Source organism: Trichomycterus rosablanca, chromosome 23, assembly GCF_030014385.1.
Source record: "Trichomycterus rosablanca isolate fTriRos1 chromosome 23, fTriRos1.hap1, whole genome shotgun sequence".
Taxonomy (NCBI): Eukaryota; Metazoa; Chordata; class Actinopteri; order Siluriformes; family Trichomycteridae; genus Trichomycterus; species Trichomycterus rosablanca.
The window spans coordinates 12,836,029-12,980,207 of NC_086010.1; the positions used below are offsets into that span (position 1 = coordinate 12,836,029).

General features: G+C 38.2%; 3 protein-coding genes and 1 long non-coding RNA gene across 6 annotated transcripts in view; 2 read left to right on the forward strand and 2 right to left on the reverse strand.

The window, feature by feature from the left end:
* The first annotated feature begins 30,558 nt into the window (after window positions 1-30,558).
* Window positions 30,559-48,071, forward strand: pigm (phosphatidylinositol glycan anchor biosynthesis, class M). Its single transcript, XM_062985947.1, has 5 exons — window positions 30,559-30,919; window positions 31,779-32,293; window positions 43,897-44,155; window positions 44,498-44,599; window positions 46,149-48,071. The coding sequence occupies exons 1-5, from the start codon at window positions 30,737-30,739 to the stop codon at window positions 46,314-46,316; spliced, it is 1,227 nt and encodes a 408-aa protein (XP_062842017.1). The 5' UTR covers window positions 30,559-30,736; the 3' UTR covers window positions 46,317-48,071.
* Window positions 48,072-52,847: 4,776 nt separating this feature from the next.
* LOC134301103 (ankyrin repeat and SAM domain-containing protein 6-like) lies at window positions 52,848-102,877 on the reverse strand. 2 transcript variants are annotated; one of them, XM_062985653.1, is made up of 16 exons: window positions 102,400-102,877; window positions 91,145-91,671; window positions 90,529-90,573; window positions 88,882-89,086; window positions 84,533-84,639; window positions 66,146-66,285; window positions 63,462-63,687; window positions 63,227-63,276; window positions 62,946-63,155; window positions 62,429-62,597; window positions 60,349-60,542; window positions 60,004-60,157; window positions 58,537-58,604; window positions 56,463-56,579; window positions 53,192-53,288; window positions 52,848-53,097 (listed from the first exon to the last, which is right to left on the reverse strand). In XM_062985653.1, exons 1-16 carry the CDS (start codon window positions 102,732-102,734, stop codon window positions 53,048-53,050), a joined length of 2,694 nt encoding a protein of 897 aa, XP_062841723.1. In that variant the 5' UTR covers window positions 102,735-102,877; the 3' UTR covers window positions 52,848-53,047. The 2 variants fall into 2 exon arrangements, with proteins under 2 accessions (XP_062841723.1, XP_062841722.1); XM_062985652.1 differs by having other exon boundaries at window positions 59,971-60,157.
* A 13,396-nt stretch (window positions 102,878-116,273) lies between these two features.
* On the reverse strand, window positions 116,274-118,570 carry LOC134301314 (uncharacterized). Its single transcript, XR_010007435.1, has 3 exons — window positions 118,546-118,570; window positions 116,607-116,707; window positions 116,274-116,493 (listed from the first exon to the last, which is right to left on the reverse strand). It is a non-coding gene; the product is annotated as an uncharacterized LOC134301314 (long non-coding RNA).
* Window positions 118,571-120,704: 2,134 nt separating this feature from the next.
* Window positions 120,705-144,179, forward strand: part of hus1 (HUS1 checkpoint clamp component) — a 24,028-nt gene continuing 553 nt past the window's right edge. Inside the window, exons 1-8 of one of the 2 annotated variants that reach the window (XM_062985705.1) lie at window positions 120,705-120,827; window positions 124,093-124,220; window positions 124,397-124,573; window positions 127,404-127,511; window positions 130,336-130,410; window positions 131,106-131,205; window positions 137,115-137,243; window positions 138,570-139,081. In XM_062985705.1, coding sequence (XP_062841775.1) covers window positions 120,776-120,827; window positions 124,093-124,220; window positions 124,397-124,573; window positions 127,404-127,511; window positions 130,336-130,410; window positions 131,106-131,205; window positions 137,115-137,243; window positions 138,570-138,610 — 810 coding nt within the window. In that variant the 5' untranslated portion in view covers window positions 120,705-120,775 and the 3' untranslated portion in view covers window positions 138,611-139,081. Of the gene's footprint in view, window positions 120,828-124,092; window positions 124,221-124,396; window positions 124,574-127,403; window positions 127,512-130,335; window positions 130,411-131,105; window positions 131,206-137,114; window positions 137,244-138,569; window positions 139,082-144,179 lie in introns of those variants that run through there. The other variant, XM_062985704.1, reaches the window with a different exon arrangement.

Sequence of the window (144,179 nt, forward strand, 5' to 3'; positions counted from 1 at the left end):
AACAGAAACAGACATAGACTTGCTGTCTCTTTTAAACTACCACATGATTATTTAACCCTTTCAATTATGCTTTAAACCTTAGTGTATGTTATCTGGAAACAGGTGGTCTTCATATAAAAATATGCTTTACATTTGCTTGATGGTAATAACACTCTTAGTTAAGTCTTAATGAACAATTAAGACATCAATTCAAATTGTGTTTTTAGTTCAAATATTAACAGTATCTCAGCTTCCTAAAATCCAAAATCTACATGTACAAATCCTACATTCAGTCAACAAAGTTCACACAATACATTATTTTATGACTGAAAACTTGACATTTTAAGCCTTTCCGTCGAGCAGGCTTGTACTGTGTACAACCTGGTCTTCTTCAGAGCGTAATGTTGATATGAAGTCTGATATATTTTCCTTACAACAAGCGCAGTAGGTCTCTGTGGCACAACATAGCTTAAAAACTGTCTGACAAGCTGCAGGTCCAGCAGTCTTTCCATCGCTCACAGAGGCAGTCAGAAATAAGCTAAGTAAAAACTGTGGCACAATCGGTTCGTGTGTTAGGCTGTTAACTGAAAGGTTGGTGGTTCGAGCCCACCCAGGGACGAGTGTCTTTTAATGCACAACCATGCCTGTTGATCAAAGGGATATGAGACAAAACAACAACGTGTAGTCCCACAGAATGGTGGGAATAAGTAACTGAAAAGCATTCAGTTAACAATAGTCCTACAAGTACAATGCTCATCCGATAAGTCACTAAAGAACTGCATAATAAGGGCTGTCCAAACTGGAAGAATGTCTTTTTAGTTTCCGTAGATGTTAAAAGAGAACATGCGTCCAACATGGGGCAGTACAGCTGTAAACAGAATATATAGTTAGATATTATTTTATGATTTTATGGCAGTCTTTCCATCGCTCACAGAAATAAGACCTGTGTTTACTGTCCACTGAATCAGCTGCGCTCGCATCTCTGTGGCGCAATCAGTTAGCGCGTTCGGTTGTTAACCGAAAGGTTGATGGTTCGAGCCCACACAGGGACGAGTGTCTTTTAATGCACAACCATGCCTGTTGATCAAACGGATATGAGACAAAACAACGTGTAGTCTCACAGAATGGTGGGAATAAGTAACTCAAAATCATTCAGTAAACATTTACATTTTAGGCATTTAGCAGACGCTCTTATCCAGAGCGACTTACAGAAGTGCTTCCATAATAAACATTTCATTACTCTAGTTTAAAAGGATTTATTTGTCTGGATAAGTGCAGAGAAAATGTTTTCTACGTTTCTCAGTTAGTTTTATGACGGTCCCTAACTCGTTAGATGAAGTCTCTCCATCAGCAGATATGCTTCCCTCAGCTATGCAGCATTTAAGGTAATGAACTTTTCTCGTTATAACGACATCCTTTTCTTGTTATAACAACATCCTTTCTCGTTAAAACAACATCCTTTCTCATTATAACGACATATTTTCTCGTTATAACGACATACTTTCTCATTATAACAACATCCTGTTCTCGTTATAACGACATACTGATGGCTTTTTTTTCTGTGTGGCAGCAATATGCTTCCGTACTTCCATACATTCCAGCTTATTATGTAAAATAAATGAATTAATTATCAATCCAATTCAGTTTTTTTTATGCTCTTATCCAGAGCGACTTACAGAAGTGCTTCCATAGTAAACATTTAATTTCTCTAGTTTAAGTAAACAACAGTCGAAGAACACAAATCTGTTAAAACCTGTTAGAACCAAAGTTTTTTTTTTTTTTTTTTTGGAAATGGAAAAAAATTGTTAGTAAATAAGTACATGTCAGCTGAAGTGCTTAGTAAAAAGGTGGGTTTTTAATCGTTTTTTAAAGACAGCAAGAGACTCAGATGTTCAGACAGACAGAGGAAGTTCATTCCATCCACTTGGGTGCTAGAACAAAACAGAACCTTGATGCTTGTCTTCCTTTAGTCCTGGGTGGAGGATTAAGTCGAGCGAGACTGGTGGCTCGGAGGTTGCGCGGTACAGAGCAGGGTTTGATTAGACCTCGAAGGTAGCTTGGGGCTGGTCAATTTTTGGCTTTGTTGGCGAGCATCAGTGTTTTAAACTGAATGCCTGCAGCTACAGGAAGCCAGTGAAGAGAACGCAGCAGTGGGGTGATGTGGCAATGTTTGGGCTGGTTAAAAACCAGACGGGCAGCTGCATTTTGAATGAGCTGCAAGGGTTTAATAGTGGACATAGGAGCACCTGCCAGGAGGGAGTTGCAGTAGTCCAACCGTGAGATTACAAGTGACTGGACCAGAATCTGGGTAGCTTCCATGGAGAGAAATGGTCGAATCTTCCTGATGTTGTACAGGAGGAATCGGCACGATCTTGTCATGTTGGCTACATGAGGAGAGAAGGTCAGCTGGTTATCCAGGACAACACCAAGGCTTCTTACCTTATCAGATGGTCTGATCTGGGAGTCATCAAGAGAGATGAGTAGGTCCTGGGTTGGAGATTGATCTCCATTAATGAGTAACAGCTCTGTCTTGCTGGGATTGAGTTTTAGATGATGAGCCGACATCCATAGTGAGATATCTCGCAGACATGCTGAGATGCGAGCTGAGACTTGTGTGTCTGAAGGAGGAAATGACAGAATGAGCTGAGTATCATCTGCATAGGAGTGGTAAGAGAAGCCATGGGAGGCTATGACCTTACCTAGAGAGTGGGTGTAGATAGAGAAAAGAAGTGGGCCAAGTACAGAGCCCTGAAGAACACCGGTTGAGAGAGTGCAAGGAGGGGATATAGATCCCCTCCATGACACTTGGTAAGAGCGCCCTTCCAGGTAGAAGGCCATCCATTGCCAAGCCGAACCGGTGCTGTGTCACTGTGTCGATTCACTGCAGAGAGGTCAAGAAGAATAAGGACCGATGACAGTTTGGCTGCTTTGGCTGCATGAAGCTTCTCAGATGAAGGGGATTAGGTCCTGTGAGATGTCTTTGAGGATGGTGGATGGTATAGGGTCAAGTGTGCATGTAGTGGGATTGCTGGCTGAGAGAAGTAGTGCAACTATAGTAAACAATAGTCCTACAAGTACAATGCCCGCCTGATTAGTCACTGAAGAACTGCATGACAAGGGCTGTCCAAACTGGAAGAACGTCTTTTTAGTTTCCATAGATGTTAAATGAAGTACTATCCCAGCGTGGGGCTCGAACCCACGACCCTGAGATTAAGAGTCTCATGCTCTACCGACTGAGTTAAGGACAACACGCATGTGTAGGTATGAGTTGCAGAAATGCCTTTCAGAGACATCAGTTCGAGCCCCGCTTTAGGCGATTTTTCACTTCTTCAATTTTAGAAAGAACAATCCAACATGCATAGTAACTGACAGTAAAGATCTCATGATGAGTAAATTGCTAAATAACAGTTGTAAATTTGTTTACCATTGCCGTTTTATCACTTTTATAAAGTGTCTCCACACTTAATAAATGCCTTATGAACATCACACCTGACTACGGAAGCGTATTTACGGAAGCGTATTGCTGCCACACAAAAAAAGCCGTCAGTATGTCGTTATAACGAGAAAAGAATGTCGTTATAATGAGAAAGGATATCGTTATAACGAGAAAAGTATGTCGTTATAACGAGAAAGGATATCGTTATAACGAGAAAAGGATGTCATTATAACGAGAAAAGTTAATTACCTTAAATGCTACATAGCTGACGGAAGCGTATCTGCTGATGGAGAGACAGCTTGCACACATGCATGATGCTGTAGCTTGTGTAACCTTGCAGCTTGTCATGCGGATCAAGATTCTCCTTTAGGAGCAGTGCAACAATGTCTAAACTTTAATATTCAACATTTGTCTGACATTCGGCATTCCGATCTAAATAAGTGGTTGAAAAAACACCTAAGACCTTATTTTATGATTTCTTACACGAATGAAAATAGTCAACATACTACAAAAACAATTTTTTGATTATTTTAAGATTACGTCTATTTATGTAAAGAAAGGTTATAATGAAACCATTTATCAAGCTCCCACTTCATCTAATGAGTTAGGGACCGTCATAAAACTAACTGAGAAACGTAGGTGACATTTACTCTGCACTTATCCAGACAAATAAATCCATTTAAATCTTGTATGATTTGATGAATTAATGTCAAACAATTTTTACACAAACACATCAATGTTTCTCACCTACTATACAAACCAAATTTTTTGAAATAACATAGTATTTATTTCACATTACATTTCAATAAAAATCAATAAATCTGTAATAAATTTATTTGAAATATGCAAATTATATTTCCAAAAATACAAATCATACAAGATTTAAAAGGATTTATTTGTCTGGATAAGTGCAGAGAAAATGTTTTCTACGTTTCTCAGTTAGTTTTATGACGGTCCCTAACTCGTTAGATGAAGTCTCTCCATCAGCAGATATGCTTCCCTCAGCTATGCAGCATTTAAGGTAATGAACTTTTCTCGTTATAACGACATCCTTTTCTTGTTATAACAACATCCTTTCTCGTTAAAACAACATCCTTTCTCATTATAACGACATATTTTCTCGTTATAACGACATACTTTCTCGTTATAACAACATCCTTTTCTCGTTATAACGACATACTGATGGCTTTTTTTTCTGTGTGGCAGCAATATGCTTCCGTATTTCCATACATTCCAGCTTATTATGTAAAATAAATGAATTAATTATCAATCCAATTCAGTTTTTTTTATGCTCTTATCCAGAGCGACTTACAGAAGTGCTTCCATAGTAAACATTTAATTTCTCTAGTTTAAGTAAACAACAGTCGAAGAACACAAATCTGTTAAAACCTGTTAGAACCAAAGTTTTTTTTTTTTTTTTTTTGGAAATGGAAAAAAATTGTTAGTAAATAAGTACATGTCAGCTGAAGTGCTTAGTAAAAAGGTGGGTTTTTAATCGTTTTTTAAAGACAGCAAGAGACTCAGATGTTCAGACAGACAGAGGAAGTTCATTCCATCCACTTGGGTGCTAGAACAAAACAGAACCTTGATGCTTGTCTTCCTTTAGTCCTGGGTGGAGGATTAAGTCGAGCGAGACTGGTGGCTCGGAGGTTGCGCGGTACAGAGCAGGGTTTGATTAGACCTCGAAGGTAGCTTGGGGCTGGTCAATTTTTGGCTTTGTTGGCGAGCATCAGTGTTTTAAACTGAATGCCTGCAGCTACAGGAAGCCAGTGAAGAGAACGCAGCAGTGGGGTGATGTGGCAGTGTTTGGGCTGGTTAAAAACCAGACGGGCAGCTGCATTTTGAATGAGCTGCAAGGGTTTAATAGTGGACATAGGAGCACCTGCCAGGAGGGAGTTGCAGTAGTCCAACCGTGAGATTACAAGTGACTGGACCAGAATCTGGGTAGCTTCCATGGAGAGAAATGGTCGAATCTTCCTGATGTTGTACAGGAGGAATCGGCACGATCTTGTCATGTTGGCTACATGAGGAGAGAAGGTCAGCTGATTATCCAGGACAACACCAAGGCTTCTTACCTTATCAGATGGTCTGATCTGGGAGTCATCAAGAGAGATGAGTAGGTCCTGGGTTGGAGATTGATCTCCGGGAATAGGAGCACCTGCCAGGAGGGAGTTGCAGTAGTCCAACCGTGAGATTACAAGTGACTGGACCAGAATCTGGGTAGCTTCCATGGAGAGAAATGGTCGAATCTTCCTGATGTTGTACAGGAGGAACCGGCACGATCTTGTCATGTTGGCTACATGAGGAGAGAAGGTCAGCTGGTTATCCAGGACAACACCAAGGCTTCTTACCTTATCAGATGGTCTGATCTGGGAGTCATCAAGAGAGATGAGTAGGTCCTGGGTTGGAGATTGATCTCCAGGAATAAGCAACATCTCTGTCTTGCTGGGATTGAGTTTTAGATGATAAGCCGACATCCATAGTGAGATATCTCGCAGACATGCTGAGATGCGAGCTGAGACTTGTGTGTCTGAAGGAGGAAATGACAGAATGAGCTGAGTGTCATCTGCATAGGAGTAGTAGGAGAAGCCATGGGAGGCTATGAGAGGTTAAATTAATAGAATTTCTTTTGTAATAATGATAATAATAAATAATATTAAAAATAATAAAAATAAAACGTTCACATGTTTATGTAACCTTTATGATTTGACCTGCTGTAAAGGACAAAAGTGAATAAATAAATGCCTTATGAGCATCACACCTGAATGAATGGTCCATTGTTTTTTTCAATTTTATATATTTACATTAAGATAAGATAAGATAAAATAGCCTTTTATTTACCCATGTGGGGAAATGTTACAGCAGCTTTCAAGAATATAAAAATACAATGTGTTTACAAATACTGTATATACACATATATTAAAAAGTGGAAAAGTAAGGATATGTAAAAAATGACCAAATATTAAAAAAGTTAAGCAAATATTGCACAGTTTTACAATGTGTTGCACAAAGTACAGCAGGTATTGTACATTTTTTGAAGTATATTTTAATATATTTGCACAAAACATTTTTGCAATAAGAAAAAATTTTTTTTTTACATGTCTATGTAACTTTTTCTATGATTTCACTTGAACATATGTATTATTTAACAGTCCATTCCAGCATATTATGCTCGCCTGTGAATTGCTGGCTCATACCCACCTATAGATATTAGCATACATATGGATGGCTACCTTAAGCTCTTCACTGTCTTGGGGGTAAACATTTTTGTGGGGCATTTGATTTCCACAAAGCTTTATCATATTGTAGTCTGACTTTTGAAGTAAAACAACCATCTCTTAGGCAAACCAGATATCTCTGCCAAGTCTCGAACTTGGAGCTTTCACTCAGAGAGGGATTTGGTTTTGGTTTGCCATTGAGCAATTGCTTCATTTTGGAAAAACTTTAATAAATAACGTAATGTAAAAGTACATATTAAAGTTAGTTATTTAAAACATTATTTTAAAGCAGTTATTGCAAATGCATAAAATTTGGAGACAAACCTTAGAATTTGGAAAAATGCCAATTTCAAAAACACTATAATTCCAATTTAAAAAGCAATTATTTATATGATATTTTATAATATAAATGATTCATATATAAAATAAGTAGTTCAAATAGAAATAAACATAAACAAATATTTCAATTTGTTGAAAATGACTGTGTATATGGACTCTTGTAAGGGTTTTTTAATGCAATGTAGCCTCTACATAGAACATCACCCTGAGCAGTTCTGTGCTGAAACTGCCTATTTTCATTTTGTCATATCATTGCTCACCAGGAAGGCTAAGGAGTGAGCTACTGCATTATGGACACATGAAAGTGATGTACTGAAATCAGAAACCCTGTTTTATTCATTGTTTAAAGAAGTATTTGACCATCCGCAAGCAGAGCGTGATGTTGGCACCAGGCTTTGTGAGCTCAAACAGGGAAGAAGGAAGGCTGCTGAATATGCTCTGAAATTCCGCACTATCGCGGCTGGTAGTGATTGGAATGAGCCAGTCTTATTGACCCTGTTTAAAAGAGGCCTAAGACCTGAATTACAGGTCGAAATGGCCATTTGAGGAGCTTCCATGAACTTGGATAGTTACATTCGCCATACCATTACTCTGGATAATTTGTTGTGTGAAATGTAGTAATGTCTCTGAAAAGTAGTGTGCAGTGGATGATAATGATTGTCCATGATGGACAGCACTTTGCTCTGTGAGTAGGAGAAAAGGACAGAGTCCTTTTCTCTGTGACGTTACTAGTGGTTCCAGCTCTATTCCAACCACCCTTCTGGCTCTCCTGACCAGCTTGTCCAACCGTGTTGCACCCCTCTTTTTAATGCTGCCTCCCCAGCACACCACAGCATAGAAGAGGGTGCTTGCAACCACGGATTGATAAAACATCTGCAGGAGTGTCCTACATATGTTGAAGGACCCCAGCCGCCTCAGAAAATAAAGCTGTCTCTGTGTCTTTCTGTAAATATTGTCCGTGCTTTTAGACCAGTCCAGTTTATCGTCCAGCTGCAGACCAAGGTACTTGTAGGTCCTTACCAACTCCACATTAGACTCCTCAATAGAGACTGCAAGGGAAGCCCACATCCATGAAAAGCCACCACCATCTTTTTAGTTTTTGCTGTATTTAATTGTAGATGGTTCATCTGGCACCAAGCAACAAAGTCATCAACCAGGTCCCTATACTCCCATCCCGTACGCACCCAATAATTAGTGTCATCAGAAAACTTTTGCATGTGGCAAGTCTCTGAGTTGTAATTAAAGTCTGATGTATATAGTGTGAACAGGAAGGGGGCATGATGTCTTCCACAGTGTGGGGACCTTCCCCAGTCTCAGGCTCATGTTGAAAATGTGCTGTAAGGGTTCACCCAGTTCAGCGGCGCAGGGTATGGGTGTGGAGTCTTGGCAGTCAGGAGCAGTTAGTGCTGGAACAGCGCAGTCAAAACGGTTAAAAATGTTGTTGAATTAATTCGCCCTCTCCACATCACAATCTACTGTGCTGTTCCTCCTCTGCTTGATGGTCCTCCCATATGCCCCTTTCGCCTCTCGTAAGCAGACTTCTAAAACTCGCATTTAAAATTTTTAACTACAGTTTCTGTTGTTTTACCCCGAGGTCCTTCTGATGGAAACCTGTTTACCTGCACGAGGTTAAGGAATGAAGTCGAGACTGCCGTGCCAACAATGCTGTTCCTGCCGGATGTGACGGGTCCTGGCGTGTTTGCACCAAGAATGTCAAGAACTCACTACAGACTTTATTACAGACTGGACTGAATAATAACTCTTATTTATTTATTTAGTTAATCACATCTGTGAATAGATTTCATAACTGATTTACCGAATCCGCTAGGTAATACAGTTATTTTAGTTGTAATAGATTGTTTCTCTAAAGCCTGCAGACTGGTTCAGATAAAGAAACTACCTTCTGCAATTGAAACAGGGGAAGCATTGTTTAACATATATTCAGGTTTTATGGTCTTCCAGAGGACAATGTGTCAGATAGGGGACCCCAGTTTACATCACATGCATGGAAGGAGTTTTGTAAACTGCTGAATATTAATGTAAGTCTTACATCTGGGTACCACCCTCAATCTAACGGACAAACTGAATGTTTAAATCAGGAAGTTGGCAGGTTTTTAAGATCTTACTGTGATCGATCTCAGCAAGATTGGGCTCATTTCTTGCCATGGGTAGAGTATGCACAAAATTCCCTAAGAAGTTCATCTACAGGTTTAACTCCATTCCAGTGTGTTCTAGGTTATCAACCGCAACTCTTCCCATGGTCAGGAGAACCAGCAGTGGATGAATGGATGCGGAGGAGTGAACAGACTTGGGAAGACTCACATGTAAGATTGCAGAGGGCAATTAGCAGACAAAGAGTACAGGCAGACCATCATAGACGAAAGGTACCATCTTTCAGACCGGGACAAATGGTATCGCTATCTATGAAAGACTTAAAGCTCAAATCACTCTGTTTACCGCTGGGACCGCAACTCCGCGTCGGGTAAGAACAAAGGCGGCAATGTGTGTGTGTACGTGAACAACAGTTGGTGCTCGGATGTACAGATTGTGGAAAAACACTGTTCAGCTGATTTAGAACTGCTAATGCTGAAGTGTAGACCTTTTTATCTGCCGAGGGAGTTTAACGCAGTGTATATACTCGCTGTTTACATTCCACCGCGAGCTAACTCCGCTACAGCACTGAGGCCACTGCACGATACAATTAGTAAACAAGAGACTGCACACCTGGACGCTGTGTTCATCGCAGCCAGCGATTTTAACCATTGCAACCTCAAAACTGTTCTGCCCAAATATCACCAACATGTAAGCTTTCAGACGAAGGAGAGGAACGTGCTTGACCAAGTGTACAGCAATGTAAAGGGAGCTTACAGGGAGTCTGACCACATTTCCGTGTTCCTCTACCCTTCATACAGACAACTCCTCAAGCGAGCACCACAAGTAAGTAAAACTGTTAAAGTGTGGAATGAAGAAACTAATTTGGAACTTCAGGACTCTTTTAACAGCACAAACTGGGACGTGTTTAGAACTGCTGCTCTGAGAGAGGACTGTACTGTTGACTTAGAGGAGTATGCTTCTGGAGTAACTGGCTACATCAAGTCAAGTCAAGTCAACTTTATTTATATAGCGCTTTTTACAATAGACATTGTCTCAAAGCAACTTTACAAAATCCAGGACCAACAGATACAAAAACCCCTGTTGAGCAAGCCGAGGGCGACTGTGGCAAGGAAAAACTCCCTGAAAATTACAGGAAGAAACCTTGAGAGAAACCAGACTCAGCAGGGCCCATCCTTCATGGGTGGCCTGGAGGATACTTTAAATAAATACACGATTTACACAAATCATACAAACACAGAATTAAATGATCAAAAAGTCATAACTGGTAATAAATAGATAAATAAACAATTAAATAATAATAGAGTTGTTATCCGCTCTAGTCTTCAATAAAGTCTGTAGTGATTTCTTGTCGTTGCAATTACTCCAGACCCGTCACATCTGACAGGAGAAGCATCGTTGTCCCGGCAGTCTCGACTTCAATCCTTAACCTCGGCGGGTAAACAGGTTTCCATCAGAATGCCCTCGGGGTAAAACAACAGAGAATGTAGTCAATAATGTACAATGCTGGTTGACAAACAGTTTTACAGAGAGTTTTAGACTCCGGCAGCCCTAATTATTACAGCATAACTAAAAGGGAGACCGAGCAGGTAACTAGGTCATGAAGGCTTTCACAGGACATCAGCGCCCATCTCCCCACCGTCACCAAACCTGAGTGATCGGACAAGAGAGGCAGAACGACAGCAACCCAACATCCCTGATCACCACAAGTTTCTATGACCAAGAACCCCCAAGCTCTGCGCCTTTGTCTATACTAATCAAAAGCCTGAGAAAATAAATATGTTTTCAGTCTAGACTTAAACATTGAGACTGTGTCCGAATCCCGAATAGAGGCAGGAAGATTATTCCAGAGTTGTGGAGCTTTGTAGGAAAACGCTCTTCCACCAGCCGTGACCTTTTTAATTTTAGGAACTATAAGTAACCCTGCATCTTGTGAACGAAGTGGACGCGCTGGGCTGTAGTGATTAATAAGTTCACTCAGATACTGTGGAGCCAGACCATGTAGCGCTTTATAAGTTAGTAAAAGTATTTTGTAATCAATGCGAAATTTAACTGGCAGCCAGTGTAGAGATGATAGAACAGGAGTAATATGGTCAAATTTTTTAGTTCTAGTTAGCACTCGAGCTGCTGCATTTTGAACTAACTGGAGTTTGTTTAAGGATCTACCAGAGCATCCAGTTAGAAGAGCATTACAATAATCTAACCGAGAACTTATAAACGCATGGATCAGTTTTTCGGCGTCATTAACAGATAGTATATTTCTTATTTTAGAAATGTTACGCAAATGATAGAAAGCAACTCTAGTAATATTATTAACGTGTGTATCAAATGAGAGATCTGAATCTATTGTGACACCTAAGTTTTTTACATCTGGGCTGGGAGTAACAGAGAACGTGTTTAAGTTTAGCACCAGGTTAGACAACTTGTCTCTTGCAGCTTTAGAGCCAACAAGTAAAACCTCTGTTTTATCTGAATTAAGTAAAAGAAAATTACACGACATCCAGTTTTTTATGTCGTTTACACAATCTTCTATCTTACTGATTGTGTCAGTATCATTTGGTTTGGCTGATATATACAGCTGTGTGTCATCTGCATAGCAGTGAAAGTTTATGCCATGTTTATGAATAATTTCACCTAGTGGAAGCATATAGAGTGTAAATAATAGCGGTCCCAGTACCGACCCCTGTGGAACACCATACTTTACTTTTGTAGTTTCCGAGCATTTATTATTTACATAAACGAATTGAGAGCGGTCAGTCAGATATGATTTAAACCAAGAGAGTGCGAGTCCTTTAACACCTACTGTATTTTCTAGCCTCTCCAGTAAAATGTTATGATCGACCGTATCAAACGCTGCGCTAAGATCTAATAGAACAAGAAAAGAGACACATCCATTATCAGAAGACATTAACAACTCGTTAACTACTCTAATTAATGCGGTTTCGGTACTATGATTGGGTCTAAATCCTGATTAAAATTTTTCATGAATACAATTTTCATTCAAATAAGAACATAACTGTTTGGAAACTACTTTTTCTAATATCTTAGAGACAAAAGGAAGGTTTGAAATTGGCCTATAATTAGCTAGTACATGTGGATCAAGATTAGGTTTTTTAATCAGTGGTTTAATAACAGCACTTTTAAACAATTTAGGTACATATCCAAGGCTAAGGGATGCATTGATTAATGTAAGCAGGGGCTCTACAATAGCTGGGAGTAAATCTTTAAGTAAACGAGTTGGAACAGGATCGAGTATACACGATGATGACTTCGATGATTTAATCAACACAGTTAGTTCATTTTGGGAGATTGGATTAAAGGAATTTAGTTGGATTAACTCGTTACTATTATCACCACTGTTATCACCAATGCTGCTCGGAGTGAGTCCATACTTAACATTGGCAGGTGACACACTCTGACTCTGAAGTCGTATTTTTTCTATCTTGTCATTAAAGAATTTTAAAAAATCATCGCTGGTACAGTCAGGCGATATATTAGATTCAGTTTCATTAACGTTTTTAGTTAATTTGGACACTGTCTCAAAAAGGAATCTGGGATTGTTTTTATTTTTCTCTATTAGGGATGAATAATATAAAGATTTAGCTTTTATAAGTGCATGTTTATACTCAGTTAGAGCATCTTTCCAAGCAATCTTATACACTTCTAGTGTAGTGTGACGCCACTTGCGTTCTAATTTTCGTGCTGCTTGTTTAAGTGCGCATGTGTGGTCATTGTACCAAGGAGCAAGTTTTTTCTCCCTAATCAGTTTAGTTTTGAGTGGGGCTACGTTATCTAAGGTTGTGCGCAATACAGTCTCTAGGTTTTGAGTTGCCTGATCTAGTTCTTTAGGTTCTGATGCTGGTATATTTGGTAATTCTGGTAGGCAGTTTATGAACGCTGCTGCAGTTGCAGATGTAATAGTGCGCTTACATTTAAAACGATGCGGTTGCTGTATATTATTGGACAGGGACACTTCGTAAATTAGTAGAGAGTGATCAGAGATTAAGTCATTCTGTGGTACAATTTCCAGGTTGTCTATGTTTATACCATAAGTAAGTATTAAATCTAAGGTATGTTTACAGCGGTGAGTGGGTCCTGTTACATTTTGGGTGATGCCTAAAGATTCTAAAATAGAATCAAACGCAGTTTTGAGTGGATTACATTTATCCTCATAATGAATATTAAAGTCACCAACAATTAAAGCTTTCTTAGTTGATAAAACTAATTTAGAAAGAAAATCGGCAAATTCGTTAAGAAATTCTGAGTAAGGACCAGGGGGTCGATAAACAGTAACCAGCTTAAACATACTAGTTTTATCAGATGAACATTTATTGGTTATGTCAGAGATAAGAACTTCAAACGAGTTTGTTATGGGAGTTGATTTTACAGTGAGACCTATGTCCTTGTCATAAATTGCGGCTATTCCTCCACCACGACCGCTAAGACGTGGCTTATGTTCATAACTGTAACCCGGAGGAGATGCTTCATTTAAACCTAGATACTCATCAGGTCTAGCCCAGGTCTCAGTTAAACAAAGTGCACTAAGACAATTATCTGTAATTATTTCATTTACAATTACTGTTTTGCATGCAAGTGACCTGATGTTTAGAAGTCCTAACTTTAGTTTAGCTTTACTATGGTTTTCATGATGCTCATTTAGATTAATTTTAATTAAGTTATTATGACATACTTTTTGATTTTGTTTTGGCTTACACCTGCCACGGTAAACAGACACAGTCTCAATGGTTTGTGACCTAAGGATTCCGGGTGACGTCCGATGGCGACTCGCAGACAGTCGGTTAGGCCTGTTAGTCTGCTGCCTGGTCTTGGCTCTGGATAGTCATTTAACACTATCTGCCGCTACACTAACGCGGTGGTAAAGCCTGTCACCTATGCTGCAAGAAATGCGAGCAGCACCCTCCCACGTGGGGTGGACACCATCCCGCTTCAAAAGACCAGGCCTTCCCTCAAAGGTGGACCAGTTATCTACAAAATCAATGCAGTTTTCTGAGCACCATTTAGACATCCAGCGGTTCAGCGACAACAACCTGCTGTAGGTTTCGCCACTGGGTCGAATCGGTAAGGGGCCAGAGCACACTACTGCCTCAGACATCGACCTAGCTAACTCACACACCTCTTACATTACTCTTAGTAACCTCAGACTGCCGTAAACGAACATCATTAGTGCCAACGTGGATAACAATCTTCGAAAATCTACGATTAGCATTAGCCAGCACTTTCAGGTTTGCTCTGATGTCGGGCGCCCTGGCCCCCGGAATACAGGTGACTATGGTTGCTGGTGTCTCTATGGGGGTTGCAATACGCACGTGTCGGAGCTGAGAATCTCCTATAACCAGAGCACTTACATTAACAGGCTGCTCAGCGGGTGGCTCACTGAGTGGGGAAAACCTGTTGGACACGTGCAACTGAGATGGTCGGTGCTTTGCCCTACGACTATGTCGCCGAGACGTCACCCAGTCGCCCCGCTGTGAGGGCTCTAATGCCGGAGTCTGGGGTTCTATACCTGAACTGCTGGCATTCGGGGCTGCTACAGCTGAATCTAAGTCCTCACTAGTAGTAGTCTGTTCTAAAGCCCGAATGCGCCCTTCTAACACTGAGATCTTCTCCGTCAGGCTAACAACTAATCTACACTTATCACATGTAAAGTTATCACTAAACACGGAGAAGGAATAACTGAACATATTACACTCGGAACATGGATATAATGCTCCTGCTGGGGCCATAATAACAAAGAAATGTACTTAGCTTTACAAGATGAGTTGGAGATGATGTTTATGTTGGATTCACCGGCGCTTCTGCTGGTTGTCACAGAAGAACGGCTCTAGTTCCGGATGAAACAGGCGATGATAAGCTGGAATACAAAAACCACCAACCAAACCAACACAAACGCGCTTCGTTCGGACAAAAGCGGCTGTAATTCTAAAGGAGAACGGTGTTATGCGCTGGTGTACTAAACAAATAAACGCGCTTCCTACGAACAGAAACGGTTATAACTCCCCACAAAACAGAGGTGTTTTAAGAGCTGAAATACAGAACACAACCAAACACAAACGCGCTTCGTGCGGACCGAAAACGGTTTTAATTCTGGATAATTAAGATGTTTATGCGCTGAAGTACAAAAACAAACAAAACCGGCTTCGTTCGGATGCCGGTAGCAGAAGTTTCCTAGTTTCCAACACAGCACGAATTTACGTTAGTAAACACAAGCGCTTTTTTACGATAAACAAAATAAAACTAAATCAACAACACACGGAAGATAAACGTATAAATTATATGTTTAAAACATACGTATATAAAAAGTTATTTAGCTAAAGGCTACAAACAAACAACTAGGCTAGCGTCTCAGCGTGCGTACCACCGGAAGTGACGTATAGACGATAGCTACAATAGCTACTGCACTAAAGCTATTGTTCCCACTAAACACTGCAGGAACTACCCCAATCAAAAACCCTGGATGAGTTCTATGTGCGCTTTGAGGCCCTCACCATCGAACCACTGAAAGAGGTTTTAACCACAGAGAGCACACAGGACGCATCACTCATTGTGTCTGTGATGGAGGTGCGCAGGGCGCTTCTGAGAATAAACCCAAAGAAGGCAACTGGTCCAGACAGCATTCCCGGGCGTGCACTACAGGTTTGCTCATCAGAGTTGGAGGATGTGTTTGCAGACATATTCAACCTGTCTCTTATGCAAGCCTCTGTTCCTTCCTGATTCAAGACCACCTATTGTAATAAAGTGCTTTGAAAGGATAGTCATGACTCGTATCCAAAAAGCTATTCCGGACACATTGGACCCCCTACAGTTTGCATATCGTCAAAACAGATCCACTGATGATGCAATCTGCACAGCCATGCACACAGCCCTTTCACACCTGGAAGGCAGGGACACATATGTAAGACTACGACTACAGCTCGGCGTTCAACACAGTCATCCCACACAGGCTCACCGAAAAGCTCCACACCCTCGGACTGACACCTACCCTCTGTAACTGGATACAAAATTTTCTATCTGACAGATCTCAGTTGGTCAGGATTGGCACTCGAACATCCAGCACAAAGACCATAAACACTGGGACACCTCAAGGCTGCGTGCTGAGCCCTCTTCTGTATTCACTCTTCACATATGACTGTGTGGCCTCTTATAACACCACCAGTATTATTGAATTTGCTGATGACACCACAGTCATTGGTCTTATTACTGGGGGGATGAGACGGCGTACAGGAGGGAGGTAGCAGATCTTGTGGACTGGTGTCAGTACAACAACCTTTCATTAAACATAAACAAAACCAAGGAGCTGATTGTGGACCCCAGGAGGAGAGGAGAACAGCATACACCACTGTATATAGGTGGTACAGTAGTGGAGAAGGTGAAAACCTTCAAATTCCTGAGTGTGCACATCAGTGAGGATCTCACCTGGTCCTGCAACACACGCCACATCATCAAAAAGTCCCAACAGAGACTGTACTTCCTAAGAAGACTAAGGAAATTTGGCATGTAAACCAAAATTCTCAGCAACTTCTACAGATGTACGGTTGAAAGTGTCCTTACCAGCTCCATCACAGTCTGGTACGGAAACTGCACTGCAGAGGACAGGAAGGCACTCCAGCGTGTGATAAAAACTGCACAGAGAATTCTGGAACGACCTTCCCTGCACTACAGGACATTTTTCAGACCAGGATTGTCAGGAGAGTCCACAACATAATTAAGGACAGCACACACCCAAAAAATTACCTCTTCACTCTTCTGCCATCAGGCAAATGTTTCAGAAGCCTAAAGGCCAGAACAACAAGACTGACCAACAGTTTTTACCCACAGACAGTCAGGCTTGTGAACAAACATGTATGACTGTCACATACACAACTTACCTCATGAACATTGAACCTTCTCTGCAATGCACTATTTGCACATTGAAATTACTGCTGCTACTTGCAGATAATGTTGCACAATTTTTGCACCTTAAAATAGCTGCTGCTATATTCTAATTCTCAACACTGCATAATTTTTCTGCACCTTATTACTGCTGCTATGTGACTTTTTACTGTCTTAGTTTATTTCTATTTCTATTCATTTGTATATAAAAAGTTTTTTATAGTTTAAATTTATATTTTCTAAAAGTTTTTATACTAAGTTTTTATTCTGTTAGTTTAATTTTGTTTTATGTATAATACTTACTGACATTTGGAGGACGAACAAAGTAAGAATTTAATTGTACAGTGTAACTGCTGGTTCTTCTGTGCACATGACAATAAAACGCTTGAATCTCTTGAATCTTGAATGCTTGTGGAGACTGGTGAACCCTGGAGAGTTGGAGGAAGGAGTTTCTGAGGAGGGGCAGACACTTTTTGGTCTTTGCCATCCCAGCAGTGTCTGGAGGGAGAACAAAGACATGAGGGTTACTCATTGACTCTGAGGTCATGAGACTCTCCTTCTGGAGCGTGGAGCGCTAAGTCACAGGACCAGACACTGGTGCTTCTAAAGGCGTTATGCCCTGCTGAGAGCGGCTATGCCGACAGTACCTACAAAGACACACAAACACATCAGTTAGAATCTCAATGAACTAGTTCCAACAAGTCATTACATTTGATAATCGCTTGACTCACCACTCTGACAATGTGGCCGTATTAACTTTAGGCAGCTGGATGGTGGTCTCCTGCATCACATGCGCATTACTAAGAATGCACTCTCTAATGTGCTTGTAAGCACGAGTGACGGGGGTCCATCTTCCAAGTCTTCCAAAATCCATGCAAAGCTTTACATAAATGGCTTCCACAACCCTGTTGCAGTCTGGCCACTGTGCCATACACTAATATATATATATATATATATATATATATATATATATATATATACTGTATATATATATATATATATATATATACTGGTGCTGGTCATAAAATTAGAATATCATGAAAAAATGATTTATTTCTTTTAATGTTGATGATTATAACTGACAACTAATGAAAACCCCAAATTCAGTATCTCAGAAAATTAGAATATTGTGACAAGGTACAATATTGAAGACACCTGGTGCCACACTGTAATCAGCTAATTAACTCAAAACACCTGCAAAGGCCTTTAAATGGTCTCTCAGTCTAGTTCTGTAGGCTACACAATCATGGGGAAGACTGCTGACTTGACAGTTGTCCAAAAGACGACCATTGACACCTTGCACAAGGAGGGCAAGACACAAAAGGTCATTGCTAAAGAGGCTGGCTGTTCACAGAGCTCTGTGTCCAAGCACATTAATAGAGAGGCGAAGGGAAGGAAAAGATGTGTTAGAAAAAAGTGTACAGGCAATAGGGATAACCGCACCCTGAAGAGGATTGTGAAACAGTGCTTCAAGAACCACCACGCACAGACGTATGCAAGACATGGGTTTCAGCTGTCTCATTCCTTGTGTCAAGCCACTCTTGAACAAGAGACAGCGTCAGAAGCGTCTCGCCTGGGCTAAAGACAAAAAGGACTGCTGAGTGGTCCAAAGTTATGTTCTCTGATGAAAGTACATTTTGCATTACCTTTGGAAATCAAGGTCCCAGAGTCTGGAGGAAGAGAGGAGAGGCACAGAATCCACGTTGCTTGAGGTCCAGTGTAAAGTTTCCACAGTCAGTGATGGTTTGGAGTGCCATGTCATCTGCTGGTGTTGGTCCACTGTGTTTTCTGAGGTCCAAGGTCAACGCATCCGTCTACCAGGAAGTTTTAGAGCACTTCATGCTTCCTGCTGCTGACCAACTTTATGGAGATGCAGATTTCATTTTCCAACAGGACTTGGCACCTGCACACAGTGCCAAAGCTACCAGTACCTGGTTTAAGGACCATGGTATCCCTGTTCTTAATTGGCCAGCAAACTCGCCTGACCATAGAAAATCTATGGGGTATTGTGAAGAGGAAGATGCGATACGCCAGACCCAACAATTCAGAAGAGCTGAAGGCCACTATCAGAGCAACCTGGGCTCTCATAACACCTGAGCAGTGCCACAGACTGATGGACTCCATGCCACGCCGCATTGCTGCAGTAATCCAGGCAAAAGGAGCCCCAACTAAGTATTGAGTGCTGTACATGCTCATACTTTTCATGTTCATACTTTTCAGTTGGCCAACATTTCTAAAAATCCTTTTTTTGTATTGGTCTTAAGTAATATTCTAATTTTCTGAGATACTGAATTTGGGGTTTTCATTAGTTGTCAGTTATAATCATCAACATTAAAAGAAATAAACATTTGAAATATATCAGTCTGTGTGTAATGAATGAATATAATATACAAGTTTCACTTTTTGAATGGAATTACTGAAATAAATAAACTTTTTCATGATATTCTATATATATATACATATCATACATACATATACATATATCAGTGGCGATTTCTCTAAGACTGCAAGGGAAGCTCAGCTTTCCCTAAAATGTCAAAAATTAAATGGTCAAATATGTACAGTTGTGTTAACATTTCATTGACTACAAATGCGTTAGAACACGTTCATTTCGAAGACGAGTTCGTTCAGAATCAGCTACTTATCACAAATCGACTGACTCGAACTTCTCATACATTCCCTTAGCGTCAATGCATTTGCCCGCAGAAGCTGAGCGTCTATTCACTTTAATGGGACTGCATGGAACGGTTTTTTTCATTAGATTTTTCATTGGATAAATGCCACGATTTTGTCCCGAACTTTAAAATATGAATAAATATAAACTTACCTAAGAAGATCAAATCCTTGCAAGGAAAAGTGTGTGGAAAAGCGTTTTATTCTCGTAACATCGCACAAGAAAAACGTTAGATATCGCACCAAGAGATACGAATCTAGTACTTGAGCTGCAATAATGTGCATCGCTATTTACCATGGATACCGTGACGTCGGCGAAATCTGTGATTGGCGCAGCAAACATATGTCACGACGTGACGCCTTCTTCAATTTTTGGGGGAAAGATGAGGATTGTGATTGGTCTGTTGTTGGCCATTCTTGGGGGAACGCTGAAACGCGATTGGACAAGGTCCCCAAAAGGCCCCCAAAATTAGCCGACACTGAGCACCAGCCAGGCTTACGCAGCATGTCAGAAAAGACAGTTCATTGGTCCGACCACCAGAGCGATGCAGGTTTAATTTGCTAACATCACAGCCAGATTGAGAACCAATTCACAGAAACAGACATAGACTTGCTGTCACTTTTAAACTACTACACAAATAAATAACCCTTTCCATTATGCTTTAAACCTCAGTGTATATTATCTGGAAACAGATGGTCTTCATATAAAAATATGCTTTACATTTGCTTGATGGTAATAACATTCTTAGTTAAGTCTTAATGAACAATTAAGACATCAATTCAGGTTGTGTTTTTAGTTCAATTGAGAAAAAAAATATTAACAGTATCTCAGCTTCCTAAAATCCAAAATCTACACGTACAAATCCTACGTTTAGTCGACAAAGTTCACACAATACATTATTTTATGACTGAAAGCTTGACATTTCTGGCGTGCAGGGTGGTACTGTGTGCAACCTGGTCTTCTTAAGAGCGTAAGGTTGATATAGCCTGTGATATATTTTCCTTACAACAAGCGCATTAGGTCTCTGTGGCACAACATAGCTTAAAAAACTGTCTGCAGAGCTGCAGGTTGCACTCTGAGAGAGACTGAAGAGAGTCTGTGACAGACTGAAACTAGTTATTTATTTCTAGAGAGCAGCACAAGCCTTCTCTATTGCTAAATCTTGAAGAACAATGGTAAACAAGCTGCAGTACAGCCGTAAACAGAATATACAGTTAGATACTCTTAACCACTGCCCTCACAATTCACCGTGGCCGCAATAACTAAATGCAAAACTGCAAGTTTGTCTGTTCTGGCATGCTGCGTTATCCCGGTTAGCTCAGTCGATAGAGCATGAAACTCTTAGTCTCATATGAGACATATCCGGCAGGTTCTTCTCGTGCATATTTGTTCCTCCACTTTTCATCCTCCATCTGTTTTTGTTTATTTTTTTCACCATATTGAGGAAATTTGCACGGCTCTCCATAGTGCTTTTAGCGGCAAACAATATTATATGATTTGCTGCCTTTTGAAGCCTACAGCTGTTAAAATGAACTGTGTTACGGAATGTACCGTCATATCGCCCAGCCCTACTACATACTTGTATTAATCTTATGCTGGTAGTTAATATTATACATTAAAAAAAAATATATAATGTAGCAAAGCCCATGTGCTACAACATTAATTCCTGCTTGTTTTCACAGAGAGACTTGCTACCGGAGTCTGAACGCTTTACGTTTTTATTTACTTTTGACACATTTTTTACGCATGTTATTAAAGCTGTTTCTGATTTAACCAGCTGAAAGTTCGGAGGATCCATCCCAAACAGCACTTCATCTCATCATTCTAAGATAATCTTTTTTTAATAAGGTTCCTGAAGCAGATGCAGCTGTTTCCCTGTGCTGAGTGAGTGTGTTTAGTTTTTTCTCTGTCATCAGTGATAATTTTACATGTGGTAAGTACAACCCCTGGCAAAAATTATGGAATCACCACTCTTGGAAGATGCTCTTTCAATTGTTTAATTTTGTAGAAAAAAAATAAATCACAGACATGCCACAAAACTATCATTTTTCAAAATGTCAACCTTCTGGCATTAAGAAACAATAAAAAAAAGAAACAAATATAGTAGTTGTGGTCAGTCACAATTGCTTTTTTTAGATCAAGTAGAGGAAAAAAATATGGAATCACTCAAATCTGAGGAAAAAATTATGGAATCACTCTGTAATTTGCAGTTTAAAAACAAAACATCTGCAGCAGATTAGATTTGCTAATTATTCTTCAGTTTAAAAAGAGTGCTCACACCTTGGAGAGCTGTTGCACAAAGCAGATTGTCATGAATAATGGTTCCAACACAAGATATGTCAGTTGAAACAAATGAGAGGATTATAGAACTCCTTCAAGAAGATAAATCATTGTGGAATGTCGCAAAAGATGTTGGTTGTTCCCAGTAAGCTGTGTTTAAAATCTGGACCAAGTACAAACAAAATGGGAAGGTTGTAAAAGGGAAGCATACTGGTAGACCAAGTAAGACATCAAAGCATCAAGATAGAAAACTTAAAGCAATATGTCTTGAAAACAGAAAATGCACAACAAAACAAATGAGAAACAAGTGGCCGGAAAGTGGAGTCAATGTCTGTGACTGAACTGTAAGAAATCACCTAAAAGAAATGGGATTTACATACAGAAAAGCCAAACAAAAGCCATCATTAACACCTAAAAAGAAAAGAACAAGGTTAAAGTAGGCTAAAGAAAAGCAATCGTGGACTGTGGGTGACTGGATAAAAGTGATCTTCAGTGATGAATCGCGAATCTGCATTGGGCAAGGTGATGATGCTGGAACTTTTGTTTGGTGTCTGTCCAATGAAATTTATGAAGATAACTGCCTAAAGAAAACATGTTAATTTCCACAGTTGTTGATGATATGGGCCTGCATGTCGGGTAAAGGCACAGGGGAGATGGTCTTCAATAAATGCCAAAGTCCACATTGAAATTTTGGACGCTTTTCTTATTCCATCAGTTGAAAGGATGTTTGGTGATGATGACTTCATTTTTCAAGATGATAATGCATCTTGCCATAGGGCAAAGGACGTGAAAACTTTCCTTCAAGAAAACATATAATGTCAATGGCATGGCCTGCAAATAGTCCGGATCTCAATCCATTTGAAAATCTCTGGTGGAAATTGAAGAAAATGGTCAATGACAAGGTTCCAACCTGCAAAGCTGATCTGGCAACAGCAAGAGACAGTTGAAGGCAGATTGATGAAGAATACTGTTTGTCATTAGTTAACTCCATGCCTCAGAGAGTTTAAACCATTATAAAAGCCAGAGGTGGTGCAACAAAGTAATAATGGTGCAGTGTTTTCTAATGATTCCATAATTTTTTCCTCAGATTTGAGTGATTCCATATTTTTTTCCTCTACTTGATCTAAAAAAAAGCAATTGTGACTGACCACAACTATTATATTTGTTTCTTTTTTTATTGTTTCTTAATGCCAGAGGGTTGACAGTTTGAGAAATGATAGTTTTGTGGCATGTCTGTGATTTTTTTTTTTTCTACAAAATTAAACAATTGAAAGAACATCTTCCAAGAGTGGTGATTCCATAATTTTTGCCAGGGGTTGTATATGTTAGTTGTTAGTCTGACAGAGACTAGTGTTAGGGTGGATTCAGGCTTTAGAAAAGATTTATGATTGTGAGAAAGCACCAAACTTTTCAGGTCCACAGTTATTTCCCATCTAGCGACTCACCAGCTGAGAAACCTCTTTATAGAAGTGCTGTGATTATAGATAGGGCCCTACTAAATTCACAGGAAAATGTGCTTAATTTACGGACCTCGTCTCTCGTTTTTTGTTTCTCGTTTTTCGAAAATCACAGATTTCACAAATTTTTTTGAAAGTTAGAAAAATTTGTTTGTTTTTGTTTGTTATTCACGTCAGCGCTAATGTTGTACGTTTGAGACTATCTGGGGCCCCGCCAGATTGCTGTTGAGGTGTTGTTGTGAAGTGCATGACATTATCAACAAATAATGTATTTATGTATGTTGTATGATGTATTTATTTATGTATAGTATGTATGTTATGCATGTATGTGTTGGGACATCTATTTTTAACACTCTAACTGCTATCAGAAAAAGTTGGGACAGCATGGAAAATGCAAATAATAAAAAACAGTTTCCTAAATTTTCTTAGATTTTTATTTCATTGCCGACAGTATGAACCTGAGATATTTCATGTTTTGTCTGGTCAACTTCATTTCATTTATTAATAAACATCCATTGCTGCATTCCAGGCCTGCAACACATTCCAAAAAAAGTTGGGACAGTAAAGCATTTACCACTTTGTAATGTTGCCATTCCTTTTCACCACACTTAATAGACGTTTTGGCACCGAGGTTTCAGGTTTTATTTTGTCCCATTCTTCCTGCAAACACGTCTTAAGATGTGCAACAGTACGGGTACTAGTCCAGTACTCATACCCTCTTCTTCTGCAGCCATGCCTTTGTAATGTGTGCAGCATGTGGTTTTACATTGTCTTGTTAAAAAATGAATGGATGCCCCTGGAAAAGATGACATCTTGAAGGCAGCATATGTTGCCCTAGGATGTACTTTTCTGCATTAATGCTGCCATCACAAAAGTGTAAATTACCTTTGCCAAGGGCACTAACACAGCCCCATACCGTGACAGACCCTGGCTTTTGGACTTGTTGTTGTCTTTGGTCCGGAGCACATGTGTGGTGGAAAAAACTATTTTAATAAATACCTTGACGACTGGATTATAAGTAGAAAAAGAGGTTTATTCTTATCTGCAGAGAAGGATCACACCGACAAGCCTCTCATAGAAAACTGGGCAGTGTGATCCGGAACAAAGATACAGTTTCTCTTATATACTTGGTGACAATGCCCTTATGGCTGTGTGGGAAAGTTCACAAGTTAACAGATGTTTCTTAGGTGGGGAGTAGGAACTGTTTGAAGCCAGTGGTAACAGGATTCGTAAGTCTCTTGATTGCAGGCGATTGCAGGCGTCTTTTGTTATGTATGTCAACTGTTGACAGACAGATCTGGACGTCATCACAGGATCTAGGAATCATTGCAAACCATGCACCTTTTGTTATTTATAAATTTAACATTTCTTTGTTCTTTTACATTCCCTCCTTTTTGTCATTTTATGGCAACCAAATTAACTCAACAAAGTTAGCATAACTAAAAAGTATAAAAGCATATAAAACAAAATATTAAGGTAACAGATAAAAGGAAAAAGAGAAAAAAAAGACATCCAAAATAACACTCCATTCGGGTTTAAGTTATTGCTTCATTAATATGCCATGTAACATCACGAACAATCCACGTCCATATGAAACATGTCATTACGTGTTTCTGGTTTGCAGTCCTGATTTCTGTCCAGATGTTGTTGATGTAGTCGTGCATATGCTGGAGCAGCAAGATTTTGCATGGATCTAGAAATTAAGGATACGAGTCTATTGGCTGTGGCTGTTGTTCTTCTGGCTCCGGAATTCTTCTACAGTGGCTAGTGTATAGCCAGGTGGCTCTGCCTGTCACTTTCACAGCTGTGTAGGTCGTCAGTTGTACTTGGAATGGTCCAGTCCGCCTCTGTTTATTCTATTTCGTCCTTCTGAAGTCTTTGATCACCACCCAATTTCCTGGTTTCAAGTCATGCAGTGGCCCCATCGCTGGTGTTGGAAGGGCTTCTTTTACCTGCCTATGGATTATATTCAGAGCAGAGGACAGGTTTACACAATAATCAAGCATTTCATCATCACATTGGTTTGTGTCTGATGGTGTGAGTGTACTTGGCCCAATTCCTGTATTTGAAGGTCTCCTGAACAGAATCTCAAATGGACTTAATCTATGTTTTGATCTTTCCCTCATTCTCATTTGCATGAGAACCAGAGGTAGCGCTTTAGTCCAAGACAAATTTGTTTCAGCACAGCACTTGGTGAGCTTGTTATTTAGGGTGCCATTTTTCCTTTTCACAGCTCCACCGCTGGCTGGGTGATAAGCACAGTGCTGGCTCAGATCAATACCCAAGTATCGGCTGATCTGTTTTAATGCTACACTTATGAACGGAATACCATTATCACTAGAGATTTTACCTGGAATTCCCATCGAGGGATGATTTCTTTAATCAGTGCCTTTGCTACAGCCTTTGAATCTTGTTGGGTTGTTGGAAATGCTTCAATCCATTTGGAGAACATGTCCACAGTTACCAAGCAGTATTACAAATAAAACATTCTTGTTCGTTCACAAGATGTAGGGTTACTTAAAGTTCCTAGAATTAAAAAGATCATGGCTGGTGGAAGAGGTGTGCCCTAAAGCTACTCTCTGTAAAACTGACATTTTACTCTTAAAGATTTCACATTGTAACTACATCTTCTGTTGTTTTACCCCAAGGTGGTTCTGACAGAAACCTGTTTACCTCTTTAAACAGGTGAACCTCTTTATCTCAAGGTTAAAGACTGCAAGTCGAGACTGCAGTGCCAACAATGCTGCTCCTACTAGATGGGATGGGGACCTGGCGTGTTTGCACCAAAATGTCCAGAACTTACAACGGACTTTATCACAGACTGGACTGAACAATGAAGAACTCAATTATTTTTTGCTAGTTACAACTTTCAGTTCAATTTAATTTTGTGTTTGTGTTTTCGCCCTTGGCTTGCTCAATAGGGGTTTTTGCTCTGTTGGTCCTGGATTCTGTAAAGTTGCTTTGAGACAATGTCCATTGTAAAAAGCGCTATATAAAAAAATTTGACTTGACTTGATAATATGTTGGCTAATCTGGCTGCACTCACAATGTCCAGAACTGACTATTAGACTTCACTTTTCAGACTTTACTGAAAGATAATGAACTCAAATTCCTTATATTTTTTACTTGTCATAATATTTTCTTAGACATAATTTTATAGGTACGGTTTGTTCAGTCTAATTCTTATTCATTCAAATTATCCTCTGGGCCACACAAGGAGCATGGGTCCCTGTTTAGCAGGGGTGGGCAATTAAAATTTTCAAGAGGCCACATGAGAAACTGGGACTGTTGTGGAGGGCCGAACCAATTGGCTGAACTTAATTCCACATTGATAAGCTGCTCCTGGTAAGAATAGATGTTACAATAAAGCAATGAAAATGAGAGACAGGCAGAGAAAAAAAACCTTTATTATTTCACTATTTAATCAACTTTCACAAAAACAATTGTGAATAAAATGTGCAGGTTTTAAATTAACTTTGCACATTTTGCTATTTTGCACTATTGGTATTTTGTTTGAAGTCTAATTACATTTTCATTTACATTTTCTGCATTTAGCAGATGCCTTTATCCAAAGCGACTTACGTACATTATAGTTCAGTATACAGTCTGAGCAATTGAGGGTTAAGGGCCTTGCTCAAGGGCCCAGCAGCAGCAACCTGGCAGTGGTGGGGCTTGAACCAGCGACCTTTTGGTTACCAGACCTTAACCACTATTTGAGGTTTTCAGTCCTTTGTTCTTGTTGAATTTTTTTTTGTTGAAAATCACAAAGCTGGTCTTGACTGCTCCTACGATGATTTACGTAGGAATGCTGAAAACAGGGGATTCCAGACTATGCAGAAGTAGAACAAAAGCATATGTTAAATGGTTAACAGCACACTGTTAACAGCACACTGTTTGTCCAAGTGGAATGGACAAAGGAAGCAGAGGAAGCCTCTGAAAATGGCATTACAAAGCACACCAAACCAGTCACTCAAACAGTTGATGAAAAGTTGAAGTTGATGAAAACTACATGGCATACAGTATGTGCTGCTACAATTACAAGAAGGCCATATACAGCTTTTAGTGATAACTATATAAACCTGACTAAATGTGCACCACACATTTAATAAGTGGTTTAGATTGGGGTATTGATCACACTATAACTTATAACACTGATTTAACTGGTCCAGTTTTCTCTGACTTTTTCTCATGAGTGGTTTGAAAATAATACCATTATTTCAAAGCTGTGGTATTAAACAGCCTTAAACAGCCCTTTAAAAATATTAAATGTGACATTCCCTTAACATTAAACAACAAAGATGGAGATCACATTAGAGATTGTTTATATTAATTAATGTCTGTTTTATTTTATTATTGTTTAAACCTTGTAAGATTTAGCATAATATGTATATATAAAATATACATAATATAAGAAATAACATATTTTATTGTCAGTGTGCAATTGGATGTTTTTTGGAGCAAGCCTGTAGATGCTTAATTAAGGTAAATTATATGAAAATAAAACATGTATAAACTACAAAATCTATTAGAATATAAAGTGTCCATGAGAACTGAATCGTTTGGTGTAGTACTTTTAAAAGTAAAATAACATAAATAAGATGGAAAAAGTAGGGAGAATAAAACACTAATAAAATACTAACTATAATATAGTATTAAATAATTTTTTTTTAAATAATAATAATAATAATTTTTCTTATCATTAGATTGGTACCAATGATAAAAAAACAAGTAAAAGTTTTGCAAACAAACAATTGCAGCCACAATTATTTTATGTTGTTCTGAAGTATTTGAATACCACTGTGATTAAGGGATTTACAGTAAAAATGCATATACGATAGTACATCAGTTGCATTTTATTCTGTATTTTGAAAAACATGATGAAGTATCAGCTCATAGTCTATGATTAGGGCTCTACTAAATTCACTGGAAAATTTGCTTAATTTTACAGACCTCGTTTTTGAAAAATCACAGATTTCACAGTAAAAGAAAAGTGCCACTTTTAACGGCAGTCATTAAATAACATACATAAATTGAATGATATAACAAATGGAACCTACAATACACAGCACAGCCTACCTAATAGTTGAAAGACAACATTTTTTGACTGTGTTGGGACGAATTGGTTGGGAGTTTTCCAAACTCAGTTGCCTGAGTAGTGTTTTAAGCTGCTTTAGACTAACTGATTGCTAGTGTAACTGAGCGGCTTTAGAGTTTGGTGAGTTTATAAAGAAAGAAATAAACTGTATATAAACAAACTATCGGGAGCATAATACTTTACTGGCTTGTTTTTTTGAGGCACAGCACAGAGGTGATCATGTGTGTAGAGGAGCACGGTTTCCCATTGATTATGGAATCCCCAAAGGGACAAAATACACTCAATACACACATTCATCAAACATTGTCAGCACAGTATACCACAGAAAACTCTGTTACACTACCTTAATTGCCATGATTGCTAGGACCACCTCTTATTTCATATGCCTTGTGAATGAAAAATTTAAAATTGCTAAACACAAACCTTAAATTTTTAATTTCACAGCAAATTGCTTATTACACAGGAAACGGCTCATTTCATGGTCTGTAAAGCGATTTTCACGGTTGTGAATTTGGTAGGGCCTTAACTATGACACTGTGACCATAACCTTTGTTATCCACACATACATTTCAGAGCAACAACATACATTGGTGCATTTCATGTACATGTACTGAACATAAATGTTTAAAAAAATTGTGTTATAGAACATTTTTATTTCGCAACTCCAAGGTTGAGAACAACTGAGTTAAGGCAAGATATTATGTGTAGTGATGGGAATTTCGGCTCCTTTTAGAGAGCCGGTTCTTTTGGCTCGGCTCACTAAAAAGAGCCGGCTCTTTCGGCTCCCTAGTGGCTCCTTAGATTTCTTTGTTGCTTAAATTAATTTATTACCAAATTACATGTAAAATGAATTACTAATGTAAAAAAACATTGTGTCAAATGTTTATTATTTAAATTGCTTTATTTATATACTCAACATGGAACAGAGTGCTCCAACAATAAATTATAAAATACAAAAACAAAGACCCATCTCAATTAGACAAAAAGATCTGATTGTGTAAATTATTTGTAAATTTGCATCTAGAGTGGGACGGCACGGTGGCTAAGTGGTTGGCACTGTCGCCTTACAGCAAGAAGGTCCTGGGTTCGATCCCCAGGTGAAGAGCCCGGGTCCTTTCTGTGTGGAGTTTGCATGTTCTCCCCGTGTCTGCGTGGGTTTACTCCGGGGGCTTCGGTTTCCTCCCACAGTCCAAAGACATGCAAGTGAGGTGAATGTTCCTGTCATGAATGTAACCAAAGTGTAAAACGTGACGTTAAAATCCTAATAAACAAAACAAAATAAACAAGCATCTAGAGTGAAACAACACAACATCAACGAAGCATCACTCACACTCAACAAAATATAAATGAAAATGTGCAAAACAAAAAGAAAAATCAGCATCCAGGTGACAGTATTTGTAAGTATTTAGTGAAGATTAGCATTCAGAAAAACCAAGGAGCTCATCTTTGATGGGTTGATCCTGTTTTTCTTTTCTGTTATGGAGGGACTGAGCACCTAAGCATTTCACTCACCTTTCACACCTGTGTTAATGTGACGTGACAATAATGTGATTTGATTTGTGTAAAGCGCTGAGTTCTCTCTGTGTGTGTGTGTGTGTGTGTGTGTGTGTGTGTGTGTGTGTGTGCGGTTTTGACAGAAAAAACCAGCAGCCGGATCCCGTCGTTCACTTTAAAGAGCCGGCTCTTAGAGCCGAATCGTTCGCGACCGACCCATCACTAATTATGTGCCTCTCACAAGTATGCGTCACAAACACGTGTTGTCTTAAGAAACGTAGTTCAAGAGGAAACTTTAATTTGCTGCAGGTGAAAAAGTGGATGTCCTCTCATCACACAGTGACTTTACTTATTTGAACTTTCTTTATTATTTTAAAAAGTCTACCTTATAACTAGTCAACCGAAAAACTACACCAGTTCCGTGCGGTGGAAAAGAAGCAATATGCCCCGTCATATTTCCAACCACGACGCTCCTCCAGCTCATCAGTTGGTGGCAGTAATGCACTAAAACAGGTTTGCCTACCTTCAAAAATTCTCAAGAAGTAAAAGAAAAAAAAGCTGGAAAGGTCTTTACGCGTTGACGCTTGTTTTTCAACTATTAGTAGTTTTACAGAAAGAGCACATTCCTTAAAAATGGCATTTAGCTGTAGTGTGGCGTGTTTATGACTTTTTGTGAATAAGTGATTCAGCAAGATAAACGAAGCTAACCAGTTTTCTATAACTTCCCGCTTGTCCTTAATTTTACAGCTAGCAAAAAGGGAAATGGCATGTGCTGCTAAAATATTTGTTTCTCAGTTAATGAATTTTTGGACGCTGCACGGTGTGGCATTTGTTGTACGTTTATTTTGTATTTGCTTTGGGATTTATCAAGACAAAACATTGGTAGTGAAATACACGGACATCGACTATCACGTGTTTACAGATGCTTCAAGCTTTGTAATGCAGGTGAGTTTCTCTGACAGATTATTTTAGTGGACAAACTTGCTATCGTAGTTTCTATTAAACTGGATTACTGAAAGCACCAGTATTACAATAGCATAGACTGCAAATAGTCAAATTGTCGTAATGTCGGCGACAGACGACAGATGCTGTTATGGTTATCATTTAAAATGAAAAATGATCATATAAAAATTGTTTTTACTAATATTCCTTTCCTGTAATTGCACTAAAAAGCTGTATATTGGCTGCATATAAAAATCAGTTCTGATGAATCCCTAAAAATAATGATGCAAAAAAACCCTGTTCATTTATTTGTTACTATTAACTGCTCATTTCGTCATACTCTCTGAAAAATGATTGCATGAACGGCCTCTTCAGTTACACGGATCTTGTAGTACTGGAGTACTGATTAATAGGTTGGTTTACAACACTGTTGGGCAAAGCCAAGGATATAAAAATTATAATTATTTGTGAAAGAAGTAGACCAATGTTTCTGTATTTAGCAGGGTAAGAAATCAATTATTTATCCCAAACTGAATAATCTTTTTAAACATATGCCTCCCTGCGTATGCCACTATACAGTTTTTTGGGTGTTGGGTCAGAGACCATTCTTTTTCTGCTTGTTACGAAAACACTGATGGATTTGGTCCAGTTTAAATTTTATTTTATTAGGGTTTAGCTCATATATAAAGTTGTGACGAGAAGAAGAATGGCTTCAACATTAATCTGTTACATGTAAATTGTAAATGTAGACATAGACCTTTATGGAAATTATTTGTGGGTTTTTATAATGTTCAGAGGATAGTATATTCTTGGAAATTCTAGTTAAAGTTATTTGACAACAGTTTTTTTTTTACTTTCATAGGGCAAGTCTCCATACAACAGGTCTACCTACCGTTATACTCCACTCCTGGCATGGTTGTTGTTACCCAACATCTACTTAACCCCTCACTTTGGAAAGCTGCTGTTTGTTATTTGTGACATATTGTCAGGTGTCCTTTTGTACAAAATTTTGTCTCTACGGGGTTTATCCAGTTACACAGCTTGTTGTTTCTGTGCTGTGTGGCTGCTCAATCCTCTATCTGTTGGTGTAACAACACGTGGAAATAGTGACACATTGTTATCTTATTTGGTCCTCTTTACACTCCATTGTCTAAAACAGAACAGACTTATTGTAGCAGCATCTCTCTATGGTCTGTCTCTTCATATGAAAATCTATACTGTAATATATGCACTTCCCATTGCCCTGTTTATATCATCAAAGGACAATTGCAAAGAAATTTTAAGAACATGTCAGAGACTCTTCAGTAGGGACCTGTTCAAGTTTGTTGCTGTTGCAGGAGCTGTGTTTTTTGGACTGAATTTGATCTTTTATTACATGTAAGTTAATACTTGGGGATTGTGCTGGGTGTTGTGTTGACTAATATGTATGCAGAAACTTTTTACAACTTTTAATTTTCTTTTACTGAATGAGTTTAACGTCAGGCGGTATAACCAAAAATTTGTATCGCAATATTTTTTGTTCAGATGGTATTTCACGGTATATCAATACTTACTTATTGCTTATTGTACTTACTATATATATATATATAAGGTTTTGAGTGCTATATGGTTTGCTTATCCCCCCAAACTGACACAATATATGTCTGACACAATAATTTAGTCTGTGTCGGAAACAGAAGAAAATTCTAAACTGACGACACAGCTCGAGACATTTCTTTGGCAGGTTCTTCCAGTGCATCTTTGGTCTCCCTCTCATCCTCCATCTGTTTGCTGTTTTTGTTTATTTTTTTTCCCCACCATATCGAGAAAACCTCTCTTATCTGTTAACACTGTTATGCTAATAGTACCTGGCTAACTAGTGAGCTGTACCTAATCTGCACAACGCTCTGTAGCGCTTTTAGAGGCAAACAATATTACAACCCCAAATCAGGTTATAGAGAATAGTATAGAGAATGCAAATAAAATAAAAATGCAGTGTTCCTTACATTTACTTTGACTTTTATTTGATTGCAGAGAGTTTGAACCCAAGATATATCATGCTTTGTCTGCTCACAAAAGCATTGCTCAACTTCATTTCATTTGTTAATATACCTCCATTCCTGCATTTCAGGCCTGCAACACATTCCAAAAAAGCTGGGACAGGGGCAATTTAGGGCTAGTAGTGAGGGGAAAAAACTAAATAATTATGTGATTCCAAACAAGTGATGTCAACAGATGATTATAATCATGGTTTGGTACAAAAGTAGCATCCAGGAAAGGCTCAGTCTTTATTGAGCAAAGATGGCCACAGGATCTCCAGTTTGTCAACAAATGCGTGAGAAAATTAGTGAAATGTTTAAAAACAATGTGCCTCAAAGAAAGATTGGAAGGGATTTGCATATTTCTCCCTCTACAGTGCATACTATCATTAAACGATTCAGGGAATTGGGAGGAATTTCAGTGCATAAAGGCCAAGGGCGCAAGCTTAAGCTGAACGCCCATGATTTTTAATCCCTCAGACGGCACTGCAACAAGAACTGCCACTCAACAATAGCTGTTTAAACCACATGGGCAAGGGATTACTTTGGCAAACCTTAATGGACTGGCCTGCCTGCAGTACTAACCTGTCCCCAATAGAGAATGTGTGGAGAATATTGAAATGAAAAATGCGACAATGACGACCTCATACTGTTGTGCTTTCAAGGGGTGGATTAAAACAATGACATTACAAACGCAGTGACAATCCGCATATGCAAGGACACGATTCCTCTATAGACAGTTGAGAAAGAAGCTTTCAGAGCAATAAGTAAAACACTGGATTCCAGGTATGTCTTACGGGGTGAAGTGGTCAACAGAACAGACTAGTGGTCAAGTTGTACAGTGGAGTTTGCAAACATTGTTTTCTTTGTTAAAGGGATAGCTAAGGATAATTGTATAATACTTAAATATTAAATAAACAATAAAAATTGTATTGATTGCAACTTTTTCACACGTACTGATTCCATCATATATTGTGTCATTTTGTGAAGCCAAGCAAAGCTTACAGTACTCAAAACTAGGGATGTCCCGATCCGATCTCAAAGATCGGGATCTGGGCCGATCAAAGCATTTTTTAACTGATCGGAATCGGCTTTACTAAACCCGATCGTAATCCCGATCTTTTGTTTTACATCAGCATGTCCGCTGTGTGGAAATAGTTTGAATTGGAAAGTGAAACAAGTCCCACAGTGAAGTGTAATGTCTGCACTGTGAGCGTTTCACGAGGCGGTAGTAGCAGAGCTGCGTTCAATACTGTAGAATTTTACTGTTTATATGGTGTGTGAGTCAAGGATCACTCCGGTTTACAAAACAACGTAGTGATGCACTCGTTTAATAAAGAAATAAATACACAGTATAGTCACATATTGTCGGGAGCAGAACACTTTATTAACTTCTTCTGTTACGGTTCCGAACAGCTAGAGTCAAGCACACTATTCCATGCACTATAATAATAATAATAATCCATTTTATTTATGGCGCCTTTCAAAACACTCAAGGACACCTTACAAAAGCAAGAAAGTAACAGACATCAATAAACCATTAAAATCTAATAGAAAAATCAATAAAGATAAATACAATAAAATCAATACAATCTCTAAACAGTCAAATGTAATCACTATTAAACAAATATTGGGGTAGTAGTACCAATCAAGTTTGAAAGATTAGTAGTAGGCTAGCTTGAAGAGGTGAGTTAAGTTGGGATTTAAAAGTAGAGAAACAATCGATAGTACGGATATGGATTGGGAGGGTGTTCCAGAGAGAAGGGGCAGAGTGGCTAAAAGCCCTTGCACCCATAGTCGACAGGCGGACAGAAGGAATAGAAAGCTGGAAGGCTGAGGAACACCTAAGAGTGCGGGTGGGATTGTAGAACTGGAGTAAATCGGAGATGTAAGAGGGTGCTAGACCATGTAGAGCTTTGAATGTGAATAACAAGATCTTAAAGTGTATGCGATAATTTACGGGGAGCCAGTGAAGCTGTCTGAGAACTGGAGTGATGTGATTAGTTGAGGGTGAGCTAGAGATAATCCGTGCAGTGGAGTTTTGGACTAGTTGGAGTTTTTGTAATGATTTATGAGGTAAGCCGAATAGGATTGAATTACAGTAGTCAATTCGGGATGTTACCAGCGCATGGACGAGAATGGCAGTACTTGTTTGACTGAGGAACGGGCGTAGGCGGTTGATATTCCTTAAGTGGAAGTAGGCAGATCGTGTAATGTTATTGATGTGTGCTTTGAAAGAAAGATGACTGTCAAGAACAACACCCTGGCTTTTAACCTGGGAAGAAGGTGAAATGACAGAGTTTTCAAAGTTCAAAGTAAACGATTTGGTTTTGGCGAGAGTGGTCTTAGTTCCCACAAGGAGAATTTGGGTTTTATCTGTATTAACCATCAGGAAGTTTTTAGAGAACCAGTTTTTAGTTTCGTCTAAGCAGTCAGATAGGGTAGAAGGTAGCAAGGCATTAGGTTTAGTAGATAAGTATAGTTGGGTGTCATCAGCATAACAGTGGAATTGGATTTTATGTTTCCTAAATATTTGACCAACAGGTAGAAGGTAAATAATAAATAAGAGAGGTCCTAGAACAGAGCCCTGTGGGACACCACAAACAACTTCAGATGGGTGAGACTGAAAATGTTTGAGTTGAACGAACTGGCTACGACCATTAATATAGGAGAAAAACCATGCAGAAACAGTATCAGTAAGTCCAATTGATTTGAGGCGGTCCAGCAAGATTTTGTGTGAGATAGTATCGAAGGCCGCCTTCAGATCTAGAAGAATGAGAATGGTTAGCAAACTAGAGTCAGCTGCCACTAGAAGGTCATTAGTTATTTTAAGAAGTGCCGTTTCTGTGCTATGTAGAGGGCGAAAACCAGACTGGAAAGCCTCATATAAATCGTTGTCTATTAGATATTTATGAACTTGAGCAAAAACAACTTTCTCAATAACTTTCGAAATAAAAGGTAGATTAGAAATAGGACGAAAGTTATTTAGGTCATTGGGATCCAAGCCAGGTTTCTTAAGTATGGGTGTAATAGTTGCCATCTTGAGAGGGGCAGGAAGAGAACCAGAAAGAAGAGATGATTGAACAATGGCAGTAATAGGAGTACACAGAGAGGAAACGCAAGATTTGACAAGGTTTGTAGGGAGAGGATCAAGAATGCAGGTTGAAGGTTTAGATTTTTGGATAAGGCGGGTTATTTCAGTTATAGTAGGAAGTTCAAAAGTAGATAGGGAACAAGAACATAGTACATGAGCAGTTGTACAGTCATAGCTTATAGTATTAACAGGTGGAGAGTACAGCTGCTGGTGAATATTTTGGATTTTGGAATTGAAGAATGACATAAACTTGTCACACAGTTCAGTTGAGTACATGTGGTTAGGTAAAGTGTCCGGTGGCTGCAAAATGTTATTCACAGTAGAAAAAAGTGCACGGGTGTTACCCTCAAACGCCCTAAATAGTGATCCATAGTAGGTAGATTTGGAAGCCGAGATAGCATCTTTATAATGCAGTAGGTGGTTATTATACATTTCCTTGTGCACAGTAAGTCCACTTTTCCTATACAGGCGTTCGAGCTGTCGTGCCCTTGATTTTAGTTGTCGTAGTTCAGTAGTGTACCATGGTGCAGTGCGAGTAAATGAAACAGTTCGTGTTTTTAATGGGGCAAGATTATCCAAGAGATTATGCAGCTCTGTGTTGTAATGAGAGATGAGGTCTTGGGTAGAAGCAGATCCATAGTTCCAATGGAGAGCACTGACTCCCGATGATAGGTCAGTATGATCGATGTTCTTGATATTATGGAATGAGATGTCCCGAGGACTCGTTTTAGCTGATGGCAGTGTCACAGTAAAAGAAATCAGGTGGTGATCAGAGATAGGAAGATCTGAAGCAGTACAATTCAGAGGGGTTACTCCAGAACAGCAGATGAGATCTAGAGTATGCCCCTTGCAGTGGGTTGGAAAGTCCACATGTTGCTGCAGGCCAAAACCATCGATGCATGACAAGAAATCTTTTGTAAATGTATTATTTTTGTTGTCAATGTGGATGTTGAAGTCTCCGAGAACTATTGTGTTCGGTGACATAGAGCAGAGTGAAGTTAGGAAAGTGGAAAAATCATTTATAAAATCAGTATTATGCTTAGGTGGTCGGTAGATTGTGGCCAAAATAGTAGGTATTGGTCCATTAATTTGGATAATAGTTGATTCAAATGAAATATGAGGAGGAACAGACACTGAGGTCACTTTCCATTTCTTACTGTAGAGGGTAGCAATACCGCCTCCTCGCCCAGTGGTGCGAGGTTCACAGGTAAAGGCAAACCCGGGTGGAATGCATTGATTTAATTGAGAAAACTCACCAGGTTGTTGCCATGTCTCGGTCAGGCAGAGAAAATCTAATTTATGATCGGTTAGTAAATCATAGACCAAAGAACTCTTGTCAGAGAGCGAACGGATATTCAGTAGACCAATGTGAAGAGAGTTCAGACTGTGTACGGTGCTTGGCGACCTAGCCAAGGTAGCCAGCACATCCCGGTTAACAGACCGAGTACGGCGTCTGCTGGGTGAACGGGGTAGAGTTGACCAAAGAGACCTTATCGGTTTGCTATCGTCAAATTTGTAATTTCGATGAGAGCCACGATGGATATATTTACGACGTGGAAGGTGAGCAATATCCAGGTGTGAAAACAAAGATGATGACGGCTTGAGGGATGGGATCCGGTAACGGAGTTGGAGAAGTTCCATAGCTGTATATTTTAAAGCGAAAGCCAGACGAGAGATGTCCACAGTGGGGGCAGAGCAGAGAGAAGAAGGGCGATGAAGCAGGACATAAACAAAAGTACCGGTAGCAGATGATAACTCCAATGCTAACTCAAGGTATAGTGCTATTATCCAACAAGGCGCAGATATTTTCGGATTAAAAAATAAATAAATAGAGCGACAGGAGCGGTAGTGATCACAGGAGTGTATAAAAATATGAAAAAGAATGAAAAATACAATAAAAATACGATAAAATATGGTAGCGGTAGCGGCAGCCAAATGCGCCAGCGTCCACCATCACCATGACAACCATGAACTATGGAAGCCCCAAAGGGTCAAAACACTCACTTCGCATAGAAACGTCCATCAAACCACTGTCACAATACAAGCACTTTAAAAACTGGCTTTCCTTCATAACAAAAGAACCTTTCCATTTTATTTTGGTATTCAGGTTTTACTGTAATGCTTTTAAGTAACTTTTTTTCTTATATTCAAGTTAAGCTGCTACACAGATTTCTGTTCATTTTTAGTGTATCACTGCATTAAACAGATTTTTTTTCTTCGAATGTAAAGTTTAAAGTTAAACTGTAATTATCTCACTCATTTTGATTGATTTTGTAAAAATACAAAACATTAAGCCAATAGCTTGGATGCAGCATTTTTCCCTTCAGCACTGCAGAGCTATTCAGTTGTTAAACATATACATTGGATTAATTTGAATAACTGTTATGTACTTGAAGTGTGCACTGTGTGAACAGTATTATCCAGTTCTTATCTAGACAATATCTAGAAAATACAAGTATCGGTTTGAGACTCGGTATTGGATCGGGATCAAAATTAATAATCGGGATCGGTATCGGAATAAAAAAAAACGTGATCGGGACAACCCTACTCAAAACCTTTATTATATACATGGTGAAATTTTATATATATATATATATATATATATATATATATATATATATATATATATATATATATATATATATATATATATATATATATATACAGTGTATCACAAAAGTGAGTACACCCCTCACATTTCTGCAGATATTTAAGTATATCTTTTTATGGGACAACACTGACAAAATGACACTTTGACACAATGAAAAGTAGTCTGTGTGCAGCTTATATAACAGTGTAAATTTATTCTTCCCTCAAAATAACTCAATATACAGCCATTAATGTCTAAACCACCGGCAACAAAAGAGACTACACCCCTAAATGTCCAAATTGAGCACTGCTTGTCATTTTCCCTCCAAAATGTCATGTGATTTGTTAGTGTTACTAGGTCTCAGGTGTGCATAGGGAGCAGGTGTGTTCAATTTAGTAGTACAGCTCTCACACTCTCTCATACTGGTCACTGAAAGTTCCAACATGGCACCTCATGGCAAAGAACTCTCTGAGGATCTTAAAAGACGAATTGTTGCGCTACATGAAGATGGCCAAGGCTACAAGAAGATTGCCAACTGAGCTGCAGCACAGTGGCCAAGATCATCCAGCGTTTTTAAAGAGCAGGGTCCACTCAGAACAGACCTCGCGTTGGTCGTCCAAAGAAGCTGAGTGCACGTGCTCAGTGTCACATCCAACTGCTGTCTTTGAAAGATAGGCGCAGGAGTGCTGTCAGCATTGCTGCAGAGATTGAAAAGGTGGGGGGTCAGCCTGTCAGTGCTCAGACCATACGCCGCACACTACATCAAATTGGTCTGCATGGCTGTCACCCCAGAAGGAAGCCTCTTCTGAAGTCTCTACACAAGAAAGCCCGCAAACAGTTTGCTGAAGACATGTCAACAAAGGACATGGATTACTGGAACCATGTCCTATGGTCTGATGAGACCAAGATTAATTTGTTTGGTTCAGATGGTCTCAAGCATGTGTGGCGGCAATCAGGTGAGGAGTACAAAGATAAGTGTGTCATGCCTACAGTCAAGCATGGTGGTGGGAATGCCATGGTCTGGGGCTGCATGAGTGCAGCAGGTGTTGGGGAGTTACATTTCATTGAGGGACACATGAACTCCAATATGTACTGTGAAATACTGAGCAGAGCAGAGCATGATCCCCTCCCTCCGGAAACTGGGTCGCAGGGCAGTGTTCCAGCATGATAATGACCCCAAACACACCTCTAAGACGACCACTGCTTTATTGAAGAGGCTGAGGGTAAAGGTGATGGACTGGCCAAGCATGTCTCCAGACCCAAACCCAATAGAACATCTTTGGGGCATCCTCAAGCGGAAGGTGGAGGAGCGCAAAGTCTCGAATATCCGCCAGCTCCGTGATGTCGTCATGGAGGAGTGGAAAAGCATTCCAGTGGCAACCTGTGAAGCTCTGGTAAACTCCATGCCCAGGAGAGTTAAGGCAGTTCTGGGAAATAATGGTGGCCACACAAAATATTGACACTTCAGGAACTTTCACTAAGGGGTGTACTTACTTTTGTTGCCGGTGGTTTAGACATTAATGGCTGTATATTGAGTTATTTTGAGGAAATAATAAATTTACACTGTTATATAAGCTGCACACAGACTACTTTTCATTGTGTCAAAGTGTCATTTTGTCAGTGTTGTCCCATGAAAAGATATACTTAAATATCTGCAGAAATGTGAGGGGTGTACTCACTTTTGTGATAGACTGTATATATATATATATATATATATATATATATATATATATATATATATATATATATATATATATATATATATATACATATATATACAGTGTATCACAAAAGTGAGTACACCCCTCACATTTCTGCAAATATTTTATTATATCTTTTCATGGGACAACACTATAGAACTAAAACATATATAGCAGCTTGTATAGCAGTGTAGATTTACTGTCTTCTGAAAATAACTCAACACACAGCCATTAATGTCTAAATGGCTGGCAACATAAGTGAGTACACCCCACAGTGAACATGTCCAAATTGTGCCCAAAGTGTCAATATTTTGTGTGACCACCATTATTATCCAGCACTGCCTTAACCCTCCTGGGCATGGAATTCACCAGAGCTGCACAGGTTGCTACTGGAATCCTCTTCCACTCCTCCATGATGACATCACGGAGCTGGTGGATGTTAGACACCTTGAACTCCTCCACCTTCCACTTGAGGATGCGCCACAGGTGCTCAATTGGGTTTAGTCCATCACCTTTACCTTCAGCTTCCTCAGCAAGGCAGTTGTCATCTTGGAGGTTGTGTTTGGGGTCGTTATCCTGTTGGAAAACTGCCATGAGGCCCAGTTTTCGAAGGGAGGGGATCATGCTCTGTTTCAGAATATCACAGTACATGTTGGAATTCATGTTTCCCTCAACGAACTGCAGCTCCCCAGTGCCAGCAACACTCATGCAGCCCAAGACCATGATGCTACCACCACCATGCTTGACTGTAGGCAAGATACAGTTGTCTTGGTACTTCTCACCAGGGCGCCGCCACACATGCTGGACACCATCTGAGCCAAACAAGTTTATCTTGGTCTCGTCAGACCACAGGGCATTCCAGTAATCCATGTTCTTGGACTGCTTGTCTTCAGCAAACTGTTTGCGGGCTTTCTTGTGCGTCAGCTTCCTTCTGGGATGACGACCATGCAGACCGAGTTGATGCAGTGTATGGTCTGAGCACTGACAGGCTGACCTCCCACGTCTTCAACCTCTGCAGCAATGCTGGCAGCACTCATGTGTCTATTTTTTAAAGCCAAAAACTTCTTTGGTCGACCCTAGCGAAGCCTGTTCCGAGTGGAACCTGTCCTGGAAAACCGCTGTATGACCTTGGCCACCATGCTGTAGCTCAGTTTCAGGGTGTTAGCAATCTTCTTATAGCCCAGGCCATCTTTGTGGAGAGCAACAATTCTATTTCTCACATCCTCAGAGAGTTCTTTGCCATGAGGTGCCATGTTGAATATCCAGTGGCCAGTATGAGAGAATTGTACCCAAAACACCAAATTTAACAGCCCTGCTCCCCATTTACACCTGGGACCTTGACACATGACACCAGGGAGGGACAACGACACATTTGGGCACAATTTGGACATGTTCACTGTGGGGTGTACTCACTTATGTTGCCAGCTATTTAGACATTAATGGCTGTGTGTTGAGTTATTTTCAGAAGACAGTAAATCTACTTTGCTATACAAGCTGTACACTGACTACTCTAAGTTATATCCAAGTTTCATGTCTATAGTGTTGTCCCATGAAAAGATATAATGAAATATTTGCAGAAATGTGAGGGGTGTACTCACTTTTGTGATACACTGTATGTATGTATATATATATATATATATACTGTATATTCTATGTACTTATGACAGTAAAATCAGCCACAGACATAAAAAGTCCCAGTCATACAAAAAAAAAAAAAAAAAACGTACTGAGATATACCGTGAAACTGTCAAAATCTTAAAAAATACTGTGATACAAATTTTTGGTCATACCACCCAGCCCTACTTATCACCAGTAATAAAATTATTTGTAGCCCTTCGGTTGTTCTGTACTGAAAACTAAATTTCATGTCTTCTGACATCAAAAAGTCATACCCCACCCAACAACTTGTTGGCAGTCTGTGGCTTGTCTCTCCTCGGACCACTGGCTGTGTTTTGGAGATACTTTAGTCTTAAAGCATTACGAGTTTGCTCTTAGTAAATCACTCTGGTCTTTTGGTCTTTATTTAACATGGGTACAACAAGTAAGTACCATCAGCCCAACATTTAATGAACCCATGATTGTGATATGCACAGTTGGTACAAAATATTTCCCTTTAAAAAGGTACAAAAACATGTTTAAAAAGTTTTTTTTTTCATTAGCATATTTTTTAAACTTTTAAAATAACTGACATAATTTACATTGTTATGAAAAAATTTGCCACGTAATTTTTAAATGCTCTACAGGCAAAACGTATACAGTGGGGCCAAAAAGTATGTAGTCAGCCACTGATTGTGCAAGTTCTCCTACTTAGAAAGATGAGAGAGGTCTGTAATTTTCATGATAGGTACACTTCAACTATGAGAGACAAAATGAGAAAAAAAAAATCCAGGAAATCACATTGTAGGATTTTTAAAGAATTTATTTGTAAATTATGGTGGAAAATAAGTATTTGGTCACCCACAAACAAGCAAGATTTCTGGCTCTCACAGACCTGTAACTTCTTCTTTAAGAAGCTTTTCTGTCCTCCACTCGTTACCTGTATTAATGGCACCTGTTTGACCTCGTTATCTGTATAAAAGACACCTGTCCACAGCCTCAAACAGTCAGACTCCAAACTCAACCATGGCCAAAGAGCTGTCAAAGGACACCAGGAAGAAAATTGTAGACCTGCACCAGGCTGGGAAGAGTGAATCTACAATAGGCAAGCAGGTTGGTGTGAATAAATCAACTGTGGGAGCAATTGTAAGAAAATGGAAGACATACAAGACCATTGATAATCTCCCTCGATCTGGGGCCCCACGCAAGATCTCATCCCGTGGGGTCAAAATGATCACGAGAACGGTGAGCAAAAATCCCAGAACTACACGGAGGGACCTGATGAATGACCTGCAGAGAGCTGGGACCAAAGTAACAAAGGCTACCATCAGTAACACACTACGCCGAGAGGGACTCAAATCCTGCAGTGCCAGGTGTGTCCCCCTGCTTAAGCCAGTACATGTCCAGGCCCGTCTGAAGTCTGCCAGAGAGCATATGGATGATCCAGAAGAGGATTGAGAGAATATCATGTGGTCAGATAAAACCAAAATGGAACTTTTTGGTAAAAACTCAACTCGTCGTGTTTGGAGGAAGAAGAATGCTGAGTTGCATCCCACAATGATCCCAAACACACCGCTCGGGCAACGAAGGAGTGGCTCCGTAAAAAGCATTTCAAGGTCCTGGAGTGGCCTAGCCAGTCTCCAGACCTCAACCCCATAGAAAATTTGTGGAGGGAGTTGAAAGTCCGTGTTGCCCAGCGACAGCCCCAAAACATCACTGCTCTAGAGGAGATCTGCATGGAGGAATGGGCCAAAATACCAGCTACAGTGTGTGCAAACCTGGTGAAGATTTCCTGGATTTATTTTTCTCATTTTGTCTCTCATAGTTGAAGTGTACCTATGATGAAAATTACAGACCTCTCTCATCTTTCTAAGTAGGAGAACTTGCACAATCAGTGGCTGACTAAATATTTTTTGGCCCCACTGGTATAATTTGTGTAATTTAATTTGCTTTGTTTTTAACCTTTTTTTTTAATTTATCAGGTATGGTTGGGACTTCCTGTATGAAACTTACTTCTACCACTTGACAAGGCGGGATACTCGTCATAATTTCTCCCCCTACTTTTATATGTTTTACCTAAACATGGAAAGTGAAAAAAGCTTGGTTCTGGGGGTAGCAGCCTTTCTTCCCCAGGTTATACTCCTGTTTTTTAGCTCTCTGGCATTCCATGCTGACTTGCCTCTCTGTTGCTTTCTCAACACAGCCATCTTTGTCAGTTTTAACAAAGTCTGCACCTCACAGGTATGCTTTATTTTTAATGGGCTCTACACAGCATAATTTTATTGTTATTTTAGTATTTTATTTAGTACATTGCCAGGGATAGCCTTAGCCGTGTTTAAGGGTTTTCTGATTTTTAATGTTTTCACTTGATGTAGTTTTATTGAGTGTCATTGACTGCTTACTGAGGTAAAAAGAACCCAGAAAATAACAACCTCAAAAGATCACAAGAACTGTCACATTATTATTAAAAAGTCTAAGATTTTTTTTTTAACACACTGTGTCTCTATTAGCTAAATATTAGTGGTGTATGGCATAGGTATTGGACATTTTATGTAATATTTTGTTTACATTGTTCTACTGCAGTATTTCTTGTGGTACCTGTGTTTTCTACCTTTGGTCCTGCCATATTTGAGGATTTCAGTAAAGCAAGGAGTCGGACTACTGCTTCTGTGGTTTACTGGTCAGGTATTATAAATTTAATTATTACATTAGAAAATTATAGAGTTATACAATTGCTTAAAATGTATACATGTAAGTTCCCATACAGTAAATTCGTCTGCCTCATTCGTCCAGCTTTTTAAAATAAAATTCAACTTGGCATTCGTATGCTGCCCCAGAATTTGTCTTGTGTTTGCTCTCGTTTGCTAAGCATCATTTGTACAAGTTCTGTAAAACATTTTATTGCTTTTCATTGAAAACAAGTGTAATCATGGGTTCAAAAAGATTAGTGATTCAATCAGTCCTAAAAGGAAAGCAGTGAGAACTACAATTGAACTGAAAAAAAGAACTCATTGAGTTTTCATGTATGTTTTATGCATTAAATAAGCATCTGGGAGTCTGGAACAGATTTATCCAGTTTACATTATTCCTTATGAAAAAAATTTATTCGTAATTTTTTTACAAATAGCATTTTGAACAGCCTCCTGGAGCAAATTGTGCACATATAGTGAGGTTCGACTGTAGTATTTTGTTAGTTTTTTAAGCATGGAATCTGTATATTTGACTGACACTTAAAATAGTCTGTAGAGTTTATTATGCTTTATCTTACTGGATGGCTACAACTGGGTAGATTCATTAGAGGTCAAAAGTCTGGGCTCACTAGTGAATGTTTTTTTTTTTGCCTTTTTCTCAAATGTTTTTTAAAATGTAAACAATTTTTTTTTTTTGTATTTGGCATGTCTCGATTTTGCTGTAATTACAGCATGCACTCAAGCTCGCATGGCCTCCACAAGTTTGTGTGAAATCTGATGATCCATGCTATCCCAGCATGATTTTACAATATTTCAAAAGATCTTGCAGTGTTGCTCTATGGTGTGTGAAAAGGTGGCAGTGGAGAAAAGTCTCTCTTGATCTTTGGTCTGTAACAGCTGTTGCAAGGTGTGTTTTGGGCTATTCAGTATGAATCCTCCACAAGTATCCAAACCAAAGGGTACAGCATGTCTCTAAAGAATGTAGTAGTAATTCTCATTTATCAGGGTGTAGCTGATTCTGTGCTCAAACCCTCAGACTTGATTTTTCCCATCACCATCCATCACTGTTGTTCTGATACATTGTGGTATAAAGCTTTCTCCTGCTTTAAGCTTTCTTCGAAGGCATCAAGTAAGAGTACTTAAAGTCTACAGTTAGTGCCATGAATTTTAAATGTTGATTTGTCAGTAAACAGGACTTTTCTAATGTGAAATGTTTATCTTTATACATTGTCATTTTGGCACTGCACAGTACTTTTTTTTTTTAAATAATAAACAAATGAAATTATTTTCCTTAAAATTAATACCTGAAACTCATTCTGTAAATATGTATAATACAAAAATAAATTAATATTATAAAAAGTTCTAATTTTATTTGCTATTCAATTTGCATATAATTTGCATTATTTAAAATAATTTTGCTTTATTATGGAATGCTTTTTTAAAAACAGGTTGTGGTCAAGTTTGTGTTGCATTTGTTCTGATTTTGTCTATATACGAAAATCTAATCTTTACATGAATAATTTTCCATTTTTTTGTCTTCATAGGGTGTGTGGTTGGCACCAGCTTACTACCTGGAATTTGAAGGATATGACACATTTGTATTTATTTGGTGTGCTGGCTTGCTGTTCCTTGTCATCAACTCAATTGTAATAGTTCAGATCATAAATTTGTACATTCCAGAGACAGTTCAGCAAATAAAAAAAGCTAAATAAAAGGCTGGAATAAATATATTATACACTAGAAGCAATTTGTTATATTGCAATAAGTCAAGTTTGGAGTTAAAGGTACAGTGCTGCAAAAAATATTTACCCCTACCCAATTTCTCTTTTTTGCATATTTGTCACATGTTTCAGATCGTCACACTACCTTTAATATCAGACAAAGATAATCCAAGTAAACACAAAATGTTGTTCAGCCCTATCTGCAGAACTGTGCTGTGTGGGGAAAAAAAGTAATTGTCCTCTTTGCTACTAAATCAACAAGGTAACCAAATGTAATTGATAATTGGGTTTAATAACACTAGCCACACCGTCAATGCTACTGCCAGACCTGTTGAATCTACACATCTTAAATAGAACCACTATGGCTATGTAAAGGATTTTAAAGGTTTCAAAAAAGCAGCACATAATGTCACATTCTGAAGAGATTCAAATACAGATGTGAAAGAAGGTTATTAAAATCTGGAAAGGGTTACAAAGCCATTGGTAAGGCTTTGGGACTCCAGTGAACCATAATGAGAGCCATTATCCACAGATGCAAGAACGACTAATCCAGGAGGTCACAAAAGAACATAGCAGAACATCTAAAGCACACCTAGGCATTGTACAGCCCCCAGACCACATCCAGCTTTTGGCTGTCTCCAACCGGCCCGCATGAGGTCAGTGGTAATTAGAAATCAGATGTAAATAAGCTTTGCTAGCTAAACTGCAAAAGCAACAAGGACATCCAGGGCTGGAGCAGTCAAGACCAGCTTTGTGGTATCCAGAAAGAGTATCCAACAAGGACTAAAAAACAGCAAGTGAGGTCATTAAACTCCAAACAAAATAAGACACTGGAAAAATTTAATTTATGGCAGAGGTGCAAGGTGCAAATCACAGCTGACCAGAAAGAACACAATGGCTTGTCCTGCATTTGCACAAAAAAAAAAAAAAAAAAAAACTAGATGACCAAGGTATTTATTCTGTGGACAAAGGTGAAACTTTTTGGAAGACAAGTTCTGCTATAAGGGAAATCATACAAACAGTCAAACGTGGTGGTGCTAGTGTCATGATCTTGTATTGCTTTGCTTCTACAAGGCTACTTTTTGTAATTGACAGAACTGAGATTTTTGCACTTTATCAGAAAAACCTGAAGGAGAATTTTTTTTTCCGTCAGTTCATGACCTACAGGCACATCATGCTCGTAAACCCTCCAGTGTAGCAGAATTGAAAACAATTCTGCATAGAAATGTGGGCCAAAATTTCTATGTAATTTAGCAATTCTGGTATAAGCTCATTGCAAGTTATTACAAATGTTAGCAGTTGTTAGTGCCAAGAGTGGCACAACCATTTATAAGGTTTAGGGGGTAAATACTTTGTAATATAGGCTTTAAGTAAATCTTTATCTTTAATAGATGATAATTTAAAGCTTAATTTTGTGTTTACTCATGTTGTTGGAATTAGTGTTGGTAAAACAGACAATGAATAAGTCAATGAATGTAACAGTGGGTGCTGTTTGCAGATTTATGTACACAGTATAGAGATTTAAGAATAAAGATCATTATAATAACATTCATGAAACAATTATGCAGGATGTTATTAAAGTATTTTTCTATATAGTCATAAATAAATGTGCAATGCACCTTAATGAATTTGATATGTAAAACATATTGATGTATTTCTGGTACAAAAAAGCTTGTTCTAAAAGTCATATAAATTGCTTTTATTAGATTTATTGAAGTAACTTTTGACAAGTATGTTTACTTCTACAACTGAAAAAGATATAATTAATTAATGAATAAAAAATATTATTAATAAAAATGTATCAAAAATGAGTAAGGTCTCTAGCCCCATTTGTATTTTTATATTTATATTATATTTACTCTTGAATAGGGTAAAATGTCCTGGAGATTAATACAATCAGAAATAACTACTTAGATTGTTCCCTATTACAGGTTCTAATTAACCAAAAAGCTTCAATAATTGATTGTAGAACATTTTCACATCAGACTGTCAGCATGTGTCATATCAGTTCTTTATATAAAAACTAAGGAAGATGGATGCAACATTATTTAACCATTTCTGGTTTTACTATGAAAGCTTTCTGTTTATACATAAATCTTAACATTTTTACAGATAGCAGTTTAACTTTGCACAATATGTCTTGATATGCTTAAACGAAGTTATTTAAAAATAATACTGATTCCACAAATTCTAAGGTAGTCCAAGGTTAGAAATACAACCCAAATCCGAAAAAGTTGGGACAGCATTTCTTACATTTACTTTGACTTTTATTTTATTACAGACAGGATGAATAAGCTAGTTTTGTCTGCTCAACTTCATTTCATTTATTAAAAACCATCCATTCCTGCATTTCAGGCCTGCAAAACATTCCAAAAAAAGTTGGGACAGTAAAGCATTTACCACTTTGATATGTTGCCATTTCCTTTCACCACACTTAAAAGACGTTTTGGCACCAAGAATACCAAGTGATTTAGTGTTTCAGGTTTTATTTTTTCCCATTCTTCCTGCAAACACGTCTTAAGATGTGCAACAGTATGGGGTCGTTGTTGTCGCATTTTTCATTTCAAAATTTTCCACACATTCTCTATTGGGGACAGATCAGGACTGCAGACATGCCAGTCCAGTACCCATACCCTCTTCTTCCGCAGCCATGCCTTTGTAATGTGTGCAGCATGTGGTTTTGCATTGTCTTGTTGAAAAATGCATGGACATCCCTGGAAAAGATTACATCTTGAAGGCAGCATATGTTGCTCTAAAATCTCAATGTACTTTTCTGCATTAATGCTGCCATCACAGAGGTGTAAATGACCTTTGCCAAGGGCACTGACACCGCCCCATACCATGTCAGACCCTGGCTTTTGGACTTGTTGCAGATAACAGTCTGGATGGTCTTCTTTTTTCCAATTACCTCCAATTATTAAAATTTTATTGACAGTTCAATCTAAAAAGAATGGCAGAACTTGTTTATCTAAGGCCATCTTTCATGACTTTACTAATAAATACTAGGCAAAATTTTTATCTATGGGAGAAATGCAAAATTAGTCTCCATTGTGGTTGTGTGGGCTGGTTCAAACCCAACGACTGCATCTTGCCATTGTTAAGCCCCTAAGGAAACCCCGAATTGCTTGCATTGTACAGTATAGACATCCAATTTTAAAACTATGGACATCAATATGGAGTCCCTCAGCCTTGCAACTAGACTATAAAGTCTCTAATGTAATAAGAATGCTTTCTATAAGATTTACGTGTCCAATACCAGTGATTTACAAAACGCTGTATGGGCACAAATTCCCACAGACAGTGAGACCAGGCTAAAAGAGTTTTTTTAGTTTTTCAGTTTTAAGCTTTTTAATTGTCTTAAATACATCAAATTGACATGACCAATCTATAAGTTATTTTATTATTTAAAGTTATTTGCCCCATAATTGCATTTATTTTTTACACTAGTAGTTTATAACAATACTGTACATCTTAATTATTGAATTTACACGAAAATGTATTGTTGGGGAAATTTGCTGAGTAAAAGGCCACATAGACACAGGGAGAACATACAAAGTCCATATAAAAAGACCCAAACCGCTCCACCTGGAAATCAAACCCAGGACCTTCTTGCTTGTGAGGGGACAGTAGTACCCACTAAGCCGTAATGCCACCTGTGCTTATTATTATATGATTTAAGAGGCTGATTTGCATCATTTGAGGCCTACATGCATCTTTGCTTGATATGAAGGAAAAATCATGTCATAAATGCAGATGTGGATAACTATCTTTAAAAAATTGTTAAGCATTGCTAGCACTTTTTCTCCCCCCTTCTAATGCTGAAATCTTCTCAGTCAGACCAACAGCTAATATAAAATAATCACATGTAAAATGATCACTAACGACAGAGAGAAAATAACTAAACATACCAAGAAGAGATAAACAAAGCTGCGCAGGCAGCAATAATAATTCTAAGCTAAGTATCTTGTTTATTTTTATGAGTTGTAATGCTGTTTGGGGTGGACCAACCGAGCTTTTTGCTTCTAATCCCAGAAACTGCTGTAATACCAGTCACAAAAGCATATTAATGCAGTACAGAAAATAAAAACTTGGTTTACCATTTGTTTTTCATTTGAATTTAAAAATACATGTAAAGCTTTTATTGTTAAGTACTCTGGAACAATATTAAACAGCTGATTGTAAATTGTAATCTATAAAAATATCTTCCTCCTGTGTTGTGATGCTCGGAATTATCGGTAAACCTCCCCTAACATTGTCATAAGCAGAACAGATTTGGAAAGAGACTTGTATGGAAATTTAAAAACAACATTCCAGTTTCCACAACCAGTTTCAGTGAAGAACAGAAATCTAGAGACGCACCCAAAATATTTTTCCTATTTAAGGATAATGGCTATTACTGTGTTTTACTGGAGTTTTAAAACCAACCAAAAAATTGCTTTTTAACCCGTTAGGTTTAACTTTAATATCAGGCAGTAATTAGGCCTGGGTGTGTAGTTGAACCATAATTTACCTTTTTAAAACCTTTTTTTAATTAATTAATTGAGTAACCCATCCTGTCTTGAAGATGTGAAACAATTAAGTGCCATTATTAAAAAATAAAAGAAATCAGGTAGTAATGAAACACTTGACAGCACTGTGACTTTTTGTTCTTACAGATTTTACAGTTGCAGGGCAAGGTTTAGTAAGTAAGTAAAATTTATTTATATAGCACTTTTCACAGATAAGAATCACAAAGTGCTTTCTGAAAACATTACATAAAATATAGTTTAGATTTCTTTAAATTAAAAACTTATAAATTACTTTTAAAAATGCATTAAGAAAAAAACATATACCAAAATAAAAACAGATAAACAATTACACTTCAAAATCTTTATTTATTGCAATACATTAATTGTTTAGGGTGGGGTATACCAAATTTCGGGACAAGTGACATACGTACATTAACATACAGACACTGCAGACTTTTCTAGGCTCAAGCTTATCTAAGATCTAAAAAACATGTGGTGTGGCCTGACAAGTCCACCTTTTGGAAAAAAATTATGTTGTGCTTTTCTGGGCAAAAAAGAAAAACACCATCCTGATTGTTACCAACACAAAGTTTTAAAGCCAGTATTTGTCATGTTATGGGGGAGTGTTAACATGGATAGCCTGCAGTGAATCTGAAATGACTCCTTTTATGCTGTGTGATAAATAAACATTTTGGAGTGGCATTAACAATTTTTAGGGATGTCCTTTCTTGTTTCAGCCAATAAATGCTAGGCCACATTTTACTAGACTGGCCTGGCTGTGCTCCAGACCTGTCTCCCATTAACAAAAAAAACCCAGACTGTTGAGCAAGTGAAAAAGACACAAATGTATCCAAATATATAAAATCAAATATAAACAACTATATTGTTTAGATCCCAAAATTAAATAAATTTAATATTAATTTAAGACCTCAAATGGATACAATTCGTGTGGTTTTTATTTGTTTAAAACTTTTAAGGACTTTCACCCAACATTCAAACTACTTACATTAACTAACCTGTATGTAATAATGTGTAAAGATGTGCTTTTTTTTTTACCACAAATATCCTTAAATACTTGCATCAGAATAATTGTATCTGTATAGCCAGGACAATCAAAAACATTGATGCTTGGCTCAAAGTTTATGCTTTTAAGTATTTCTTAAAGTGTTGGCTTGGGCCATGTGAAATCTCATTACTATGTGAGGTATACACTGATCAGCCAAAACATTAAAACCACCTCCTTTAAACATTAAAACCACCTTTCTACACTCACTGTCCATTTTATCAGCTCCACTTACCATATAGAAGCACTTTGTAGTTCTACAATTAATGACTGTAGTCCATCTGTTTCTCTGCATGCTTTGTTAGCCCACTTTCATGCTGTTCTTCAATGGTCAGGACTCTCCCAGGACCACTACAGAGTAGGTATTATTTGGGTGGTGGAACATTCTCAGCACTACAGTGACAGTGTTGTGCTAGAATAATTGGATCAGACACAGCAGCGCTGCTGGAGTTTTTAAAAAAACCTCACTGTCCCTGCTGGACTGAGAATAGTCCACCAACCAAAAATATATTCAGCCAACAGCACCCAGTGGGCAGCGTCCTGTGACCATTGATGAAGGTGTAGAAGATGACCAACTCAAACAGCAGCAATAGATGAGCGATCGTCTCTGACTTTACATCTACAAGGTGGACCAACTAGGTAGGAGTGTCTAATAGAGTGGACAGTGATTGGACACGGTATAGAAAAACTCCAGCAGCGCTGCTGTGTCTGATCCACTCATACTAGCACAACACACACTAACAAACCACCACCATGTCATTGGTCACTGCAGTGCTGAGAATGATCCACCACCCAAATAATACCTGCCTTGTGGTGGTCCTGTAGGGGTCCCTGAAGAACAAGGTGAAAGCAGGCTAAAAAAGTATGTAAAGAAACAGATGCACTACAGTCAGTAATTGTAGAACTTCAAAGTGCTTATATATGGTAAGTGGAGCTGATAAAATGGACAGTGAGAGTAGAAACAAGGAGGTGGTTTTAATGTTATGGCTGATCAGTGTATTATTGCATTTAATGTAATAAGGAGGGCAGACGGAGTCTTTAGTAAGTCCACTTTGGCACATCAGCAACTAAAATGTTTTATATAAACTGAAAAAACTCTACTGGAACTGTAAAATTGGTCAAAGAATTAATCCTTCATCTGGCCAAAGGTGTTACCTCTTGGTAAAGGTCTGCAGCTGATGTCTTTCCCAAACTGTTGGAGCTTTGGAAAGAAAAAAAGTAAAAGTAATTAATGTGTATCAAAGCAACCAGATATACTGAAGCGGTGAAAATTTTGTAGTGACTGTCTTGCTCACAGTTCAAAGATTCTGGAGGTTGCTGGTTGCTTGCACTACTCCCAAAAGATGACTGGAAACTGTGCATTGTTTCCTGCAGTATCTGTCTTTCTCTTCCCTATCAAAATAGTTCAGTATAAATAAAAACAATTATCACACTAAATTCATATATGAACCATTCATATAGCGATGTTTTAGCCACACCATTGTTAACAGGTGTAAACAGGTGTAATAATTTAAAACAGTTTTTTAAAGGCCCTTTCCTCTCTTAGCAATGACTGTTCTTGCATGACAGTGAACACTGTAAGCTCCAAAACTCCAAAAAAAATTACAGGAGCATCACATGATTGAAATTCAGTTATGTCTTACAGTTTTGATAAGGTGTTAATACATTTTTCTTTCTGGAGTTCTAAGTGGAATTACAGTATATTAGATTTATTTTTTGACTCAGCTTTTTGTGCTGTTTCAACACAAACAAAGGAAATAAACATGTGAATACTTAAACATTTGTCATCACAGCAATTTAATCTTGTGATAGAGTGTTTAAACAGCTAAAGGTTGAAAAAAATAGCCTGGTTCAAGACATTTCATTTTTTGATGCAACATTTATAAACATACATACAACATAATTAAATTTATACACCTGTTAACAAGAGGTGTGGCTTACAAACCTTATCTAAATATCTCTAGGAGTGTTTTGGCCATATAGGGTGTGTTTGAAAACCTAGGGAGCTGCCTTGCTGTCTTACTGCCTACATAGGCAGCTGCCTCAGTAGAGAGGATTCTAATAAGTCAATGACTTATAAGGCAGGTTATTCGAACGTGCTACTCAGACAGTGATTCCATCGGGTTTCGATTACTAAGCTAACAGATAGCATCTTGCAATTCAACCAATGGGATGGGTTGGCACAGCGCACTAGCATGTCAATATAACATCTCCCACCGTGTACCGAAAATGGTTAAATTTGCTGACAAGCCCGAACTTGCAAATAAAAACACTTGTACAAGTTTATACAAGTTAAAAATCAATAATAATTTATTTATGTTTGAAAATAACTCTGTTCGTTTCTCCGCAACGTCAGCCATGTTTGTTTTTTTTCTGTGAGAGAAGAGCTGCCGCACTAAATGCTGGGATTGCCTTGATCACTAAGGACGCTTCCGATGCTCACTCGTTCTATAAAATAACATTGCAATTTTTAGATGCCTAACTAGACAGCTTATTAAGGCATCTAGGATTTCGAACAGCCTCCTTCTCGGGAGCGCGCATAGGATGACGTAAAATGCTGTCTATGTAGAGAGCTTCCTAGCTTTTCGAACACACCCATAGTGTCCATAAGTACACACAGTGTCTATTAAAAATCATCATACCCTACTGAAAACATTGTTTTGCCACATCATATCATGAAAATTTAAATAAAGTCAAACTTTTCCCAGCTGTATTTATACATTATAACCCATCATTTTAAATGAAAAATACACTTTTTGAAATCTGATAAATTATTATAACTTAATTAGTAAAGCATCTGGTTTGAATAAGAAACCAGGCCCTTACACTAACATTCCTAAACTTTAGATACAAGCTCAGTCACATTCACACAATCAGTCATAATCCAGATCACGCACCAGGCTCACTGGCCCAAACCTGACACCAATTTTAATAATTTTGTTTAGTTCAGAAAAAAACAGCTGTTCTTTGAGGACTCCACTACTAGTAGTGCTAGATAAAACAAAATCCACAATGGCTGTAAAGTTGATAAAGTTGTGGAAAGGCTCATGTTAGAAGAAGAATACAAAAAGTTTTTAATAACTTTCAATATCCCTCTAGTACTGTTCAAGGCATTATCAAAAAGTGGAAAATTTATGGCAGCACCAACACCTTTCCATACCAGGTTCAGGCCATCCCTCAAAACCAGATGACCTAGCCAGCAGGATATTAATCAAGAAAGCTAGCAAGAGGCCAATGGAAACTTTAAAGGACTTACAAGTCTATGGCTTGAAAAGGGATCAATAGAATCCCGACTGACCAGATATCATTTAGGGGGTAGACAGTTATTAGCACTGCAATGACACCAAAATCATGTACTAGTTACAACAGTAATTTAAACATATCTAAATGTCAATAATAAAAGAAGCATAATGTCATACCTGAAATATAAAGCTAACAGTTATGCTTGAAAAAGTTAAAGATAAAAGAGGATGGCTAGCAACAAAATGGATTGGTTCAATTAGAGAAACAACGAAGGGGCCCATTAAGAAGCTTGAAGACCCAAACAGAAGACATGACGTTCTGGAGAAATACTATCCATATAGTTGGAATTCAAGACAGAATCTAGCTAATGTAACTTAAAAATAGTGCTGAAATTTGAAACGGTCATATGTGTCAATGTGTTTCGTTTCACAGACATCATTTTTCAAAAATCACCAATTTCATAGATTTTTAAACAAAAGTGCCATATTTCACAACAGTCATTTAATAACACTCATAAAAGCTACAATACACAGTCAGCCTACCTTAATAGCTCCCTCTCAAACACGAAAATACTCATCCATGTTTTGACACCCCCCCCCCCCCCCCCCTCTACATCCACAAAAATAGGAGTTCTCCCAAACTCAGTAACCCGAGTAGTGCTTTAGACTTAGACATCTTGGACATTTTGTCTAACCGATTGGTAATGTAACTGAGCGTCTATAGAGTTTGCTGAGTTTATACAGAAAGAAATAAACTGTACATAGACAAACTATCAGGAGCATAATACTTTACTGGCTTGTTTATTTGAGGCGCAGAGAGATGATTATGTGTGTACAGAAGCACACTTTTTCATTAACTAGGGAATCCCAAAGGGGCAAAATGTACTCAATTAATACACACATACATCAAACATTGTCAGCACAGTACACCACAGAAAAGTATGTTACACTACCTTAATTGTGGTTTGATTGCTAGCGGCACCTCATATTGCATTTTGCACCATATATTTTGTACACTATGCGAATTAAAAAAATTGTAATCTCGAAACACAAACCTGCATATTTCATTGGAAACGTTTCATTTTACAGTCCGTGACATGATTTTCACTGTTGTGAATTAAGTAGGGCCTTAATTATTGGCTTATCCCATGCAGAAGCATTGCAGTGACAGAAATGATCTATCACCCATACATGGTCATGTCAGCCTTTAGCCATTCTGTTCCATTAATGGATTGTATAAAAGGGGTTACAGTGTACAGATCAACAGTTGGGCTACGGTCAGTAATTATATCACCATCTAAATGGTAAGTGTAGCTTTAAATACCTTGCCAGCGTTAAGTTCACAGATTGCTGCTAGGATCTGTTGTCTGGGCCCATCTGTTGTAATCCCAAGCTCTTGCAGATCTCTGTCAGTCAGAGTCAAAAAGGCCTCCATGTCAACCTACAAGTAAAAATAAACGAGTCATGGAAATGAATAATTAGTTAAATTAATTAATTAATAAATTAATAATTTTAGTAATAAAAAGACATATTGAGCTTTTCAGTAATACTGCCAAGAGACATTGCAGTAAAAATAAGCCGCCTATGCAGTGATGTTTAAAAGTCAAACTGAAATTCCTCCTTACTAAAATACCGCTTTTATTTTATTTTTATTTTAACACAATGTATTTTGATGACAAATCATGTAAGCAGCATAACATACAAAACCTTGTTTTTTTCCTTTTAGTTTGTTTTTTTTATAAATTATTGCGATTATTGATTCTATTGTGTATTGAGAAGAACTCATTTCTTTGAAGTCATGATTTAGCTTTGTCAAATTTACAATAGATTATAGTGATTTCATTGTGACAAAGTCTCAGCAGGCTTTGCTTATTGTTTTATATTCTTGAAGGCAGTCTGACAGCTTTTTATCTCTGTGGTAGGGTAAGGGTTGTATTGGGCTTCTTTTTAAGCAGATTGGCAACCCTGCAAGTCATACTCAATAATGACTTCTGAACAGAGGTTTATACAGACAGACAGACAGATAGATAGATCACTTAATTAATCCCACAGTGAAAGTCAGTTATTAGAGCAGCTCAAAATACATTATAGTATAGATACTAAAGTACACAAGTACTAATATGAAATGTGGTACGTAATATAACAAGCCATTAAAAGGTGTCATTTGCAGTAAATATTAGCGGTTGACATATGTAGTATGTGGTAATATAATAAACTGTTGTAAAGTGTCCTTTGAAGTAATATTAACAGGAGTATAATGTAGGCCCCATAAACAGAGTGCCAGATCATGCTCCATGAGTTTGTCCTGATAGTGGCTCGTTATACAGTGTGATCGCTGCTGGTACAAATCTCCTGTACCGTAGTAGGGCTCAAGTACTTTTGAGCCCCTGTGGCTATTAAATTTGCTATTTAATAACAGTAGCATGATTGTTTTTCCATGCAGTGGTGTCTAAGGGCTCGATTATCATGCACATTTAGCAGTAGTTTCTGCCCTACATGGACTGAGATTTCTCTGAAACCCTCAATATTTTCAGAATATTACATAGGATAGATGGTTAAAAGCTTAAATTATTTGCACTCCTGAGTTTAGACATGTTCTTTTTGAACTGACTGAATAATATCTTGAGAAGTTTGGCACAAAGTGTTGAGCAACATATTTGCTTGCCTTTGGTGGATCCTCCTTTTTTTAATCAATTATAATACCCATACCTGTTACCAATTCTCTTGCTTATGACAGTTTTAAAACTGTCAACCAGAAAATTAAAAGTAATTTCTTTATATTTTTATCAGTTAAATAAAGGTTCAATTAGAATTGAGAAATCACTTATAAATCATGTTCCAAGTTCAATAGAACTAAGGTTTGTTAATACAGTTACTTACTTAACCCGTACATTAAAAAGCTGGGCAGGTCGAAAAACTCTGTGCAAGATTAAAAACCTGTCAAAATTTGTGACAAGACAGTCCTTGATGCAGTCACAGTACAAATGTTAGCTCCCTTTTAAACATGTTATCTCTTTGTCTATAAACAGCCAACCAGTCCCTGCTTTGGGCTCTTTCTCATTTTTCTAATTGTAGTTGGCTGTGTAAGTCCATGTCTCTTTTTCAGAGCAAAAACAATTAAATATGTTTTTCCATCACACAACTGATCACTTCAAATGATCTCCACACCATTAACCTCCATTTATCTTTTCCAATATAGTTATAATTTCACTTTCACTTAAGATTACTGTTAATGCCATGCAGGTGGTAATAGTGTCATGGAGTTGCAAAGTTAGTAACCAAAAGGTTTAAGGGCACAAAAAAAAAATCATAAAATTAGGCTAAGGCTCTAATGGTTATACTAACAAAGACACAAACCAAATGATAAGGAAAAGTTTGTCATTTGTAAAGGCCAGTACCTCTTGTTCTTCAAAAATGGGCTGATACTTTTCCAAGGAAAGTTTCTTCAGTATCCCTGAGAGCTCATCTGAAGAAAGAGTAAACATGACATTTTAATTACAAGTTCATTAAAAAGTATTTGCCCCATTTCTGATTTCTTCTACAGATTTCATTTATTTTTGTGAATTTGTTATGCTAACTGGTTTTCCAATTATCATACAAAATGTAATACAAGACAATGAATTATGAAAAAAAATGATTTAATTTACTGAAGGAAAACAGAGCAGCCATTTTTAACTGAAGAGCAGAAGAGCAGAGCAACTTGTCAGTGGTGGGGCTTGAGCCATCAATCTTTTGATGACTAGTCCAGTATATTAACCACTAAGTTACTACTGCACTTGTTGGTTCACTCTTATTTCCAGAAATGCGTTAATTTGCAAACATTAGCCACTTGTTTAAGATCATTCATTCATTTATTGTCTGTTTTACCATCGCTTTATCACTCTCAGGGCCGCGGTCGATAAAAGGTAGCAAAGGTAGGATTTTCCCCTAGAAGAGGTTGCCAGTCTATTACAGGGCAGCCGCATACACCCACACTCACTTTCACACTTACAGCAAATTCTAGAAGCTCCAACTGGCCTGACTATATGTCTTTGGATTTGAAAACCGGAGCACTCTGAGAAAACACCAAAAGACCATGGCCACCGTCTTGCTCTAAAACAACAGCATTATCTGCTGCGCCACCTTGTTTAAGGTCATGCCAAAGAAAAATCGAGTCTAACTGAACTGAACTGTTAATTTACATTTGTTAATTAGCTGACTGTGTAAAAAAATTATAAATTATAGACAATTGGTGATGGATAATGTTTTCCTTCAATAAATGAAATAATATTTAAAATAAAAAGCTGAATTTTATGTTTACTTGTTTTTTTAAGTGTGACTGCTGTAAAAATGCAGCATTGAAAACATTTTTTGTATATCTGTCAGTTAATTAAAGGTTCAAAAGAATTATTAGGCTAGAGATACTTCTTTTTCTGTTTTTTTTTTTTTTTTTAAAGTTCCAACTTATCTGCAAATGGGATTTGCAGATTTTCTTCTATGAGAATCTCAAACTTGTTAGTGTGACAAATCTGCAAAACTGAATTGTATAACAAAGCAGGATTGTACAATAGTAATGCAGAACAACAGGTCACATGTCAGAGGTTTACATCCCTAGTCCATACTTTTGTTTTAATGTTTTACTGCCATAAATAACAGTCGATGGATGCTGGTGTCCTCGTTTAAGTGTAATTGAAAATAGGACACACAAGCATTTTTTACCTGGTTGGGGGTCACTAAGAACTAACGTTAGAAGGTTTTACAAATGTAATAAATCACAAAAGTAGAAATGCCAGTACATTTCTGACCACCATTTAATCAGATCAACCCAAATATCTATTAATTTTCCATTTTACCCTCATCAGTGATGGTACCACTGCTGGACCCACCACTACTTTTAGAACGCAGCTGAGAAGAGCTTGAATAGATGGTTTCTGCAATTAGAGGTTTGGGTGTTGGGGATGGAGATGGTGTCAGGGTGGAAGATGTACTCTTGGATGTGAAGGAATTACCAGACTGTGGCCTCTTCTTTGCCTCCAGCTTCTGAGGAAATAAATTTCTCTTTCAAATGCTTTTATAAAAGCAAATTTTAAAATTTAAATGCTGTTGTTAATATGGTTTCTGCTATAAATAATTTAAACCAAATGAAATAAACACAGCTTTGTATCGTTATAATATGGGAAAATGTTTGATCATGTTTGCAGGGAGTTGCATGTAAACAAACGACAGTATACCCATCTAGAGTGCAAGTCATTAGCCACCAGACTGGGGTTGTTTTGGATGCTGGGTAAGCTAATATCAGGCACTGGTGGCTGGGGTGTGGGGGCAGGAGTAGCCTCTGGGGCTAGAGCTTTGACATCAAGAAGGCCTGCATTTCTTTTTTTTTGGGCAACAATTTGAGACAAAACACTGTCAGATACACTGCCCCCTGGGAAGAGAAAGAGAGAAAATACAGTTAACAGAAATTAAACAAAGGCAAGCAACCCCAGCATTACAGAATTAAAATAAAATATATTTAATAAAATATTATTATTGTATTTAATTAAGTGTCTGAATAAACTGAGCCAGAACAATTCACTATAACAGCTTAATTATGACTAGGCCCGTGTCTGCGTGGGTTTACTCCAGGAGTTCCGGTTTCCTCCCACTGTCCAAAGACATGTAAGTGAGGTGAATTGGAAAATTGTCCATGACTGTGTTTGACATTAAAACTTGTGAACTGATGAATCTTGTGTAACCAGTAACTACCGTTTCTGTCATGAATGTAACCAAAGTGTGTAAAAACATGAAGTTAAAATTATTTTAAGTAAATAAATAAATTATGACTGGGCATAGATATTTCAGTAAATGTAACTGCACTACAGTGATAATAATATATTCCCCAAAATTGCATTATGATTATAATGATGAAAAACGTACTCTAAAACAATGCTACATCTTCCTTAGTTGTTTATTTAAAATCTGAACTTAAGACAGTCATATCATAACATTTGATCTACATAATTCTCATATTCATTAAAGTAATGTTGCAAATGTAGCATCATAATTAGGCTGATTACTTTCAGCATTCCCTTTTTTTAAAACTGATGTATTTTCCAAAGGCCTAAATGAAGATCATACTTCTCTGTTCTTATTGAAATATTAGCCAGTTTAGCAGTCTTTGTGATGCTTAAGCTCCTAGTAACCGAATTACAAACGTACTATCAATTCATTTTTTTTTCATTGTTTTGCCATAATGGTCCAAAAAAACTTTTTTATCCACAAATAACAGTAGGATATCAATTGCTTGGTATTTTGCAAAATTATTTTGCTTTTCTTAATTTTTTACTTGTCTGTATGCTGCTGAACTCTAAAGCATATACAAAAGAAGTACAAAAAATTACAATGGTCAATGGCACAAATTGCCTTTTGGAAATTCTTGAAACTCAAAATACCAGACAGCGCAAAAAAAAAAAAGAGTCATAGAATAATTGACCAACGGTAAACCTTTTAAAACTATTGAAATCTGATTGGATTATTGCATTTAAAAAAGGTCAATTAAAGATAAAAATAAAGTATATCAACAAAGCCAACTGCAATTGTACTGGGAATGGTTAATGAATCTTCAAGAGAGAAATCTTCAACTGGGTTTTGCTATTCAGGGGAGCAGTTGGAGGAAATAAGATTTACTGATTTTGGACAATTTTGCCTGTGTTTTTTTAAATTTGTGAAGAATTTAAATAGTGCTACATATGTAAATAATTTTTTTTATCCATCATTTTGTGTTTTGAGTTTGCAAGCTCACATTTAACTGTGACAGAATGGCAGTACATATTTGAAAATTTAGTAATATTTAAAATGTAACCATTCACAAAGGTACAACTTCCAATCCAATGCAAGGGTAAACTGCTGCTGAACAGCTACAGGCTAGATTTAGACATGTTTTAGGGTTTATTTGTAGGGGTGGGAGTGGCATTTTGTGGTTAGTAATATAAAGTAAAAAAAAGTGTAAATAAAACTACTTACATTTTCCAGTCATGTTATAATTAGTACAAAAAAAGTTTATTATGTGTTGTTTTTGCCTCTGTAACCTCTTAAGCACTGGTAAAATTGTTTTACCACCTAATCATTACTGTGTTTACATAATAACCAAAGGTATTTAGCAGACTCCAATATATAAAAGCAACAATTACAATAATGCATACCTATATGATTCAGCCAAACATTTTACAAGAAAAAGTTAAATTCTAGTTAAAACTTGGTCTTAGTCTTTCTCTCGTTGGCTTTTTATGGTCTTGACTACAGCTCTAGTTTGTGCAAAGTTAAAAATGGTACCTGAACGGCTGTGTAAGTCTGAAGCATGTCGAGTGACAGCTCCCACTCCGTTGGAGCCACCTGATGAGTGAGGAGAGTTATAGTTGCCCGAATTAGAGGGGGAGGAAGAGGGTACCTTACTAATACTGGGAAACTTCATGGATCTGCTCACTACTCGACTTATGGATGTCTAAAAGAATTAAAAATGCATTTAACAATCGGAGAAAACACACCATGCACTTACCCCATCATAAGCATTATTTAAATTCTGAATTATTATATCTATGCTACATGGTATAACATCTAAATAAGTCTCCGATCTTTGGACACAAACACAATGTTGCTGGTTTAATGAAAATTAAAAACATACTAAAGGAATCATGTCACTGGTCTTCTATTGACTTTTTACTGTACAACATAGATTAAATGTATTTCTGCTTAACAAAATAATACTTTAAAATATAAAAATACTGTTTTTATAACTATGAGTATGTTTTAAATATTAAACTATGAAATAAAAAAACAAAAAAACACTTACTATATCAGAGTTTCCACTGTTGTTAAAACTGGCTTTGCTTGGTCTTTGAGGCATAGCCAGGCGTGGTTGCTCGTTTGCCCTGGATCCCTCTTTCATAACCCGTGAATGGTCTGAGTTCCACGACTCAAAATTGGATGGAGGCAGGAATGGTGGGATAACTGCTTTAAGCTTGTCACTAGGCAAGCGTGTCAAAGGTGCACCGTTTCTCAACTGAAGAAGAGGAACAGTTATTAAAACACAGGTTCACATGCATTATATGTTACAAAAAGTGCTTTGCTTACCATTGTTGTAATAAGGAAGTCATCTTTCTCACTGCTGGTTCTACCAAAACCTTCAAACATCACAACACAACTGACTTACCGGTATGTATTATGTATTAAATAAAATCAGACTTAATTTCTTTTTTTGTATAATCTAAAAAACATGGGATGTTACATGGAATACTGCAAATGTGCAAAGACGATTTAAATTTAATACACCAACAAACAAATAATATAATTTAAAAAAGGATTTTACTCTGGTCATTTCTGTTAGGAGGCCATGCAATGGAGATGTCATTCATAGTGGTGGCTTTAGCAGGGGGACTGCTCGTGCCTGTTCTGCCCTCTGCCCTCATCGTAGTATCCAGCAGAGCATCTGGATAATAATAAAATGGTGCTAAACGATTGGAAGAGAGCCCATGCCTTAGTGTGTGTGTCAGCTTTAGCCTACGAAAACGATTAGACATCCGATTCCACCAGGACTGAAAAGGGCACATAAGAATGAGGAACACACACACACACACACACACACACACACACACACAGCTTGTTTAAACATTTACTTAAGTCTGTCTGTCATGTTGTTAAAAATTGTTGGTAAAAATGCTAATGGGTTAGGTCTCCTGACCTCACAAAGCTCCTAACTGTACATGTATAGTTACATGTCAGTATTAGGAATGTCCCGATCCGATCTCAAAGATCGGAATCGGGGCCGATCAAGGCATTTTTTAACTGATCGGTATCGGCTTTACTAATGCCGATCGTAATCCCAATCTTTTGTTTTACACTGGTTTACAAAACAATAACTTTTAATCCGAGTATGAAAACTTCAGGACCATAACATACAGCTTTTACGAGTTTATGTGTTACAAGACTGAACAACATCTCAGTATCAAGCACTCTGATTGGCTTAGTTATGTAACCGAGCGTCGTAGTGATGCACTTGCTTAATAAAGAAATAAATACACGCTATATTCAAAAATTGTCAGGAGCATAACACTTTATTAACTTCTTCTGTTACGGTACCGAATAGCAGACAGCTAGAGCCAAGCACGCTAATTCCATGCACTATGGAAGCCCCAAAGGGTCAAAACACACTCACTTCGCATAGAAACGTCCATCAAACCATTGTCACAATACAAGCACTTTAAGAACTGTATTTCCTTCATAACAAAATAGTGACTTTCCATTTTATTTTGGTATTCAGGTTTTACTGTAATGCTGTTAAGTAACTTATTTGTTTTTTTTTATATTCAAGTTAAGCTGCTACACCACTTCTGAGTGGAGATTTCTGTTAATTTTTAGTGTATCACTGCATTAAACAGAATTATGTTCTTTTAATATAAAGTTCAAAATGAAACTGTAATTATCTCACCCATTTCGAGTGTTCTAGTTTTACTACTACAATGCTGCACTATGTTTGTTTACTTTTATTTTGTAAAAAGAAAAGAAAGTTAAGCAATAGCTTAGATGCAGGCAATTTTTTTCCTACAGCACTGCAGAGCTATTCAGTTGTTAAACATACACATTGGATTAATTTGAATAACTGTAATGTACTTGAAGTGTGCACTGTGTGAACAGTATTATCTAGTTCTTATCTAGACAATATCTAGAAAATACAAGTATCGGTTTGAGACTCGGTATCGGATCGGGAACAAAATTAATGATCGGGTCGGGATCGGGAACAAAAAAACGTGATCGGGACATCCCTAGTCAGTATAACAATGCACAATGTATTGAACTGCTGCCATGTAAATATAATTGTTCACTTAATGGACAATTATATGAAAATGGAGTTACTTGGAGAATTAGTATATTTTTTTAACATTTCACAATTTGATTAGTCTTAAATGACCTATGTCACAATTTTGGAACGTCATGAAGACAAAGAACAATTTCATAGTAAGTGCATAATTAAACAAAACAAAGTAAATTTGGTAATACATTGAATATTATGTTTAGATGTATTTAGATTTAGTTAAAATCAGGCCCAAACAACTTCCTAAGGTGTCAAGGGACTGAAAGACTTGCATTTTTACAGTCCTCTATAAACTTCCAATGGGATTTAAATCAGAAGACTGGCTAGGCCATTTTTGAATATTGTCTTAGGTTATTTTGAGCTGCTGGCTTGTTAAAAACATGCAGATTTAGTTTTGTTGTTATATTTAACTTCTTCTCTAATAGGTCCCTGTTCATTTATCCATTAATTATTCCTTTGATGCCCCAGTATCATTTGCAGGAAGCAGCCTCTATCGCAATACCACTACTGAATGGCTGAATCCTCCTGATGTTCTAAAGGAAGAACTTGCATGATTGAGTAAGGTTAGACAGGAGGGACAGCTGGCCGGTTTGCCTTCTTAAGCCTAAACTCCCCCCTCTGGTCCTGAATATGCCACGCTGATTGATTGGTGGTATAGATGCCGCTGCGGAAGCACTGTAATCCATTTGCTTTTAATCCTATTGCATATTGTATTTAGTACACGTTTCTTTTTTACTACATTTTAACAAAAAATGTTAAATGTTCCAATTCATATTTTAATTATTAACTAGACCTGAGTAATTCCATGGACATCCATGAATTCTAGTTTCACAGAGATTACGTTTAAAGTGAAGTAAAATGTGTTATGTAAAAAGTGTTAGAGATCAAAGTATTTTTAAAAGTCATATCACAGTGCTGGTAAATTCTTAATTTTGATTGGTAAAAAGTGTGCCAAAACATACTTTTGCATTGTTCCTGACATGCAGGAGTGTTGGTTTACTTAGTTCAACAAAGAAGACAGTGACAGTACATGCAGGAACGTAGAAAAAACAATACTAATAATAATAATAATTTCGCATAAAAAGTTTACAACTGCTATTATATCATAAAACATAATTCCAAAAGAAGGTTAAGATACTGTATAAATGTATAAGATTCAAGTTTTATTGTCATAGCCATACCTTTAGGCCTCCTTTATCATCTGGTGGTGCAGGTTTATTGGGAGACAGATGTTTCTTGGTACAGATCTTGTCTCTTGGCTTACTCTTGTCTTTATCCACCATCATACACACAGCAGCTAACAGCCTCACTAATTCAGTGTCTTAAAAATCGAAACATTTAAAAAATGAAAAAGGAAATATATATTAAAAACAGATTAAAAGAGTAAGGAATAGACATTGTAATATGGTATTTTTGTATTTAAGAATAGGTTAATTATACAATCCCAAATATGGAAAAAAGGACATTTTGTAAAATGCAATTAAAATATGCATTTGCAATTTGTGAATAATTAATTTTTTCAAACTTTTATTTAACTGACAAAAAAGATTTCAAAGTACAAAGATTTCCAACCAGCTTAATGCAGTTTTGTAAATATAAACAAATATATATACACCGATCGGCCATAACATTAAAACCACCTCCTCGTTTCTACACTCACTGTCCAATTTATCGGCTCCACTTACCATATAGGAGGGCTTTGTAGTTCTACAATTACTGTCACTGCTGGGCTCCACCAACCAAAAATATATCGTATAAATATATAGTAAATCTACACTGCTATACAAGCTGTACTCTGACTACTCTAAGTTATATCCAAGTTTCATGTCTATAGTGTTGTCCCATGAAAAGATATAATGAAATATTTGCAGAAATGTGAGGGGTGTACTCACTTTTGTGATACACTGTATACATGTATGTATATATACAGTGTATCACAAAAGTGAGTACACCCCTCACATTTCTGCAGATATTTAAGTATATCTTTTCATGGGACAACACTGACAAAATGACACTTTGACACAATGAAAAGTAGTCTGTGTGCAGCTTATATAACAGTGTAAATTTATTCTTCCCTCAAAATAACTCAATATACAGCCATTAATGTCTAAACCACCGGCAACAAAAGTGAGTACACCCCTAAGAGATTACACCCCTAAATGTCCAAATTGAGCACTGCTTGTCATTTTCCCTCCAAAATGTCATGTGATTTGTTAGTGTTACTAGGTCTCAGGTGTGCATAGGGAGCAGGTGTGTTCAATTTAGTAGTACAGCTCTCACACTCTCTCATACTGGTCACTGAAAGTTCCAACATGGCACCTCATTGCAAATAACTCTCTGAGGATCTTAAAAGACGAATTGTTGCGCTACATGAAGATGGCCAAGACTACAAGAAGATTGCCAACACCCTGAAACTGAGCTGCAGCACAGTGGCCAAGATCATCCAGCGTTTTAAAAGAGCAGGATCCACTCAGAACAGACCTTGCGTTGGTTGTCCAAAGAAGCTGAGTGCACATGCTCAGCGTCACATCCAACTGCTGTCTTTGAAAGATAGGCGCAGGAGTGCTGTCAGCATTGCTGCAGAGATTGAAAAGGTGGGGGGTCAGCCTGTCAGTGCTCAGACCATACGCCGCACACTACATCAAATTGGTCTGCATGGCTGTCACCCCAGAAGGAAGCCTCTTCTGAAGTCTCTACACAAGAAAGCCCGCAAACAGTTTGCTGAAGACATGTCAACAAAGGACATGGATTACTGGAACCATGTCCTATGGTCTGATGAGACCAAGATTAATTTGTTTGGTTCAGATGGTCTCAAGCATGTGTGGCGGCAATCAGGTGAGGAGTACAAAGATAAGTGTGTCATGCCTACAGTCAAGCATGGTGGTGGGAATGCCATGGTCTGGGGCTGCATGAGTGCAGCAGGTGTTGGGGAGTTACATTTCATTGAGGGACACATGAACTCCAATATGTACTGTGAAATACTGAAGCAGAGCATGATCCCCTCCCTCCGGAAACTGGGTCGCAGGGCAGTGTTCCAGCATGATAATGACCCCAAACACACCTCTAAGACGACCACTGCTTTATTGAAGAGGCTGAGGGTAAAGGTGATGGACTGGCCAAGCATGTCTCCAGACCTAAACCCAATAGAACATCTTTGGGGCATCCTCAAGCGGAAGGTGGAGGAGCACAAAGTCTCGAATATCCGCCAGCTCCGTGATGTCGTCATGGAGGAGTGGAAAAGCATTCCAGTGGCAACCTGTGAAGCTCTGGTAAACTCCATGCCCAGGAGAGTTAAGGCAGTTCTGGGAAATAATGGTGGCCACACAAAATATTGACACTTCAGGAACTTTCAATAAGGGGTGTACTCACTTTTGTTACCAGTGGTTTAGACATTAATGGCTGTATATTGAGTTATTTTGAGGGAAGAATAAATTTACACTGTTATATAAGCTGCACACAGACTACTTTTCATTGTGTCAAAGTGTCATTTTGTCAGTGTTGTCCCATGAAAAGATATACTTAAATATCTGCAGAAATGTGAGGGGTGTACTCACTTCTGTGATACACTGTATATAGATTTACTGTCTTCTGAAAATAACTCAACACACAGCCATTAATGTCTAATTAGCTGGCAACATAAAGGAGTACACCCCACAGTGAACATGTCCAAATTGTGCCCAAATGTGTCGTTGTCCCTCCCTGGTGTCATGTGTCAAGGTCCCAGGTGTAAATGGGCAGCAGGGCTGTTAAATTTGGTGTTTTGGGTACAATTCTCTCATACTGGCCACTGGATATTCAACATGGCACCTCATGGCAAAGAACTCTCTGAGGATGTGAGAAATAGAATTGTTGCTCTCCACAAAGATGGCCTAGGCTATAAGAAGATTGCTAACACCCTGAAACTGAGCTACAGCATGGTGGCCAAGGTCATACAGCGGTTTTCCAGGACAGGTTCCACTCGGAACAGGCTTCGCCAGGGTCGACCAAAGAAGTTGAGTCCACGTGTTCGGCGTCATATCCAGAGGTTGGCTTTAAAAAATAGACACATGAGTGCTGCCAGCATTGCTGCAGAGGTTGAAGACGTGGGAGGTCAGCCTGTCAGTGCTCAGACCATACGCCGCACACTGCATCAACTCGGTCTGCATGGTCGTCATCCCAGAAGGAAGCTGACGCACAAGAAAGCCCGCAAACAGTTTGCTGAAGACAAGCAGTCCAAGAACATGGATTACTGGAATGCCCTGTGGTCTGACGAGACCAAGATAAACTTGTTTGGCTCAGATGGTGTCCAGCATGTGTGGCGGCGCCCTGGTGAGAAGTACCAAGACAACTGTATCTTGCCTACAGTCAAGCATGGTGGTGGTAGCATCATGGTCTTGGGCTGCATGAGTGTTGCTGGCACTGGGGAGCTGCAGTTCATTGAGGGAAACATGAATTCCAACATGTACTGTGACATTCTGAAACAGAGCATGATCCCCTCCCTTCGAAAACTGGGCCTCATGGCAGTTTTCCAACACGATAACGACCCCAAACACAACCTCCAAGATGACAACTGCCTTGCTGAGGAAGCTGAAGGTAAAGGTGATGGACTAAACCCAATTGAGCACCTGTGGCGCATCCTCAAGTGGAAGGTGGAGGAGTTCAAGGTGTCTAACATCCACCAGCTCCGTGATGTCATCATGGAGGAGTGGAAGAGGATTCCAGTAGCAACCTGTGCAGCTCTGGTGAATTCCATGCCCAGGAGGGTTAAGGCAGTGCTGGATAATAATGGTGGTCACACAAAATATTGACACTTTGGGCACAATTTGGACATGTTCACTGTGGGGTGTACTCACTTATGTTGCCAGCCATTTAGACATTAATGGCTGTGTGTTGAGTTATTTTCAGAAGTTATATCCAAGTTTTATTTCTATAGTGTTGTCCCATGAAAAGATATAATAAAATATTTGCAGAAATGTGAGGGGTGTACTCACTTTTGTGATACACTGTATATATATATACACAGTTAAGGTTAAAATTATTAGCCCCCTAATAATTTCTAAAATAGTGCCCAATTTTTGCAATATTCATAAAATTTCATATAGTAAATTATTCATCAATGATATGGCCCCATTTTGGTACACTTTAGAATGTAAAATAAATATTCAAGATTTCTTTATGAAAAATCTGGTGAAAACTGAGATGGTCAAAATTATTAGCCCCCATGTGATTTTGTGCTTTCAAAACAAATGAACTGGGTTTGAAACCACACCTGAGCAGTCAATTAGGTTTGAAAACACACCTGAGCAATCAATTAGCACTGAACCTTATTTAAGTGACTCCAAGAAGCAGAGTTAGTATCATTTGACTGCTTGAATGAAAGGGATACTCTAGGGTTGCTCAATAATCTTTGTAAGAAGCAATATCATCATGCCAAAAAGCAAAGAAATCAGTCTGGACCTCAGACAGAAAATAGTGGACCTTCATCTTCAGGGGAAGGATATACTGCCATTTCCAAGCGTTTCATGGTTTCTAAAACAGCTGTGCGTTGCATCATCGCAAAGCACAAAGAAACAAAGTCTGTTAAAAATAAACCTGGCCATGGTCGAAAACGCAAGATTTCCAAAACTTTGCAGCGAAAAATAATTAGAGATGTCAACAAAAATCCCCGGACCTCTGCAAAGATGATTGTTGCTGAGCTGGCTTCCTCTGGACTTGATGTTTCACGCAAGACTGTTGTGAGGGCTCTTCATCGTGGTGGACTTCGTGGTCATCATCCAAGAAAAACCCCATTGCTCTCACAGCGGCACACCAAAGCCCGACTGAACTGAAACATGAGGGTGAGTTTTTGAAGTCTGTCCTTTGGTCTGATGAAACCAAACTTGAGCTGTTTGGGCATATGGATGCTGCTTTTGTTTTTAGTAGGAAGGGCGAGGCCTTCAACCCTAAAAATACTGTCCCCACAATGAAGCATGCTGGTGGAAGCATAATGCTGTGGGGCTGTTTTGCTGCTTCAGGGACAGGAAACCTTGTTCGGGTACATGGGACTATGAACAAAGAGGATTATGTGGATATTTTGAAGAACAACATCAAGACATCTGCTGCCAGTCTAGGGTTAGGTCATCACTGGGTCTTCCAACAAGACAATGACCCAAGGCATACATCAAAGTTAGTCAAAAACTTTTTGAAAGACACCAAAATCAAGGTTTTGGAGTGGCCCTCTCAGAGCCCTGATCTCAATCCTATCGAGAATCTGTGGAGGGAGCTTAAGGTTCGGGTCCATGCTTAGAGACCAAGCAATTTGCATAATCTTGAACAATTTGCCAAGGACAAATGGGCTAAAATCCAGACATGTGCCAACTTAGTTAGAAACTACCAGAAGAGGTTGTTGTCAGTTTTGGATCAGAAAGGCTACACTATTGACTATTAGTTGTCAGAGGGCTAATAATTTTGACCATTGCACATTTTTTGCTTTTTTCTTGTTTCAGTTCAGCAAACAAATAAAAATGTTCATTTGACCTTATGCAGATGTTGTCTTTGTTCTTGTGGACGCACACAAACTATAAACACTTAAGGTTATGGCCCATGTCATTGGAAGGATAAGGGTTTTATTTGATTTCATAAGGGGGGCTAATAATTTTGATTATTATATATATATATATATATATATATATATACAGTGGATATAAAAAGTGTACACACCCCTGTTAAAATGCCAGGTTTAGTGATGTAAAAAAATTAAACCAAGATAAATAATTTCAGAACTTTTACCACCTTTAATGTGACCTATAACCTGTACATCTTAATTGAAAAACAAACTGAAATATTTAGGGGGAAGAAGTAAAAAATAAAAAAATAAAATAATGTGGTTGCATAAGTGTGCACACCCTTAAACTAATACTTTGTTGAAGCACCTTTTGATGTTATTACAGCACTCAGTCTTTTTGCGTAGAAGCCCATCAGCATGGCACATCTTGACTTAGCAATATTTGCCCACTCTTCTTTGCAAAAAAGCTCCAAATCTGTCAGATTGCAGGGGCATCTCCTGTGTACAGCCCTCTTCAGATCACCCCACAGATTTTCAATCGGATTCAGATCTGGGCTCTGGCTGGTCCATTCCAAAACTTTAATCTTCTTCTGGTGAAGCCATTTTTTGGTTGATTTGGATGTAGGCTTTGGGTCGTTGTCGTGCTGAAAGATGAAGTTCCTCTTCATCTTCAGCTTTCTAGCAGAAACCTGAAGGTTTTGTGCCAACATCGACTGGTATTTGGAACTGTTCATAATTCCCTCCACCTTGACTAAGGCCCCAGTACCAGCTGAAGAAAAACAGCCCCACAGCATGATGCTGCCACCACCATGCTTCACTGAGGGTATGGTGTTCTTTTGGTGATGTGCAGTGTTGTTTTTGCGCCAAACATACCTTTTGGAATTATGGCTGAAAAGTTCAACCTTGGTTTCATCAGAGCATAACACATTTTCCCACATGCTTTTAGGAGAGTTCAAATGCGTTTTTGCCAAATTTAGCCGGGCTTGGATGTTTTTTTTCGTAAGAAGAGGCTTCCGTCTTGCCACCCTACCCCATAGTCCAGACATACGAAGAATACGGGATATTGTTGTCATATGTAGTACACAGCCAGTACGTGCCAGAAATTCCTGCAACTCCTTTAATGTTGCTGTAGGCCTCTTGGTAGCCTCCCTGACCAGTTTTCTTCTTGTCTTTTCATCAATTTTGAAGGGACGTCCTGTTCTTGGCAATGTCACTGTTGTCCTATATTTTCTCCACTTGATAATGACTGTCTTCACTGTGTTCCATGGTATATCTAATGCCTTGGAAATTCTTTTGTACCCTTCTCCAGACTGATGCCTTTTGACAATGAGATCCCGCTGATGCTTTGGGATCTCTCTGCAGACCATGATTTTTGCTGTAAGACGCGACTAAGAAAATGTCAGGAAAAGCCTACTATAACAACTGAACTTATTTGGGGTTAATCAGAGGCATTTAAAATGATGGCAGGTGTCTACTGATTCCTATTTAACATGAGTTTGAATGTAATAGGTTCATTCTGAACACAGCCACACCCCCAGTTATAAGAGGGTGTGCACACTTATGCAACCACATTATTTTATTTTTTTATTTTTTACTTCTTCCCCCTAAAGATTTCAGTTTGTTTTTCAATTGAGATGTACAGGTTATAGGTCACATTAAAGGTGGAAAAAGTTCTGAAATGATTTATCTTGGTTTCATTTTTTTTACATCACTAAACCTGGCATTTTAACAGGGGTGTGTACACTTTTTATATCCACTGTATATATATATACTGCCTAGCCAAAAAAAGGTCACCGGATTTAACTAAGCAAATCACTAAATCACTGGATTTAACTAAGCAAATAGGTAAGAGCCTCCCATTGGATAATTACTGCATGGGTGATTATGTTTCAGCTGGCAACAAGTTATTTCACCCTAACTGATGCAGTGAGTAGCTTCTCATTTGTTCAACAACCATGTCGAAAGACACATCCTGTGGTCGTGGAGAAGATGTTAATCTGTTTTAGAAGGGTCAAATTATTGCCATGCATCAAGCAGAGAAAACATCTAAGGACATCTAAGGACATCTAAGAACTGTCCAACGCATTAATAAAAAGTGGAAGGACAGTGGGGAAACATCATCTTCGAGGAAGGAATGTGGTCGGAAAAAAATCTTGAATGATCGTGATCAGAGATCAAATAAACGTTTGGTGAAATCAAATCGTAGAAAAACTACAGTAGAATTCAGGGATATGTTTAATAGTGAAAGTAAGAGCATTTCCACACGCACAATGTGAAGGGAACTCAAGGGATTGGGACTAAACAGCTGTGTTTTCTTAGCCTTAAGAAAACCACTTGTCAGTGAGGCTAACCAGCAAAAACTGATTCAATTTGCTAGTGAGCATAAAGATTGGACTCTGGAGCAATGGAAGAAGGTCATGTGGTATGATGAGTCCAGATTTACCCTGTTCCAGAGTGATGGGCGCATCAGGGTAGGAAGTGAGGTGGCTGGAGTGATGCACCCATCATGCCTAGTGCCTACTGTACAAGCTTGTGGGGTCAGTGCTATGATCTGGGGTTGCTGCACTTGGTCAGGATTCATTGGGCTCAAATTGTGAAAGAGTGGTTCAGGGAGCAGGAGACATCATTTTCACACATGGATTGGCCACCACAGAGTTTAGACCTGAACCCCATTGAGAATCTTTGGGATGTGCTGGAGAAGACTTTGCGCAGTAGCCTAAATCCCCCATCATCAATACAAGATCTTGGGGAAAAATTATTGCAACTCTGGACAGAAATAAATGTTGTGACATTGCAGAAGCTTGTGGAAACGATGCCACAGCAAATACGTGCCGTAATCAAAGCTAAAGGCGGTCCAACGAAATATTAGAGTGCGTGACCTTTTTAAAATAAAAAAGCGTGTCCAATTGCGGGATTGCATCACGTTTCCTCTCCACTAATGCTGACCCTCGCTCTGATTTTAGGAGGACGAAGCTAACCCACGTATGCATTTTGTCGCCCACACTAGGCGAGTGCACTCTTTCCCCGTCCCTGTGCAGGCACCATCAGTCAGCCAGCAGAGGTCGCAGTGCACCAGCCATGAAGAGTCCCTATCCGGTTTAATACCTTACTCCTATATGAACAACAGGCCAATCGTTGTTCATGTGGCTGCTCAGCTCAGCCGGATGGCAGAGCTGAGATTCGATACGATGTATTCGAAAGCGTGTGTTTTTACAGCTGCGCCATTCTTGTTTGATAAAGAACTTCTGCTCAACAACCCATGGTTGCTGCTGTCTAATTCTTCTCTTTGTAATGTACCCTACATTTTCAGTGGAAGTCAGATCAGGACTGCAGGCATGCCAGTCAAACACACACACTTTTTGTCTACAAAGCCAAACTGATGGTGGCATAGCTCTCTAAAATCCTTCACACATAAGCCACCCATGCCGTCGGCAGTGATGTATGACAGATGTTGGCTTTTGCATCTTTGGTTGACAGTCTGGCTCTTTTCGTATTTGGCACAGAACTAGACATCTGTTTTTTCTCCTTAAAAACATTATCAAATCTGACCACAGCATTATTCTATTGTCTTTTGGTCCATCTGAGATGACCTCAGGCCCATCAATCTTGGAATTTTAGTATAGAATTGTATGACTTTTTCTTAAAGAGTTTCAGATTTGCATATCTTGATGCAGCAGTAGACTGTGTTATGACAACTTTGGGCCTCTTAAGTACTCCTGATCCCAAGTTGCTTTATTTACAGTGTTGTAAAATGTTTTTGCCCCCACCACATTTTTGCTGTAATTAAATTTCAAATTAATTTCGAATGAATCAGATGTGATTAAAATATACATTCCATTCTCAATTAACCTTAAGCATATTTGCATACATTTCGGTTTCACTATGTCAAGATTACAACACTTTCTACACCAGGGGTGTCAAACTCACGGCCCACGGGCCAGATCCGGCCCGCCACGTCATTTTATGTGGCCCGCGAGAGCTTAAACGACTGTACGATAGTTGTGATGGTTCGAGTCGTTACAGAGACGCACTTATAATTTAATGGGACACCTGCGCCTTTAAATTCAACCGGTGACATCGTAGTCATGGCAACTAACTTTGACCTTCGCGGGTAGTAATGTAAACAATAATAATAAATATAAATAATTATCTTGTATAATATCAAAGCATCGTCTGTAAGTAGTGGCGTTTATATTCTCAGTTGTTTGTAAATGTTTAGTGAGTATATCACAGCGTTTTAGTTACAAATTTACCGTAATTATATACAATTGTTACCGTTACTATAGCAATTAGTATCTTTACACAAAATGCTAACTCGTTAGCGCTATTTTACGTTTGGTTAAATCTCATATTGTACCAGATGTAACACTTGACTACAGCTGTGTGCTTGTACTGTATTAAGTTCTTTATTGTTTTTATTGTTTGTATTTTTACTTCATTCTGGTGCACACAGTGTATCACACAGCTGGGAAGCAAATAAAACCAACTGTATTCTGAAGAGAGCTGTCTGTCTGTCTGTCTAGCTGAGAAAGGGGGATAAACTATTAGGGCAGAATGATTGTCTTAAAATAAACTGTAAAATCCTACATTAACTGCATCTCTCAAAATGCATGCTGATTTTGTGACCTGCAAAGTGACACATCCCGCCAGTAGATGATGTTAAGAAATATTTACACATAATCCCAAAATGTACAAGAAGATAAGTAAGAAAATTAAGCAGAAGGAGGAAATTTAATGAAAATGAAAACAAGTTTGTGCTTCAGGAAGAGAAAACAGTGCGTCTCTTGTGTTATGAGGCCGTGTCTGTGGTGAAGGAGGACAATATAAATGCAGAATTTAGCCTCCAAGAAAAACAACAGACTGCAATCACAGCAGAATACGTTACAATCGGCCCTTTGAGGGCCACAATAATGCTGATGTGGCCCTCGGTGAAAATGAGTTTGACACCCCTGTTCTACACAGTCCCACTCATTTAAGGGCACCATAATGTTTGGAACATTTGACTTCACATGTACTGTATTTATGAATACTCAGGTGTGTCCCATTGCTTTGTTAGCACAGCCATAAGACACCTAAGCTTGATTGTATGCTTTGAAACACTTCGGAGTATACAGGTCCTTCTCAAAAAATTAGCATATTGTGATAAAGTTCATTATTTTCCATAATGTAATGATAAAAATTTAACTTTCATATATTTTAGATTCATTGCACACCAACTGAAATATTTCAGGTCTTTTATTGTTTTAATACTGATGATTTTGGCATACAGCTCATGAAAACCCAAAATCTCAAAAAATTAGCATATCATGAAAAGGTTCTCTAAACGAGCTATTAACCTAATCATCTGAATCAACGAATTAACTCTAAACACCTGCAAAAGATTCCTGAGGCTTTTAAAAACTCCCAGCCTGGTTCATTACTCAAAACTGCAATCATGGGTAAGACTGCCGACCTGACTGCTGTCCAGAAGGCCATCATTGACACCCTCAAGCAAGAGGGTAAGACACAGAAAGAAATTTCTGAACGAATAGGCTGTTCCCAGAGTGCTGTATCAAGGCACCTCAGTGGGAAGTCTGTGGGAAGGAAAAAGTGTGGCAGAAAACGCTGCACAACGAGAAGAGGTGACCGGACCCTGAGGAAGATTGTGGAGAAGGGCCGATTCCAGACCTTGGGGGACCTGCGGAAGCAGTGGACTGAGTCTGGAGTAGAAACATCCAGAGCCACCGTGCACAGGCGTGTGCAGGAAATGGGCTACAGGTGCCGCATTCCCCAGGTCAAGCCACTTTTGAACCAGAAACAGCGGCAGAAGCGCCTGACCTGGGCTACAGAGAAGCAGCACTGGACTGTTGCTCAGTGGTCCAAAGTACTGTTTTCGGAAATCAAGGTGCCAGAGTCTGGAGGAAGACTGGGGAGAAGGAAATGCCAAAATGCCTGAAGTCCAGTGTCAAGTACCCACAGTCAGTGATGGTCTGGGGTGCCATGTCAGCTGCTGGTGTTGGTCCACTGTGTTTTATCAAGGGCAGGGTCAATGCAGCTAGCTATCAGGAGATTTTGGAGCACTTCATGCTTCCATCTGCTGAAAAGCTTTATGGAGATGAAGATTTCATTTTTCAGCACGACCTGGCACCTGCTCACAGTGCCAAAACCACTGGTGAATGGTTTACTGACCATGGTATTACTGTGCTCAATTGGCCTGCCAACTCTCCTGACCTGAACCCCATAGAGAATCTGTGGGATATTGTGAAGAGAAAGGCTGATTGCCTCCATGCCACGCCGCATTGAAGCAGTCATTTCTGCAAAAGGATTCCCGACCAAGTATTGAGTGCATAACTGAACATAATTATTTGAAGGTTGACTTTTTTTGTATTAAAAACACTTTTCTTTTATTGGTCGGATGAAATATGCTAATTTTTTGAGATAGGAATTTTGGGTTTTCATGAGCTGTATGCCAAAATCATCAGTATTAAAACAATAAAAGACCTGAAATATTTCAGTTGGTGTGCAATGAATCTAAAATATATGAAAGTTTAATTTTTATCATTACATTATGGAAAATAATGAACTTTATCACAATATGCTAATTTTTTGAGAAGGACCTGTATAGTTGACACGAGGCTTAAAAACAAAATTAAAACTATTACAGACAGGTGTGGATAATAATTAAAAAAGAAGAACACACCTATAGGCTTATTAATCTCAAAGGAATTGGAAGACCAGGAAAGACCTTCAACTGTTAATGGCAGAAGAATCCTTACTATATTGAAGAAAAATCCTGAACTGTCTGTCCGAAATATTAAAAACAGCCTTGCAAACATTGCAGTTTGCAAAAGAGTATTTTGGGAAAAGGTCTAGAGCACAGATAAGATTACAGTTTTCCTCAGTCACTTTTGTGGTATATTCTGATGAGCACTCGGTGCTCGATTATATTGGGCTGTCAAGATCTGTGTTCTGTGTAATCTGTTCTGTGATTGATTACTGGGGCTGTGTATGTCGTGGGGTTTGAGTAAAGATGTTGTATACCATCCTTGCCTCCGTGAATACTCACTGCAGTAATAAGTAACTAAACTGGTAAAGTTACACAACGAACCCGAGGGTCACAACATGGTGTCAGAAGATGGAGTTGCGGAGTAAGATAAGGACGGTACTGTAAAGAAAAAAAAAAAAAAAAAAAAAAAAAACTTCCAGAAGTTCACCAAGTGAAAACTTTCTCACAGGCAACTTGGTTGAAAACTGGCGGAGATGGGAACAACGATTTAGGCTGTATATGGTCGCTTCAGGTGCGTTAGACAAAGGAGAAGAGGTTAAAAAAGCCATTCTACTTCATACTGGCGGCAAAGATGCATTAGAAGTTTATAACATGCTCACCATTGCATCGACAGGAGAAAATGGCGCGGTTACAATGGAGGACATTTTGAAAGCATTCAGAGATTACTGCAGCCCGCAAAAGAATGTTGTCTTTGAACGTTATCAGTTCTGGTCGCACACGATGTCAGCAGAAACATCAGTGGACAGGTTCATCACAGAGCGACGCCAAAAGAAAACGAAGTTGCCGTAAACGAAGATGACATGATCAGAGATAAGTTAGTATTCAGCATAAATGATGCTCGTTTGAAAGAAAGATAGACTTCAAGCTAGACACAGGAGCAGATGCAAATGTGCTTCCCATGCACCTGTATCAGCAGTTACCTGGTCAATCTCAGTTACGGCCCACAAAGACTATGTTGATCGCCTTTGGTGGTACCCGCCTGCCCGTAGATGGTGTTGTGTCTTTAGAATGCAGGACGACCAAATGCAAAGCCTTGCTTGATTTCCACTTAACCAGGCACGCAGACAAACCAATCTTAGGTGGAGATGCATGCGAGGAGCTGCAGCTGCTGAAAAGGGTTGAAGCACTCATAGCCAAGTCCCCACAGCCAAGGTCACCAATAGCCACCAAAGAGGTGCTACTGCATAGATACGCAGAGGTGAATTTCCCGGAGTTCACCATATACACACTGACCCAACGGTCATGCCGGTGATCCATGCTTGCAGGAATGTGCCTCTCTCTATCTTGGATTCGTTAAAAAAGACACTGACTGATCTGCAGGAAAGGAGAGTGATAACTCCGGTCAGTGAGCCAACAGAATGGGTTAACAGTCTTGTCATTACAAAGAAGAAAAATGGTACGCTTAGGGTGTGTTTGGATCCTTGCGACCTGAATCGAGCTGTTAAACGCCAGCACTACTCCATTCCTACTCCTGAAGATGTGCGCAGCAAGCTAGCCGGAAAATCCATCTTCTCCATCTTGGACGAGAAAGACGGATACTGGCAGATCAAGTTAGACGAGCCATCAAAGCTCTGCACCTTTAACACGCCATGGGGTCGTTTTCGCTTCCTCAGACTACCTTTTGGGATCAAGTCAGCAAGTGAAGTTTTTCAACAAAAGAATTGTGAGACTTTCGGTGACATCCCAGGTGTACACATCATAGCCAATGACATGATCATTGCAACTTCATCGGAGCACGAGCACGACAAAATCATACAAAAGGTAATTGAGAGAGCAAAAACAGAGAATGTGAAGTTTAAGTTTAAGTCCAAAATTCAGTTCAAAGTAGACACAGTGAAATACATGGGACATATCATCACAGCAGCTGGCCAGAAGGCAGATGACGCTAAGGTCAAAGCAATTGTGGACATGCCAACCCCAAAGGACAAGCAAAGTCTCCAACATCTGTTAGGCATGACAAAGTTCCTGGCACAATACATTCCAAATGGAGCTTCACTCACGGCTCCTCTCAGACAGCTACTGAAGAAGGACGCAGTTTGGCAGTGGTGTCCTCATCACAGCGCAGCTCTGAAGGTACTAAAGGACACACTCACACAAACCCCAGTGCTCAGGTACTATGACCATAAGAAACCACTCACACTACAAGCAGATTCCTCAAAAGATGGGTTGGGAGCCTGTCTGCTACAGGAAGGTCAGCCAGTGTGCTATGCTTCACGTGCACTCACAGAGACTGAAAAGAGGTACGCACAGATAGAAAAAGAATTACTTGCCATTGTGTTTGCAATTAAAATATTCCACCAGTATGTCTACGGCAGGTCAGTAATCTGATCACAGGCCGCTAGAGATCATCATACGCAAGCCGCTGAGCAAAGCGCCAGCAAGGCTGCAAGGAATGCTGCTACAACTGCAAAAATATGACCTACATGTCACATACACACCAGGCAAGGACATGCACATTGCTGACACTCTGTCACGTGCCACAGTAGGTAGTGACAATGAACATATCAATGAGAATCCCTGCGAGGAGAAAGTTGTATATGTCTTAGAGCCTACAGACGCTCTGAGTGAAGAAACACTCAAAGGATTGAAAGAAGCAACAGCCACAGATAGCGTGTTACAGGTGGTGTGTGAAAAACACATGAAAGGCTGGCCTACAAAGAAGTGCAGTCTTGACCAGTCCCTACACTGCTACTGGCCAATGCGAGACATCATCAGCATCCAGAATGACATCGTCATGATGGGAGAGAAAATAGTCATACCACAGAGCTACAGGACAGTAATTTTGAAAAAACTGCATCTTGCACACCAAGGAGTGCAGCGCACAAAAGCCAAAGCAAGAAAAATCCTTTATTGGCCAGGCATGGCGCAAGCTATAGAAACAATGATTGAGAAGTGTGTGCAATGCCAGCAGTTACAACCCAAACATCAGCGAGAACCTCTTATTCCCCATCACGTTCCAGAGCTTCCATGGATGAAAGTCGGAGCAGATATCTTTGAGCTGAAAGGTCAGTCATATTTGCTGCTAGTTGATTATCTGACCAAATATCCAGAAGTGCTCAATTTGCCTGATACAACAGCTCACACAGTCATTCAGAGAGTGAAGTCGGTTTTTGCAAGACATGGGATCCCCAGAGAGCTGGTGAGCAATCACGTCCCTTTTGCCAGCTACGAAATGAAAACATTTGCAGCTTCATGGGAGATCAAGCTCATTCACTCCAGCCCAGGTTTTCCATCTTCAAATGGAATGGCCGAGAGGTCAATAAAGACTGTGAAACATGCGCTGAAGAAAGCAATGCAGAGCGGAACTGACCCACATCTTGTGCTGTTGTTGCTGAGAAACACACCGGTGACGGGACTGAACATGTCGCCTGCGCAAATGTTGATGGGAAGAGTCCTGCGGAGCACACTTCCTTGTTCCAGTGCCGTGCTGAAACAGTCCACACCACAACATGTACAAGAGAAAATACGTGACCTGCAATGTCGCCAGAAACAGCGTGATCAGTGTGCAAAGCCACTTTCTGTGCTGAGCCCAGGTGACACGGTACACATGCAGACACGTCGAGGTTGGGAGCCCGGAGTTGTCATCCAGCAGAGAGATGAACCGCGCTCCTACACTGTGCAAACACCAGTGGGTAGGACACTCAGGAGGAACAGACGACATCTGAGGAAGATACACCACAGTCTGTTCAAGGACGCTCACCTTGATGATCAGATTGATTTGGAGGTATCGCCTTCCCAGATACATGAGTCAGTCCCATCACAGAATGACACAACACACATTATACCTTCATCGAGCAAGGATGATGACCCTACATACCACACTAGGTCCGGTAGGGCAGTCAAACGACCTGCCAGGTACAGAGACTGATTCTGTGTTTAGTGTTCAACATGTGTTTGGTTATAAAATAGTAATAAAAAAAATAAAAAAAAGGCAAACAGAAAAAAGGAAAGAAAGGTTTAAGTTGGAAAGATTCATGTTGACGGTGAATGTTCATTGGCAGAGAAGCCTAAACACAAGGGTGGACAGAACGCAACACGATGAATGAAAATGACGCAATGAAAATATGTTCTATAGCGTTTTGGAGTACACATATTGAAAAGTGATCGAGTTTGAGTTAATGCTTATCAGTTCATGCTTTATGTTCAGATGACTAGATTCGTGAGCCACGTCTCAAGAGGGACGTGGTATATTCTGATGAGCACTCGGTGCTCGATTATATTGGGCTGTCAAGATCTGTGTTCTGTGTAATCTGTTCTGTGATTGATTACTGGGGCTGTGTATGTCGTGGGGTTTGAGTAAAGATGTTGTATACCATCCTTGCCTCCGTGAATACTTATCGCAGTAATAAGTAACTAAACACAACGAACCCGAGGGTCACAACAGCTTTGGTGCATTTCTCACATCCCCATTAACATTTGCACAACAGTAAGTGCATTTCTCAAAACAATTAGTACAAACTGCAAAACCTAGTTGATAACCTGCAAAAGCGTGTCACTTGCTCAAAATGGACAGTTCATTCCTCAAAAGCAAGTATTCATGTCAATGAAAGTGTCAGCGTCATCAAAATAAAAAGTCCTGACACCATTGTTTATGAACAAGATAGTCAAATGGCTTTGTCATGTTTTCATTATGACAGTTCACTCTGTAAGTGTTTTCCAATGCAAAAAAGTCAGATCATGGTGACACTACCTGAAAATGCTCAAGACAGCACTATACACACTATTAGCACACCCATCTGAAATCTACAGTTAAGTTACACATTACTGTATTTAGTGACGTAAATGAGTACAAGACACTCAATACTTATGTTTCACATTTTTACTGCATATGCTCTTTGCAATTCTAATTTGTTCACAGCATTGTGCTAAAGCAAAGTACAAACTTATTTACAACAAACATAAGAAACACCCTTTGGGTAGAGCTGTGCACAACTGTAAACAATATTGCAGTACATATTGGAACTGAATTAGAACATACAATATACTGATTTTGACAACTAGTTCAACATTTTTGTATGTAATGATTCAAGCAATGAAATGAGGACTATTAGTTTCATAGGGAATGACTATTCAGCATTCATAAGTATAGTTCATTTTGACTGACATGACATAAGCAAATGATAATGTTATAAAACAGCAGAGAATTGTATGGAAGCAATTGATGCATGTCCAAAAGGATTTGCAATTTGTTGGAAGGAATGAGAAACTGCTACTATGATGTGCACAAATGACTAAATCTTGTGGAGGCTGAACTAACAGTTATGAGAATTTTAATTCTGATCAGAGAAATGCACCAAAGCAATCGAGAAAAACTGTAAGATTAACCTGTTTTAGAGAGATGGCAAGAGCAAAGTGTGGAAACAAAAAGGCACTGGCCATGATATAAAGCATACCACCTAATTTCTAAAACATGATGGTGGGTGTGTCATAGCATGAACACTGCAATTTTATTTTATTTGCATTTTCCATACTGTCCCAACTTTTTCTGATTTGGGCTTGTACTACTTATACAATGCAGTTTTTTTTATCAGGCTTTTATAATGGTATACAAAGCATAAAAAGAAGTAGAAACTTTACACAGCCTCAATTTTTTCTTTCCTTTGAATAGAACCTCCAAATTACGTCATTACCTACCTTCATGTGTTCAGGCAACAAATGAGGAAAAATGGATACCTTTAATAAAGCTTGTCTTTAGTTTGGCTTCTCCAGCCACCATAAGCTCATTAATAGATTTATAGTACATGTGATGTAGTCCAACCCAAATAATGTATCTGGATGTCAATTGTTTAAAATAAACACTAATCTCATTCAGAAGTAGATTAATCCACCTTCATTATTATAAACACTGTGGGCAACTATGTTGATATAAAAGTTTACTTGATAAAATTTTCTAGTAGATATGCAGCATTAAAAAACACAATGCCTTTATAAGTACTCAGCCCCAAAACTGCACCCTATAAACAAAAAAGTACTTTTTCTCCAGATGAAATACAATATGTCAAATCAAAAGGAAAATGTAAGTTTTGATGTCATGCAAAACATTACAATGCCAAATCACCTACTTTTAACAGCCCTTTTAGAAATTCATGGGTAAGCTGTTTAATGCTGAAGTTTGGCCTTAAGAATCTTAAGAGTGATACAGAAAAACTTGTCCATGTCCATAAATAATAATAATAATAATAATAATAATATCAATATCAATAAAACTGCAGATCACGACTATATATATATATATATATATATATATATACACACATAAAAAAAATTATTTTGTTTTACCTGGGTCATTTAAAAGCATGACGAGGTCAAAGGTTGTGTATCCATTCTTGGCCTTTAGATTTACATCTGCTCCTTGATTTAGGAGATATTTTACCACATCCTTATTTCTGAAAAAAGTTAAAATTTATAAATGGAGATTGTGTCTTAGAGAATTATAAAATCAAACATCACTGCAATAATTTGTTGCCATTTGTTCTCAATGCATGAAAGCTGAAAACCATATTCTTCTGATTGAGGGTTTCTTATTGTTTTGGGTATGTGTAATCTTTCTTTTTCTTTGTTATTTGTTGGGCACTTAGTCTGGATATGCTTTATAGTAATGGGTGTTCGACTCTGCTTCACATGGTGTAGGCTTTTCTCCATTAATTAGGTGTTAAAGTGTCAGGTTGGAGTGGCTGAGTCTACATTTTGTGTAAATTCTATGCATATTCCAAGGAGCGTTTTTGGTTTGTCTCTAATATTGAGGTATATCTCATATATTCGAGTATTGTTCGAGTGTCCCATTCCAGTTACCATTTGTTTTTGATGTACTCATTTAGTATAGGTTTGGTGTCTATTGTATTTTTAGGTTTATGGTTATCTGCACAGTTCTTCCTCCTGCCATTTGCTTTTCCATTTGCTGTTATTCCACTATGTCCTGGTAACCAGCATAATCTCATATTAAGTTTTGGTCTGTGAGTTTATTGATTATTCTCAATATTTTGATTACAGTGGGGTGTTCAGATTTAACTGTCTTCAAAGCATAAAGGCATAATTGGTGTAGTTAATGTGTTTAGTTAAGAAGAGGTAGGTTTACTTTGCTTGTGTTGGTGTGTGGTTTCTGCAGCTGTAACTTGATTTGTTGTTCTAGATTTATCATATATATGGCCAGGTGAGCAAGGAATTATTCGGGTGTGCAGTTGCTTTTTTTTTTTGTTATGAGCCATGTGAAGAATAATATTAAGTTGGATTTAGGCATATATACTGGTGCTGGTCATAAAATTAGAATATCATGAAAAAGTTGATTTATTTCAGTAATTCCATTCAGAAAGTGAAACTTGTATATTATATTCATTCATTACACACAGACTGATATATTTCAAATGTTTATTTCTTTTAATGTTGATGATTATAACTGACAACTAATGAAAACCCCAAATTCAGTATCTCATAAAATTAGAATATTACTTTAAGACCAATACAAAAAAAGGATTTTTAGAAATGTTGGCCAACTGAAAAGTATGAACATGAAAAGTATGAGCATGTACAGCACTCAATACTTAGTTGGGGCTCCTTTTGCCTGGATTACTGCAGCAATGCGGCGTGGCATGGAGTCCATCAGTCTGTGGCACTGCTCAGGTGTTATGAGAGCCCAGGTTGCTCTGATAGTGGCCTTCAGCTCTTCTGAATTGTTGGGTCTGGCGTATCGCATCTTCCTCTTCACAATACCCCATAGATTTTCTATGGGGTTAAGGTCAGGTGAGTTTGCTGGCCAATTAAGAACAGGGATACCATGGTCCTTAAACCAGGTACTGGTAGCTTTGGCACTGTGTGCAGGTGCCAAGTCCTGTTGGAAAATGAAATCTGCATCTCCATAAAGTTGGTCAGCAGCAGGAAGCATGAAGTGCTCTAAAACTTCCTGGTAGACGGCTGCGTTGACCTTGGACCTCAGAAAACACAGTGGACCAACACCAGCAGATGACATGGCACTCCAAACCATCACTGACTGTGGAAATATTACACTGGACCTCAAGCAACGTGGATTCTGTGCCTCTCCTCTCTTCCTCCAGACTCTGGGACCTTGATTTCCAAAGGTAATGCAAAATTTACTTTCATCAGAGAACATAACTTTGGACCACTCAGCAGCAGTCCAGTCCTTTTTGTCTTTAGCCCAGGCGAGACGCTTCTGACGCTGTCTTTTGTTCAAGAGTGGCTTGACACAAGGAATGCGACAGCTGAAACCCATGTCTTGCATACATCTGTGCGTGGTGGTTCTTGAAGCACTGACTCCAGCTGCAGTCCACTCTTTGTAAATCTCCCCCACATTTTTGAATGGGTTTTGTTTCACAATCCTCTCCAGGGTGCGGTTATCCCTATTGCTTGTACACTTTTTTCTACCACATCTTTTCCTTCCCTTCGCCTCTCTATTAATGTGCTTGGACACAGAGCTCTGTGAACAGCCAGCCTCTTTAGCAATGACCTTTTGTGTCTTGCCCTCCTTGTGCAAGGTGTCAATGGTTGTCTTTTGGACAACTGTCAAGTCAGCAGTCTTCCCCATGATTGTGTAGCCTACAGAACTAGACTGAGAGACCATTTAAAGGCCTTTGCAGGTGTTTTGAGTTAATTAGCTGATTAGAGTGTGGCACCAGGTGTCTTCAATATTGTACCTTGTCACAATATTCTAATTTTCTGAGATACTGAATTTGGGGTTTTCATTAGTTGTCAGTTATAATCATCAACATTAAAAGAAATAAACATTTGAAATATATCAGTCTGTGTGTAATGAATGAATATAATATACAAGTTTCACTTTTTGAATGGAATTACTGAAATAAATCAACTTTTTCATGATATTCTAATTTTATGACCAGCACCTGTATGTTGTTTTATTTGCATTCCGTATGGTTGTATTGTGCTTGGTTTATTGTATATAGCTTGGTAGTTTGTTGAGCATTTTGTGTGCTGGGTTTTTGGGGTTACTTATTGCTTTGATCGTGTATTGCAGTGCTAGTTTTAAATGTCTGAGTTTCAAAAAGGATTGTTGTGTATTGATGTATTGGCTCTGGATAAGGGGTTTGCAGTATGCTACAAGTGTGAGTATGATTCCCTGATGATGGATAGTATACAGGTTGTTTAAATATGATATTCTAGCTGAGCTGTGTATGAAGCTTTCATAGTCTAGTTTTTTTTTTTACAAATGGAATAGAGAGAGGTCAGCACCCCATTTTGTACTAGCAAAGATTTTAATGAGTTTGAGTTTGTTGAGTTTTCTGAAGCATCTAGTTTTTAGTGCTTTGATGTGTAAAATCAAAGTCTAGTATTAGTCCTAGGAATTTGTGCTTTGTGCAATTTTGATTACTTCTCTACAGCCGGAGTTTTGGATTGGGACACAGCATTTTACCTTGGCAAAAAAGAATACATGTTTTGATAGTTTAAATCCATTTAAAATGGTCTAGTCATATATTTTACTGATTTAAGTTTGAAGTTTTTGTATTATTTTGTTCATATCTTGATTTTTGTAGCCTATATGTAAGCCGTTAAAGTATTAACTGCTAAAGATGTCCTTTATTATGTTTCTTATTTTAAGAGTAAACAGCGTGACTGATAATATACATCCTTGTGGTACTCGTGTTCTGTAGATAGGGTATTGTTCACTCTGACTCTGAAGTATCTATTGGTAAGAAAGATTGTCTGGCGTAGATTATTATGCCATGTCTCCAGGTGGTAATGGCCTTTTTAATGTTAAAGAAGATGATTGCTACATGTTCTTAAAGGATAAAAGCTTTCCATATGTATGTCTCCAGTCTAATTAAGTTATTGGTAGTGCTCCTATTTTTTTACAAAAGCTGCTTTGGGTTTCGCTTAGGATGTTCTTCATTTCTAGATACCAAACTATGTGACTGTTCATCATCCTTTCAAGTGTTTTACAAATACAACTGGTTAGAGTGATGGGTCTGAAGTGTCATGGTTCTGGTGATACTTGTTTAGGGATTGGTATTATTGTTGCTCTTTTCTATGCTGTTTGAGTTCCATATTTTAGTATATGGAGTTTTTGTATATTTTATGAGCATTGGAAGGGTTACAGAGGGCTGTCGTTTGAGCATCTGATAGTGTATCAGGGCCTGTTGCTGTATTATGTGACTTTTGGAGAAAGAGGTGTAGCTCCTTTAGAATTTGAATGTCAGAAGTGCAAAAAACAGCATCTGAGATGGCGTGGGTGATGTGAACTAGTGATAAACATGCCTTTGTTCCAGCTTTTTGAGTCTGTGGTAGGCATCAATTTCTAAGTTTGTTTATATTAAGGAAATAAAATTAAGATTTTCATCAAAAACACTGAAAATCTTTTCTGTCCTTTCGTTTGTTAAATAAAGGTTCAAGTGAATTAACAAATTACAGATTCAAGTTTTTACTGAATTTTTAGAAAGTTTCCTAACTTTTCTGGAAAGACTTTGTAAATTTTATCTGACTTGACACAAAAAAACAATTCTACATGCTTAATTGGGGTCTTTTTAGCATGTTGCCAATATTGGAGCAAGGCCCATAACCTGCTTGGCTAAAGTTAAGCATTAACCAGTTTTAAAGAGCTGTAGTATGTTGCATTTTACTATGACCATCCCATGCAACAGTAGTCATTATATACTGCGTCATACCCATGATATGTGGCCTGCATAAGAGCTGTCCAGCCATGCACTCCATCCTGTTTGTCGATGTCTGCATTCTTCTCCACCAGCAGCTGTACTACCCCCAGCTGTCCACTTACAGAAGCAATCATCAAAGGTGTTGCACCATCTGCATTAGCCATGTTCACCTGAGATGAATCCTCTTCTAGTATCTCTTTCACCAGCTGAGCATTTCCTATACCACACAAACAAGCAGATCTACAAAAAGATATTTATACTTAACCGGTTTTTATATATATTTTTTTACTATTTACCGTACTATGTGGAAAAATGCTGCACAGTAAAAATGTAAGTGTAAATAGTTTATTTTTGTCAATAAATAAAATGCAAAGTGAATGTAATCCCAGACAAACTAAATGATGTTGAGATCAGGGCTCTGTGGGGGCTATATCTAAAGATAGTTCTTAATGACTTTATGACTGCATGTTAGGGGTTGTTGTCCTGCTGCAGAATAAATTGTTGGTATTGATGATAGAATAGAATAGAATGCCTATATTTGTCATATATACATATACACATGTACAGCACAACAAAATTCTTTCTTCGCATATCCCAGCTTGTTTGGAAGCTGGGGTCAGAGCGCAGGGTCAGCCATTGCACGGCGCCCCTGGAGCAGAGAGGGTTAAGGGCCTTGCTCAAGGGCCCAAAAGTGGCTGCTTGGCAGGGCTGGAATCGAACTCTCATCCTTTAAATTAATAGCCCAAAGCTCTACCCACTAGGCTACCACTGTCCCCAAATGATGAATAGGTATCTGCCTTCATTTCTCAGCATTGAGGACACCATTAATCCTGATCAAATCCCTAACTCCATTTGCTGAAATGCAGCCCCTAACTTGTAAGGAACCTCCAAATATTTTATTTCAACTCATCACTCCAGAGCATCTGCTGCCATTTTTCTGCACTCCAGTTCCTACGTTTTTATGCATAGTTGAGGTGCTTGTCCTTTTTTACTGCGTTAAAGGTAGGCTTTGGACTTAATTCTTCCATTAAGACTACTCAGACTTCTCCAAACAGTAGATGGGTGTACACCCATCTAAAACTTTTGCACAGTATATAGCATAAAAATATATATTACCTTTTGTGAGTAAATAATTATATAGTTTTCTACATTCGTGTAGAAATGATTTTGCATTCAGATTTAGTTCTGCTTCTAACCAGGACCTCCATAGGAGAGACGCCAGACAAAATTTAATTGTAAATGTAATTTTAAAAAGAATTTATTCTATTCTAAATTGTGTTCACTCATGTTGTCTTTATCTTCTATCAAATTACTTGGACAATCTAAAAGGGCAGTTGTAGCCTAGTGGTTAAGGTATTGGATTAGTAATCAAAAGTTTGCTGGTTCAAACCCCACCACTGCAGGTTGCTGCAATTAGGCTCTTGAGCAAGACCCTTAACTCTTAATTGCTCAGACTGTATACTGTCACAGTGCTGTAAGTCGCTTTGGTTAGCTAGGCATCTGCTAAATGCCAAAAATGTAAACATAAACTTTTAGATATGACAAATTAACAAAAATGGAAGAAATATGGTGATGGGCAAACACTTTCACAGTACTGTATATTATGTATTTATTTTACTTACCGTTAAGCACAGTAGATGTGTTATAAAATGTACTTGCCTAGCTTCAGGGCAGCAAAAACATCCGGCCTTTTCTTCTCATTTTCTATTTCAAAGGTCAAGATCATTAAAAAACAAATTAATAAAAAAGTATTTATAGCCTACCTTATGATGTAGTACTAGAAAGTTTTCTATGTAAAGATAACATTAATTTAGGCATAGGGTACATTATAAAATAAGTACATACTGTAAGTAAAAAAAGCTACAAGAAACACTAACTTACAATGTATTTCTTTTTAAAAACAGGAAAAACATCACATGTAGGGTGTACCAAAAATCTAAAATAAACCACAAGAAAGGTTTAGGGTGGTCATGGTGTGTTTTCTGAAAGGACAGGGGGAGGGGTGCCCATTATAATTAATATGACCCCACTGTGGAAACTATTTTTCAGATTAATATACTGTTAATACACTTGTTAGGCTGTTAGTATGAGCTGATGTAGGGCAACTAAAATATTGATTAGTAGGAGGGTTTTAATCTGGAATTTTGGGTTTAATCACTCAAAAATAAAAAAATAAAAATGTGCTGAAGCAACATTGTAGTTCTCCTTAGTCAGCCCAATTGCCCAAAGACTCAGGTGAAGCAAAACATTCAGCAACATATAAGGAACAATTCACCTGGTTGTGGACGAACTGTGGTGATGGAGTCAAGGTAGCACTTCACATCTTTATGTTTAAGTTGCAGTGCCAATTCAAAAGCAGTTTTAGACAGAATATTGAGGTGGTCAGGATCAGCACCTCTTCCAACCAGATGCTGAGCTATACTAGCCTTCCCACTTAATGTGGCTAACATTAGTGCACTCCATCCTGTGGTCTTCTGTGAAAAGTTCACATCAGCTCCCCACTCCAAAAGAAGTTTAACCATGGCCTCGTGGCCCTGCTGAGCACTAACCATTAAGGATGTGATATGCAAAAAGCTCTTTCCATCATCACTGTGGTTACCACTGTTCACAATGTTAGTCCTTTCAGCTGCAAAAAGGTGATCAAAGTCATCAACAAAAGCTCCATTCTCAAGGAGGAGTTGGGCAACATGTGTGTGACCTCCACGGGCTGCCATAGCAAGCACGCTAGCTCCCAGTCGATTCCTGCCATTGATCTCTGCCCCATTCTCAAGCAAGATGTGAGCCACATTTAAATGCCCAAACCTGCAAAGAGACAGTTCAGAAAAAGCAACAAATTTGCATTAGAAACAATTTAAATTGCATCAATAATACCCCAAAAACAAATTTTTATTCAAGAAGCATTATAGCAGGGGTACTTAATAGCTGGATTGCGGTCCAGGCCGGACCTAAATCCATTTTATTATGGACAGAGTACAAATTAACAAAGTTAAAAAAAACCTTTCCTCTCATTTACAGAGGCTGTGTAAAAAGATTTCTGAGGAAAGAGACATCACTGAAATTTTTAACACGATCCACGAGAACAGCATAATTAAAAAGGTTTGACAATGGTGGGCTAATATCACATTTAAAAAAAAGTAAAATGGCTTGTTTAAAATTACCAAGTACAAGGAAAAGAAAAGCTGACAGTAAAAACCGCTCATCCATAAGAGTGGTAACATGAGGCACAACTATGAGACTGAGAATGCAAATTTTGGAGAAAAAGCTATCCACAAAACATGGAGGTAAGAACCACAAAAATAAACCAGCTAAAAAAATCATATTAAGCCAAAAGCAGAATAATAGCTAAACTATGACACAACAAAAGCAAGTAATAGAGGCTACACCTAGAGTGGCATGAACCACACAAGAAACCTTTCTTCGATGCTGAAATAATAAGAGTGTATATGTGAAGGGATGTAAGGGAAGATAGATGAAATTCCCTGTCAGGAGTAAGACAAACTAAATTACCTGCTAAAGATTCCTGAATCTTCAATAAAAAGTACTCCTATGTCCTCCCAATCCTTGCAACTGATTCAAAATTTAGCTGCCCACCTTTTTTAACCAACCCAAACACTGCCACATCACCCCAATGTTGCATTCTCTTTCAAAAACAATACCAACACCTTTAGCAGGGGTTTCAGCAGATTTGTATCCTTGAACTGTTGTCTACTTGAACTACAGTAAGGAAATGTTTACTGTGGAAGCACTTCTGTAAGATAAGAGCATCTGTTGAATGCAGGGCATTAGTAGAAATTTGGTAAGTGGACGTTTCTGATACATATTTTAGTTCAATATCAGTACACTTTAATAGCTTCTTTATTAATGAGGTACTGTTTCTATGCTCTACCCCAGCCAAAGCTGCCACCTAGTTAAGCACAAACAAACTTTGTGTGAAATGGCAACATCTGCCCTCAAAGGAACTTGGATTGTGTTGATATGACCTATGTCTATAGGTTTGGCAGGAATGTTTAACTGCATGCATGTTGCATCACTCTGTGTATCTATGTTCTAAATATAAATGTATAAAGATAAAATTTACAAATACTTTCTTATACTTGTTAAAAGTGAAGCAGAAATACTCATTTATTAAATTAAAAAATACAACCCTAAATTAGAAAAAGTTGGGACAGCATGGAAAATGCAAATAATAAAAAAATACAAAGTTTCTTAGGCTTACTTTGACTTTTATTTGATTGCAGACAGTATATTAATGAATTGGCCTTCATGTTAGAGAACTCAGCCATGCCCAGTCTCACTCTAAATGACTCAGAGATTAAACTCCTGCTGTATGCAGATGATCTGGTCCTGCTGTCCCCCACCGCACAGGGTCTACAGCACAAACTGGACCTGCTGCAGCAGTACTGTCAGACCTGGGCCTCAAAAAGACCAAAATTATTACCTATTAGAAAAGACCCAGATCTCAGGGAACCAAAAACACATTTAAATTAGGAAATTGAGCACACTAAAGATTATACTTACCTCAGACTAAAAATTAGCTCAACCGGAAACTTTAACCCGGCAGTAAATTAACTGAAAGAAAAAAGGTCACAGGGCCTTCTATGCCATAAAACGACAAACTTTCGTGGAAATTTCAATTTGAATCTGGCTCAAAATTTTTGAATCAATAATTGAACCAATTGCTCTATATGGCAGTGAAGTGTGGGGTTCGCTAACTCACCATTAATTTCACAATTCAGGGCTCTAGACTAACGTTTTGCACTGGTTGCACTGGTGCACCTAACTTTTTTTCTTAGGTGCACCAGCACAAAAGTTAGGTGCACCCAAATTTTCGACCGCATCGCATTTAACACCGCAGTTTTACAGGTTCACTTTTTTTTTTTTTTTTTTTTTAATCACTGTATATATTGACTTGGAAATAACTAACAATCTGGTCAACATGGCCTCGTCTGATGATCTGTTTGCTGCTGCCTGACAATGAAGGGCAGTGGGGAGAGGGGACACTTGGGCAGTGCATTTATCGCGGCATGTAATGTGTTTTATAGATGCATTGGGCTTTTTCAGCCTTTCAATTCGAAATGTATTAGAACCAGTCACAAATATACTATTGCCGGCCACTGTCTTCTTTACAGTTAATTATAGTATTACAGACTAATTATAGCACACTTATAAAAATTATAAAAATAATAGAGTAAATGTGTATGTACAGTGCCTTGCAAAAGTATTCAGCCCCCTTGAACTTTTCAACCTTTTGCCACATTTCAGGCTTCAAACATAACTATATGAAATTGTAATTTTTTGTGAAGAATCAACAACAAGTGGGACACAATCGTGAAGTGGAACGAAATGTATTGGATATTTAAAACTTTTTTTAGAAATAAAAAACTGAAAAGTGGGGCGTGCAATATTATTCAGCCCCCTTGCGTTAATACTTTGTAGCGCCACCTTTTGCTGCGATTACAGCTGCAAGTCGCTTGGGGTATGTCTCTATCAGTTTTGCACATCGAGAGACAGAAATGTTTGCCCATTCTTCCTTGCAAAACAGCTCGAGCTTAGTGAGGTTGGATGGAGAGCGTTTGTGAACAGCAGTTTTCAGCTCTTTCCACAGATTCTCGATGGGATTCAGGTCTGGACTTTGACTTGGCCATTCTAACACCTGGATACGTTTATTTGTGAACCATTCCATTGTAGATTTTGCTTTATGTTTTGGATCATTGTCTTGTTGGAAGATAAATCTCCGTCCCAGTCTCAGGTCTTTTGCAGACTGCAACAGGTTTTCTTCCAGAATGGTCCTGTATTTGGCTCCATCCATCTTCCCATCAATTTTAACCATCTTCCCTGTCCCTGCTGAAGAAAAGCAGGCCCAAACCATGATGCTGCCACCACCATGTTTGACAGTGGGGATGGTGTGTTCAGGGTGATGAGCTGTGTTGCTTTTACGCCAAACATAACGTTTTGCATTGTGGCCAAAAAGTTCGATTTTGGTTTCATCTGACCAGATCACCTTCTTCCACATGTTTGGTGTGTCTCCCAGGTGACTTTTTATAGATATCTTTGAGAAATGGCTTTCTTCTTGCCACTCTTCCATAAAGGCCAGATTTGTGCAGTGTACGACTGATTGTGTCCTATGAACAGAGTCTCCCACCTCAGCTGTAGATCTCTGCAGTTCATTCAGAGTGATCATGGGCCTCTTGGCTGCATCTCTGATCAGTCTTCTCCTTGTTTGAGCTGAAAGTTTAGAGGGACGGCCGGGTCTTGGTAGATTTGCAGTGGTCTGATACTCCTTCCATTTCAATATGATCGCTTGCACAGTGCTCCTTGAGATGTTTAAAGCTTTGGAAATCTTTTTGTATCCAAATCCGACTTTAAACTTCTCCACAACAGTATCTCGGACCTGCCTGGTGTGTTCCTTGGTCTTCATGATGCTCTCTGCGCTTTAAACAGAACTCTGAGACTGTCACAGAGCAGGTGCATTTATACGGAGACTTGATTACACACAGGTGGATTCTATTTATCACCATCAGTCATTTAGGTCAACATTGGATCATTCAGAGATCCTCACTGAACTTCTGGAGTGAGTTTGCTGCACTGAAAGTAAAGGGGCTGAATAATATTGCACGCCCCACTTTTTAGTTTTTTATTTCTAAAAAAAGTTTAAAATATCCAATAAATTTCGTTCTACTTCACGATTGTGTCCCACTTGTTGTTGATTCTTCACAAAAAATTACAATTTCATATCGTTATGTTTGAAGCCTGAAATGTGGCAAAAGGTTGAAAAGTTCAAGGGGGCTGAATACTTTTGCAAGGCACTGTATGTGTGTATATCTATTTATATGTGTGTGTATATTTAAAATTATATGTATATGTTTGTGTGTGTGTTAGAGTGTAATCTTAAATGCAGTGCATTATATTATCGGCTTTACTGAATCTTTTACACAGATTCCCAAAATCGCTTGCGGTGCACTCACTGCGTATTTTGACTACATGTATTGTAATATATTATGGTCTTTTATTTATTTTATATTTTACTTAACGAAAATATTGTCGTGTTTTTACTTTCACTATCGCGGCACTTTACCGCTAGCATTAGCCCCTTGCTACTGTAGAGGGTCGGCTCACCTAGCCGCTGTCCGGTGGGGATGCTGCGGGTCTTTTGCTGTGCGGTGGTGGAGGTGTGGGAATAAAGGCACACGGCAGGGTAGAGTCACTTTAACTGTTTAGTCAGGACTTAAGTGAGCGTTACAACACTTTACACCGCCGAGCTCCAGAACCCGAACTTCCATTCTGGGGACATCCGGCGAGTCTCATATACAAAACTAAACTTACGGCAGAACGTCCGAACGCACGTGTATAAACCTGGTGCTGCATTCTGATTGGCTGAGCTGAATGTCGCTCACATATCACCGCTACAATATTGTCCCGCCCTTCACTATCTCTGATTGGTTTAGACCATGATATTGGCCTAATGTGTGTCTGTTGTTGTTTTTTTCCCTCGGACGCCTGGTCGCACCGGTGCGACCTGAAATTTTTTTTAGTCGCACCATTGAGAAATTTGGTCGCACTCTAGAGCCCTGCAATTGGGACAAACATCCACTAGAGAACCTGCACAGAGAGTTCTGCAAAACCATCCTAAAAGTGCACAGACACACAACGAACAACACGTGCAGGGCAGAATTCGGTTGATTTCCACTTATTATAAACAAACAAAAAAGAGCCATTAATTTCTGGAAACATCTAAAAGAGAGCAACCCCCAATCTTATCATTATAAAGCCCTGAAACACCAAGAGCCGAGCAAAGATACCAGTCCCCTCATCCAACTGCACCGATACACCACTAACACACACCTGCACACCACTAACACACACCAACACACTGACACACCACTAACACAATAAAAACTCAGGAACAGGAAAAATCTGCAAACCCAATTAGAATGAACCAAATTACACAAAGACTCAGAATGAAAGATCTATTGGGAAACTGAAACTGAAGTCCAAAGTAAAATGCAGTGTTATTTGGCCCTAAACAGACACTACAGTGCAGCAGATTACCTGAGCACAGCATCCAACCCTAAATAATAATAAGAAACACCTTGACGATGTACAGACTGAGCACACACGACCTGGCCGTGGAGACGGGGTGACACACCCGGTCCTGGCTGCCCCAGGAGGAGAGGCTGTGCCAGCACTGACTTCTCAGTACAGTAGAGACAGAGCTGCACTTCCTCACTCAATTCACCAAGTACCACCACATTCGGTCCCAATTCTTCCAAATTTAATAACATCATTCCCAACTTTAACTCCCTCCCAGACCCCGACAAACTGCCCAACCTACTGGGGGAGCACAGAGAGAGCTGCACACTAGCAGCACTCTACACACACACCTGCCACCAGGTGAGGGACAGTGGGTGACCATGTCTCACACACACAACACTACACTCTCACATTCACATATTACAGCAGCCACAACACAAGTATTTAGATCATGTACGTACATTTAACATATGCACCACAATAGCCAACACGTACAGTACAGAAGCCTGATATGATGAATTTACCATTTACACATTTTTGCAACCACAATGCCACTTAAATCAGCAAAGCTTTATTTACTAGAGAAAACTAGGGTTTTTTTCCCTGATTTATTTGTTTGGCTGTAACTAAGTGTATTTTAGTTATTTATCATTGACACACTGCTTTAAAGAGACATGCATCGAATTATCGAATCGAATTATCTATGGTAAAGATTCATCCGTTTTGCTCACTTTGTTCGTTTCGTTCATTTGTTGAAGAGATTCAGATGTATAAACCAATCAGAGCTTCCGAATTCAGATTTTGGGTGAAATTTCAATCTCTCTTTTCATTGGTGGTAGTACAAGTGACAGTTTAGTGATCAAATTATCAGTTTCAGCTTTTTACTGTGAAAGCCGAGAGAATAAATAATCTAAAATGGTTTTCATTAGTCACTTTGCTCGTTTTGTTCATTTGTTGAAGAGATTCAGATGTATAAACCAATCAGAGCTTCCGAATTCAGATTTTGGGCAAAATTTCAATCTCTCTCTTCATTGGTGGTAGTACAAGTGACAGTTTAGTGATCAAATTATCAGTTTCAGCTTTTTACTGCAAAAGCCGAGAGAATAAATAATCTAAAACAAGATGGCCTTCAAGAAGAAAAAAAAGTTGATTATAACCCTAATGGAACAACACACGAATATAGGATATACAGGGGTTGGACAAAATAACTGAAACACCTGGTTTTAGACCACAATAATTTATTAGTATGGTGTAGGGCCTCCTTCTGCGGCCAATACAGCGTCAATTCGTCTTGGAAATGACATATACAAGTCCTGCACAGTGGTCAGAGGGATTTTAAGCCATTCTTCTTGCAGGATAGTGGCCAGGTCACTACGTGATGCTGGTGGAGGAAAACGTTTCCTGACTCGCTTCTCCAAAACACCCCAAAGTGGCTCAATAATATTTAGATCTGGTGACTGTGCAGGCCATGGGAGATGTTCAACTTCACTTTCATGTTCATCAAACCAATCTTTCACCAGTCTTGCTGTGTGTATTGGTGCATTGTCATCCTGATACACGGCACCGCCATTGGATGCACATGGTCCTCCAGAATGGTTCGGTAGTCCTTGGCAGTGACGCGCCCATCTAGCACAAGTATTGGGCCAAGGGAATGCCATGATATGGCAGCCCAAACCATCACTGATCCACCCCCATGCTTCACCCTGGGCATGCAACAGTCTGGGTGGTACGCTTCTTTGGGGCTTCTCCACACCGTAACTCTCTGTGGGGAAAACAGTAAAGGTGGACTCATCAGAGAACAATACATGTTTCACATTGTCCACAGCCCAAGATTTGCACTCCTTGCACCATTGAAACCGACGTTTGGCATTGGCACGAGTGACCAAAGGTTTGGCTATAGCAGCCCGGCCGTGTATATTGACCCTGTGGAGCTCCCGACGGACAGTTCTGGTGGAAACAGGAGAGTTGAGGTGCATTTAATTCTGCCGTGATTTGGGCAGCCGTGGTTTTATGTTTTTTGGATACAATCCGGGTTAGCACCCGAACATCCCTTTCAGACAGCTTCCTCTTGCGTCCACAGTTAATCCTGTTGGATGTGGTTTGTCCTTCTTGGTGGTATGCTGACATTACCCTGGATACCGTGGCTCTTGATACTTGCTGTCTTGGTCACAGATGCGCCAGCAAGACGTGCACCAACAATTTGTCCTCTTTTGAACTCTGGTATGTCACCCATAATGTTGTGTGCATTGCAATATTTTGAGCAAAACTGTGCTCTTACCCTGCTAATTGAACCTTCACACTCTGCTCTTACTGGTGCAATGTGCAATTAATGAAGATTGGCCACCAGACTGGTCCAATTTAGCCATGAAACCTCCCACACTAAAATGACAGGTGTTTCAGTTATTTTGTCCAACCCCTGTATGTTCTCAATATGAAGAAGAGAAGCTCAGGTAAGCAGCGGTTATTATTTTATGCTGCTGTGTGGTTGATCTGGGTCCCAGTTCTGCTGTTTACTGTGTGCTTTCATTTTGTAATAATAGCAAAGCATTATCAAATATTGAACATTTCGGGATTATTTAGATGCTCATTTATTTGAAGTAAAATGGATAGCATAAATGTAATAGATTCTGCTGGTTTGTTAGATATAAATATTGTCAATATTAATACAAAAACAGCCTTGTAACAATACAAAATACAAACACTGTATTTCTGTTAGAATGTATCAGAACTACAGTATTTTGTGTTTTTAAGATAACATAAACAATATAAGCTAAAGTACGGGCAGTGGCCTGCCACTGTACTTTAAGTTTACGTTATATCATATCGTATATCGCCACTTCTCAACATCGAGTTATGAGTTTTTTAGTCATATCGCACAACCCTAACTGGAAGCTGAAAGACCACCAGACTGTTAACGGGTAAATCATACAATACTGACTTATAGTAAAAACTGTATCTACTCTGAGTCTGTAAACTGTTCGTTTTTTTACTCTGTCGAATTAGCTAGCTAATAGCGTTAGCATACTTTTGATACTATTAGTCACTGTGCTGTAAAATTTGCAGACAATCTCGTCCACAGACATCTCGTCTTTTTTTAAGAAACGTAGTACAGTAAAGTTCAATAAAGCTGTATTGAAAATAACTGGAGGCCTCTGTGTGATGTTTTTAAACTTCAGCATTCTTGTTTTCAGTAAATTATTTGTTCCTTACGATGAATGTACCCACTCAAATTAAACCTGTATATTTGTCTTTTTAAGAAATGGGGTAATCAGCCTATTTGATGAACAATGAATCACCTAATTTTTACTTTACACAATAAAACAGGATTGTTGTATAGTAAAATATTAATTGTGCAATCATAGTCAATGCACATCAGATAATTAGTTATCAATTAGTCTAAGATCATAACTTCCTGCAATGTAGTTATGGCTTTTCGTTTTGGTGTGCCACCCCAACATTTTCAGTGGCCCATCTGGCCACCCCTATGAAAAATGTCTGGGGGCGCCACTGCTTTTGCATCAAGCAAGACTGGGAAAATAATTCACTTGAAATGTTTGAAAATGGCAACAAATCAGTATCCTCAGTCCCCAAACAATTAAAAAGTGTAATTAATAAAAAAAGGTGATACAGCAGGTAGCACTGTGGTTGCAGACATCAAATACTACATTTGATTATATTTACAAAATTACTAAAACAACTATAAAGGGTTGCCCTTATTTCTACATGTTTTAAAAGGTTGGTTTATTGGTACATCAACTGAAAATCGATCATGAGTACTCTCTACAGCTGAAAGGATATTGGTTAAAAAAAAAAAAAAAAAAAAAAACATACAGCATTTAAACATTTTGTATATACTCTTTTATACGGAAGCGTATTGCTGCCACACAGATAAAAAAAAAATACCGTCAGTATGGTTATAACGACATCTTTTCTTTTTATAACGACATCCTTTCTCGTTATAACGACATCTTTTCTCGTTATAACGAGAAAAGATGTCGTTATAACAAGAAAGGATGTCATTATAACGAGAAAGGATGTCGTTATAACGAGAAAAGGATGTCGTGATGCTGTAGCTTGTGTAACCTTGCAGTTTGCCGTGCTGATCAAGATTCTCCTTTAGGAACAACAATGTCTAAACTTAGTTTAATATTCAACATTTGTCTGACATTCGGCATTCCGATCTAAATAAGTGGTTCAAAAAACACTGAAAATAGTCAACATACTCCCACTTCATCTAATGAGTTAGGGACTGTCATTAAACTAACGGTGAAACGTAGGAGACATTTACTCTGCACTTATCCAGACAAATAAATCCATTTAAATCTTGTATGATTTGATGAATTAATGTCAAACAATTTTTACACAAACACATCAATGTTTCTCACCTACTACACAAACCTTATTTTTTGAAATAACATAGTATTTATTTTACATTACATTTAAATAAAGATCAATAAATCTGTAATAAATTTATATTTCAAATATACAAATAATATTTCCAAAAATACAAATCATACAAGATTTAAATGGATTTATTTGTCTGGATAAGTGCAGAGTAAATGTCTCCTACATTTCACGGTCCCTAACTCATTAGATGAAGTGGGAGCTTGATAAACGGTTTTATTATAACCTTTCTTTAGATAAATAGACGTAACCTTAAAATTAACATAAAATTGTTTTTGTAGTATGTTGACTATTTTCATTCGTGTAAGAAATCATAAAATAAGTGGGTCTTACGTGTTTTTTGAAGCACTTATTTAGATCGGAATGCCGAATGTCAGACAAATGTTGAATATTAAACTAAGTTTAGACAGTGTTGCTCCTAAAGGAGAATCTTGATCGGCACGGCAAACTGCAAGGTTACACAAGCTACAGCATCATGCATGTGTGCAAGCTGTCTCTACATCAGCAGATACGCTTCCATCAGCTATGCAGCATTTAAGGTAATGAACTTTTCTCATTATAACGACATCGTTTTCTCGTTTTAACGACATCTCGTTATAACGACATCTTTTCTCGTTATAACGACATACTGACGGCTTTTTTTTATCTGTGTGGCAGCAATACGCTTCCGTACTTTTAACATCAAACAGCCTTAAAACTAAACAATCAACAGCAGAGAGAGGGGGCGTACTTATGGACAGTAATAAGTAAAAAAAAAGTTTGGTGTTCCTAGGTCATTGCTTTAGTACATTAAGCCACGTTAATTTTTCTTCAAATAAATTTAAATCGGAAGAAAAAATCTTAATCTAAAATGATTACTTTCCTTTTGGATCACAGGTTTGTCATTTCAGCAATAGAGAGTTTTTATGACCAGTGAGAAAAGTTTGGTGTTCCTGGGTCAATGTTTTAGTACCAGCAACGCTAAGTTTTGTTTACGTTAGGCGTTTGAGTCCCGAGGCTGTCGAACACAGCCTCACATAGAGCAGTTCTTTTTGTTGTTGTTGTTTTTAAGTTGAATGCTTATCCCTAGGCAAAGATAAAGTACGGACAACATACCTTGCTGCCTGCATAAGCGGAGTCCAGCCGTAATTATTCCAGCTGTCCACAGACGCCCCTTTTCGAAGTAAAAATCTCACTAAATGTTCGTGCCCGCTTGCTGCGGCAAAATGCAAGGCTGTGTTACCTTCTTCGTCGGTGGAATCGACCTGTACACAACATACTTCTCCTCGCACTCTGTCCACACTGCATTCCGAGACGGAATCCAAACGTGTTTTCGACTGCCTTCCCGGTTCGGTCCCAGTGGGCTCGAGAATCTTTTTTACGCTCTCATAGTCGCCCTCATCACAAGCACCGAATAACAAAAGCGTATTAGCGGAGGCTCCGAAATTCATGGCTTAGTTTTCAGTGTAACAATCCTGTGACGTCGTAGCATTGTTGTTTGCTATTTCTACTGCAGACAGTGTCCTGGTGCGTGATATTGCAAGATCGAAGTACATTTAAGATATAAAGTACATAGGTATTCGTATAAACGGCATTCCATTTACTCTAATCCCACCCCCAACTCTCCACATTGCGATGTGCTACGTTCGACTGAAGGCCGACACTCGGAATTGTAGACCTCCTACTAGATACAAAAAAAAACATTGGAGCCTCAAGATGGGAAACCTTAAGAGCTAGGCGTGTATACATATAGTTCGACTTTTAAATAGGATTACTGTTCTTCTGATAAATCAACATACATAAACACTTGGTGATTTCATCTGTAGCTTATATTTCATTTTTAGCTTTTGGTGACCAAAACAGCGACTTAAGAGAAGACATCCATGCTTTTCTTCTTATGCCAAGTTCACACTACACGACTTTCGGAGCTGTCAGATCGATGTACAGTTCACACTACACAACTGGATCTCTTGCAATCGGGAGTCATTAAAGTCGTTGTGGATTTCACATTACACGACTGATCGGCGATAGAGGGTCAAATACTACAGATACTACACGATCAGGAGGAATCGCAGATGAGTCTGTCTGGTCACCCAAACTACGTTTTGTCACGAAAACACGCGAGAAGTGACGAGGGGTTTAATGATACCAAGTCCAAAACACGTCAACAATAAGCGAGCGATCAAAGTTGTTACTGCGCTTATCTCTTGGTATGCTGAAGCATTAAGAGTTCCCTTCACAGGAACTAAGGGGCCGAGCCCTACTCCTGAAAAACAACCCCACACCATAATCCCCCCTCCACCAAACTTTACACTTGGCACAATACAGTCAGACAAGTACCGTTCTCCTGGCAACTGCCTAACCCAGACTCATCCATCGGATTGCCAGACGGAGAAGCGTGATTCGTCACTCCAGAGAACACATCTCCACTGCTCTAAAGTCCAGTAGCCTTACACCACTGCATCCGACGCTTTGCATTGCACTTGGTGATGTAAGGCTTGGATGCTCGGCCATGGAAACCCATTCCATGAAGCTCTCTATGCACTGTTCTTGAGCTAATCTGAAGGCCACATAAAGTATGGAGGTCTGTAGCGATTGACTCTGCAGAAAGTTGGCGACCTCTGCGCACTACGCGCCTCAGTATCCGCTGACCCCGCTCTGTCATTATACGTGACCTGTAGTTTCCAATTGCTTCCACTTTGTTATAATACAACTGACAGTTGACTGTGGAATATTTAGTAGCTAGAAAATTTCACGACTGAACTTGTTGCACAGGTGGCATCCTATCACGGTACCACGCTGGAAGCTCCTGAGGGTGACCCCTTTTTTCACAAATGTTTGTAGAAGCAGTCTGCATGCCTAGGTGCTTGGTTTTATACACCTGTGGCCATGAAAGTAATTGGAACACAATGATTTGGATGGGTGAGTGAATACTTTTGGCAATATATTGTATTTAGCATGCTAGATATTTTTTTGAGTCTGCCGCTCGGCAAGCTGCCCGGATTGAGTCATTGAACAGTTCACTCATTACGATCAAGAGCCGATTTTCGATCCCCGAGTTGCCTCCAAGCCGGCACGTCTAGCGACGACCTGTCTGCCAGCGAAAGTCAGGCCAAAATCATGTAGTGTGAACTAGGCATTAGTAGGCTGAATGTGCAGAACCTCGGTAGTGTGGGTGCACGTATTAGTGCAAGTTCCAAACTCAGTTTAACAGCTACCACTGTATCAGGAAGAGCATCGGCTGTAAAAAAAAAAAAAAACTGTGCCAAATGTGATATGTAGATCATGCTTCAGTCATACTTTCCAGCACTTACTTTTCGCTCCTCTGTCACACATCTGCTTAAAGTCTTTCAAAAATCAGAGATTTTACCATTTTTTTAAGAGAAGTGCCACATTTTACGGCAGTCATTGAATAACACTTATTAACTAAATAATAGAATCAATAAAAGCTACAATACACAGCACAGCATACCTGACATTGGTTGGACATTTTGTCTAACCGATTGCTAATGTAACCGAGTGTGCTACGTTTATAAAGAAAAAATTAACTGTACATAGACCAACTATCGGGAGCATAATACTTTACTGGCTTGTTCATTTGAGCACAATCATTGAGAGATCATGTGTGTAGAGAAGCACACTTAATGGAATTCCCAAAGAGACAAAAAGCACTTACGTGAATTAGGTAGGGCCTTAGTGATTGTATTGAAATTTGTCATGTACGAGAGTTCCAAGATGGCGGAGAGTGAGTAGGACACTGTGTGCTCTACCTCCGGTGCATTTTCTTTTAAAACAGTCAGTTCCCTCGATTCCCATTGTGCTTTTCACTTTTTTTAACGTTTATATTTAGTCTACGCACATCGAAAGTTCCTTCTTTCTATTTTCATTATGGCGAAGTCCTCAAAACAAACTAAAAAAGATCCCGCTGTTAGACTGGAATCGCCGGACGCTTCAGACCAACACGTTAGCCCCGCGCTGCTAGCCACCCTGCTCGAGGAGCATCGCGATGCTATATGCGCTGACCACAGACTTGCTCTCGCTGCGTTGGAGTCTAAATTGGTACAAGTGCAATCCACAGTGACCGATCACGGACAAAAAATCTCATCTCTTGAAAAAAACTCAAACTTGCTGGACGAACGGGTTTTAGCGCTGGAACAGACCTGCTCCATGCTAAAGGACGCTAATGCTAAGCTACAAGCTAAAGCTATTGACTTAGAGTCTCGAAGCCGACGCAATAACATTCGCGTTATCGGTATCCCGGAGTCCGTGGAAGGTCCTCGCCCCACTGTCTTCTTTGCCGAGTTCTTATCGGAGGTATTTGGTGAAACGTTTTCGTCCCCACCAGAGATAGACCGAGCCCACCGAACTCTCACCACCAAGCCACAGCAGGGCGAAAGGCCGAGGTCAGCAAATTTGGTTCTAAAATACGCTTCCCAATTAGGCCTGACAGACCCATGGAGAGCCAGCCATCCCTTTGATAAAGCTTTCTCATTCTTTTCGGGCGTCCATCATTCTTACTCTAGGATTGACTTTTTCCTTTTAGATAATAAATTGATCTCGCAGGTTACCTCACCATCTTATCATCCCATAACCACCTCCGACCATGCACCAACATCAATTGACATTTGCTTTCCTATTAACAAGCCCTCACAGAGACAATGGAAATTTAGCTCATATATGCTGTCTGATAACGACTTTAGAAAGTTTATAATTTCTCAGATTGAGCTCTATTTTTCTTTTAATGACACCTCTGAGATTGGTATTCATTCGCTGTGGGAGGCCTTTAAAGCCTACATCCGGGGTCAGATCATCTCGTTCATCTCATACTCCAGAAAGTCAGAAAAAAGACGGCTGTCGGAAATCTTGGAGGAACTGCACAGGGTAGACTCTGCTTATGCTGTGGGTGCCTCTCCCGCACTTTACAAAAAACGCCTCCAGCTTCACTCAGAATATGATCTTCTAACAACACAGAAAGTGGAAATTAAACTCAGACAATCCAAGCTACACTTTTTTGAACATGGTGATAAAGCAGGAAAGCTCCTAGCATACCAGGCCAGGTCTGTTGGTGCTTCCAGACTGATCCCAGTGATTAAGTCCTCGTCTGGCAACATGGTTTCTGATACTACTCAGATTAATCAGACTTTCTTAGAATATTACACTAGTCTTTATACCTCAGAGTCTGACTCCTCTGTGCAGGAGACCTTCTCCACTCTTGATGCCCTGGCATTTCCTCAGATTATACCTGCACACTCGGATGAGATGGGCTCCCCTATTGTCATTTCAGAGGTTCTGGAGGCTATTAGGTCACTACAGTGTGGTAAATCGCCGGGGCCGGACGGATTTACAACAGAATTTTACAAAGAATTTACTTCCCTTCTCGCTCCAATCTTGGTTAGGCTTTACAATGAATCCTTCCTCACAGGCTCCATACCCACTTCAATGTCGAATGCTACTATTTCTCTTTTGCTTAAAAAGGATAAAGACCCTACACTTTGTGGTAGCTACAGACCGATATCACTTCTTAATGTGGATCTTAAGATTTTGGCGAAGGTCCTTGCTAGTCGTCTTCAACTAGCGCTTCCAGACTTGATTGACCTAGACCAAACTGGGTTCATGCAAGGGAGACACTCCTTTTTTAATACCAGAAGGCTTCTCAATATTCTTTACTCCCACCCATCTGAATCCCCTGAGGTTGTGGTGTCTCTGGATGCTGAGAAGGCTTTCGACAGAGTGGAGTGGGACTATCTGTTTTACGTCTTGAATAAATTTGGCTGTGGTTCTAGATTTATATCCTGGGTCCGTCTTCTATATTCTGCTCCGACCGCCTCTATCCACACTAACGGTATTTTTTCACCTCCCTTCCCTCTCCAACGTGGCACACGTCAGGGCTGCCCTCCTTCCCCATTATTGTTTAATCTGGCCATTGAACCCCTGGCTATTTGGATTTGGCGGGGGTGCAGTTTGTTCCCCTATTGTGGGTAATCGCCAGTTTTTGCCATCCTGCACAGATCATGCCTTTCGGACGTGGTCTGGGAAGGGCATTGCAACCATTGGTGACTTGTACTCAGAAGGAGTTTTTATGTCGTTCCCAGATCTGATGACGAAGTTTGACCTACCTAAAAGCCATTTATTCCGCTTTTTTCAAATTAGACATATTATACAGCATCTTTTTCCCCACTTTCCCAATCGCCCACCCGAAACTAAAATCGATCACTTGCTTGCTTTGGACCCAACTCAGGCGAAGCTAATTTCAAACATTTATAACACAATTGGCACTTTAAATAGTGGCCCTACTAACCCTTCAATAAATTCTTGGGAACAGGATCTAGGCATATCTATCACCGAGGATCAGTGGGAGCTTATTTTAAAAAGGGTACACTCATCGTCCATCTGTGCTAGACACTGCCTATTACAATTTAAAGTGGTACACAGGTTGCATTTTACTAATGCCAGGCTGGCAAGAATGTTCCCGGGTAGGTCTGATGCGTGTCCCAGATGTGGCCACTCACCAGCCGACCATTCGCACATGTTTTGGTCCTGCTCCAAATTAATGTCCTTTTGGTCCGAAATTTTTAAAACGCTTAGCCAGGCCCTAGAGATTACTTTAGACCTGTGTCCTACTGTGGCACTGTTTGGGGTCTCTTTAGATCATCAGTTCCCAGCAATGAAGCAATGGGTAATAGCTTTTAGCACCCTACTGGCCAGACGTGCTATTCTTCTGAGATGGAAGCTCCCCTCCCCGCCAACACACAACTGGTGGCTCCAGGAGCTTTTGAGTAACATCAAACTGGAGAAGCTGCGTGCTTACAGATTGGGTTCACTACAAACCTTTCATAAAACATGGTCGCCTGTCCTTAATACCATTGCGGATTACTGCATCACCCCTGAGTAGAAGAGAGAGAGACCCCCCCCCCCCCCCCCCGTGAATGTTGTTTTCCCCCTTTTTTTTATTTTTTTATTTTTTTATCTATTTCTTTATCTATTTCTTTTAATTCTTTAATTACTTATTATTATTTTATTAAGTATGTATGTGTATGGGTGTATGTATATATATGTATACATATGTGTGAGTATATGTATGTATATGTGTCTGTATGTGTGTGTATATGTATGCAGGGTTGTTTTACTTTTCTACAGTCTCTGTTGTTGAATGAGCATATTGTCAATTTGTTTCTTATCCTTTGGAATGTACTGTATGCTTTGGTTTGACATAAGAAAATCTCAATAAAGAAAATGGTTACAGAAATTTGTCATGTACAATTCTCTGAGACTCAAAGAGTGATCAGGGGGTTTGACTGTCTCTTAAATAGTCAGTGAGATAAAAGACAGCACCAAAGCTTTGAATCGGTCCCGCACATTTCTGGTGGTTTAATACAAGCTCCGATACACTGAGTCGACTCAGCGAGCGTTGCAAAAGTGAAACAAGCTTCGAAGCCTCAGTATCGAATGCCCCATCCCTACTAAACAATGTTTTGTCCATTTTGTGGAAATCATTTTAGCCAGCTGGCCCACTTTTGTTTTTCTTGTGGGAAGTCCTTAGATATTTAGAAGAGCGGTAGATAGAGATGCACAGGCGACGTCTAAACGTCTTCTTTCATCTGCACTTTTAAAAATCTAAGGACTTCCCACAAGAAAAACAAAAGTGGGCCATTTGGATAAAATGATTTCCACAAAATGGACAAAACATTGTTCAGCGTTACCATCACAAACTCCATTCACTTTACTCCAATTCACTTTTATCTTAAAATACTTTCTCAAATACTATCTTATTGTTATGTTATTATTATTATTATTCATTTTTCATATAAATGTGGTGAAGGGTGCCGGATAAAAATTACCAACTTGGCTTAAATAAAATTAACAAGAAAAATAACTCAATAACACACTTGGAGCTGCTGAAAAATCAATGAATTTATTTAACACAAACTAAGTCATGTCACGGGGAGTAACTGAGAAACTTGAGAATGTGCATAATGTTTTACATCCCATGCTTATCAGCTTTACAACACTTTTTTTTTTTTTTTACTTGTAACCCATGCAGTGGTGTGGGTTGCAAGAGCTAAAACAGACCCTCTTTTCAAACAAAGAATGTTCAATGCCCTTGTAGGCAACACATATTCCTAACTAGGCCGCACTCAGATTGGGTGCAAGCTTTTATCCGTTTTTTTTGTATTTGTGAAAGCACATGATAAAAGGTCTGGGTCTGTTGGACAAGAATCTGAGTGGCTTCAATGGAGAGAAATAGACAAATCTTCTAGATGTTGTAGAGGAGGAACCGGAACGATCTTCCTGTCATGTTGGCTAAATGAGGAGAGAAGGTCCTGGTGGTTATCCAGGACAACACCAATGTTTCGTACATTATCAGATGGTCTGATCTGAGAGTCATCAAAAAAAAATGACTAGGTCTTGGGTTAGAGATTGAACTCCAGAAATAAGTATCAGCACTGTCTTGCTGGGATTAAGTTTTAGTTAATGAGCCGACATCCATAGCGAGATATCTCGCAGGCATGCTGAGATGAGAGCCGAGACTTGTGTGGCTGAAGGAGGTAATGACAGAATGAGCTGGGTATCATTTGCATAGGAGTGGTAAGAAAAGTCATGGGAGGCATTGACCTTGCCAAGAGAGCAGGTGTAGATAAAGATTAGGAGCAGGCCAAGTACAGAGCCTTGGGGAACACCAGTTAAGAGAGTGCATGGAGGGGATATGAATCCCCTTCATGACACCTGGTAGGAGTGCCCTTCCAGGTAAGAGGCCATCCATTGCCATGCCGAACCAGTTACTCCAAGGTTGGAGAGAAAAGGCAAGAGAAAGCTATGATTCATTGTGTCAAAGGCTGCAGAGAGGTCAAGCAGAATGAGGACCAATGACAGTTTGACTGCTTTGGCTGCATGAAGCTTCTCAGTGTTTGTAAGGAGTGTGCTGCCTTGAAGCCAGATTAATGCGGGTCATGGAGGTCATTCTGAGTGAGAAAGAGAAATAGTTGGTTGTAGACAGTCCGTTCAAGAATTTTGGACAGAAAAAAGAAGAGTGAAATTAGTCTGTAGTTGTTAATGTTTGTGGTGTAGGTTTACTAAGAAGGGGGATGACCTGTGGCTTCTTGAAAGCCGTAGAGACAAAACCTAATGTTGAGGAGTTGTTGATGACTGGTGTAATAAAGGGGGTTAGGTCTTCTGAGATTTCTTTGAGGATAGTAGATGGTATAGGGTCAAGTGTGTATGTGGTGGAATTGCTGGATGAGAGAAGCTGTGCAACCTCATCGGTGGTAAGTGGAGAGAAACTGGTGAGTGTGTTAGGGGGTTGAAATAGTGTCAGTTGGAGAAAAGGATTGATTGATTTTGTCGATCTTTTCCTAAAAGAATGTTGCAAAGTCAGTAGTAGTAAGAGAGGCAAAGAGGGGAGGAGGATTCAAAAGTAAAAAAAAAAAATAGCATGAAGTTTGCATGGATCAGTAGCAGATTGTTCGAGCTTTGCTTTGCAGAAAGATGTTTTTGCATTAGTCACATCAGATGAGAACTTGGACAGTAGAGAGTGGTAGGAGAGGAAATCAGCATTAAGCTTATATTTTCTCCACTTTCTCTCAGCTGCCCTTAATTCTTTTCTGTTGCTGCGCAATGCATCTGAAAGCCAAGGAGCAGGGTGGGAAGGTTTTCCTGGTTTAAGGAAAAGAGGACAGAGCTGGTCAAGAGATGTTGAAATAGAAGATAGTAAAGTATTAGTACCAGAGTTGAGTAAAAAGGGTAGCAAGCAAGTCAGGGTTTAGTAAGGAAGTTCAGATGTTAGAGATTAATAAAGAAGATAGAGAGTGAAGGTTAGGGTGAGTTGGAAGAGTGTATGTGGGGTTGGAAATAGAAAGGGTTGGGAGATAAAGAGAAAAGGACACAAAGTGATGGTCAGAGAAGTGAAGTGGGGTGTGTTGTGGGAATTCAAAATAACCCTTAAAGATTGACACAGACAACCGGGATAATGATAAAAGCAAATAATCAATATATTACTCAGCTGAGGGCCAATCTCAATGCAAACGCACACATGCCTTTACAGGAGAGAAAGGGCAACTACTGTCTGCCCTATCGCAGTATTTATACCCCACTTTACTGCCCCTTCAGGCTAACTCTTCTCAGCAACCCAGCTCAAGGTCAACTTTTCACACCAAGCATATTTATCATTTTAGAAGAATGGTCAGTTTGTTAGGAACACAGCTGTGTGTGTGTGTGTGTGTGTATGTGTTATTTGGAATTCTGAAACCTTCAAAAGTCTCTTCTACCCCTGCTAATTAACTAAGAAAGCAAAAACCTATGAGTTGAATGCAAATAACTAATAAAATATAAAATTTCCATTCACAGGTGACCGTGATGTCAAGAGCAGAGGATGGACGGCTGAAGACTAGGTCCAGAAGATTGCCTCCTTTGTGTGTCGGAGGGCTGTTATTAAAGAGGAGGCCGAAAGATAAAAGGAGATGATGAAGACAAGATTAAAGTTTGTCAGTAGGGATGTTAAAGTCTCCAAGAAGAATTAGATGAGTCCCATCTGAAGGAAAGAAACTCAGAAGAATAGCCAGCTCTTCTATGAAGTCTCCTAATGATCCAGGTGGCCTATAGCCTATAAAGGGTTATTAGGAAGGTAACAGTAACAGCATGAAATTCAAAGGATAAAATTTTAAGATGAGAAAGGTTAACAGGGGTAAAGTGTCATTTCTTGGCCAAGAGCAAACCTGTACCGCCACCCCTACCAGATCCTCAGTGTATGAGAGAAGATGGAGGCAGAGCATAAGGCTGCTGGTGTAGCCGAGTTTTCATTGGTGACCCATGTCTCAGCCAGTGCCATGAAGTCGAGGGAGTAAGATAATGCAAAAGCTGAGGTGAAGTCAGTTTTCTGGACAGCTGATTGACAGAGCCCACCTACCACCAATGTTTGAGATTGCTGCAACAGTTAAGGGTAGATGAGGCTACTGGCATGACTGTTCCTGTGATGTGACTTGTGATGTAAGGCTTGTGAGATATGAGCACAGGAATAAGTGAGTAGCACATGCTAAATGTTTGGCAAGCAAAACAGATGTTAGAAAAAGTACTTATCCAAAAATTACTGAGAGTTGTGTTGTAAAGAAATAACACATTAATTAAACGAAAGTGACATAAAAAATACCAAGCAATGGTAAAGTCAGTCTGTAGTGGACAATCAGTTTATACTGAGCTTAGCCCTGCCCCCAGTTGACAACTTGGGATCAAGAACTAGTTCCAACAATAGACACCTGAAACCAACTAATCAGCAAACCACACGAATTATTACAGCCCAAGGCCTAACTTAACACTAGCTTTAGTTTCCTACAAAGTTAGATTATAGCACAAGCTAAAAGTAACAAAGACAGATTCTAGCACATGTTAAAACAGAAAGTATGCTTAAACAAGAAGCCTACCTAAACCAAAAGTAAAGAAATTCCAGTGACCTGCACAGAACCCTATACTTAGCCCCACTGAACAGCTTTGGGATAAACTGAGACAACAATTGAGGCTTTCTTAACCAACATTAGTGTGCAAATGCTGTTTTGACTAAATAGGCATAAATTCCCACAGATGTACTTGTGAGACGCCTTCTTAGAAAAGTGGCTGTTGTTAAACCTGAAAAGATCACATAAAGGTCACTCTATTTTAATATTATTTGTTTTAAATGGGATATCCAGCAAACTCATGGTCAGGTGTCCAAATACTTTTGGCCATATGTTGTAACTCTTAAATTCAAGACAGAAACATAATTCACCTTCCCAGGGACAATCACTAATGTATAAATATTAAAGAGCATGTAAAGTGTATACAATTATGTTTGTTGGTGTAGAATGCATTTTGCCGAACACTGAAAAGTGTTAGTAAGACTTCATAACGATTTTACATAATAAATACCATTGTTTGCTGATGATGCAAAAGGCAGCGATTTGCAAGAATGAAAAACGTTTAAGAAAACAACATTGCTTACTTTTATCTGCTTTTTTAAATTCTACAGTAAATTCTCTAATGCCATGAGTTCTTGTTTCTTTGAGAGATACAGAATGCATTGCATTTGCCAAGATGTATTTGCAAAGGTGGAAAGTAACGAATTACATTTACTCGCATTACTGTAATTGAGTAGTTTTTTTGTGTACTTGTACTTTTTAAAGTAGATTTTACAACCAGTAATTTTACTTTTACTTAAGTATGTTTTGTATTAGCAATTGTAATTCGCTACATTTTACTGAGTAAAATAAATGCAAAAAAAAATCGCGTCTGGGAAACTGCTGCAGTGAATTCTTTTGGCTCGGTTCCTTTTAAAGAGCCGTTCAAAGAAATGGCTCTTCATTCTTTTGTTCAGGCAGCGAGAGGTGCTAATGTAACTATAATACAGCCCCGATATTAATATCAGTGATGAACAATAATCTAATTCAAACTTACATGAGAAAAAAGATTGTTGTCAAAAGTATACAAATTGACAACAAGTATATTTTAATAACAAAAATAGTTTAAAATAATTGCAATAAATCATCTGTTGTATAAATTGTAGCCAAACTGGGCTTACATTTCATTTCATTACATTCCTCTTGGTAATACATGATAAAGAAAAAACTACAGGGAAGAGATACTGTGGTTGCATTGCCTTTAGTTTCAGAAAAATCATCTCTTGTGCAGAGATGTGCCTGTGTTTGTTTCTGCTAAGCAGAATGGGTGGATTACCGCCGATAAGAAGTGCGCACAAAAAAGTAACGACTCCCAAAGGCATGACCCAGCTAACACGTTCCCGTAACGTTAGATTTTGGTTCCCCTATGGTTATTAGAAATTAGCTCTACACTGCAAAAAAAAGATTTTTTGACTTAGTAAATAGAGTGAAGATTTTAAAGTACTTTATACAAGAATATTCTAGTACAGTCTTGCTACTTAAGAATGTTACATATAATTTAGTGTGTTACTTGGTGTTTCTTTGTAATTATTTGTTATCAAATACATTATTAAATTTTATTCAAGTAAAATTAACTATGTTTTTTTATTTCTTGAATTGAAGCAAAGCAAAACTAAAAACTTCTAGTAAATATTACTTTATGTTCCATGCATGCGCATTGCCTGGCAAGTCCGGACATGTTTCACACACGGAGTGCAAAACGAGCTGCTGAGACTTTTGAATCTTCTCAAGTCTTCTCACCACAAAGATTTTCGGTTGTTGAGGACATACTTTGGCCATAGGGGACTGTTTTATGGTAAGTTGTCATTTTTTAAGAAATTATATTACCATGCCAGTTCATACTGTAAATATTTAAAATTTGTTTAACTTTCTACTCTATTGACTCCAAATTAGCATCCGTTAGCATGGCAGAATGAATGTTATGTAGTTATATTAATCGGGATAACTTGTTCCATTTAATGAATGTGGGCTTAAAACGTTGGTTCTAAAATAGTTCTTTTGTCTAATGATTATGAAAGCTTGTTTTGCTACTTAAAAATAAATCTGTCAGAGGCTGTATAGTCCCGGTGTTACGGAGAATTCAGTTCCCCCTGTTTCCCCTTTAACGCGCATGTGCAAAAATCATGACGTTTTTTTCAGTCGCTTCGTTGAGCGTCGGTTTATTTGGAATATGTGTTTATAGCGGTATGTTCTTTTCACATTTCATGTTGTATGTTAGGTAGTTTGTGATTAAATACATACTTTAAAGTACTGAGTGAACTACTGTCAGAGGTTTTATTGCTCCACCGCAAGTCAGAGGTTTTCACACTGCTGTCTTCAGCCTTGCTGTCAATCAACTAGAATTAACGTGTCAGATTTATTTGTAAATAAATCCTAATACAGGACATGCTCTTATTCACACACTAGTTTAAGGTTATTCATCTCAGCTGCACTACCATTTACTTTCAAGAATAGTTTCATTTATGGTGATCTCTCTCGTTCATTTAAACTTCACAAACTGCATCCATGTGATTTTAAAATTAACAAACAGTATGTAGAACAAGTTTAACCTATAGATCAGTCCATTATACTAACAACACAGGGGGGAACACATTTACCTGGAGACCTGGGGAATATGGTTCCCCACATGTATATTACTGTGTGTGTAATTATAAAACACTACAGTGATGCTGGTGATGTTAACTGTTGTTATTATGTAGAACAAGTTTAACCTATAGATCAATCCATTATACTAACAACACAGGGGGGAACACATTTACCTGGAGACCTGGGGAATATGGTTCCCCACATGTATATTACTGTGTGTGTAATTATAAAACACTACAGTGATGCTGGTGATGTTAACTGTTGTTATTATGTAGAACAAGTTTAACCTATAGATCAATCCATTATACTAAAACACAGGGGGGAACACATTTACCTGGAGACCTGGAAAAAATGGTTCCCCACATGTATATCACTGTGTGTGTAATTATAAAACACTACAGTGATGCTGGTGATGTATTTAACTGTTGTTATTATGTAGAACAAGTTTAACCTATAGACCAGTCCATTATACTAACAACACAGGGGGGAACACATTTACCTGGAGACCTGGAAAAAATGGTTCCCCACATGTATATCACTGTGTGTGTAATTATAAAACACTACAGTGATGCTGGTGATGTATTTAACTGTTGTTATTATGTAGAACAAGTTTAACCTATAGATCAGTCCATTATACTAACAACACAGGGGGGAACACATTTACCTGGAGACCTGGAAAAAATGGTTCCCCACATGTATATTACTGTGGGTGTAATTATAAAACACTACAGTGATGCTGGTGATGTATTTAACTGTTGTTATTATGTAGAACAAGTTTAACCTATAGATCAGTCCATTATACTGAAAACACAGGGGGGAACACATTTACCTGAAGACCTGGAGAATATGGTTCCCCACATGTATATCACTGTGATGATTCTTTTTTTTTTTAATGCAAACTACAGGCACACACACATTTTAAGAACAAAATATCTGTATTAGAAATTAGTGTTAAACTAAATTATGCATATATTACAATTATGCAAATATATAATAAAGAAATCCACCTCAATGCAAATTAAAACTTAAATACATATTTATAGCTTAATAGAAATATATATATTTTTAAACGAAATAAAATAAAATCTGGGATGGTGCCCTGGGATTGACTAGCATCACATCCATAGTGCACTCCTGCCGTACGTCCAGTTTCCCCAGGAACAGTTCTGGATCCTCCACGGCCATGACCAGGATAAAGCAGTTACTAAACAGAAATGAATGATTAATTTACTATCTACTTTATAAATAAACTAAAAGAGCAACATAAAATAAAATACAGCAACAAGCAAACTTTTTAGAAATAACATCCCAGTTAACCTTGGTCTAATCTTCAGTACATGCCAGACAATGAAGGTCTTCCTCTACTGGTGGGTTGCCAACACATGACTGGTGGTACCATCTGTCACATCCATCACAGGCTATAATAGATAGATCACTTTATTAATCCCAGAGGGAAAGTCAAGGACATACATATATAATAGCATGGTGCAATGAAAAAGCCAATAAAATTAAGGCATTATTACTATTTCTTTGGTACCACCAGTCATGTGTTGGCAACCCACCAGTAGAGGAAGACCTTCATTGTCCGGCATGTACTGAAGATTAGACCAAGGTTAACTGGGATGTTATTTCTAAAAAGTTTGCTTGTTGCTGTATTTTATTTTATGTTGCTCTTTTAGTTTATTTATAAAGTAGATAGTAAATTAATCATTCATTTCTGTTTAGTAACTGCTTTATCCTGGTCATGGCCGTGGAGGATCCAGAACTGTTCCTGGGGAAACTGGACGTACGGCAGGAGTGCACTATGGATGTGATGCTAGTCAATCCCAGGGCACCATCCCAGATTTTATTTTATTTCGTTTAAAAATATATATATTTCTATTAAGCTATAAATATGTATTTAAGTTTTAATTTGCATTGAGGTGGATTTCTTTATTATATATTTGCATAATTGTAATATATGCATAATTTAGTTTAACACTAATTTCTAATACAGATATTTTGTTCTTAAAATGTGTGTGTGCCTGTAGTTTGCATTAAAAAAAAAAAGAATCATCACAGTGATATACATGTGGGGAACCATATTCTCCAGGTCTTCAGGTAAATGTGTTCCCCCCTGTGTTTTCAGTATAATGGACTGATCTATAGGTTAAACTTGTTCTACATAATAACAACAGTTAAATACATCACCAGCATCACTGTAGTGTTTTATAATTACACACACAGTGATATACATGTGGGGAACCATATTCCCCAGGTCTTCAGGTAAATGGGTTCCCCCCCTGTGTTTTTAGTATAATGGACTGATCTATAGGTTAAACTTGTTCTACATAATAACAACAGTTAAATACATCACCAGCATCACTGTAGTGTTTTATCATTACACACACAGTGATATACATGTGGGGAACCATATTCCCCAGGTCTCCAGGTAAATGTGTTCCCCCCTGTGTTGTTAGTTTGATGGACTGATCTACAGGTTAAACTTGTTCTACATAATGACAACAGTTAAATACATCACCAGCATCACTGTAGTGTTTTATCATTACACACACAGTGATATACATGTGGGGAACCATATTCCCCAGGTCTCCAGGTAAATGTGTTCCCCCCCTGTGTTGTTAGTTTGATGGACTGTTTCATAGGTTAAACTTGTTCTACATAATGACAACAGTTAAATACATCACCAGCATCACTGTAGTGTTTTATCATTACACACACAGTGATATACATGTGGGGAACCATATTCCCCAGGTCTCCAGGTAAATGTGTTCCCCCCTAGTGTAATGGACTGATCTATAGGTTAAACTTGTTCTACATACTGTTTGTTAATTTTAAAATCACATGGCTGCAGTTTGTAAAGTTTAAATGAACGAGAGATCACCATGAATGAAACTGTTCTTTAAAGTAAATGGTAGTGCAGCTGAGATGAGTAACCTTAAATAATAACACAGACTATTGTCCTGTGCGATATAGTTTATTTGTATGTGCACCAAAACTTTTTCTTGCGTGACAAAACGAAAAGAACAAACAAGTGTGTGAATAAGAGCATGTCCTGTATTAGGATTTATTTACAAATAAATCTGACACGTTAATTCTAGTTGATTGACAGCAAGGCTGAAGACGAACGCAGTGTGAAAACCTCTGACTTGGGATGGAGCAATAAAACCTCTGACAGTAGTTCATTCAATACTTTAAAGTATGTGTTTAATCACAAACTACCTAACATACAACATGAAATGTGAAAAGAACATACCGCTATAAATACATATTCCAAAAAACCGATGCTCAACGAAGCGACTGAAAAAAACGTCATGATTTTAAACGTCATGATTTTTGCACATGCGCGTTAAAGGGGAAACAGGGGGAACTGAATTCTCCGTAACACCGGGTCTTTCAAATACAAATGTGCATTATTAGGCAACCTGTGAGCAAACCTTGAGAAAGTAAAATTGAATTATAATATGTAACATAACATTCTGAGGTCTACATAAACTTTATAATTACTAATTTATGTAATTTTTTTAATCTTTGTCTTAGGTGAAAGATGAGTTCAGGAGGATAACTACAGTCAGTCCACCTGGCGCAATTGTTTCTGACAAACTTTTACTTGCATCTATTTTTATTTTTTACTGCAAGTTTTCAGAAAATTTTTTGAAAGATTGATATCATTTATTTTGTCCTTACACTGTGACACTTGTTTGTTTTCCATTTACATTTTTTACTTTTGTGTAGCGAGTGAGACTTTAGAAAACACGCTGTTTGAAAGACATTTTGTCCACTGAACTGTAAGTAAAAAATGCATTTCCATTAATTGAGCAAAACAAATAAAAAAGTTTGACAAAAAATGTTGTCTGTCTGTTAGAGTGGTTTTTGTATATGGTAATCATTGATGTTGAATTGAATAATGTAAAATTATTTTGCATTTTATAATATAGCATTTTAATAATATATAGCATTTTAATAATATATAATATAGCATTTTATAAGCCATGTTTTAATGCTCTTAGTGCTGAAATGTTTAAGTAAAATCTACTAAGATACAGCTATTAAAATATACTTGAAGCAGTGTGTAGCAAAGAAACTTTTACTGAAGAATTTCTAGTAAAATCCAGATAGAATTGTGAGTAACTTTTACTTGAATATATGGTCTGTTAAATTTACTAGCACTTTGTACGTGGAAAAACTTTCCTACGTTTTTTTAAGTAAATCTTACTCCACATTTTTTGCAGTGCACGTATATAGCAAGCAGAACTCTCCATTAGCAGAACTAGAAAGTGAGGTTTTCTTGTCTAAAGTTTTCAATAATTTATAGGTTAGTACAAGGTTCCCTTAAAGGTTTCAATAATTGTAAGGTTACGGGAACGTTAGAGGAACGTCCCCAGAACTATAATGCACAACCAAATGGGAACGTTCTATTTCCATAAAGAAAACTTTCCTGGGGAACCAAAGGGCAACCAAAATGATCCGTTCCCAGAACGTTCTGGGAACCAAAAACTAACGTTCCCAGAACGTTCTGGGAAGCAAAAATTGTTAGCTGGGGACTCGGTTCCTTTCGTTCATTTTAAAGAGCCGTTCAATAGAATCGGATCGTTCACGAACGACCCATCACTAGTGGTTATACAGTTTTAAAAAGTTTTATGGGATGGTCTGAACTAAAATGACACATTACACATCCCTAAATGTTTTAAATGTTGTATCAACATGTTTTTTCTATTATATTTGAATAAAAAACAACTATTGTGAGATTTATATCCACTTGTCACCCTCTCCTGTTAAAAAAAAAGTAACTAAGTAACGTTTACTCTGAGTATATTTTAAATGAGTTACTTTTTACTTGAGTAGATTTTTAGACTAGTAACTTTACTCGTACTTAGGTAAAAATTCATTAAAGTAATAGTACTTTTACTTGAGTACAATATTTTAGTACTCTTTCCACCTCTGTGTATTTGTCACCCCAGGTACATCCATTCCTTTAAGCAAAGCCATGGATGAGTACTGAACGCAGCCAGTTGCAGGTTTATATTCAGTGTTGTAGAAATGATTTACAGCTGTGGATTACTACAGTGACAGGTTACTGTGCATCTTGGGACCCTTGATGGCCAACGCTTTAAATAGTCATTAATTGATAAAGTTTAGAATTAACAGTTTTGAGATTTTGGCAAAGTCATACATGCAGCAATACACTTTTCTGGTTCATATTTTTCACAAGGCTCCAAACCTTTAGTGTCGCTATTGCAACTACTACTTTTTGATATTGGTTTAAATTTTCATTGACATCAAGACGAAGTTACACCTGAATAATAGATATTTGGGAAGCATTACCCTCATCTCAACAGCGAGAGGCAGCAAAACGCCATAGCAGCATTTAGCCTCACATAACAAAGTAGAAGTAGAGGCGGAACCATGTTAAAAAATCAGTTTCAATCGGAAATATTAGTTTGAGCTTTAGTGTCAATAGTGCGACTGTTCAAGCCGATGTGATTATGAAGTTCCGGGCGAAGATAAATGACGTGGGGTGTCTCAATCATTTTACACGTATGTTTTTCAACTAAAACAACAACAATAAAACAATCACTGCAAAATAGTTAGATAGCTATGCTAGTTAACGGGCAGATATTTTGTCATTTGTTGAATCCTGAGTTGATGTGTAGTTACCAGACAATATGCAACCACAGAACAGGAGAGATTATCCCGTGTAATATAAATAGAAAGACCTTAAACCGATAATTATTGCAATAGTTGTTTTAATATTTGTGTTTTACTGAGCAGTACCTGCCTAACACTACGGCTGGAAGTAATTTAGTCACTGGATATTTACTGATGAAAAAAAATGCCAAGGCATTACATGTACCATGAAACACAGTGAAAGCTGTCATCAACCAGTGAAAAAATATGGCACACCAGTGGCATTACCAAAACTGAAGTCCCTCCAAAACTGATAAAAAGACAATAGAAAAACTGGTGTGGGAGACTGTCAAGAGGCTTACAGCAATATTAACGGAGCTGCAGGAATTTCCTACATGTACTTGTGTATTATATGTGATGACGGGCCGCACGGTGGCTTAGTGGGTAGCACTGTCGCCTCACAGCAAGAAGGTCCTGGGTTCGATCCCCAGGTGGGGCAGCCCGGGTCCTTTCTGTGCGGAGTTTGCATGTTCTCCCCGTGTCTGCGTGGGTTTCTTCCGGATTCTCCGGTTTCCTCCCACAGTCCAAAGACATGCAAGTGAGGTGAATTGGAGACACTAATTTGTTCATGACTATGTTCGATATAACCTTGTGAACTGATGGACCTTGAGTAATGAGTAACTACCTGTTCTGTCATGAATGTAACCAAAGTGTGTAAAACATGACGTTAAAATCCTAATAAACAAATATAGGTGATGACAATCTGCCATACTCTTCATATGTCTGGGCTGTGCGGTAAGGTGGAAAGAAAACACCCAAGCCCGGCTACATTTTGCAAAACTTTACACCTAGTCTACCAAGAATGTATAAATGTGTTATAGTTTGATGAGACCAAGGTTGACCAAGGTTTTTGGCCATAATTCTAAAAAGCATGTTTGGTGCAAAAACAACACTGCACATTAACAAAGTAACACCATACCCACAGTGAAGCACGGTGGTTGGCTGTTTTTCCACAGAAGGAACTGGGACATTAGTGAAAGTGGAGGTGATTATAAACAGTTCCAAATATCCATCAGTTTTGGCACAAAACCTTCAGGCCTCTGATAAAAAGAGCTAAAGATAAAGAACAATTTCAATTTCATAGCTACCCAACAACAACATTATTGGCTTTACCAGAAGAAGATTCATGTTTTAGAATGGCCCAGACCTGAATGCAATTGATAATCTGTGTGTGATGTCATGAAAATGGCTTTTTACAGGAGGTGCCCTTGCAATTTAGAGCTCTTTTGCATAAATACTTTGTAAAGATTGTGACGTCAAGGTGTGCCACCTGCACACTTGTATACAGTCATGTGAAAAAGTTAGGACACCCCATGAGAACCTTTGTCTTTTTGAACATATTTAAACGTGGACATTTGAGCTTCATTTGAACAGTATATGATGTAGATGGAGCGTATATAACTAAACAAATAAAACTGAAAAAAAATTACTTTTAAACTCAAGTTGTAAAATGTAATAAACAAAAATGGAAATGTATTGTGAGGAAAAAGTTAGGACACCCTATGCCCTAATAGCTGGTATTTCCCCCTTTGACTGAAATAACCTCAATTAGAGATTTTCTATAACCATCTACCAGTCTCTGACATCAACTGGGAGAAATTTTTTCCCACTCCTCCATGCAGAATTCTTTCAGCTGTGTGAGGTTTGAGGGGTTTCTTGAATGCACAGCCCATTTGAAATCACCCCACATCATCTCAATAGGATTAAGATCTGGGCTTTGACTTGGCCATTCAAAAACTCTTAATTTATTTTACTAGAATGTTTTGGGTCATTGTCATGCCGCATGGTCCACTTCCGCTTCAGTTTCAGCTTTTGGACAGATGTTCTTACATTTCCTCAAGCACCCTCTGATACAGTGAAGAATTCATCATGGATTCTATAATGGAGAGCTTTCAAAGCAGCCCCAAACCATGACATTTCCACCTATATGCTTCACAGTTGGTATGTGGTTTTTGTGCTCAAATGCTTCTGTTACTGTGCCCAAATAATTCAACTTTGGATTCATCTGTCCAAAGCACATTGTTCAAGAAGTCCTGATCTTTAGTCCTGCCCTGAATGTTTTTTTTTTTTACAGCAAGGGTTTCCTTCTTGCACACCTCCCTTGAAAATCTAACTTGATTTTTGATGGTAGATGCATGTACCTTGCTATAAACTGTGGCAAGAGCTACCTGTAGGTCCCGTGATGACATTATAGGATTATTGGAGACTTCTTTATGCATCTTGCGGTCTGCTCTTGGGCTGAACTTGCTAGGATGGCCTGATCTGGCCATGCTGGCAGTTGTTTTAAATGTTCACCACTTGTAAATTATTTTTCGGACAGTGGAATGGCTGATTTTTAGTTGTTTTGAGATCGTTTTAAATCCCTTCTCAGACCCATATGCATCTACAACGTTCTTTCTGAAGGCCTCAGAGAGCTCTTTAGATCTCACCATGGTGATACCACTCACTTCAACAATCAAGAGCAAACCAAACTAATGTCTGATGTTTAAATAAAACTCTGATGTTCTCTAACAATGGTCTAATCATTGCAGCTGATGTGGTTAACCAGATTCTAATTTTAGACATTTTAAGTAGTAATAATTGTGGGGGTGTCCTAACTTTTTCCTCACAATAAATTTCCATTTTTGTTCATAACATTTTACAACTTGTGTTTAAAAGTAATTTTTAAAATTTTTTTTTAGTTATATAAGCTCTATCTCTGTACTGTTCAAACAAGGCTCAAATGGCTCATATCTTTAAATATGTTCAAAAAGACAAAAGTTTTCATTGGGTGTCCTAACTTTTTCACAGACGTTGCTTTTTTAACAGTTGGCTATTATTTAAATTTTATTTACTACTTAATGAACACTTCATATGAGCATTACTTAAAGTTTAGTGAAAATTATTCAGATTAATGAAGAACATCACCAGACTAAGGTTATCCCTTTCAGTGTTTTCTGTCTGGTGTTTTACTTTGTAAAGTACACCATGCACAGATAACTTAAAACAAATAAATTGTGCTTCATGGAAGACTGTTAGAATGGTGAACTACTTTTGTTTTTTTAAGATAGTGTATCTTTTATTCCTTAACCAATATTTGTGAATTTTTTTTTTACCAAGCTTAATGTGTTTGCAGGTGTGGTAAACACTATTACGAAACTCACAAAGACGTGTGTTGTACGGTTTACTCCTGACAATATTTTTTTTGTCCTTTCTGGCAAAGTCACCAATGGAGGAGTCAGTATGTGGTGTGAGTTACTACAGGTAATTCATTATTTTATAATAATTTTTTTACATGTATATGGGTGTCAGATATATGTTCATAGGACTTCTAGTTTTATTTTAATTAAGTTTTGCTTTTGCCCCGAAAAGTATTAAAATGCCAGTATCTACTTGTATACTTGAGTCTTTATTACTTTGACATGTGATTTTTTTTTAAGGTGAATTTTTTTGATGAATATCAATTGGAAGGATTGTCAGCAGATGCAAATGAAATCTGTCTCGAGGTTTCACCAGAAAACCTATCCAGAGCTTTAAAAACTGCCCAGAATGCCAAGTTTGTTAAAATAAAACTGACAAAGAAGCACTGTCCATGCCTAACTCTAGCAGCAGAATTGGTAAGATTTTTTAATATCTTTTTTAAAGTCTTTCAATAAATAGCATAAAATGAACTGATACAGTTTTGCATTGTTGTTATAGAGTTACTGCAAATATTTAATTTAATGTATCTAGATACAGCTTTTGAACTCTTTGGAATTATCTGGCTTTCTACATTTTCTGCTGATAAAATATTATATATTTTTAATGCATCATAATAGACAAGCACATGCCTAAACACATATAAACCATATATTTATTATCTGTATAAACTTTCTTTAGCAATGGCGTTTGCCGTTTGCTTCTGATAGGGCCTGCACAAAGGTGTGGTGGATTTTTAGACCCAAAATGTCCACTTGTAGTGAGATGATCATGAATATGAAATTTTCTTCATTCGTAAATCATTAGTTTTATGTTTTAACACCTAGGTCTTTTGAATACCTTTTGGCCATAAAAGGCTTCATGCATTTGCAATTTTCTTCTGTCCTCCTAAAATGGTTTCAGTCAGGTTTTGTGGCCATTTTAAGGCAGGACACAGCTATAATTCCTATTTCCACTACTGACTTTAAAAAAAAACACTGGCTTAAACATTTACATATCTTTCCAACCTGGATGGGAAATCTGTGTGTTCAGTAAAGACAAAGTAGTGGTGTGTCTTTTAATAGTTTGGTCTGTCTTTTAATAGGCAAAACCAGGTGTAAAACAACGAAATAAATAATATGCAGAAGATGTTTGTCCAATATGCAGATCAGACCACATTTTATACATAGTATCTAATGCTAAAATTCATGTTATTGTAACAACATTGATTCAGAAGCCTTTTTACAGCTGTAATAAAAAGTTAATTTGCTGCTTTAATTCTAGCTATTAAAGAAAAGTTTATTAATTTTAATATGTATTCTGCGAGACTGAGTAAAAATCTGCTACATCAAGGTCAATTCACCATAACAAATAAGAACTTAAGTCATGATGACATAGCGGTCATCAGTGGTGGGGCGTGCAAAGTATTTTAATCTAGCACTGCAACAACTAATTGACACAATTTATAAAGATTATCAAAATGGTTGACAGCCAATTTCATTATCAGTCTATTATCAGTCTGTTGTCATTATTAGTCTATTGTTAATTCCATGCTGACATACTAAATATGAAACCACTGAGGAATTGTCTTCATCACCAGCGTAAATCAAATTCTATATTCAATCATAATTTGTACTTCAACAGTTATTGTTTTTCCACACTAAATAGTGTTCTATGTAGCTGTGTGAAATTATTTAGCATTAGTCTTAGTGGCTATTAACAGTGGTACTAGTTTCACAGAACTTACTTTGACCAACATAAAAACTTACTTTCGACACAGACAAGTTTGCATAACAGTAACACATGCACACTAGTAGTTTGCTGGAGGTCATTTTGTAGGGCTCTGACTAGGGATGCACCGATCCGATATTAAGATCGGATATCGGTCCCGATATTACCAAAATGAGATGGATCGGATATCGGATAATCAGGCCGATCCATGGGTCCGATACGTTCACTTTAGTTCGTTTGCGACGCGTGCTAAGCCCATACAGGACACGCTGCTGACGTATGGCGTATAACACAAACAAAAAGAGCAACATGGAGCGAGCCAAAGAGTCAGCTGCATGGAGCTATTTCACGCTTGCTATGCTAACAAGTTCGATGGCAACATGTTTATTACTCATGTTTAGCTGCTATATTTTATTTTGAATTACTGTTTGCACTAAATATTTACGGATAAGTTTATTTGAAAAAGTTATTTAAGCTACTACTGTTTTTCTCATTGTCAGCAGCCACATTTTGGGTGTGTTCGAAAACCTAAGGAGCTGCCTTGCTGTCTTACTGTCTACATAAGCGGCTGCCTCAGTAGAGAGGATTCTAATAAGTCATCAACTTATATACAATGGTATCGGATCGGTATCGGGTATCGGCCGATATGCAAAGTATATGTATCGGATCGGTATCGGAACTGAAAAAGTTGGATCGGTGCATCCCTAGCTCTGACAGTGCTCCTCCTGTTCCTCCTCACACAAAGGAGCATACTGGTCCTGCTGCTGGGTTGATGCCTTTTTACGGCCCAGTCCAGCAATCCTTATGACTGCACATGGGGTTGTGCCATCTTGGAGGATCTAACTATTGCATCAGCAATTTGTATTGATTAAATTGTAAGGGAAGGAGGTTGAACTGATTATTCATTGCTGCTACGATTTCTTGTTTCCAGAATTGTTTCCTAAAGTTTAAATTATTTAAATGCTAAATAGCTTTCTCATTTATGAATGAATGTAAGTTTAAATTGAACTTTTGCGATCACATCAGTTTTATGAACCCTCTCTTGTCTATGTGTGAACCTGTGCATGCATGCTGAGGGGTTGAATTCTGCACAGCTGACAACCTGTGCTACAGTGACACCTGTAGCTCCACTTTGAGTTTGGGTATTAACATTTGGTTGTTGAAAATGACCTTTTTAACAAACTGCATCGATTAACTGATAACAGAAAAATAGGACATTTGTCATTTACATCATTGCCTCCAGTGACTCTGAATTTCAAAAATTTACTCATAATTTTGGCTTGTGATTTTTCCACCACTGTTGGATTAAAATTAATTGAAGCATATGTGTATGGTAATTTACAGTAGAATTTTGAAGTTTTGGATTTCAAGAGAAAGATGTGGAGTTTTGGATTTTTTGTTACTTTAAAGCCACAACTTTTATTTCTTTTAGCATTCCTGCTTAAAGTATTACAAAAACTATGATTAATATCTTTAACAATGTTATGTGATAATCTTTGCTTGGTGACTTAATTTCATTACTTTTCTTACTCTTCTAAGCCATCTCTATCCAGCTTCAGCCGCACTGTGACTCATGACATTCCTGTGGATATTATTCCAAGGAGGCTTTGGCATGATTTTAAGGAGCCTATTATGCCTGACTTTGACGTAAGTAAAATGTTATGTCTTCAGGTCATTGGCTGTAGAGTACATAAGAGACATTCCAATTGATTGATTATAAACTGTTTTTTGGCAACTATAATATTTTAGCCAAAAGTAGAGAAAACTCTAGCTTATGAGTTTATAACTTCTTTATACTACAAAGCCATTTTATTGATCTGTATTCAGAACATAATTTTTTTTTATTTTTTATTTTTTTTTATTAATTTATTTTTTTTCTCCATAAATACCCCCATTTTCTCCCCTAGTCTAGTCCTGTCCAATTACCCTGAATGCGTCCTCTATACTGATTCAACCATTCACCGCTGACTAGGGCTGGGCGATATATCGAGTTTTAAAGATATATTGATATATTTTCATACGCGATATAAGATAAGACAATATCGCGTATATCGATTCTATATCGATGTCGCGTTCTATTTAGATCCGACAGTTCGTCATTCCCTTCTCCCAGTTTGTCTCTGCACATGTTCACCTGCCCCGCTTCTCTCCCTCACTGAACACAACTCGCCCCTCCCCCACCACGTGAGTCGCCCGCAGGGCATGTTCTAAACAGCTCTAGTGACTATAGAGCTCCGTCTAAAAATGATATTTTCGTTGTTGATCTCTTTGAATCAATAACACTTGCATTGATGTAGTTTTGAAAATGACAATACTGAATATAAAATTTCAAGAATAAAACTGTTTGATGTTTATATGAGCTTTGATCTGGTCTGGGTGCGGAGTTTTATATCGGGCGCAGAACGTTGAGATGAGCGAGCGAGCGCAGCTACCATGGGGAGCGAGATGCGGGTTTTACCTCGAAAAAATAATAATGAAAAAACACACAAGAAAAGCAAAAGAGAACTTAATATTTTCACAATGATTGGGAGGAAAAGTGTGTGTTTCATTTGCGGGACGACGAAAGAGAGCGGCACAATGTGGAGAGAGGCTTCAGTACGTGTCACAGAAACGTCCATTTAAATCGTAGCTTTTAAAAAATCTTACTTAACTGATCATTTGTATAAACATGGGACAGAGTTCATGATTTGTTCTAAAACAAAAGTAGTGATCAGTACAAACGGGATCAGTACAAACGGGACATTATTTGAAGATGGGACTGTTAATGATTTCCTTAAAAAAAATGCTACAGAAGTCATAATTTATAAAAAAAAATATTTTGTGTGATTTTGATCAAAATGCTACAAATATGCTCATTCATACAAAATCGTCAGGAACAATATTTACAAAAATATCAGAGATGTGATCACTCTGACTTTCAGAAATAAATAATGTTACATGTTTAAATATGTCTGTGTTTCCTGCCATGGTACATCATTGTTAATAATTATTGCAAGAAATAATTAACATGTGATCAGACAGTCTCTTCACATATATGAATATTTATTATTATTATTATTAATCATAATATTATCATTAAAGGTAAACCATGCAACCTTATGTTATTCAGGAAGTTTGTATCCTACAAGTAACCCTTTGGCTTACTCAGTACCCTTAAAGTAACCCTCTGTTTCAAAAAGGTTGGTGACCCCTGATTTAATATATGCCAATAGTTTATTTTTGAGGAATTTCTCTACAGCGGAATGTTAATAAAAGTGCCTGTATAACATTTGGAACATGTAGCTTTGTCTCAGAAGTGTCTTTTTGTTATTACGGTATGGGATGAAAAAATATCGAGATATATATCGTATATCGCCATTCAGCTAAAAAATATCGAGATATTATTTTTGCTCCATATCGCCCAGCCCTACCGCTGACTGAGGACACCTCTCAACTGACATACGCCCCCTCAGTACAGACTGCATTTTTCACCTGAACGAGTGGAGTTCATACACCGACAGGCACTGTGTAAGGAGAGCCACACCCCCATCAGCATTATTCCTCAGCCCTGTGCAGGCGCCATCAGTCAGCCAGCAGGGGCCGCCATTGCACCAGTTATTAGGACCTATGATCTAACCCTAAACAACAGCCAATCGTTGTTCATGCAGCCTCCCAGCCCAGTCGGAAGGCAGAGCTGAGATTCTATACAATGTATTCGAAACCCCAACTCTGGTGTGCTAGCGTGTTTTACCGCTGCGCCACCTGAGTGGCCATTACTTAATTTTAAATATACATCCATTTCTGCATTTCATTTCACATATTATACAGCAAATAGCAAACTGAAATTGTATATATGCTTGAGCTCAAGTGACAAAAAAGCAGATCTGAAGGACTTGTAATAATAATAATGAAGGTGGGCTTTAGCTTTTGAGCTGGATATTTTGCTGGTTCTGGCAACCATTGTAGCTAGCTACATAACATTCTCCACATCATTACCAGACTCTTTCACCTCTGTCACATGTGCTTAGTGTGAACCTGCTTTCATATCTGAATAGAACAGGGCGCCAGGGTGACCAGGCAAATGGTGTTCTCTGGCGATTGCCAATTATGCTGAAGGACATCGGGTCCTCATGCACCCCATTAATGCTGTTTCTGATGGTTTGGTCACACATGCACACCAGTAGTTTGCTGGAGGTAATTTTGGCAAAGCTCCTCCTGTTCCTCCTCGCACAAAGAAGCAGTTGCTGGTCCTGCAGCTTGGTTGATGGCCTTTTACGGCCCTGTCCAGCTCTGCTCATGTAACAGCCCATGTCCTGGTATCTCCTCCACGCTCTTGAGACTCTGCCGGGAAACACAGCAATCCTTCTTATGATTGCAAATATGGTTGTGCCATCCTGGAGGATCTAACTATTACTTTAGCAGTATGTATATTTTGTGTTTTTACTGATTCTTCTTCAAAAGAGCTCATCCTAAACAATTATTTATTTTAAAGGTTAGCATATACTTACCACCTCTAAAGACAATGAAAAGTGTGGTGGACAGGATGAAGAACCTGTCCAACTATTTGGTGAGTATTAAAGTGGCCTTAAGGTTTAATATTGGAGCCACTCTATTTCAGTTATGCATGTTGGAACTAGGCCTACTAATTACTGGACAACCTTTACTGAAAAGAGAATTTGACATTACAGTCACGTTTTAGATGTAATTGAGTTTACCAAGAATCACTGCCAATTTATTTGGATTTGGTTGTTTTAGGTCGAGCCATATGATAAAAGGAATATAGATAGTAAGACCAAATGTTTTTTATGTATGTTTTCCTAATAGTAAAAATGCTATCAAGATTTTAGCCAGCCTAAATTTACATTCTTAGCTTTTACAACAAAAAGAAACAAAATCCATCCACCCATTTCAATGAGATGTATTTTTTATTTTTTATTTTTTATATATAGCCATGCTTGGATGTTTTTCTTTGTAAAAAAAAAAAATAATAAATAAAAAAAAAGGTTCCTTTCTTGTCACCGTATTCCACAGCCCAGACATATTAAGAATACAGGAGATTGTTGTCACATGTAATATACAATTAGGACTTGCTGAAACTATCCAAGTCCTTATTCCTGGCCTGCAAAACATAACCATTTATATGAAAGATTTTTAAAGAAGATGAGAGACTTAAAATGGTGTGGTGCTAGAGGGAGGAAACGTGTACTGTTAAAATAATGATTACTTAAACAAATGTATCTATGTAAAAACTGTCTCTCTCAGGTTGTGGAGGCTAACCATAGTGGTGAAATGAATCTGAAGATTGAAACAGATTTAGTGTCTGTGACAACACACTTCAAAGATCTTGGCCATCCTCCGTGGGGTAAGTTTGTTAATGATATCTACAGGAAGACGTTGACAAATGTATGTTAAAAACGTCTAAGTACAAAAGAAATATTGGTGGGACAATAGAATCTAAAAGCATCAAATCCAATAATGATGTGATTAAACAAGGTGTTTAGTAAGTAGACAAAATATGTGCAAATGGGTTGAAACCATAAGATGGTGAGGTAGTTCAAGATGCAAATTATGTTTAGCAATTGTAATATTGTCTTTTAGCAATAGTAGTATATAGTAGTAGTATATAAGGTAGATCAGGTGCAGTTTAGTTTAATTCAGTAAAGAACAGTGTTATCAAAAGTGTACACTGCATTATACAGTAGCAAGAAAAAGTATGTGAACCTTATAAAATTTTATTGTTTTCTGCATTAATTTGTCATAAAATGTGATCTGATCCTCATCCAAGTCAGGCGTATTGACAAATATAATGTGCCTAAAATAATAACACAAAAATGTGTACGGCTCTCTTCTCTTCTTCTGACCGTTGTGGTCAATGTGCTCTTTCGCAAACTTCAGGCGTGAAAGCTGACGCTCTTTTTAAAAGCTCACCTGAAAGCTCTTTTTGGTGAGGCATGGCTCACATATGCGTATCCTTCTTGTGTGGAGCAAACTCAAAAAGTTTGAGTGGTTTTTATCAGTCAAAGTAGCTCTAGTCCACACCTCCAAACTCATTTTCTTAACAAGACTCCAGGTATGCTAACACCTGACTCCAATTAGCTTTTTTAAGATCATTAACTCAAGGGTTCACATACTTTATCCACTAGCACTATGAGGTTTTTATGGTTGTTTTCAATAAAGACATGAATGATCAGAATTTTTTTGTGTTAATATTTTAGGCACATTATATTTGTCAATACGCTTGACTTGGATGAGGATCAGATCACATTTTATGACAAATTAATGCAGAAAACCATAAAATTCCAAAAGGTTCACATACTTTTTCTTGCTACTGTATGTGTATTCAGACAATGTTTTTGTACTGCCCCTTGTACTGCCCCTTGTACTGCCCCTTACTTAAGATAAATGAATACAAAATTACATTTGAAATATGCCATAAGTTATCACAATCAATGAATTACAAGACCTTGTAATTTAGCATTTTAATCTAATATTGTATACCTGTATTGTAACAAGTTTGTGTGACAATATTGCAAATTGCCTAAATAAAGTTTAGCATTTCAGGTAACTAGTTCTAATTGCACCGCAAATACACAAGAAAAAAAAACAGTGGTTACAAAGATACAGTAATGCCGCTCAGGTGGTGCAGCAGTAAAATACACTAGCACACCAGAGCTGGGGTTTTGAATACATCATATCAAATCTCAGCTCTGCCATCCAGCTGGGCTGGACGGCTCAATGAACAATGTTTGGCTGTTGTTCATCCAGGGAGGGAAATGCCGGATAGGGACCTCATAACTGATGCAATTACGACCTCTGCTGGCTGATTGATGGCGTCTCCACAGAGTAGAGGAATAATGCTGTTCAGGGTGTCTCTCTCCATGCACAGGGTTGATTCGCATGTGAACTCACCTCATGAAGGTGGAAAAATGCAGTTGGCTACTGCACACTTGTCGGAGGGGGCGTGTGTCAGTTCACTCTCCTTAATCAGGAACGGGTCAGCGTCATGTCAAGTCAAATTTATTTATAGCGCTTTTTACAATGAACATTGTCTCAAAGCAACCTTACAGAATCCAGGACCAACAGACAAAAAAACCCTATGGAGCAACCCGAAGGCGACAGTGGCAAGGAAAAACTCCCTTAAAATTACAGGAAAAAACTTTGAGAGGACTCAGCATGGACCCATCCTCTTTGGGTGGCCTGAAGGGTACTTTAAATAAATAGGATTTACACAAATCATTCAAACAAAATTAAATTGAACTGAAAGTTGTAACTAGCAAAAAATAACTAAAGTTCTTCATTGTTCAGTCCAGTCTGTGATAAAGTCCCTTGTAAGTTCTGGACATTTTTGGTGCAAACACGCCAGGTTCCCATCACATCTAGTAGGCACAGGAGTCTCGACTTGCAGTCTTTAACCTCAAGAGGGTAAACAGGTTTCCGTCAGAACCACCTCGGGGTAAAACAACAGAAGATGTAGTTACAATGTGAAATTGTTAAGACTAAAATGTTAGTTTTACAGAGAGTAGCTTTAGACTAAACTACTTGTTTAGTTTGACAAGACTAATCAAAAGCCTGAGTAAATAAATATGTTTTCAATCTAGACTTGCACATCAAGACTGTGTCCGAGTCCCGGACAGAGGCAGGCAGATTATTCCACAGTTGTGGAGCTTTGTAAGAAAATGCTCTTCCACCAGCTGTGATCTTTTTAATTCTAGGAATTATAAGTAACCCTGCATCTTGTGAACAAAGTGAACGTGCTGGGTTGTAGTGATCAATAAGTTCACCCAGATACTGTGGAGCCAGACCATGGAACGCTTTATAAGTTGCATTTTGAGCCAACTGGAGTTTGTTTATGGATCTACCAGAGCATCCAGTTAGAAGAGTATTACAATAACCTAACCGAGAAGTTATAAACACATGGATCAGTTTTTCAGTGTCATTTACAGATATTATATTTCTTATTTTGGAGATATTATGCAAATGAAAGAAAGCAACTCTAGTAATATTATTAACGTGTGCATCAAAGGAGAGATCTGAGTCTATTGTGACACCCAAGTTTTTTACATCTAAGCTGGGAGTAACAGAGAAAGTGTTTAGGTTTAGCATTAGGAAGACAACTTGTCTCTCACAGCCTTAGATCCAACAAGTAATACTGTACCTTTGTTTTATCTGAATTAAGTAAAAAAAAAAAAGCTACACAACATCCAGTTTTTTATGTTGTTTACACAATCTTCAATCTTACTGATTGTGTTAGTATCATTGGGTTTAGCTGATATATACAGATGTGTGTCATCTGCATTATGAATAATTTCTCCTAATGGAAGCATATATAGTGTAAATAATAGAGGTCCCAATACTGACCCCTGTGGAACACCATATTTTACTTTCGTAATTTCTGAGCATTTATTATTTACATAGACAAGTTGAGAGCGGTCAGTTAAATATGATTTAAACCAAGAGAGTGCGAGTCCTTTAACACCTACTGTATTTTGTAGCCTATCCAGTAAATTTTTATGATCGACAGTATCAAACGCTGCACTAAGATCTAATAGAACAAGAAAAGAGACGCATCCATTATCAGAGGACATTAATAAATCATTAACTACCCTAATTAATGCGGTTTCAGTACTATGGTTGGGTCTAAATCCTCATTGAAATTTTTCATGAATTCTGTTTTCATGTAAATAAGAACATAACTGTTTAGAAACTACTTTTTCTAGAATCTTGGAGACAAAAGGAAGGTTTGAAATTGGCCTATAATTAGACAGAACATATGGATCAAGATTTGTTTTTTAATCAGGGGTGTAATAACAGCACATTTAAACATTTAAAAGCCTAAGGGATGCATTTATTAAAGTAAGCAGGGGCTCTAGTATGGCAGGGAGTAAATCTTTAAGTAATCGAGTTGGAATAGGGTCGAGTAAACATGACGATGACTTGGATGATTTAATCAATGCAGATAGTTCATTTTGAGAGATTTGATTAAAGGAATTTAGTTGGATTACCTTGTTGGATAAGTCACTATTATCACCCATGCTGCTCAAAGTGAATTGATACTTAACATTGGCAAGTGACACAGTCTGACTTTGAAGTTGTATTTTTTCTATCTTATCATTAAAGAATTTTAAAAAATCATCGCTGGTACAGTCAGGTGGTATATAGGATTCAGTTTCATTGACATTTTTTGTTAGTTTGGACACAGTCTCGAAAAGGAATCTAGGATTATTCTTCTTATTATTATATATTAAGGAGGAATAATATAAAGCTTTAGCTTTTATAAGTGCATTTTTATACTCGGTTAGAGCATCTTTCCATGCAATTTTATACACTTCCAGTGTAGTGTGCCATGTTCTAATTTTCGTGCTGCCTGTTTTAGCTCACATGTGCGGTTATTGTACCATGGAGCAAGCTTTTTCTCCCTAATCACTTTAGTTTTAACTGGGGCTACACTGTCTAAGGTTGTGCGGAATACGGACTCTTAAGTGTTGAGTTGCCTGATCTAGTTCTTTAGGTTCTGATGCTGATATATTTGGTAATAGGCAGTTTATGAACGCTGCTGCAGTTGCAGACGTTATAGTGCGCTTAGATTTAAAACGATGTAGTTGCTGTATACAGTAGACCCTTGACTTACGAATTTAATTGGTTCCAAAGGGCTGTTCTTAAGTCAAAATATTCATTAGTTAAACCTATTTTTCCCATAAGAAATAATGTAAATAGAATTAATCTGTGCCAGACCTCCCAAACCACCTAACCTTTCTGTCTTTTTTGTTATATTTACCCTTAAATCTTAAATAATAGAATAGACATTCCTGTAATAAACAACAATAAACAGTAGTAGTACTGCACTGTACATAAAAACACACACATCACATTTCAGTACAGTACGTGTGCTGTACCATACACCATAATAAATTTCCTTCTTTTTTTTATAAAATGTATCTACCAGAAACAACAATAACTCTCATATTTCTCTATTATGGCAGGAGTAATTATACAACAACAAACAGTAAAAGATTTTTTTCATTTTCTCAACACTGCACTTTCTTTGCACCTTCTCTGGGGACATTTTAATATTGAATTTTAAAAAATATGAAGAAAACACCGGATAAACACCACCCCGCTGTCCGAATGTTCGCTCACTTGGAAATTTGGAAAGAAAATAGGCAAATTCGTGAAGAAATTCTGAGTGAGGACCAGGGGGTCAATAAATAGTAACTAGTTTAAACATACCAGTTTTATCAAATGAAGATTTATTGACTATGTTGGTTATAAGAACTTCAAAAGAGTTAGTTATACAGGTTGATTTTACAGTAAGACCTATGTCTTTTTCATAAATTGTGGCCACTCCTCCTCCACGACCACTGAGACGTGGCGTATGTTCATAACTGTATCCCGGAGGAGCTGCTTCATTTAAACCTAGATACTCATCGGGTCTGTCATTTACAATTACAGTTTAACATGCAAGTGATCTAATGTTTAGTAGTTCTAACTTTAGTTTAACTTTACTATTGTTTTTTGATGCTCATGTAGATTAATTTTAATTAAGTTATTATGACATAATTTGTCATAACACCAGTAGTGAGGAAGCAAAATTTTACAAATTATATAAAAAAAGATACAGTAATTAGCTCTGATGTACCCACTCGATAATTAACTAGGCCTCACTTTTGTGTAGGTCATAAATTGCTTCTGTTATGTTCATTTGGGTGCACATCTACCCATGTGCCATAGCTTTCTTGTCCTACTGCACACCTAAACAGACTTTAGGCTGTAATACCAACCCATGTCAGGAACTTCTCACCTCTCACACAGGTTCCATATGTTTGTTTCTAGTCATTATTGTAGATGATGGCATCTAGTTAGGAAACTTTGCACATATGCACAGTTCATATAATTGGTAAAAATAAAAACGTGGGCAGTTGTAGCTTAGCAGTTAAGGTACTGGACTAGTAATCAGAAGGTGTTGGCATCTTCTAAATGCTGAAAATGTAAATGTAAAAACATTTTAAATATAACACTAGCTGTCCCAGTGTTAATGGGAATCAGATACTGTCATCTGAGATGTAGTTCCACTTCTGACCAGCAGTATTGCGGTCATCTTTTTTGTTTGTTCACGGTCATATTTCATTTGAAATTACGTATCCACAAAAACAAATTTTATAACCGATTTTACCTGTATTTACCAAAGAATTACATTAATTTTTGATAATTTTGTGAGATATCACAATTTTAGGGCTTCTGTCATGTTTACTTGGTTCTCTTTATTCTTCTTAGGGGATGGTACCTCACAGACTGCAAGTCAGAGGAGAGATGTAGAGGCTATGGCGCACGCACGTGTGGACATCAGAAAAATCCAGCAGTTTCTTATGGGACAGCAGGTGAACCCCAGCAAGTCCATGTGTAGTAAGTAACACAAAGTATTTATATCCTTAAACTTTTTATTTATGTTTTATTTTTCTTCATTACTGATCTAATCAGGTACTATCTATGATTAAAAAATAATTGTTGCAAGTTATTGCCAAATGTATTTGCAAAGGGCTCACTTGACAACATGTTAGAGTCAAGCAATGTTTGTGTGTAGCTTACATGCACTTGTTTAAATGACAGCTTATCAGAGTTGACTCTGTTTTGTGTAAAGGAGTAAAACATTCTAAACACATTCTGTTGTAATCTAAAATCTCTCTGTTGTAAAATCTAAATTATTAGGTAGAGAAACATAGAAAGTTAAACAAACTTTAATAATGTATGTTGAATAGTAAGTAAAGTACAATAAATATATAAAAAGGCCTGAAATAACAGGAATTATAAATACCCAAGACCATGTACAGTATATTAGAAACACCTCTATGTCCTCTTACGAAATAGAGCACACTGTCAATTATTTTCAGTAACAGGGACTAATTAGAGATTAATAATCCAGTCTGATTTAATAATTAACAAAATATGTAATAATTATTGTGCACAAGTGGCATGTTTGTAGGTGGAAATTCCCCACCCAGAGTTAAGAATTGCACAAAGGAATTATCTGCCCATCCAATTATAGGTATTTTAAGCGTTCATAGTTTCCTGTAATTTTGTGATTAGTCATCAAAAATGCATTGTGTTCCTATCACCCATTTAAAATGTGTGGGTGTGCTTAGCAACAGAGTTGCCAGGTTTGTAGTTGTGCTTATTTGAAAATGCAGTCCCAGTGAAAATTCTAAGGTGTCAGGTTGTGATTTTTGGGCTACTTTAAAAATTTACCACAGCTGTTGAAAAGCTTTATTACAAACAGTATAAAATGAAAAGTATTGTCTGCTTGGCTCTTGCTGAGGAGGGTGAGAAAAAGAGTACAAATTTTTAGAAGAAAAAGCTCTAAGAATAAATATTCATCAAAACTCAAATCAAAAGGAAGGTGAACAGCAAGGCAGTAAAACAAAGAAAGGAGTCCTGTTAAGTCATAACAAGAAGAAGAGAAGACAATAGAACAGAAAATAGCATGTATGCTATGAAAATTGTATGTATGCTTGAACTTAAGTGACAGTTGAAAGTAATAGGGAAGGACTGTCCAAAAGTTAGAATAGCTCCTGAGAATAAAGGAATGGAAAGACTTTGACACAAGAAAGTACAAGTCAAATTCGGTTCTTTTAGTATTAATTATTAAATGTTCTAGACTGGAATCTGAAATTATTATTAAAGATAATGTATTATTGTTGTTGTTATGATTTACATTTTCATTTACATTTTCAGCATTTAGCAGACGCTTTTATCCAAAGCGACTTGCACAATGAGCTGAACACGTTGGCTCAGGGACCCAACAGTGGCAACTTGGTGGTGGCAGGGCTTGAACCGGCAACCTTCTGTTTACTAGTCCAGTACCTTAACCACTGAGCTATCACTGCCCTTATATGGTAAAATGATAAAATAAAATATGATAAAATTATAATACTACTACTAGTAATTATACCACTGTAAACAAAATGCTCTACAAAACCCATGCTTTATCCATATTTGCTCATGACATGCAATTTTTTTGCTGGTGATGAAGTTCTGGTTTAAGTTATTTTATGCTAGTAAGGAGCACATGCTGGTTTTGCTGGTATTCAGCAGAAACATGCAAGTGAGGTGAATTGGAGATACAAAATTGTTTGTGAAAGTGTTTGACATTAAAAACTTGAACTGATTAATCCTGTGTAACTAGTAATTATCTGTCCTGTCATGGATGCAACCAAAGTGTGTAAATCAAGATGTTAAAATTCTAATAAAATAATATAATTTAAAAAATGCAATATTCTTCTGAAAACAATTTATTGGAAAACAGAAGTGGAAGAAAACTGGATCAATAATACCTAAATCTGTATTAAACAGAAGAAGAGCTCAACTCCAAAGAGGCCCCGAATATTCTGTAATAATTCTTGCTAGGACGAAGCAATCTGAGCGAAACAACATGCAATGTGCTCCTCAGTATATGGATCTTTGGACAACCCGTATATTTAGTATATTCATCTTTGGCATGCAGAATTTAACATTCATTTTTACCAGTGGACTTATCTGACCATAGATTATCTTTCCACTGTTCTTCGGTCCATCTCAAATAAATTCCAGCCCAAAGCACTCTTCAGTGTTTCTGTGCAAAATTAATATATGGCTACCTCTTTGCATAGTACAGTTTCAGTTGCATTTCTAAATGCAGCGGTGGACTGTGTGACCATGATTTTCTGAAGTATCTCTGAGCCCATGTTGCCATGTCCATTACAGTAGCATAATAATAATAATAAGTTATACTTATATAGCGCCTTTATCCATGCTTAAGGACGCTTTACAACACTTTACAATACAATCAATAATGGCTTTTTAAACCGCTTCAGCAACAGTTTTTGTCCTTGGCCTTTACGTGCAAAGAGTTCCCCTTAATCTTAATTCCCTTAATCTTTTCATGAACTGTAGATTGTGAAGGACCTAAATTATGTGCAGTCTTGCACTGAGAAACATTGTCTGACAGTTCTTTTACTAAGTAAATCACAACCCTTTCTTGCAAAGACTAAGCCTTTGGTGGATGCTCCGTTTACACTCTGTCTTGGTTACTTCACCTGTTTCCCAATAAACTGCTAATTGTGGAACCTTCCAGAACAGCGTTACTTGTATAACTTTCATCACATCAAGCAGTGTAGCAGGAATAGCATTGTTGGCATTGCATGCTTAAACCTCTGGGTTTCTGCCTCGTGTCTGTGAAAGGTTCACTTCAGAACCAAATAGTAAAAAACACAAAAGATGTGGTTAAGTGAACAAAACCATTAAAAATAAGAGGTCAGTAGTGCAAAGTACAGCCTGCTCCATTCCCAAATAATAATACATTTAACTAAAAGAGAGGAGAACTGGGTTTTTTTCTAATCTGGTCTTAAAGGTTAAAATTGAGTTTCACTCACAAACAGAGGCAGAGAGGTTATTCTAAAGTTGTGGGGGCACCCTTCTGTGGCCCTGCACCTTGTGAACAAGGTACATGTGCTGGCTTGTAGTTTTCAATAAGTTCACTTAAATACTGTGGAGCCAGAACATATAGCTTTTTGTAGGTTAATAATAGTGAAACCCCAAATCAGAAAAAGTTGGGACAGTGTGGAAAATACCATTTAAAATATAGTGTGTTTTACAATTACTTTTATTTAATTGCAGACAGTATTAACCCAATATGTGTCATGTTAATTTCATTTAATATTTTATGTTTTGTTTGGGCAGCTTCATTTCATTTGTTAATATACATCCATTCCTGTAGCACAGTCCAAAGAGCGTTGTGACTGAGGCAATGTGGGGCTAGCAATGAGGTAAAAAAAAAACTAGATATGATGTGATTTAAAACAGGGGATGTCAACAGGTGATTGTTATCATTATTTGGCACATAAGGAGCATCCCTGAAATTCAGAGCCTTAAAGGAGCAACAAATGTGAGATAAATTTATTTGAAGTGATTTGCATATATTTTTTCCTCTTTAGTGCATTATATCATTAAATGATTCATAAAGAGCAAAGGTGCAAGCCTAAGCTGAACACATGCGATCTCAGATCCCTCAGATTCCACGGCTTTAAGAACTATCATTTATCAACAGCTAATATAACCACATGGCCAAGGGATTACTTTGCCAAACCATTGTCAAGCACTACAGTTACTGAGTTATATTAACAAAAGCCACTTAAAATATAATAAGCATTATTTTAATAATGTCTGGAGTTCTCTGCGCTCAGAGAGATCATGGTATGGACTACCACACAGTGAAAACGTGTATTGTGGTCAGACAAATCAGTAATTTAGATCTTTTTTGGAAAAACCAAAAATTATATTGTGTGCTCTGGACCAATAACACAAAGAACCATCCAGACTGTTATCAGCAATAAGTACAAAAGCCAGGATCTGTCATGGTATGGGGTTGTGTTAGTGCTCTTGGCAAAGTTGGTTTACACTTTAGTGATGGCAGCGTTAATGCAGAGATTTTAGAGCAATTTATGCTGCTTTCTTTTTGGTGTGTATTTATTTTTCAACAAAACTGTTCAAAATCACAAGCTGCACACATTACAAAGCCACACAAGTTTCACCACTGTTCCAAGTTTTCTCCTACTAACATATTCACAACGCATCCAGAAGGTCACAAAAGAACCCAGACGAACATCTAAGAACATTATCATTTAAGAACATATAAAGAAATTTAAATGTATACTAGTCCACAATAAGAAAGGCAAAATTGGTATTGGGAAAGTTGCAATGCGCAAACCACTGCTGACCAAAAAGAACACGAGGCTCATCTAGCATTTACCAAAAACATCTAGATAGCACTCAAAAGTTTTGGAATAATATTCTGTTAACTGATGGAAGTTTTTGGAAGTCACTACTCCTGTTAGATCTGGTGTAAAGCTTACAAATCATTCCACAATAAGAACATCATACTAACAGACAAACTTGCTGTTTGTAATGTGATGGTCTGGGGCTGCTTTGCTTCCGCAGGACCTGGACAACTTGTCATAATAGATGGAACCATTAATTGCCATTGCCATTAATTACCATTCTGCTTTGATAAGAAAATCATAAAGGAGAATTTCCGCTTGCCAGTTCATGACCTAAAGCTCAAGCACAGTTGGGTTATGCAGCAGGACAATGATCCAAAGCACACAAGCAAGTCTGAATGGCCCCAAAGAAACAAAAATAAGGTTTTGGCGTGGCCAAGTTAAAGTTCTTACTTAAATTCCATTAAGATGCTGTGACAAAACAGTTCATGCTTAAAACAATTCTGCAAAGATGATTGGGCCCAAATTTCTCCACAACAATGTAAAACACTCAATAACAAGTTACTGCAGACAGTTGTTACTACCAAGGGTGGCACAACCAGCTATTAGGTTTAGGGGGTCAATTACTTAATAAAGGTTTTGCATAAATCTTTATTTTCAGTAAATGGAATGATCATTTAAATGCGTTTTGAGTTTGTGTTGTCTTTATCGTTAATTGAAATTGGTTGAAACCTGAAACATTTAAATGTGACACATTAGCAAAAACAGAAGAAATCAGGTGAGGGGCAAATACTTTTTCACAGCACTGTAAAATAGTTTATCTAAAGCACAGTCTTTATCAGGACTGTTAAATGAGATTTTGTGTTATCAGAGATTTATTAGACTGTGCCAAAAGTTGCAGACCAGTGGCCACAGAAGAGAATTATTTCAGTCCGTCAACGTGAAAGGTGCCGTTCAGTAAATTACTTGGCATCACTTCCTATTTCTTCTCTCATTCTGCTGCTGTCCTCCTCGGCTCATAGATGGCAACTGATAGTAAAAAGCCATTACCAAATACATTGGCCTGTGAACCTCTCTTTGACATAGAGGCATACTTGGCCAGCTGTTTTTAAGGACACTGGACATGAGTTTGAAGAGACCCGCTCCAATCAATCGGCTGGTAAAGACTTGACCTGTGAATTCCAGGATGTCAGAAGGACCTTCAGAAGGTTTTGGATTATTGGATATATCATCTCTCTAGCCCTGGTTTGCAACTGCAGGAACTCTATGGCTCTGGGCCATAGATGATTAAATTACATTTACATTTTGTGCATTTAGCAGATGCTTTTATCCAAAGCAACCTACACTACTGTGACAGTATATTGTCTAAGCAATTGAGGGTTAAAGGCCTTGCTCAAGGGCCTAACAGTGGCAACCTGGCAAAGAGGGGGCAAAGACATTCTAAATAAGCAACACACTGTAGCACTATTCTTTAACTTGGAAAAAGACCCCACCCAAGAAAATCCTGGACACCTTTAAAGCATGTTGTATTGTCACTGCAGCAATAAGACCACTGTATCCAAGTTCTACACTGTAAATTCCAACAACAGTATGCTATGAAATAGCCCTTAAAGGGCAATAAGCCATAAATAAATACTAAATACAGACCTTATGAACACAGATGATGTCCATCTCTAGGAGGTGAATGATATCTGCTGAGGAATCCAGTAAGATTGTTAATTACATCTGATGTCCAAGGCTGTAGGATCTTTATCTTTACCAGTTTGGTACGCCAAAACCACTTTTGTAAACCCGACAAGTGTCATTTGTTGCTAAAATGCTGGCTGTGTAATTGGTGCTCAAAAAACAACTTTGGTTATACAGACAAGATCCACTTTTGAGGAAAAACCAGTTTTTTTCAAAATTGGTAGAAGTAAACACCTCTTGTAGGAGAATGCTGCTCTGCTGTGTCTTATATTCTAATTTATACTTCTTGTGAAGCATTGTGTTTACAATGATATTATTATTATCATTATGATTTCTGATTCTCATGATTTCTGATTAGAATTTCAGGTTACATGACAAGCTATTTTGAACTTTTAGACCGTCCTTCCCATCTGCTTGAGCTCAGTCATGCATTTAGTTTTTACTGTTTCCTATTTTCTCTTTGGTCTTCTTCTTTTTTCATGGTTTTTCAGGACTCCTACCCAAACTCATGGTTTTACTGCCTTGCTGGCAGCTTTCTTTTGATTTGAGTTTTGATTAAGAGCTATTTACATTCTTCTATTTATCTGTATCTATTCCACACTTGCTCTTCTCCTTAAAAAGTGTAGAATAGATATTTATTTTTGTTTTGTACAGTTTGTTATTAAAGCTTTTTGGCAACTGCCGTAAATTTTGAAAGTAACCCAAAGATCACACCCTGCAACTGCATTTCTCAATTTGGCTTTAAAACCAAAACTTAAATAGCTCTTAATTAAAACTCAAATAAGAAGAAATGCTTAAAAATGTATCAAATATAACCCCAGATCAGAAAAACAGTATGGACAAGATGGAACATGCAAATAAAAAATGTTTTTTACATTTTGATATATTTTGAAACACTTTTGGA

Bases quoted from the DNA above. Each gene is read 5' to 3' on its own strand.
- LOC134301103 (XM_062985652.1), bottom strand. From the start codon at position 102,734: ATGAATTTCGGAGCCTCCGCTAATACGCTTTTGTTATTCGGTGCTTGT. The intron at 60,543-62,428 runs GTACCATTTTTA...TTCTCTTCCCAG, and splicing joins AGACTTACACAGCCGTTCAG to GGGGCAGTGTATCTGACAGT. The intron at 53,289-56,462 runs GTATTTAAAGCT...CTATTTTGATAG, and splicing joins GTGAACTTAACGCTGGCAAG to GGAAGAGAAAGACAGATACT.
- pigm (XM_062985947.1), top strand. From the start codon at position 30,737: ATGGCATGTGCTGCTAAAATATTTGTTTCTCAGTTAATGAATTTTTGG. The intron at 44,156-44,497 runs GTATGCTTTATT...GTTCTACTGCAG, and splicing joins ACAAAGTCTGCACCTCACAG to TATTTCTTGTGGTACCTGTG. The intron at 44,600-46,148 runs GTATTATAAATT...TTGTCTTCATAG, and splicing joins TTCTGTGGTTTACTGGTCAG to GGTGTGTGGTTGGCACCAGC.